Source organism: Schistocerca americana, chromosome 5, assembly GCF_021461395.2.
Source record: "Schistocerca americana isolate TAMUIC-IGC-003095 chromosome 5, iqSchAmer2.1, whole genome shotgun sequence".
Lineage (NCBI taxonomy): Eukaryota > Metazoa > Arthropoda > Insecta > Orthoptera > Acrididae > Schistocerca > Schistocerca americana.
The window spans coordinates 559,745,600-559,889,778 of record NC_060123.1 but is presented as its reverse complement, the minus strand read 5'-3'; the positions used below and the strand labels follow the sequence as shown (position 1 = coordinate 559,889,778).

Genomic DNA, 144,179 nt, shown 5'->3' with positions numbered 1-144,179 from the left:
CAGACAGTTGGGGTACACTAATTCCTTCCCGGGGGATATGGGGTGGCGGCAGGAAGGGCATCCGGCCACCCCTTCAACTAACGCCTAACCGACCCTGCGTATCCGCGGGAATAACGGCACAAGCCAAAGAAAGAAAGAAAGTATTTGTTTGTGATTCAAATAAAAAAATCTGGCTTTAGCATGCGCATCGATATTTTGAGCATAAACTTTAAGGAAATAATTTCGTGCAGTAATACGGCAGATTCTGTTCGGTAGTCCCAAGAGCTGTACAGCAACAAAGATGCCGCCACCAAATGTGTTTAATCTATCCTTTCTAAACACTGAGAAGTACTTTGTAAAAAATTCGGTTGAACTTATCTCCAGCTTTAGCCAGCTTTTGGTACCTATAACGATTTGAGCTTCAGTGCTTTCTATTAGCACCTGTAACTTTGGTTCTTTCCCAACACAACTATGACAGTTTACATGTACAATATTGATTTTTGCTATTTCTGCCCTATTCCTGTGTTCGACCTGCACGCTTTGAAACTGAAGCTCTTTCTGCACTTTCCCGAGACCGTCTAAGAGGAAAAAAAAAACCACTCCAGTAAATTCCACATAGCCCTGTTAACAGTGTAGCCGCTTCCTGCGTGTAGTTGACACCTGATCTATTAAGCGGAATCCGAAACCCCACGACCCTAGGGCGTAAATCGAGAAATCTGCAACCTTCAAGGTCGCAGAACCGTCTGAGCCTCAGATTCAAACCCTCCACTCGGCTCTTTTTCAAAAGTTCGCAGTCGGTACCGTCGACGGTGCTACAGTTGTAGTATATAGCAGTCTTTACTTCTTCAGCTAGCCTCGCAAAACCAGAGACAATCTCTTCTGATCCGAAGCGACACCATTCATTAATACCGACATTGACGGCACCCTCTGCTCCTCATGGCATGCGGAATCACTCGCTCCACATCTGGAATGACTCCTTCCGGTATGCGCATAGAATACAGATTGGGTCTCTTCGCCTCTTTGGCAGTGACATCCCTAAGCGGCCCCAATATGCGTGTGACATAGGAGCCCCCAACTGCCAGTAAAGCTAACCTCTGCAAATGCCAAGATGTTGTAGGCCGAGAGGCTTCCTCTAGAAGAGGGAGATAGACTGCATCTGGCTCAGGGTCTTTGTCACCTACAGATAACGCCTGAAACCTGTTCGTCAGACAAACAGACAGTTCCTTCGCTCGGTCCCCCGGAAAATCTTTTGCTGCCTGCCACACCTTGAAGTAATTTCCCACTCGACCACAGGTGAGAGGTCATCCTCAATGCGGGCAGTACCTGGGGAGGTCATAGTAGCGCACCAATCGGGGGACGCGCTGGTCGCACCTCTTGCATCTTCATGTCCAACACCCACGGCGAAGCCCATTGGCAACAGCCTCAAGCTGCGTAACCGAAGCCAGCACTGCATGAAGCGGCGAGCGAAACGTCACCAACTCATCTCGCATCTGAACACAGTAAACACAATTCCTGTCCATACTAAATTCGGTTGAACTATAGAATAAACTCTAATAAAACCTAAAACTAACTAACGAAAGGCTGTGCTCAGAAGTTCCGCCGCCTACACGGGATCTGCTGACAAGCTAATTACAGTTTCAACTGACTATTCACACTAAATTTTACTAAATTCTTTCTTCAAAAATTACTTTGAGCAATTAGTTCAGGTGCCCATTCTAAGTGTAAATGGTTGCCAAAACATACCTGACCACTTAGCTACAAATAATCCTGAGCAAATAGGGAGCATCATGACAGATTGTAGCGAGACTAATCACTGCAAAATCCAAATTCACCCAAAGTAAACGCAAAATATATCTGTTTAAGAAAACAGATAAAAATTCCCTTGGGGTCTTCCCAAGACGCAGCCTCTACTCCTTCTCAACTAACTATGTAGACGGTACTCACGACTCCAGGGAGTACCGCGCCACAATCAATAAGTCGCGCTCGAAACACTCTTAGTGCAGCAACTGTATGGGTTCGCAGTAGAAACTGTACCGAGGTCCACCAGGGGCTGCAGTTGCCAACCCACGGGATCCCCACCGTCCTTGACCGCACAGATACCTCTGGCCCACTGCTCGCCCCTAGCTTCCAGTACTTGGATCAGTTACCTCCTCAGACAGCAACACTCGCATCACCACACATGACATCACCCTCGTCCTCTGCCCCAAACGCAACACTGCCCCTGGTCATGACGGCGTCACCTACCGCCACCTCAAGGGATTCCCCCAGTCCTTCCTGTCTGTCCTTGCTACCCTGTACAATGTCCTCCCCTCCACTGGATTTTACCGCGACCTGTGGAAGACTTCCCATGTCCTACTGTTCCCTAAACCCAACAAACCCCTCTCTGGTACCTCTTCTTATCATTCCATCTACCTCACCTCTGTGTTCAGTAAGGTCTTCGAGATTCTCTTCTCCTGCCGTATTCACCATCACCTTAACCAGCACCACCTCCTTCCCCTTACCCAGTGTGGCTTCCAGACGTCCTTCTCAGCCGACATCCAGCTCCTTAACCTTACCAATCTTCTTTCCCTCCAACGTAACTCCCGTCGCTCCACTATCTTTGTTTCCCTTGACCTCCAGAACTCCTACGACCATGTCTGGCATCCCAGGCTCGTCTTCAAACTCCAGACCTATGCTCTCCCTATCATCTTCGTCCATCTCGCTGCTTGCTCCAAGTGGGTTTAAAGTGTGGTGTTCTGGAGTGATTTTACTACTGTGACCAACTTTTAACCTTTGTGTGTGACTTCAGTGTCTTTTTTGTGCTCTACGAATCGCCAACTGTGTTTTCAACTTCATGTCGACTTTTTTAATTGACCCCCCATGAACGTCTCCATGTCAGTGTATTTTTACCTCCATTATGTCCCCTTACTCTGTTTTACCTCCCCCTTTTTTATCCCCTTTATATGCAACATTTTCTTCTTGTATTAGCTGTCATGTCACTCGGCTGAAGAGCGGTGGATTGTGCAGGGGAAATGGGGCAGGGGAATGAAATCACAATAAAAAAAGCTACGGTGGACAGTTCCCTTCAGAGTGCTGAGTCTTGCACAGTCTCCAGTTGCAGACGAGTATACAAGCTGCAGTGTTTGTCCGTCGTCTCCGAAACTTAGGCTACGTAGGCATCATAGGCCAAATCTGGACTCAACGTAGGCGTCAATCAGAAGGACAGTGACAGTACTTAAATGTCATAGAGGCCTTGTAATAATTTCAGACTTCTGACTGTGCTGGATATTTCACATGAATCAGCAGCATTTAAGTTGAATATTTCTTCGTATTTAACAAATACTATTTTATTACTAATTGTTGGGATCTTTCTGATTGGAGATAACCTGCGCCGTCCTTCTACATTACCAATACAAGATGTGGCTTAAATTCAAAGAAATAGTATCTGTGACAACTGAGAGATTCATACCAAATAAGTGGTACACAAAACAGGTCAAACAACTGATGCAGAAGTAACGAAAAAAGCATGACAAATTTAGAACAATACAAAAGGTTGTCAATGTTTTACCGAAGCTCGAAATTTAGCGCGGACTTCAATGCGATATGGCGTTAATAGCTTCCACAATGAAATTCTGTCTCGAAAACTGACAAAAAAATTCAGAGAGATTCTGATTGTGTGCAAAGTACAATCAATACCTTCACTGCGCAAAACCAGTGGTAATGAACCAATAACAGAGCCACTAAAGCCGAGTTATTAAACATAGTTTTCCGAAATCCAGAATTAGAATTAAGAACAACTGCCAGCATGAGTAACTTAGAACAAGATATCCTCGGTGTAGCGAAACAGCTTGAAGCACTTAATATAGACAAGTCTGTTACCAGTAAAGTTTCTTTCAGCCCATGCTGATACAAAACCCCATACTTATCAATGATATGCAACCTCTAATGGTTCAAATGGCTCTGAGCACTATGGGACTTAACTGCTGAGGTCATCAGTTCCCTAGAACTTTGAACTACTTAAACCTAACTAACCTAAGGACATCACACACATCCATGCCCAACGCAGGATTCGAACCTGCGACCGTAGCGGTCGCGCGGTTCCAGACTGTAGCGCTTACAACCGCTCGCCCACTCCGGCCGGCTGCAACCTCTAGATTGCCGAAAGATCTGTACGGAAAGACTGGAAAGTTGCACAAGTCACACCAATACCCATGAAAGGAAATAGATTTAATCCGCCGAGCTACAGACTCATATCACGAACGTCGATTTGTAGTAGGATTTTGGAAATATACTGTGTTCGACATTAATATTACCTACACAGTCAGCACGGATTCACAACATATCGTCCTTGTGAGTCACAACTAGCTCTTTATTCGCAAGACGTAATGAGTAGTATTGACAGGAGATCTGAAGTTTCTAGATTTCCAGAAGGCTTTTGACACCGTTCCTCACAAGAGACTTGTAATCGGATTGCGTGCTTAGCGAGGCAGTGTCACTTCAGCTGTGTGGCTGGATATGAGATTTCCTCTCAGAAAGATCACACAGTACGTAGTAATCGACGGAAACGCATAGGCTAAAGCTTAAGTGGTATGCGGTGTTCCCCAAGGAAGTGTTACAGGCCCTCTGATGTTCCTAATCAACATAAACGACTTAGGACATAATCGTAGCAGTTTAGACTGTTTGCAGATGATGCTGTTATTCAACGTCTACTTATGTCATCAGAAGACCAAAACCAATTGCAAAATGACTTAGCCGCGTTATCTGAATGGTGCGAAAAGTAACAATTGTCTATCAATGAGAAAAAGTGTGAGGCCATTCACATGAGCACAAAAGTCTTCTTCTTCTGTAGTGGTCAACCCAAGGATTGGTTTGCAACAGCTACAATGGCAGCTTGTCGAGCACAAAAATAACTGTTAAATTTCGATTACATGATAAATCACACAAATTTAAATACTTAGGAACTGGCCGGCTGGTGTGGCCGAGCGGTTCTAGGCGCTTCAGTCTGGAACCGCGCGGCCGCTACGGTCGCACGTTCGAATCCTGCCTCGGGCATGGATGTGTGTGATGTCCTTATGTTAGTTAGGTTTAAGTAGTTCTAAGTTCTAGGGGACTGATGACCTTAGATGTTAAGTCCCATTGTGCTCAGAGCCATTTGAACCGTTTTTGAACTTAGGGACTACATTTACGAACAACTTAAACGGGAACGATCACATTGATAATGTTGTGGGAAAGCAAACCAAAAACTCCGATTTATTCGCATAACACTTAGAAGATGCAACAGATCCACTAAAGAAACTGCCTACATTACGCTTGTTCGTCCTCTGCAAGAGTACCGCTGTGCTGTATGGGATCCTTACCAGATAGGGTCGATGGAGGACATCGAAAAAGCTCAAAGAGGGGCAACTCGTTTTGTATTATCGCGAAACCTGGGAGAAAGATAGCTGGGATGGCAGTCGTCAAAACAAAGGCGTGTTGTGGTGAGATCTTTTCACGAAATTCCAATCATCAACTATCTCCTCCCTCCCCATGGACTAACACCTTCACGTTGGCGGGGAGGTTTGTGTATATCAGTGATCCACTGAGCTACGCTGGGAGGAGCAATGCAAATGGTAGGTTCACCCAGCCATACTGGTCAATTGGTGAGATTCCAGACAGAGTGTAGTGTCCTTCGGGGCCTTCCTTCTTCGGAGTGTGTTGGAAACACGTGGTCCCTCACCTAAGTCAAACATTACTTCCACTTACTTGTGTTAAACTTTTTTTTCCGACCCCAACGGTATTAGGTTTCGAGACTGAAGGGTGTCTCATGTTCTTATTCTGTCCCCAACGGTGGGGTCAGTGGAGAGGATGGGCCTCGGCACAGTGGAGCCGGCGGAATTTTGATTAAAACACAGGGTGGTCCGAGCCCTTAAGTCCAGAACGACAATCGGTATAAAAGAAGAATATCTTGATTAAAAATTACCTGTGCCTCCAATTTGAGGGTTGAAGCGTTGGGACTACTCCCCATTACTTGGAAAACTTCATCATGCCGAAAATCCAAGAGTAAAGCCTCGTAACCATATCGGAATTAAACTGAATCGACCCAGCAAACGTAAACGGAATATGAATTTTGCTTCACGAAACGTCCACAGCATCGCAACGAAGAAAAACAGAAGTATTCAAAGAAATCCATCTCAACAATGTAGACGTAATAGCACTAACAGAAACAAAAAGGAAGGTAAAAGAGTAGAGGAATTAGACGATTATAATCATATTTGAATCAGTAATTGTAAAAACAACATTGGTCCAAAAAAGTTAATTTTTCAGGAGAAGGAAAAATCTGTATACAGGTTAAATAATGGACAGTAGGATAAATCCATTAATTTTAATATTGACTGTATATGTTAGGTAACGAAGTACTTCGCTTTACAGAACCTTATTTACAAATGAATAAAGCTATGAACAAGAATTTCTAATTATGAAACAAATTCGATGTCTACATCTTCTTCTTCCTGTTTCGTTTTATGAAGAGTGTCCGACGTCATTTTCTCGTACATTTAGTGTGTTGGCTCAAAAGTTATACATGTTCCGTTGTTTCCTGGTCGTTCTTTAATGCATTCAGAGGCAAGAAGTGCTCCATTCAGTGTGCTGGTTTCGAGTCTGTTCCTAATTTTGGTTTTCATGAGGTTTACCTGAAGCTGAACATGAAACTTCAATAACCTGACAAGTACGAAATCATATTATTAACTAGTTATTAGCTTCATTGCTTTAGATACCTTAGAAAAAACTCTTTCACAGTCTGCATTTGAATGAGGTAAACTCAAAATTGAGAGAGCGAAAACACTCAATTCCTTAAATTCTTCAGATTCGTTATTTAATATATTCCACATTTTATCCGGTGATTGTTCCTTTTGTAGTGAGTCTGGGAGACAAGCCAAAACCAGAGGCAGACGCCTCCACTGGTCATCTGTGTAGTTTGTGCTAAATCGAGATCTGAGGGAGGAATTATACGTGGCAACAGTTCCATTAAAGGCATGAGTGAAGGTGTTGTATCCCCGAAACTTTGTGACAGGGCATTTGTAGGTTTGAGTGCCGCTAGTTTGGACAGCACTTTATCTTCCATATCATACCGTAATTTGATCTGGCACGAAGCTGTCTGTAATATTTGAGAATTAATAGCTCTCATTAGTTATGCCACACATAAACACACAAATGTATAGAAAACAATAAAACACAAATTATATATGATTTCAGGCTAACGAGGTGTACTCACCACAAGAAAGTTCCTGCATCGATGATAAAAATCCTTGATAAGATGTGGGTGATTCTTTATCTCTGGTGTGCCAACGTTCTTCAGAATTTTCACACCCAAATACAGTTGTGAATCTTCCAGATGATGAGCTGCATTTTTTGGGTCAACATCACTGAGATTTTTTCCCATGACATAAGTGCGTTTCATGATATACAGTAGTATTTCTGTATAGAGAGCTCTAATCTTGTCATGAAGGTCAACAATTAATACTGCTCTAGACTGGAAACACTCGTTGAAAGTAGTAAATTTTGGTAGAATCCACTCTAAGTCATGTAAACAGTTAAAAACTTGTTCAGCACTTAGAAAGCCATTTTTGGTTAAAAAACAGCATTAGAGCATCCCAGTTTTCCAGCACTGTCCTAACAACCGCGATCATTGACAGCCAAGGTGTCTGTGAAGGATGTAGTAATTTGCGTGGATCCAAGTTTAAAAATACCTGGAACAAAACATAATGTTTAGCCTATTTCCACACTATCGGACGTAAAATAAAGTCTGTGAGATATAAAATGCTACAATACCTGAAATTCCTTGAACTCTGCCTGCCTCTTCGCACTGAGTTTGAAAAAACCATAAATATTCCTCGCGAGGTCCTCACAAGCTCTTGGACGGTTCTTGCACGCCTCGCTTGCGCATATATGCACCGAATGACAAACACACTTCATTACAAAAATTCCGGGCAGTTATCTCGGAATCTGCTTGCTACAGAATTACGAACTCCCATCACAGTATTTCAACCATCTGCTCCAAAGCCAATAATATTGGCAAATGGAATGTTATGCTGTTGAAACGTTTTTACTACACCATTGTAGAGATTTTCTGCAGTAGAAAGCTTTCTCAACATTTAAGTATCCATCTTCGTAAACTTTCTATAGCTTCCAAAACTTACTTTCAATACAACCTGTAAAAGGAGAAGTGATACAAAGTGGTAACTTAACAGGAAAATTTATTTTAGAATTAATTTGGTTATTATTTCAAAACTAGCTCTTATTATTCCTCACCTGAATCTTTGTCATAAAAGCGGATCACCACGGAGGAATTTTTCACAGTTCCGATATCGGTGGACTTGTCCGTCATTATGCTAAATTTGGCGTGTTGTAGTTTTTTCGCTAACACTTCTTTGTGTGACGTCCCAATAACATTAGAAACAATGGCACGTGCTTTGTGCCGTTTAAGAGTCATTGCCCTTGCAATATCCGAGTCTGGAAAAATATCTTTTAACAAACCGGATAAATGGTCAGCAGCTAAAAATGCCACATTATGTTCTGCTAAGAATTTTGATAATTTGATTTCAGCTTTAGCAACCTTCCTCTTAACTGGTTGTGCGTTTGTGACAAATTGAGCAACTGAAGGCTGTCGCACGGTAGCAGACTGCACCATGTTTAGGTGCTTCTTACTTCTGGAATGGTTGTTAATATTCTGGATTTCGCAAACCATGCTGGTATTGCAATATCTGCATCGCACCCTGAGCAGACCACTATCGCGCACCAGCCAATTGCGTAAACCTGGCATATGTAGCCACTCATAACGAAATTTTGTTGTCGATGGACAGGCCGTTCTGTCTTCGAGATTTCACCTCTTTTTAGACGTTTTTTCTCCGGCGTGCACGAAAGTTTCGTGCTTGTGTTTTCATATTCACTGTCACTTCCCATTTCTCCACTCACAGAAACACACAGTAACACGAAACACTTACAAAAAGAAACTATACAGTAAATGAATTCAGCTAAACGTACTCGTAATGACCATACGCGAAATACGCATTGTTAATAGTATCGTTTGTTGAAGACGAAACAATACTGTCTGATGAAATGTCTTTCGTTTGTACTCAAGAATTCCACAGTATTGTAAGGTAATTAGGTCTACTGTTAATTGCTTTCCAATAATATTCGATTAAAGTTCCATTTAGTGCTTTGAGATTCGTTGGCCGCTCTATTTCTGAAACTTAACAATTCGAACTGAGTGAAATATGTCATGCAAAGCAAAGTGATTCGTTATTGTTAGCTTATTTAATTTATTTTCCAGGGCGAGGCTTTGAACTAAGCCTCATTCTCGACTTTAATCGTTTTGTCATGTCGGTAGTTTGGCGCTCTCTCTCCTGCCTGAAATTTGTTGATTCACAGAGACTGCATGGATTCGTAACACTTTCTAATCATTTTTAAAATATAACAGATGAATTGATTATTTTCCAAACAAATGTGTATGATGTATATTTGGTAAAAAATTTGGACCCGCCTCCATAGCCACACGACTTGGTGTGGTGTCACGAGCCACGAGCCCGCAACTACTAAGGTTCGAGTTTCCCGTGGGCATGTATGTTTCTGTGATGTCTGTAGACTAAGCTAGGATAGGATAGGGTAGAGTAAGTCGTCTGTAACGACTCCAGCTATCGATCGGATTAAACGCTAAAAAAAAAAAATGCTTTAGGCAAAATTCTCGTATGTTCGTGTACGATATTCACTTTTGCCTCGTACATCGTACAAATGACGAAATTCTCGTATGCGTACGAGAATTCTCGTACATATCACAACCCTGCGACAATGTATACGCAGCTGCTACAACAATGCACAAAGGTAACAAGATCACAGGCGTCAGATGTGCTGCCATCTGGCATGCAATCTATTCACTACATGAAACGAGATCCGAGTATGTTCGTTTGGTGCTGCCATCTGCCATTTCTTGCAATAATAACATAAGTCCTGGACTCATGTTGTTACTGCAAAGTACACGAAAAACTGTATGCCTGTAAAAGCATTAATATGTGTAGGACAAGTGTGATTTTTGCATAGATGCTGCATCTAAGTATCCTGAAGGCTTCTCTGCATATGTCTAATTTTTGCCAAAAAGTGGACATACGTTGTTTTTACAATTACCGATTCATTTGCAATGGAGTGAACAAAGTGTGTTGGCCAAAGAAAGGAATATCCGTTGCAGTACATAAAAAATGGATACGCTACATTAAGAAAAGGGACTGTGTGTCGAAAAACCTCCTAGATGACATTAGCGATAGAAAGGAGCTATATCCTTTAGGACGTTTTAACGGCGAGTGGGTAAGCAGGATGCTAACAAGGTGGTAGTCGAGTTTGAGATATCGTCAATGATAATGGAGCGAGCCTGCTAGAAATGCGTGGACAGTACAGTCTTAAGATATGAATCGGCTTTTTTCAATACAAAAAGATCCATATATATACCTGGACATAGAATCCAAGGAACTTAAATCCATAATTGAATATGCTATAGGGAAACAAAATAATCATCTGTTCTGTTGATGGTGCGAATGGAGCGGTCTACTGCCTGTAGAATCTCTGGAACAGTTCTGAAGCGAATGCCACGAAGTGGTTCCTTCGGTGGATGGTACAGTACTTTCCAGTCCCATCGACGGAACAGAGCAGCTACAGCTTGCCCTGTATGCGCCCGCACACTGTTGTGCAAAGTGATTGATGGGTTGCGCATGAAGTGTCGCCGCTTCTTTCACAAAGCTGGTTGCAGGTGATGCTCCAAAAACGAACAGTAATACGACTTAAGTCCTTGTGACTTTGGTTTTATTCCGAAGATGAAGGAACCACTTCGTGACATTCGCTTCAGAACTGTTCCAGTGATTCGACAGGCAGTAGACCGCTCCATTCGCACCATCAATAGAACGGGCTCTGCTAACGGTATACTACGCCTTCCACATCGCTGGCAACGGGTTCTACACAACGCTGGTGACTACTTTGAAGGGCAGTAACAGGTGCAAGCATGTAACTCTTTTGTATCAGTTGTGAATAACTAGTTACCACTATTTAAGTTCCAACCGTCGTAAATATTTATGGACAATTATTTCGAAAAAACTTGGAAGCAACAGGAAAATAAAGCCCAGAATAAGAAGAGGAAAGATGGCAATGAGCAGTTACATTCCATTATTTGCAATAAAACGACGTCAAAAAATTTGAAAAGGAGGATATACGAAACTATAGTTGAGAACATTGCTCTGTACAGTGCACAACTGTGGGAAGTCTCCAGGGTCGATGAGAAAGCAATGGAAAATGGTGTTTTGGAGGTGAATTTGTGAAGTAACAGGAAGACATAAATAAGACATGAAGTGCTACGAGCACAGTTGAGAGTTACAAAAGATATTGTACAGAGAACTGAAAATAAACGGCTAACATGGTACGGAGATCTTAGAAGAATACCAGGGGAAAGATATCCCGTTAAAGTGCAGCACTGGAGACCTCCACGACAGAAAAAGAGGGAGACCCCGGCTACATTGTCTTGTGATGCTGGACATGGTCATATAAGGAGAGGACTGGCAAGATAAATGGAGGTGGAAACTTGAAACCTAGAGACGCCGCATGGTGTAGAAAATCTACAGAAAGAACAGAAGTAGAGAACTTTCTCCTCTGAACGTTAAAATATTGTATTGTTGCGAACCTGCATAGGGAGAAACGACCATCACAATAAAATAAAAGAAATGAGAGCTTGTACAGAAAGATCTGAGTGTTAATTTTTCCCGCGCGCTGGTAGAGAGTGCAACGGTAGAGGAAGAGTCCTCTGCCAGGCACTTAAGTTGAATTGCAGAGAATTCGTGTAGATGTAGACGTGTGATTTGTCTGTGAGATCTTGCATTAATCAAGTAATTTGTAACTTTTACTTGTCTACTATTTTAATTCATTTTCTTCATCCTCGAGATCCGTTTCCTCTACATTCACATCTTTACTCGGCCTCGCTGAATGTGTAGCAGAAGATACAGTTTGAATCGCTGATGGTCGTTTACTGAACAAAAGATCCGAACAGATTTGTGACTGGATTCTGGACTCCCTTGCATACAGAACGGAGATAAATCGACAGATGTAAAGGAAGTTTCAGGAGTACCTCAAGGTAAGTGTGATAGGCCCGTTACCTTCGAAATATATTACGTAGATTATCCAGTGGATAACGTCCAAAGCCCCATGAGGGAATTCGCAGATTGTAAGGTTGTCTATAAAAAGACAGCAACTCAGTTGCTGGTAGGCGCAGGCACTGGCAGTTGACTCTGAACATAAATAAAAGTAATATAGTGCGCATAAAGAGGCGAAGAAATCCACTACTCTGCGATAATATAATTGTTGACAAATCAGTGGAAGGTTTTCTGCGTTCTTAAGCTCGCGAAAAGTGAGTCGCAAATTGTAGTGCAACGGGCAATTCGTACCAAATTCGGTATTCAACCACCAACTCGCAAAAGCATTAGTCGTTAGTTTAAGCAATTTAAACAGACTGGGAGTGTGTGCAAAGGAAAAAGCACAGGCCAACCGCATGTGTCAGAGGATGGCGTCCGACGGATTCAAAAAAGTTTTGCGCACAGTCTCAGTAAGTCTACCAATGGAGCCAATCGAGAACCTGGAATACGCCAACCAACGGTATAGAAAGTTCTGAGACGGCGTTTGCTGTACAAGACCCATCGATTGCAATTTGTGCTGGCTCTCAACCCCAATGACAAAGAGAAGCATCTCGCATTTTATGGTTACGTGCCAGCAAAGATAGAGGATGACGCATTACTACAGCGTGTAATTTTTAGCGATGAAACGGCGTTCCACCTTAGTGGAAAAATCAGCAGACTCAGTGATCGCATATGGGGTTTGGAAAATCCACATTCACTATTGCATCACGAAAGAGACTCACCGAAGATCAACGTATTCTGTGCCGTATCCTATACAGATGTTTAGGGGCCATTTTTCTTTGCGGAAAGAACTGTAACGGGACTCACCTACCTGGACATGTTGGAACAATGGCATCGTGGTGTAGAGGCTTTTTAAATGACTCCATTCCTCAGCGCTGGATCAGTCACAGGGGACTCCATACCTACCTGGATCTGCACTTCTGGCCACCGAGGTCTCCTGATCTCACACCCTGAGACTATTTCTTATGGGATTATGTGAAGGAACCTGTTCTGCACTCAGTAACAGCAGATACTACTTCGCGTGTGTGCGATGAGTTTGGCTATCTCGACGATGTTTGACGTGCAGCCAACGCTGACCACATTGAACATTTATAACATTTATCTCATTTCTAACTATTAAATAATTATTCAAAACTAATCAATTATTAAATTTATTAAATTGATATCAAACATTATGAAATAAAGCTTTGAAACTTCCTCTTTTCATTGGTACAAAGCTTGTTCATTTTGGATTTGTACTTGAATAAATACGAAGTTTTGAAAATGGATCCATCATTTAGAGTAATCCTGTATAGTGGGCCACATAACCTATGGAACATTTTTCTTCTACATAGTTGTCACCAATCTGTTACTTAAAAGTAAAGAGTACTTATAACAAAATTGAAATTGTCAATGTTTAATTCAGGTTTTATTCGGAAATTGTTGATCTGTAACGTGAAACAGAGAAATGCTGTAGCAAAAATTAAAAAGGAGCAATGCAGATATATCATGCAGCATTAGAAAACGAAATTTGCGCCATAAGAAGGTACAATTTAAAGAAAAAAAAAAACGCAAAACAAAAACGGATCAATCATCTCTTCAATACATAAAAAATATTTCTGTTATTCATAAACAACATACGCACTTAGAAATAATAACACGAAACTCTTCCCATTTCATCATGCTGAAGGACATTCCATTGAGTACAAAATAACAGCAATAATTACATAAATTTTTATGTCTGTGCATGTAAACTGTACTTGCATAAAATAATTGCTTTCATTAGATAAACGTGCAGAAGTTATGTGATCATTTAATTTTTCTTAATTGTAAAATGAAATTTATATTTTGTAAGGGCAAAAAATACACAATATACTAACACCGGACACCACCAGACAATGTGCTGGTGTAATTATGTGGAAAACAAACAAACAATCAAAAAACAGAGAGAAGTCGTCTGTCATACGTTCATTTACGCTTCTTTCCCTATCAGTGCTACCAGACTATCGGTAAACCTACCATTTACTACGTCATATATGTACCATACCAAAACTACCGAAGCGCACTTTAGGTAGAGTGCAACTGAAGGCACGATCAATACGTATTCCCGAGAACAGTGCCACCCAGTGTAGCATATCGCGTGGCCAATGCCATCTATTGACGATACGGTGAAACCATTCTTGTGGTATCTAGAACGTCTACCGAAGAATGACGCAGCTTGACGTCCTCCTTCCAGCTACATTTTAGTTATTTAGCTAGTTACCGCGACGTGACATACTAGACTACGTCAATGCAAAGCAAGACACGGTGCCGACGCTGTTATACCTGTATATGTCCCTGTGATTGCTTGCAAAATGTTTTAACTTCTTAGTAAGTGTTTGGTTTGGCTTCAAGCTGATTTGAGTTTCCAGAATAACCATGTCTGCATTTTGGAAGTTCTTTTCAAAACACCACAATAACGAACGCGTTTGCTGTATCTTGTGTAGTGAAACTTATAAAATTTTCTGGTAACACAACCAACTTGTCTACTCCACTGAAACGTAAACTTAATTTTCCCTATTTTCAACTGTTGAAGAAAGCAATATCGTGTCATCAGTGTCAACTCCAGCAACGTTTACAAACAGGCAAACGACTTCTCCTGATGACAATATCGATAGTGTCTCTTCAGATGTTTCAGTGATGACCACATGGATATTCTATGTTGATGATGTAACTAAATGTAATCGTCATACAAATTAATATTAATCGGTTATTCACACTAACAATCCAGTTTTTCCTTACGAAAATTTTATTTTATTTTATTTTCCTATGGCTATCGAGGCACAATGCATCTTTGGACACCCAATACTAATTATTACATTTCTGAATTACAGACTACGCAGCTTAAAAACATCCCTATGTAATTGAACTAATAGCGTTGGAGGGGCTGGGGCCGCGGAGTGTTCTAGCCAGTACCAACACGTAATGTCGCTCCTGGGGGACGCATGTGAAAAAGAGCTCTCATTTAGAAGTGTATCCATCAATTTCAACTGACTTTTACACATCTGCACCTTGTGTGGCGACAACATCTGTTTTGTCAAAGTCACTTAAAATTTTTAGTGCACTTTGGAAATATCAACTACTGTAGTGAAAATGGTAAAATTAAATACCATATTACTGTATAATAAACTGTGTGAAACACGGTACTACAGTCTTTCACACTCTCGTTGGCCGGCCGGTGTGGCCGAGCGGTTCTAAGCGCTTCAATCTGGAACCGCTACGGTCGCAGGTTCGAATCATGCCTCGGCCATGGATGTGAGTGATGTACTTAGGTTAGTTAGGTTTAAATAGTTATAAGTTCTAGGGGACTGATGACCTCATATGTTAAGTCCCATAGTGCTTAGAGCCATTTGGACCACATACATGCAGCTACACCATAATGGATGTAGTCAAATACCAAACAAATCAGTAAAAAATTAAGTACAGTGTTAGTAAGTAATAAATTACAAGAGTGACACTGAGGGATTGTCTCCATTACCAACGCCCCCTTATTTTACAGTACAAAGTAGTCCTGTACTGATCAGGGATTGCAATGAGCACCTCTTCACTTCTCTCCTGTTATATTACCGTAGAGAGGATCTCTTCTACCACTGCCTACCGAAAGGAGTCTGGAAGAACTTAGGTTGAGACAACTGTGTCACAGAAAATGAATATAGGTCCGCTAAACACCAAATGGTGTAGTGCATTATTTTCAGTTTCTTTGTTTTGCTTGTGTTTCAACAGATCTGTTGGACATTTCCGATGACTACCAGATAACCCTAGTTGTGGATAAGCTCGGTCTCGCCATGGGCCTGTTTCTGGAATCGTGGCTCAGTGAATTCCTAGCCGTCGCCCTGGTTGCGGCGGCGGCTGTCTACGCTTGGTACTCTCACCGCTGCAGCTACTGGAACACTTTCGTTGGTATATGCGCAGCCGGCCGAAGTGGCCGTGCGGTTAAAGGCGCTGCAGTCTGGAACCGCAAGACCGCTACGGTCGCAGGTTCGAATCCTGCCTCGGGCATGGATGTTTGTGATGTCCTTAGGTTAGTTAGGTTTAACTAGTTCTAAGTTCTAGGGGACTAATGACCTCAGCAGTTGAGTCCCATAGTGCTCAGAGCCATTTGAACCATTTTGGTATATGCGCTCGGGGGTTGTGGGGAGTGGTGGAAGCAGCCATCGGCTGTCACGTGATGAGGGAAAGGGGGAGCGGGGAATTCTCGTGATCTTGCGCAGTGTAGGTCCTTAGGTTTCAGTTACACTTCGCGCTGGTCGTGTTCTATTGTTGACATGACGCGTGGAAGGAATTACTAGGTTTGGTTAAAGCGCATTATAGAGACCTCCATGTTGAAATGCAGTGCTTAATTGTAATAAAGTCCGCCCCGATGACTGAGTGGTCATTGTGACGGATTGCCGTCCTACGGGCCCGGGCTCGATACCCGGCTGGGTCGGGGATTTTCTCCACTCAGGGACTGGGTGTTGTGCTGTCTTCATCATCATTTCATCCCCATCCGGTGCGCATTTTGCCCAATGTGGCATCGAATGTAATAAGACCTGCACCAAGGCGGCCGGACCTGCCCCACAAGAGGCAACCCGGCCAATGACGCCAAACCCCGATTTCCATTTCATTGTAGTAAAGAATCTGAAATTAATGTCTTTGCAACATTTACAATTACTATTAGACTGCAAGGGTTGGCAACAGCTGGAAACGCCAAGAAATATACCAACATGTATCAATCATATCAACAGTACTGGGGCTGATTACAGCATGCAGAAGCTTTAGCAAATGTATCATTTCACTTTCTCTCCCTCCACCCTCACATGTGAATATCATGTGAGGCTTTCAAAGTGTCAATGGTTATTTCCTATTATTATTGTTTTTGTAAACTGTTGGACTATGAATTAACCTTTCCTTCTTCCTTTGTTGTCACGTTGTCCAGTAATAATAGTTCACACCAAGTCAAGCCAATTCCGAGGCAGGGATCTCTACTGTTCAAGGCTCTGAAGCAACGAAAAGAAAGCAACTGACCCTTAGAAATTTTTTTTACTCGCAATTAAAATTCAGCTGTAACAAAAAAGTATCTGAACCAGTTATTTACGGTGCCAAAGTTTCTGTTTTAATAGTGCGCTACTGAAATTGGCAAATCATAATGTCAAATATTAAAATGTAGTGAGGTGTACAAAGCATGCATCAAGCTTTAAAAATATCGATAGTTTTAATATCACTAATTTGTGTTACTAGTATCTGTTATTTGATTTTTAAGAAGGTGGTCAAAAGTATTGTGACATTACACAAGCCTTGATCTGAATCATATGTAAAGATAATTTGTCATTTTCAAGCGTGGAGGAAGTTGGAATGAGCAAATATGTGCATATGGCCTGTCCACTCTATAAAATGCCTTCCAGGAGACAGGTTTTTAAGTTTAATTTTCATAATTCCATTTTAAAGAGATATGCATTATAATCAACAATAGCTTACATAACTATTCTGTAACTAATACTTTTTATATATAAACATCTAAACGGTAGGTAACATAGTTACTAGGAAACAGATATAACACAAACAAACGCTGTTTTTTTTTCAATTGATTGAAGAAAAATTTGTTCCTTTTGCAAGTGACATACTGACTGTCAGCAACTGCACAAGGAGTTTTTTGGTATTGGCAATTCACTTGCTTGAGTGGTTTCTTTATGGTTCAAAACGTAAGACTTATCTGCACACAGTCTTTCTGGTAAGTTTTATTTAATTAACACATAGTTTTTAAATTATTATATCATGTAGGTCAAGATAACTAAGTAAATTATGAAAAAACAATATTTATATCTTAATCGCATCGAATTATATTTCATGATGGGCGTCATTTTTAAGGCACACACACGATATTACACCAAAGATCGCTAAGAGGAAGTTATAGAACATTTTGTTAAATACAAAAATAAAATCGTGTCTGCTACTGTTGATGGCAATGTAGATTTAGTGGCAGTGGAACACTTGTTTTTAGAAGATGAGAAGAGGATTCCCTACATTTTGCACGTACTAAATTCAATAGTCGACTGCGTGCTAAAGGAGAATAATAAGTTTTCAGTGCTTAGAGATCAGATCAGTACCATTAAACGTATTTTGAACAGTCAGTTGCAGCTATGGACCTACGAAGAGCTGAGCAGGAAGCATCTCGAAAATAAAAAAAGAATCGGAGTGTTGTCTTCAATACAAGCTATCTGTATATGAGGGAACGTTGGAAAAAACGAGATTTTGTCTATGGAGTGCGTGATTGATTCTTTTGTAAAAATTTTTACAAGAGGGAACTACAGCTAGAGAAATTTATAAGATTATCAGCAACTGTTGCTAAAATCTTGCCTACAAAAAGTCAGTAAATACAAATAGTAACACACCTGATATGGTCACAGCTCACGGATCTTGTTGATCTTCTTGCCCACTTCAAACAAGTCACTAAAGATGGTAGTGGCGCTAACTAAATGCAAGCTTAGGCATACGTATAGCAAGCCTACGTTGACAGGAAAAGGAGCATGTAACTCCTTCAACTGATTTACGAGCGTCTGTGAAGAATTTTCTGTTTGCAGGACTATAAGACAGACCACTTCATTCGGAAAGAAAAAATTTTCTTGCCGTAACTATTCTTTTCGATCCCTGCCTAAAGCACATCTAATTTGATTCTCCCCTTTCAGTGTCAGCTGCAATTGCAGAAATAACTAAGAAAATTCATTCCGAGCATAGGCGGATGGGTCAGTTGTCTCCTGAACGTAAAGCTTCACATGTAACACAAGAAGATTTTAACTAGCCTTCAATTTGGTCATGACATGAGAAGCTATTCTCCAAGAGCTCAGTCACGCAAGAAATTCGAACTTCTGATTCTGTGTCCAATAAGCTAAAACAATACCTCCATTAACCACATTTAGGGCGGAACTGTTCTTCCTGTAAAGTTGCGGTTTGATAGTCATCAATCCACAACTGTTTTGTCAGAAACTGCTCATAAATAATTAATGTGCCAAGCCTCTTCCGTTTTGTTCAGAAGTCTGACTTTCTTAATACACTTATTTGTGCCACGTAACTGAAGCAGACTGACAGGAAAACATATTGAGTAAAGAGTTCTATTAGTGTATCACTTATGATTATTGGTTTCATTAATTATTTTTTGCAAGTCAATGATTTTATAGTACACTATGTGTCTTTTATTGATTAACTTCGGAAATAGTAAAATATCTGACAATTTTAAAATGTTTGTTAAACATTTCTGGGGCTTTTATCAATTTCTTTAACCCTTGTAGATAGTACAAATAATGACCAATACATCGAAATATCGATAATTTTTTCATAAAACGGCTATCTTTTTTAAATATCGATACAATATACATCGACATACTTAAAATTAATTTGACCGTCCCTGGTCCATAAGGGCGGAGCTGATATTCTATAACTTCGTTACGTTTAGAGATGGAAGATATATACCCGCCCCCCTCCCCCCGTGAACCATGAACCTTGCCGTTGGTGGGGAGGCTTGCGTGCCTCAACGATACAGATAGCCGTCCCGTTGGTGCAACCACAACGGAGGGGTATCTGTTGATCTGTTGAGAGGCCAGACAAACGTTTGGTTGCTGAAGAGGGGCAGCAGCATTTTCAGTAGTTGCAGGGGCAATAGTCTGGATGATTGATCTGGCCTTGTAACACTACCCAAAACGGCCTTGCTGTTGTGGTACTGCGAACGGCTGAAAGCAAGGGGAAACTACAGCCGTAATTTTTCCCAAAGGCATGCAGCTTTACTGTATGATTAAATGATGATGGCATCATCTTGGGTAAAATATTCCGGAGGTAAAATAGTCCCCCATTCAGATCTCCGGGCGGGGACTACTCAAGAGGACGTCGTTATCAGGAGAAAGAAAACTGGCGTTCTACGGATCGGAGCGTGGAATGTCAGATCCCTTAATCTGGTAGGTAGATTAGAAAATTTAAAAAGCGAAATGGATAAGTTAAACTTAGATATAGTGGGAATTAGTGAAGTTCGGTGGCAGGAGGAACAAGACTTTTGGTCATGTGGATACAGGGTTATAAATACAAAATAAAAAAGCGGTAATGCAGGAGTAGATTTAATAATGAATAAAAAAGTAGGAGTGCGGGTAAGTTACTACAAACAGCATAGTGAACGCATTATTGTGGCCAAGATAGACACGAAGCCCACGCCTACTACAGTAGTACATGTTTATATGCCAACTAGCTCTGCAGATGACGAAGAATTTGATGAAATGTATGATGAGATAAAAGAAATTATTCAGGTAGTGAAAGGAGACGAAAATTTAATAGTCATGGGTGACTGGAATTCGACAGTAGGAAAAGGAAGAGAAAGAAACGTAGTAGGAGAATATGGATTAGGGCTAAGAAATGAAAGAGGAAGCCGCCTGGTAGAATTTTGCACAGAGCATAACTTAATCTTAGCTAACACTTGGTTCAAGAATCATGAAAGAAGGTTGTATACATGGAAGAACCCTGGAGATACTAGAAGGTTTCAGATAGAATATATAATGGTAAGACAGAGATTTAGGAACCAGGTTTTAAATTATAAGACATTTCCAGGGGCAGATGTGGACTCTGATCACAATATATTGGTTATAAACTGTAGATTAAAACTGAAGAAACTGCAAAAAGGTGGGAATTTAAGGAGATGGAACCTGGATAAACTGAAAGAACCAGAGGTTGTACAGAGTTTCAGGGAGAGCATAAGGGAACAATTGACAGGAATGGGGGAAAGAAATACAGTACAAGAAGAATGGGTAGCTTTGAGGGGTGAAATAGGAAAGGCAGCAGAGTATCAAGTAGTTAAAGAGACGAGGGCTAGTAGATATCCTTGGGTAACAGAAGAGATACTGAATTTAACTGATTAAAGGAATAAATACAAAAATGCAATACATGAAGCAGGCGAAAAGGAATACAAACATCTCAAAAATTAGATCGACAGGAAGTGAAAAATGGCTATGCAGGGATGGCTAGAGGACAAATGTAAGGATGTAGACGCTTATCTCACGAGGGGTAAGATAGATACTGCCTACAGGAAAATTAAAGAGAGCTTTGGTGAAAAGAGAACCACTTGCATGAATATCAAGAGCTCAGATGGAAACCAAGTTCTAAGTAAAGAAGGGAAAGCAGAAAGCAGGAAGGAGTATATAGAGGATGTATACAGGGCGATGTTCTTGAGGACAATATTGTGGAGATGGAAGAAGATGTAAATGAAGATGAATTGGGAGATATGATACTGCGTGAAGAATTTGAACGAGCACTGAAAGACCTAAGTCGAAACAAGGCCCTGGGAGAAGACAACATTCCATTAGAACTACTGACAGCCTTGGGAGAGCCAGTCCTGACAAAACTCTACCATCTGGTGAGCAAGATGTATGAGACAGGCGAAATTCCCTCAGACTTCAAGAAGAATACAATTATTCCAATCCCAAAGAAAGCAGTTGTTGACAGATGTGAAAATTACCGAACTATCAGTTTAATAAGTCACAGCTGCAAAATACTAACACGAATTCTCTACAGACGAATGGAAAAACTGGTAGAAGCCGACCTCGGGGAAGATCAGTTTGGATTCCGTAGAAATGTTGGAACACGTGAGGCAATACTGATCCTACGACTTACCTTAGAAGAAAGTTTACGGAAGGCAAACCTACGTTTCTAGCTTTTATAGACTTAGAGAAAGCTTTTAACAATGTTGACTGGAATACTCTCTTTCAAATTCTGAAGGTGGCAGGGGTAAAATACAGAGAGCGAAAGGCTATTTACAATTTGTACAGAAAGCAGATGGCAGTTATAAGAGACGAGGGACATGAAAGGGAAGCAGTGACTGGGAAGGGAGTGAGACAGGGTTGTAGCCTCTCCCCGATGCTATTCAAAGTGTATATTGAGCAAGCAGTAAAGGAAACAAAAGAAAAGTTAGGAGTAGGTATTAAAATCCATGGAAAAGAAATAAAAACTTTGAGGTTCGCCGATGATACTGTAATTCTGTCAGAGAGAGCAAAGGAATTGGAAGAGGAGTTGAACGGAATGGACAGTGTCTTGAAAGGAGGGTATAAGATGAACATCAACAAAAGCAAAACGAGGATAATGGTATGTAGTCGAATCAAGTCGGGTGATGCTGAGGGAATTAGATTAGGAAATGAGACACTTAAAGTAGTAAATGAGTTTTGCTATTTGGGGAGAAAAATAACTGATGGTGGTCGAAGTAGAGAGGATATAAAATGTAGACTGGCAATGGCAAGGAAAGCGTTTTTGAAGAAGAGAAATTTGTTAACATCGAGTATTGATTTAAGTTTCAGGAAGTCTTTTCTGAAAGTATTTGTATGGAGTGTAGCCATGTACGGAAGTGAAGCATGGACGATAAATAGTTTAGACAAGAAGAGAATAGAAGCTTTCGAAATGTGGTGCTACAGAAGAATGCTGAAGATTTGATAGCTAGATCACATAACTAATGAGGAGGTATTGAATAGAATTGGGGAGAATAGGAGTTTGTGGCACAACTTCACTAGAAGAAGGGTTCTGTTGGTAGGACATGTTCTGAGGCATCAAGGGATCACCAGTTTAGTACTGAAGGCCAGCGTGGAGGGTAAAAATCGTAGAGGGAGACCAAGAGATGAATACACTAAGTAGATTCATAAGGATGTATGCTGCAGTAGGTACTGGGGGATGAAGAAGCTTGCATAGGATAGACTGGCGTGGAGAGCTGCATCAAACCAGTCTCAGGACTGAAAACCACAACAACAACAACATGGAAGATGTATCTAACATCTCATGGTGAAACAATCTAATAGAGGAATGTGCCTTATCCAACAGGCATGCCTTTTTCCATATCATGGAGGTATCTTTCAGAAACCACTGTTTTCATCTACACATTTTATCCGGAACTTATGGTTAGGAAGATTTCGAAGAACGTGCCTTGGAGTCGGTGGCTTTGAAACCTAGGCGTTTTTTCTGATATATAGACGATACTTTTGTTGTTTGGCCTCAAGGCAGTGAGAATTTGAACGAATAATTAGAGCACCTGAATTCAATCCACCCGAATATTCATTTCACGACGGAGGTGGAAAAAGATAGTTGGGACATGCTGTTATAGGAAGCCTTTTCACACTGATTTATACCTGCAGGCTGACAGTTGTCACAATTCGCTCAACATGAAGGGGTACTTCATACCTTGGTTCACAGGGCCCACTTTATCTCGGACACGGAGAATTTGTCAGCTGAGTTACCCCATCTCGAGGTCACGTTTCGTCAGAATCGTTCTAGTGAAATACAGACTAGATGTGTGTTACGGTATTGACAACTGCGCACCGGTGAGTGATGATAAAACCAAGGTATCACCAAAGTATACGGCCTTTTTGCCTTTCGCAGGGAGCATTTAGAACAGGTTTGTTCGCATGATGTGAAGTGTGTGTTTCGACGACCCCCATCCCAGAACATGGTCCTTTTAGGTCTCATAAAGGATGATCGTGGTTCGCCTAAGGCGGGTGCCCACTTTATTCCTTGCAGTTGTGCCATGTCATTTATTTATCAGACCATGAGGACTATGGAGGGCCGGTGTACTGAGCATTAGTGGCACACGCGCTTATAACAGCCGAACAAATTGGCCATTACAGACCATTATCTTTGACACCAGTCATCCTGTGGAACACAACAACATCGAAATTCTGGCATTCACTTCCAATTGTAGGGATAGTGTTACTATGGAAGCTGTTGAAATTAAGTAATCTTATAAATGCAGATGGTTGTTTTTGTTTGAATTCTGCATCGAATCCTGCTGTCTCACTTGTCAAAAGATAGAGGGCCAGAGTTTATGCTACCTCATCTTTTGTTTATTAATTTCACTATCTATAATTTCTGACGTCGGTCATCTGTGGTTTGTTATGGCGCTCGTGTTTATATTTTGTGTGTTTTTGTGTGTTATCTTTACAGGGCTTCTGTGGAAACCGAGGTTTTAAATTCGCTTGCGCAGCGGTTACTTGCTGCAGTTCTGCCTTGAAAATGACAGTGTGTGCTCCTATCTAAATATCGGCAGTTATCAACGACGTTACACGCCTGCATTCCCTTAAGTTATTTGAACACTGTTTACGCCGGGAGAAACCAAGGCTCCACTTATCTTATTCTCACGAACCGTACGCAAAATATACGATGGTAGCAGGAGAATCGTCTATTAGTCTTACTCAAATAACACTCCACAACTTCACCCTTCTTCCAAATATACCAATTTCATGAACTAATACAAGAAGAAATGAGTGTCGTTTTGGAATACCTAGAAGATGCAATATCAGAGTCTGAGTAAAAGTTTTGGAACACCTACGATCATACAAAGGTAGATGGCATGCATGGGGTCCCTTAGGAACTCCTAAAATCATTTTCGGGGGGTGGGAGATTGGCAAGCAAATTATTGTTTAAATTAGTGTTTAGAACACTACAGACTGAAAACGCGCCTTCGAAATTTCGAAAGAAAGTCGTGCACACATCCGAAAGTAAGAAAAAGAAAAAAAAAGCGGAAAGTATAGTGCAGTCGTCTTAATATCTCACGCACACAATTTACAGTCAATAATGATCTACAAAAGAAGTCTTAAAGAAAATTGCAAATTTCTAACATTCTAACTGTATTATTTGTTTTGATTTGTATTTTGTATAAAGGTTTCCAGTTCTTAATTTTCATATTTGTACGTATTGTAATGTCATCGTTCTTTTAACTAAATAATGCAAGCGGTATGGTTATATAACCGCTATCTGATGAAAGGAATCGCCAAATCCATCTGAAATTGTGTAACTGTAGTCTAATTAACTTTCATTCAAATAATTAAATGACCTACAACTGTATTCTAATTAACTTTCACTTAAAAGAATTAAATGACCTACAACCGTATGCTAAAGAAACTGTCATACGAAACACTATTTTGCAATGCAGTGAAGAGTGCTAAAATGCGTGACGTCAAAGTATGCATTTTGCAATTCTGACACACAAATTCAACAGAGTAAAAATCCTACATAAAATTACAAACTTAATTATGAAAGAATAAATGCCCAACATCCTTCTGTTAAAATGTTCTGCAAATTTACGTACCCAAACTGACTAAGCAAAATTGCAAACACTGAATAATACAGATGCGAACATGTCACGCAGCACTGTAAGACTAATGATTTCTGACAAAAGAAATGATATATGAATTAAACTTTAACTTAACTCCCCCTTACGATGGTTTGTAATGTAAAGCTTTGACTGTAAATAATCCTACTGTGTCCTAGTAGTGATTTTAAACTAGCACTAACACATTTTCATGGCTTAACTTGAGGCCACGGAAACTCGGTACTGCTCGAAAGTGGTGGAACACAGGGCAGCAGCAAACTACCTAAAGAAAACCTTACAAAGTGCAATGCAAGGAAAAGCAATTGCTAAGCACATAATGCTTTAAGCTTTTAGTGTGTTCTGCTAAGTGTTGCGCGGTGACACTCGCTTACATAATAAAACTTAAGTAAGGCGACGACGAAAGGAACTGACCCAACATAATGATACAGAAGAGACTAGCATTAAAAAACTGCATTATCAAACTGACTGAACGATTACCACAGTCTTTACAAAATTCACTTCTTACAAAAAATATAGTCCTGCCATGTAACTTGTTAAGGAAATGGTAAAGGAATGGTGAATCTAAGGCCGTGTGTCCCAGCAATGTAACCAGATAATTTTGCTTAATCGCGTCTTGACAATAACACGAACCGACCTGAATCAATACAGAAAACCTATACCGAAAACCTGCCTTCCTCAAACTCAAATTATGTACAATCAAGCAGCAGCATTACCTGAATATCATCTCACTTATATAATCAACCTTTACAAAACCATATATCCAAAAACCAACATCCTCTGTGTCGGCATTTCTTTGTTCTGCTAGTTATTTTTCCAAACCGCTCAAAAGTGTGACCGACACCAGACTCTGTCCCTTAACACACGCCAATGCTACACTGGCAACGACAAATTACTGACAATCACAGATCACATTGCTTGTACCTAGAACCTCTGTGGCGTAACATATCGAATATTAAAGATGTCTGCCTGGAAAAAAAATCATTTCTGAAATATGAAGTAAGGCTCATCGAATAAAAAGAGAAATTACATCACTCTCGTCGACCACCAGAAATAAACTAGTCGATCTTACAATCACCTTACAACTTGACAACAAATTTGGTTTTAAGAAAGGTTAAGGAGAAGAAGAAGAGTACTTAACTGATGACACTATAGCAACGGGAGTCGACAGAGAAGAGACAGGTATCCAACATTAAGAGAATCAGAACTTAAAAAAGCAACTTAAGATCAAATGAGGCAGAAGGGTTAGATAACATCACATCGGAATTTCATTGGGGGAGGGGGGAGGGGGGAGGGGGGGAGGGGCAACGAAACGACTACACGCGCCTGTGGGTAGAATGTAGGAGACTCCCGATTTACCTTCACGCTTTAGGAATAATATCGTCCACACAATTTCGAAGATAGCAATAGCCGAAAAGTGCGAGAACTATCGCACAATCAACTTAATAGTGCAAGCATCCAAATTGCAGGCCAGAATAATATACAAAAGAGTAGACAAACTGAGGCTCTGTTAGATAACGATGAGATTGGTTGTAGAAAAGGTAGGAGAGGCAGTTCTGACATTCCAGTTGTTAATGGAATCAGGACTGAAGAAAAATCAAGCACTTTCATGAGATTTGTCGACCCGGGAAAAGATAGGGAGAGACGGGTAATATACTACATGTGCAAGAACCAAGATGGAACAGTAAGAGTGGAAGGCCAAGAACCAAGTGCTCGGATTATAAAGAGTGTCAGATAAGGATATTGTCTTTCGCTCCTGACATTCAATCTACACACATCGAAGAAGCAGTGATGGAAATGAAAGAAAGGTTAAAAAGTGGGATTAATATTCAGGGTGAAAGGGTATCAGTGATAAGATTAGCTGATGATATTGCTATCGCCAGTGAAAGAATTACAGTATGTGTTAAATGGAATAAACAGTCTAATGAATACAGAATATGGTCTGAAGGGAAATTGAAGAAAGACGAAAGTAACGAGAAGTAGCAGACATGACAACATCGAAAAACTTAATATCAGAATTGGGGATCATGAATTAGACGAAATTAAGGAATTCACCTACCTAGGCAGTAAAATAATCCGTGATCGACGGAGCAAGGAGGACATAAAAAGCAGACTAGTAGGGGCAAAAAGAATATTCTTTGCTAAAAAGTAGTTTACCATTATCACACATATATCACTATTCGCGGAATAAATTTTGCAGAATATTTGTCTGGAGCACAGCATTGTATGGAAGTGAAATATAGCCTGTTTGAAAACCGGAAGAATAGAACTGAAGGAGAAGGATGAATGGAGTAGCGTTTAACGTCCCGCCGACAACGAGGTCATAGGAGACGGAGCGCAAGCTCGGATTAGGAAAGGATGGGGAAGGAAATCTGCCACGGCCTTCCAAAGGAACCATCCCAGCATTTTCTTGAAGCGATTTAGGGAAATTACGGAAAACCTCAAGCAGGCTCCCCGGGCGCGGGTTTGAACCGTTGTATTCCCGAACACGAGTCCAGAGTGCTAACTACTGCGCTACCTCCCTCCGTAAAAGCATCGAAGTATTTGAGATGTGCGGCTATGTCATACATGGTGTGAAAGATAATTGTCTGCAACATACCAGAGAAGTCGGTGAGAATTCGAGGCGAACTGTCGAAATATCGCGCGATGCGCAAGCGCCGAAGCGTGGCATTTGTAGGCCAATTTGAAGTTTTTACCAAGCTTAATGGACTACAAGAGCATCATCTATCAAGTTCTTGGTCTGAACTTCCACTAAACTACTATGGTATGTTGTAAACAGTTATCGCTTACATCCTGTAGAAGGACGTTCAAAATTATGTAGACTGGTAAGGTAAGCAATGAAGAGGTTCTCCAGAGAATCGGTGAGGAAAGGCTTTGTGGGATAAGAATGAGTAGATTATAGGATACTCATTAAGACAAAAAGGAAAAGTTTCCTTGGCATTGGAGGAGACGGCAGAGATTGGAATATAAAGAACAAAAGCTTGTAAATTAATCACAGGTAGTGTTCTCGTGTACGACAACTGAACACCCCGCACGGCTCGCGTAAGCTCTGTCTCAGCGTTTCCGATACGAGGTTAGGAAGCATCCGTCATACAGTCCAGCTCTTGCACCATGTGATTTCCGTCTTTTCGGAAAGCTGGAAAAAATACTGGGGGAAAAAGACATAGCGGTTCTAGAATGGTTCCTTGACCAAGGAACGGATTTCTATCGTCGATGAATTGAACGACTGGTAGTAGGATGCGATCGTTGTTGAAAAATATGGTCATGTATATGTAGTACTTTGAAGTCTAGTCCAGCGTTCAATAAAAGTTACTTGGGCTGCAATAAAAATGTGTGAATTACACTCTAAGACGGTAAAAAAGATGACGCACCACGAAGGAATTACCTGAACGGGACGGAAATAGGCAGATGTGATGTACATCTACAGACAAACAAATGATTATAATTTCAGAAAACTTGGATGATTTATTCAAGAGAAAGTGCTTCACAAATTGAGTAAGTCAATAATGCACTGGTCCACCTCTAGACCTTACGCGAGCAGTTATTCTGTTTGAGCTTTGATAGAGTTGTTGAATGTCCTCCTAAGAGTTATCGTGACAAATTCTGTCCAGTTAGATCGTCGAAAGCCCGAGCTAGTTGGAAGGCCCTGCCCATAATGCACCAAACTTCCTGAACTGGCGAGAGGTCTGGCGACCTTGATGGCCAAAATAGGGGTTTGATCATCATCTAGTGGAAATTTAAGCCCAGGACGGGTTGCCACGACAGGCAAAAAAACAGGGAGTAGAGTATTGTCGACGTAGCAGTGTGCTGTAAGGGTGCTGTGGATGTCAACCAAAGGTGTAATGCTATGAAGTGAAATTGATCCCAGACAATCACATCTAGCTGTCGGTCCATAGGGCGGGCGACGAAAAAAAAAAAAAAAAAAAAGGTTCAAATGTTCAAATGGCTCTGAGCACTATGAGACTTAACTTCTGAGGTCATCAGTCCCCTAGAATATAGAACTACTTAAACCTAACTAACCTAAGGACATCACACACATCCATGCCCGAGGCAGGATTCGAACCTGCGACCGTAGCGGTGGCCCGATTCCAGACTGTAGCGCCTAGAACCGCTCGGCTACGACGGCCGGCGGCGGGGGACAGTCAGGATGGTATCCCACCACAGTCTGGGACGTCTCCAGACATGTAGTCTGCCTGGAATGTCACTGACTGAAATAGAATTGTCTTCATTGACGAGTTCCGCTTCGAAATGAGCACGGATGACCAGTGAAGACGCGTCTGGAGACGCCCGAACAACCAGTCTGAATTGCGCCGCCATACGGCTCGAATACTTGGAGTGATAGTCTAGGGAGGCCATGTCATTCCATATACAGGTCTACTTTAGTTGACATCCGCGGCACCCTTACAACACAGCGGACGGTGGACAATATTCTACGTCCGATTTTCTTTCCCTTTGTGGCAAGCCATAACGGACTTACACTACTGGCAATTAAAATTGCTACAACACGAAGACGACGTGCTACAGAATCGAAATTTAACCGACACGAAGAAGGTGCTGTGATACGCAAATGATTAGCTTCTCAGAGCATTCACACAAGGCTGGCGCCGGTGGTGACACCTACAACATGCTGACATGAGGAACGTTTGCAACCGATTTCTCATACACAGACAGCAGTTGACGGCGTTGCCTGGTGAAATGTTCTTTTGATCCCTCGTGTAAGGAGGAGAAATGGGTACCATCACGTTTCTGACTTTGATAAAGGTCGGATTGTAGCCTATCGCGATTCTGGTTTATCGTATCGCGACATTACTGCTCGCGTTCGTCGAGATCCAATGACTGTTAGCAGAATATGGAATCGGTGGGTTCAGGAGTTTTAATACGGAACGCCGTGCTGGATCCCAACGGCCTCGTATCACTAGCAGTCGAGATGACAGGCATCTTATCCGCATGGCTGTAACTCATCGTGCAGCCACGTCTCGATCCCTGAGTCAACAGATGGGCACGTTTGCAAGACAACCGTATGTACGAACAGTTTGACGACGTTTGCAGCAGCATGGACTATCAGCTCGGAGACCATGGCTGCCGTTACCCTTGACGCAGCATCACAAACAGGAACGCCTGCGATGGTGTACTCAACGACGAACATGGGTGCACGAATGGCAAAACGTCATTTTTTGGGATGAATCCAAGTACTGTTTACAGCATCATGATGGTCGCATCAGTGTTTGGCGACATCGCGGTGAATGCACATTGGAAGCGTGTATTCGTCATCGCCATACCGGCGTATCACCCGGCGTGATGGTATGGGGTGCCATTGGTTACACGTATCGGTCAGCTCTTGTTCGCATTGACGGCTCTTTGAACAGTGGACGTTACATTTCAGATGTGTTACGACCCGTCGCTCTACCCTTCATTCGATCCCTGCGAAACCCTACATTTCAGCAGGTTAATGCACGACCGCATGTTGCAGGCCCTGTACGGGCCTTTCTGGTTACAGAAAATGTTCGACTGCTGCCCTGGCCAGCACGTTCTACAGATCTCTCACGAACTGTTCAATGGTGGCCGAGCAACTGGCTCGTCACAATACGCCAGTCACTACTCTTGTTGAACTGTGGTATCGTGTTGAAGCCGCATGGGCAGCTGTACATGTACACGCCATCCAAGCTCTGTGTTACCCACTGCCCAGGCGTATCAAGGCCGTTATTACGTCCAGAGCTGGTTGTTCTGGGTACTGATTTCTCATGATCCGTTGTGGTTGTTGTTGTGGTCTTCAGTCCTGAGACTGGTTTGATGCAGCTCTCTATGCTACTCTATCCTGTGCAAGCTTCTTTATCTCCCAGTACCTACTGCAGCCTACATCCTTCTGAATCTGCTTAGTGTATTCATCTCTTTGTCTCCCTCTACGATTATTACCCTCCACACTGCCCTCCAATACTAAATTGGTGATCCCTCGACGTCTCAGAACATGTCCTACCAACCGATCCCTGCTTCTAGTCAAGTTGTGCCGAAAGCTCCTCTTCTCCCTAATTCTGTTCAATACCTCCTTATTTGTTATGTGATCTACCCACCTAATCTTCAACATTCTTCTGTAGCACCACATTTCCAAAGCTTCTATTCTCTTCTTGTCTAAACTATTTATTGTCCACGTTTCACTTCCATACATGGCTACACTCCATACAAATACATTCAGAAACGACTTCCTGACATTTAAATCTATACTCGATATTAACAAATTTTTCTTCTTCAGAAACGCTATCCTTGCCATTGCCAGTCTACATTTTATATCCTCTCTACTTCGACCACCATCAGTTATTTTGCTCTCCTAAACTACCTTAAGTGTCTCATTACCTAATCTAATTCCCTCAGCATCACCCGACTTAACTTGACTACATTCCATTATCCTCGTTTTGCTTTTGTTGATGTTCATCTTATACCCTCCTTTCAAGACACTGTCCATCCGTTCAACTGCTCTTCCAAGTCCTTTGCTGTCTCTGACGGAATTACAATATCATCGGCGAACCTCAAAGTTTTTATTTCTTCTCCATGGATTTTAATACCTACTCCGAATTTTTCTTTTGTTTTCTTTATTGCTTGCTCAATATACAGATTGAAAACATCGGGGATAGGTTACAACCCTGTCTCACTCCCTTCCCAACCACTGCTTCCCTTTCATACCCCTCGACTCTTATAACTGTCATCTGGTTTCTGTACAAATTGTAAATAGCCTTTCATTCCCTGTATTTTCCCCCTGCCACGTTTAGAATTTGAAAGAGAGTATTCCAGTCAACATTGTTAAAAGCTTTCTCTAAGTCTACAAATGCTAGAAACGTAGGTTTGCCTTTCCTTAATCTTTCTTCTAAGATAAGTCGTAGGGTCAGTATTGCCTCACGTGTTCCAACATTTCTACGGAATCCAAACTGATCTTCCCCGAGGTTGGCTTCTACCAGTTTTTCCATTCGTCTGTAAAGAATCCGTGTTAGTATTTTGCAGCTGTGACTAATTAAACTGATAGTTCGGTAATTTCACATCTGTCAACACCTGCTTTCTTTGGGATTGGAATAATTGTATTCTTCTTGAAGTCTGAGGGTATTTCGCCTGTCTCATACGTTTTGCTCACCAGATGGTAGAGTTTTGTCAGGACTGGCTCTCCCAAGGCTGTCAGTCGTTCTAATGGAATGTTGTCTACTCCAGGGGCCTTGTTTCGACTCAGGTCTATCAGTGCTCTGTCAAACTCTTCACGCAGTATCATATCCCCCATTTCATCTTCATCTACATCCTCTTCCATTTCCATAATATTGTCCTCAAGTACATCGCCCTTGCATAGACCCTCTAAATACTCCTTCCACCTTTCTGCTTTCCCTTCTTTGCCTAGAATTGGGTTTCCATCAAAGCTCTTGATATTCATGCAAGTGGTTCTCCTTTCTCCAAAGGTCTCTTTAATTTTCCTGTAGGCAGTATCTATCTTACCCCTCGTGAGATAAGCCTGTACATCCTTACATTTGTCCTCTACCCATCCCTGCTTAGCCATTTTGCACTGCCAGTTGATCTCATTTTTGAGACGTTTGTATTCCATTTTGCCTGCTTCATTTACTGCATTTTCATATTTTCTCCTTTCACCAATTAAATTCAATATTTCTTCTGTTATCCAAGGGTTTCTACTAGCCCTCGTCTTTTTACCTGTTTGATCCTCTGCTGCCTTTCCTATTTCACCCCTCAAAGCTACCCAATCTTCTTGTACTGTATTTCTTTCCCCCATTCCTGTCAATTGTTCCCTTATGCTCTCCCTGAAACTCTGTACAACCTCTGGTACTTTCAGTTTATCCAGGTCCCATCTCCTTAAATTCCCACCTTTTTGCAGTTTCTTCAGATTTAATCTACAGTTCATAACCAATATATTGTTGGCAGAGTCCACATCTGCCCCTGGAAATGTCTTACAATTTAAAACCTGGTTCCTAAATCTCTGTCTTACCATTAGATAATCTATCTGATACGTTTTAGTATCTCCAGGGTTTCTCCATGTATACAACCTTCTTTCATGATTCTTAAACCATGTTTTAGCTATGATTAAGTTATGCTCTGCGCAAAATTCTACCAGGCGGCTTCCTCTTTCATTTCTTAGCCCTAATCCATATTCACCTACTACGTTTCCCTCTCTTCCTTTTCCTATTGTCGAATTCCAGTCACCCATGACTATTAAATTTTCGTCTCCCTTCACTACCTGAATCATTTGTTTTATCTCATCATACATTTCATCAATTTCTTCGTCATCTGCAGAGCTAGTTGGCATATAAACATGTACTACTGTAGTAGGCGTTGGCTTCGTGTCTATCTTGGCCACAATTATGCGTTCACTATGCTGTTTGTAGTAGCTTACCCGTACTCCTATTTTTTATTCATTATTAAACCTACTCCTGCACTACCCCTATTTGATTTTGTATTTATAACCCTGTATTCACCTGAGCAAAAGTCTTGTTCCTCCTGCCACCGAACTTCACTAATTGCCACTATATCTTACTTTCACCTATCCATTTTCCTTTTTAAATTTTCTAACCTACCTACCAGATTAAGGGATCTGACATTCCACGCTCCGATCCGTAGAACGCCAGTTTTCTTTCTCCTGATAACAACGTCCTCTTAAGTAGTCCCCGCCCGGAGATCCGAATGGGGGACTATTTTACCTCCGGAATATTTTACGCAAGAGGACGCCATCACCTTTTAATCATAAAGTAAAGAGGCATGCTCTCGGGAAAAATTACAGCTGTAGTTTCCCCTTGCTTTCAGCCGTTCGCAGTACCAGAACAGCAAGGCCATTTTGGTTAGTGTTACAAGGCCAGATCAGTCAATCATCCAGACTGTTGCCGCTGCAATTACTGAAAATGCTGTTGCCCCTCTTCAGGAACCACACGTTTGTCTGGCCTCTCAACAGATCAACAGATACCCCTCCGTTGTGGTTGGACCTACGGCACGGCTATCTGTATCACTGAGGCACGCAAGCTTCCCCACCAACGGCAAGGTCCATGGTTCATGGGGGGCTCAGGATGTATGCACCCAAATTGCGTGAAAATATAATCACATACCAGTTTTAGTATTACGTATTTGTCCAATGAATACCCGTTTATCATCTGCATTTCTTCTTGGTGTAGCAAAAATGGTTCAAATGGCTCTGAGCACTATGGGACTCAACTGCTGTGGTCATGAGTCCCCTAGAACTTAGAACTAAGTAAACCTAACTAACCTAAGGACATCACACACATCCATGCCCGAGGCAGGATTCGAACCTGCGACCGTAGCAGCAGCGCAGCTCCGGATTGGAACGCCTAGAACCGCACGACCACCGCGGCCGGCTCTTGGTGTAGCAATTTTAATGGCCAGTAGTGTACATTCCAGCGAGAGTTTCTAGTGCATGTCTTCGTGCTTGCCCAACCATACCTTGGCCAGTAAGGTCCCCGGATCTCTCGCCAACAGTGAAGGTTTGGAGCATTGCAGGTAGGCCCTATAGCCAGCTTGTGATTTTGACGATCTAACGAACCATCAGGAAATGACACACAAGACACTAGTGTAATCAGTTCTACAGTACTGCTCCAATGTTTGCAGTTCTTATGGAACGGGCATGGAGGCTGGCAACGAATGAATTCAGAGACCGGCTGTTAGCATCGAGATACGAGAGGTCTTTAAAAGATAAACACATTTTTGTAGCAGGCCAAGTAACTTTCATCGAATGCAATACTGCACTTCAAGGTGAAACAGATGTTCCACACTATTCTTCAATATAGTCACCAAGGCTCTGAAAACACCGATCGGAAAGCTCTACCAATCAATTGCTCGACAATAGAACTACGCCCCTTAGTATAGGAGCAATTCGAGATCCGTTGTGTGAACGTCCTCATCGTTGCAAAATCTCTCTCCCCGCCCTCCGCACCAAAATGGTCTTCCATTTTGCCAAAAATATGGGAATCGCATGGTGCAACACATGATTTACCACTCAGGATCACCCACTTCCGTACGGCCTTGGTCAGATTGTTGACACCGTTTCACTACGGCTGGAAGTGACATATTATTTGGTCTATATCCTGCTTTAATTTCACAGTGCTATTTAGACTTTTGCCCACATCAATCTTGCTTATATCCTGTAGAGTAGGGATGTATCGCATGAGAGAGAACAAAAGAAAACTCCTGGGTCTGCTGACAGCTCAAAATTTAATGGACGATTAAGAATAGGATTATTTGTTCCAGGCCGATGCGAACCACAGAAAAACAGTCAACAATACATTTTTGGCACTGCATCAATTAACAGTTCATCTTCCACACTGAGGCGCACATGTAGCGTTTTAGCACACTTTGTTGCAATTTTGCTCATGAACTTTACCCGATTGCAGCAACTGTTTCACTAGAACGTAGACTCGTCCAGAACCTGTTGATCTGTTCCGCCTAACCTAAAGCGCCGGTGCACTACGAATTGCGCGCTTTCGGAGGACACCTTCACTATTTTATCGCTGTCCAGGGAACGACGTACTATGCTGGACGCATTAGGTGCTACGCGGCGCAAAATTCCTGCTTCTATAGCACCGTCAATTGACGTTCGAAACAACCATTTTCGTAAAAAAACTGCGGACGTTTTTGACATTGATTTCACATATTTATTGGGGTGCTGAATCCGAATTTCCTGTTTGCTGCTTTCTAAGATGTCGCCTTTACGACGAGAAAACGCAAAAAAACCAACATTTTCGAACTTTTTTCAGTTTTCCGCTTATATCTCGAAATCTATGGGTTTTTCGAAGATGACCACTGCGCACATGACATCAGTACAGGCATTTCTTTATCCATCGATAGTTCATTATAAAACTTATCTGTGTTTTGTATCCATATTCTGTCACTAAATAAGTTCTTTCTTTTCCAGGTGGAGAACCTACTCGAAGTAATGACTCAATCCTGGGTTCGATGTTCACTTACTTCATGATATGTACATAATAACATACAAATTTCATATTCATCTTTCTATTCAGTGTTATGTACCTAATACGTTGTCAATAAAATATGTTAATATCTTTATCAGATATCCTTTCGAATCAATTCATTCGAAACCTAATTTAAGCGTAATGCGCCGAAAGTGCGCCTGTGTGAGGTAGACAAGTTGTGGAAGGGTCGTCTGAATGTAGGGTGCAGAAGGCATTTTTCGTAATCTCCGCTTTGCTCCTTATAAGAAAATTGGATGTTACACACGTTCCTTGTAGTAAATTTAATGTACTTTCGCTTCGCGCATGATTGATAAGATGTATACTTTTCAGGCCGTAGAGGTTGGGAATGGGCGTTTTTGACGTTTTGCAGAAGGACCGAAAATTCGCTGTTTTTCAGCGCGCTCTAGCGCAGACACCGCTTGTCAGAATACCAAACCTGACCAGTGAAGTTTGCATGACATTTTGCCTAGCTTAATTTTGTATTTTGTATTTTAAAGTTTTCGAGATATAAGCGAAAAACTCAAAGTAATTCGACGGTTTTGGATGGAGCACCTAAGAGAAGAAAAACAAGAAAGAAAAAAAAAAACATACAGGACCACTAAGAAAAAACTTCCGCAAATTTGCTACCGAAAGACCATCATTTGACAGGGATATTAGGAAAATCCCGTTTTTAGCGTGGGACGAATTGTGTAACGTGTTGACTGTAGTCCCGACGTAAATATTTCATATATTTTTGCGTGATTACGTCTTCGCGCATTTCATGTCGCTTTCCAGCATTAACTGCTAAATATTTAAATGATGTGACGTGCTCCAAACAGTTTCGCATACTATCTCTCTGTTATGGGTGTTATCTTGCATTAACCATACTCTTACCCGAAGTGAAAATTTTGTTCAAATCATTCTTCGTTTTCTTATGATCGTCTTCCGACGACACTCTTGAAAAAAAAAATAGAATCTTAAATAGTCTGACAGCGCTCGTGACGCTGGATGATCATTTATGTTTACATACATCTGAGAAATCTGAGGCCTTATTGCGCTTCCTTTGTCACGTTCATTATTACTTTTGTTTCTGTTGAGCATTCGCAATTCTAGTATAAAGTTCTGGGTTCTATTAGTGAAAAATTCATTGACAACATCGAGTATCTGTGAAGACACGCCGTATGACCATACTTTTGGTTATTATTCAGCGCTGTGGCACAGGGTAAAAAGTTTTTCAGAAATCTAGGAAGATGGTGTTTACCAGCGTCCCGTACCTTCCTTTGTGACAGGGCGGACGGCTGTCTTGTGTTTCTTGCCACTAAAGAACGTATCCATTCGTTTGTCATAGAGCACGATGACCTCCAACGATCCCAGTACCTGCTCACTCTTTCATCACCACTGAGCCTTCTAATATGTAGCGCAAGGTATCAGAATAAATCTATCATCCCGTACACATCATAGTTCAGTTGCCAAGACGTAATATGTAGGAAAATGATTAATTTTATTTTGTTTCTAATACGAAGAGTATTTGTCTCGGTTCCAGGGACATTACATTGTTAATATATCGATACCAACTTACCTGGTACGGGGATGCCATTTTCTTTTCTATATTCGATATTAGAAACCAAGTAAGTGTAGCCTCGGGTGGCTGACAACTATTATCATAAGACTTTTACGTATATTATACCTGGACACTGCTATTTTGTGAAGCTTTATTCAAGAGCTGTACAGTTAGCCAATAAGCTTATTTCGGCTGCATTGCCATTTTCAAGTGATCTTCAACTATATAGCGTTATTAGTGCCTAAAATTTTTACGTTCTATATATTTGAACAGAAATTACTCAACAGCAACATCTACTGTTGAGAAAAAACATATATAAACAATAACAACTCTGTCTGCGCTACAAATACAGTACACACAAGTATTTCACAACTACGACGTCGACGATAAGACATAGAAATAAGTACTCGGCACACTGTCACAAAACCAATCAGACATATAACATAAAAAATTGTATATACTAACAGCGGTATATACCGCAACTGCAGGTCGCTTGAAAATGGCAATGCAGCCGAAATAAGCTTATTGCCTAACTGTACAGTTCTTGAATAAAGCTTCAAAAATAGCAGTGTCCTGGTATATTATACACAAAAGTCTTTACAATATATCTACTACGCTACAGGCCGCACACTCACAATGGTTAACGTTCAGCTGCATATTGCTTCAGGCACATTTGATGAATTCTTACATAATATTGCCTATATCACAAATTTCAACTTTCCAACAGCTCATGATTTTCGGTAAACTTTCACGTAAATGCAAATCAGCAGAGTTCTAAGACAAGTTGATAGGTCAAATTTCCATCTCACGAGCGTTTCTTACGAATATACAGAAACTTGTGTTGACTTTCTAACACTCAAATAAGACGTGTTTTATGCCTTCTTTTTTGCTACAGGACGAAGAAGCAAACTCCATCACTCCCACTCAGAAAAAAATATCGTCCGTTACATCTACGTCTACATGTACATGATTAGTCTACAATTCACAGTTAAGTGCCTGGTAGAGGATTCATCCAATAACCTGCAAAACTATTTCTTTAGCATTCCGCTCTCGAACATCGTGCGGGAAAACGAGTTCTTAAATCTTTCCGTGCGAGCTCTGGTTCCTCTTATTTTATTATGATTAGCATTTCTTCCTACGTAGGTGGGCGCCAACAAAATATCTTCACACTCTGGGGAGAAAGTTGCTGACTGAAATTTCATGAGAAGTTCCTGCCGCGGCGAAAAACGCCTTTGTTTTAATGACTGCCACACCAATTCCTGTATCATATACGTAGCACTCCCTCCTTTATTTCGCTGTAATACAAAACGAGCTGCACTTCTCTGAACTTTTTCGATGTCCTCCGTCAATCCTAGCTGATGAGCATCCCACACCGCACAGCAGTACTTCAGAAGAGGGCGGACAAGCGTAGTGTGAGCAGTCTCTTTAGAGGACCTTTTACATTTTCTAAATACTCTGCCAGTAAACCGCAGTCTTTGGTTTACCTTCGCCACAACATTATGTAATGTGAACGTTCCGATTTTTAAGTTATTCATATTGTAATCCTTAAGTGTTTAGTTGCGTTTACAGCCTTTAGATTCGCGTGATTTATCCTGTAACAGAAATTTAGCGGATTCCTTTTAGTACTCATGTGAATGACTTCACACTTTTCGTTTTTTAGAGTCAACTGCCAGTTTTTCCATTATACAGTTATCTTGTCTAAATCATTTTGTAATTCCTTTTGATCGTCTGAGGACATTACCAGAGGGTAAATGACACCATCACCTGCAAGCAGTCTAAGAGGCCTGCTCAGATTCTCTCAGAAATGGTTTAAGTAGATCAAGAACAGCAAAGGGCCTATAACACTTCGTTGGGGAATCCCGGACATTACTTCTGTTTCACTCAGTGACCTTCCGTTAATTATTACTAACTGTGACCTTTCTGACAGAAAATCATGAATCCAGTCACACGACTGAGACGATACTCCATGGGTAAGCAATTTGATTGGAAGTTACTTCTAGAAGCTAGTATCATTCATGATTTTGGAGGTGAAAATTTTTCCTATTTGCTAGTACTTGCCTGAAGATAACATGGCGTCTCAAAGATTGGCTTCTGCTCTTCGTAACATTCAACTGTCCTACTGACGGAACTACTCCTCTCACGATATTGAACGGATTTTGTTTTATTGCCGAGGTAATTCAGGCAATCGTGATAACAAGTTTTTAATTCTGTTACACTTGCACAAACAATATCGTCGCTCACCGTATGTGCAAGGATATTATCGAACCAACACTAATTGAAAGTTTAAACCCTAATTATTTTGGTAATAAACACTTTTAAGTCGCGCGGTGGGGAGAACGCTTGGGATTCTGGACGACAGTACGGTAGCAACCATTTCCCTATGGACTAATTTCTTATGCTAAGAGGCAATACTCGTATATTACTCGGATACTCTATCAGAGAGGTTTTTTGGGGAATGTAATTTGATAATCATTTAACACTATGACAGTATTAACAGGAGTGGAGAACGTGAAAAAAGTGAAGCAACTACGAATGAGTTCCAGCAATTGAACGTTTCTTATATTGAATTCCGTCTCCACACTGAACAGGTACATTACATCAGAACAAACGTAACTTCACTAAGGTGTCTTACACAACAAAGTAGTTATCTAATTAATTAAATGATCAGTAAGAATCGTGGGATTTCATACTCTTTAAGCTAAAAGGAATAGGCTCGATTAGGCCCAAATAATCAATCACACAATGCGAGGAGAAATACTGAATTCATCACACCTAGCAAAATCCAATAATTTCAGTTATATATGGATTAGGGAACAATCATCACGCACATAGAGATTCGTTGCACTCAGTGTAATTAGTACCACGTAATTAAAGAAGGAACCTGGGGCAAGACAAGGGAAGGACAGGGCCACTCTGCAAAGTAAAACACATTTAGTCCAATAAAACTGTTTTACAGAGGATCGTAAGCAAACAGGCAGGGATTCGTTACAGTCAGTGATTTTTGCACTATCTAACAGAATGGTCTTTTAACTGTAGAACCCAGAGTAGAAAACAAATAGTGGACAGAGCCACACAAAGGATGTGTTTGAACTACCGGACGTATGAAATGGTGTAAGGAACCAGAAAGAAAAGGATCCGCAACATTGGAAATAAATCATTCACGTAGTACCCCACGACAAAAGCCCTCTGCGAAGAACTGACACTGAACAGTCACATCGAAAGATGGAATATTAAACTTAGCAACAACTAACATACTAAGCTCACGTGGCCGGTAACTAAGGACAAAGATTATCTGCACGATCGCACGTAATATACGAAGTCAATTAGATTCAAAATGCGAGCCTCACTAAAAGCGTTAATAATTACTAACTCAATATGGAAACGTTGATTTACTCATAATTACTAACAATAACTGCCCAAGTCGAGTTGTGCCGACTCCACTGTAGCTTGAATGGATTTTTAAGTTTGTATTATATGCCCGACTTCTAATTTCAGCACACAAGTCTCCAGGATTGAGCAGTTATTGCCCGATGACGACACGCAATACAGTTTGTTAAAGCGGAGTTCGCCGTTATTAATTATGTTTTTAGATTTAACTTTATTACTCGTACAGAGACTCAACGTTCCTTTGTTTAACAACGCGTCGTCAAAATAAGTGTGAAATGCTAATGTCTTTGCAATACATAATGTCGACTATTGAGTTAAGTACGTACCTATTTTGCCATTTTAGATTAGAGAAACCTTAAGCTCTTCCGCTTCTATAGTCTCAGTATCAAATGTTCACTAATTTCAATTTACTTCCTATCTCAGTTCAGTATTTAACACAAATTATATATCAATGTTATTTCAGAGATATTACGTCGGTTCCACACTACCGGAATAACACGTAATTGTCATTTCACATCACTTTTGTTAATAATCCTTTTTCTTATGACGTAAATGTTGATGAATGATCACTATCTAGGAGGAAAGAGGGATTGATCCTAACCATGAGATAATAGCTTTTAATGAGCCCGAAATCGCTAATTAAATAAAAAGTCGCGTTCAAGGATGATATGCGAACAACTTCCGTTACGTCCGTTTTCACGTATCTGTCAAAACTAATCCTGTCGTCCACAATTCAAATTAACACTGGCGTTAATCCCTTTTCTAGGAACATCGAATCGTAACTATTATGTGAAAGTTTATTATAGTCCCCGAATTAATTCCTTTCAGATCATAAGTTGGCCAGCTCCCCACGTGAATGATATCAGATTTTTGAGTGTTTAGAGTCAGCTGCCTTTTTTCGCACCAAACAGATGTCTTGTCTGGATCATTTTGTAATTTTTTGATCATCTGATGATTTTCCAAGACGGTAAAGGAAAGGGTCATCTGCAAACAATCTAAGAGGGCTGTTCAGATTGTCTCCTAAGTCGGAATAGCCGTTAAAAGTCGGCACCATTCGAATCACTTACGGTTTGAGATTGTTGCCATCCTCAGCGACCCCAACGTTGTGACACTGTATTTACCTAACGAAGTGTTGGTGTGTTATCTGTGTGAGCGATTGATTAATTGGTGCATAACAGTAATTGCACTTATGTTTAAATGAATTATGCAATATGAGACATTATCACACATCTTTACTGAATGTTATGAATGCCATTTTTCTTCTGCTCATTGCGTTGTCTTACAGAAACCTTAATTCAATTCCTTGTTACAAATATGTACCGCGTTTTTTATGGCGTATGTATTTCGAAGACTAGTCTTCGAAGTCACATTTCACAAAAAAGGCGTACAGTCCAGGTATTGATAGCTCCGATTATGCATGCATCGATGTATCTGATTTTCTATACGTCGAGTGCTTAGGGGTTGATCAGATGTTGAAACTCAGGTAAATAAAATAAAATAACAACTTCTGAAAACATACGGCTGTTTGGTGATTTTTCTTTAGTAAATATCTTACCGGCCGCTGTCCCATACCCCCGAAGGATCAACTGAGAAATATCAACTTCCTTCCTTCAGCAAACAGACTATGAGTATTATTAGACGAAATTCTAAATTGGACTGGTCACATGACTGCAATGTGCAAGAATTCATCAGCATTTCTCCATGCTATACAAAAATATGAAAAGCTCTTCCCTCTTGACCTGAAAAAGAAACTTCCTCGATCACTTATTTTTCCAATTATTGATTACAACGATGTGATCCTGCATTTCCTTTGTCAGGAAAGCTCACAGAAGCTTAAATTGGTTATGAATGTCTTTGTTAATTATATCTGTGATGTTCGGACCTTTTACGTATATCATCATCTTATGAACAGCTATCCTGTCTGCATACATACAAGTGCAGAGAGTTCCATAGCCTTTGTCTTCTCTACTGTATCATCCACGAACACTGTCGTTCTTACAACTCCTCGACCTTACCGCTTTTGTGTGAACAACATGGCACGCATGTCCAAAGGAACTTCGTATCGTAATTCAGGATAACACAGCCACTGCAATATCGTGTTCATCCAACAACACCGGGCAAGCCGGTTTTGAGTAAATAATAGATGTACGAGTACAGGTTATCAACACATGGTTGACGACAAATGGTGAGAGGTGACAGACCACTCTCTCACTTTAGCAACACTCTCCGTCAGATTAATATTCATATTTTAGGTCGTGAATTCGGTGTTCCCCAGTACTACATTTGGTATGTGTGGTTTATGATGTTTTGAAATGAGGAAATTGTGGTCAGAATGTTCTTATAGCTGCATGTGTAGCCTGTAGAGAATTTATACCCGAGTTCCTTAGTGGAGACATTGGAGAACAGGGAGAAAGATGGATTATAGGCCATAAGTGCAGCCTGCAGCGACATGGCTGTGCAAGTGATTCTGGGAACCAATGCTCTGTGAATTGTACCTGAAGAGGACTTCGGGCCATGGCACTCCCTCATCCCACTTAGGTTAGAGCAGGAGGGCTCTAGTTCGCAAAACATTCTATCTGGGCCATGCAACAGACCCTCGCAAAGGCAGCCAGTGGACGCAAAGTGGGTGGAAGAAGCCATTTAAGAGAGACTGTTGTAATCTGAGCTTTTGTGCAAATGGTGGGACGGTCGCAGTACTCCAAGCATTCTTGTGTTAGAAGCTGGGATGATACGGACAGAGTGGCTGGTGCACGAGTTTAGTGGAGGCAAGACGGTAACTCGCCTGACGCCAGGAAGTCGCCATGTTCTTTTAGCTAGCGCCGAAAACACGTATTTCATGTGTACGACTGTCTAGGAAGCCTAACAGCTTTCCTTCAGAAATTGGAAATGGACGACCTGTAAAGATTAGATCCCTCTGTAAATGAGGGTCTGTGGTCCCGTCTAGGTAGACGTTTCTTACCGAAACATGACCACACGTACCGTGAGAACGACGCCTCCCTCGTCTAAAATCTTCTATTTTCAGACAAGAGAGATTTCGAGTTGCGGGTTGGCTCCTCTCAGGATATGCAAAGCAGAGGCTTGCTCCCCCAGCGTGGGAAACCCGGTGCTGTGTCTGGACTGGCTGCCAGGCCAGTAGATCAGTTAAGTGGGGAGATTCAATCAGTAGAAAGTACACTATTGGCCATTAAAATTGCTACACCACGAAGATGACGTGCTACAGACGCGAAATTTAACCGACAGGAAGAAGATGCTGTGATATGCAAATGATTAGCTTTTCAGAGTATGCACACAAGGCGACACCTACAACGTGCTGACATGAGGAAAGTTTCCAACCGATTTCTCATACACAAACAGCAGTTGACCGGCGTTGCCTGGTGAAGCTTTGTTGTGATGCCTCGTGTAAGGAGGAGAAATGCGTACCATCACGTTTCCAACTTTGATAAAGACGTCTGCAGCAGCATTGACTATCAACTCGGAGACCATGGCTGCGGTTACCCTTGACGCTGCATCAGAGACAGGAACGCCTGCGATGGTGTACTCAACGACGAACCTGGATGCACGAATAGCAAAACGTCATTTTTTCGAATGAATCCAGGTTCTGTTTACAGCATCATGATGGTCGCATCCGTGTTTGGCGACATCGCGGTGAACGCACATTGGAAGCATGTATTCGTCATCGCCATACTGGCGTATCACCTGGCGTGATTGTATGGGGTTTCATTGGTTACACGTCACGGTCACCTCTTGTTCGCATTGACGGCACTTTGAACAATGGACTTTACATTTCAGATGTGTTACGATCCGTGGGTCTACCCTTCATTCGATCCCTGCGAAACCCTACATTTCAGAAGGTAATGCACGACCGCATGTTGCAGGTCCTTTACGGGCCTTTCTGGCTAAAGAAAATGTTCGACTGCTGCCCTGGCCAGCACATTCTTCAGATCTCTCGCCAATTGAAAGCGTCTGGCCAATGGTGGCCGAGCAACTGTCTCGTCACAATACGCCAGTCATTACTCTTGATGAACTGTGGTATCGTGTTGAAGCTGCATGGGCAGCTGTACCTGTACACGCCATCCAAGCTCAGTTTGACTCAATGCCCAGGCGTATGCAGGCGGTTATTACGGCCAGAGGTGGTTGCTCTGGGTACTGATTTCTCAGGATCTATACACCCAAATTGCGTGAAAATGTAATCACATGTCAGTTGTAGTATAATATATTTGTCCAATGAATACCCGTTTATCATCTGCATTTCTTCTTGGTGTAGCAATTTTAAAGGCCAGTAGTGTAGTTCGATTCCTTTGTACAACATGTAGAGGATTTTTTTTCTATAATTCGGCTCCCGTACCAAGTCTTGGTGGAAAGTGATTGTGATTCTTTGGCTGTTATCATCTTCTAGTCTTCACCTGCTGGAGTGAGACTTGTGCACTGCAACTTGTGGTGGACTAAGAACCAGTAGCAGTTTCCAAATGTACCGGCAGTGGAACTGTGCATCGTGTCTGACATATTGTGTGTCACGAGGGTGAAATTATTCGTCCTGAGTCGGCTGTCCGTCGTTTGACAATTCCAGCACGCACCGTCGCGCCTGTGAGTCACATTGGTTTGGTCAGACCTCACACTGAAATCTGTTGACATTTCGGAGCTCTGATAGGGAAGTTCCCCGCTTTCTAATAATCAGAACGCCAGTCCGCGTAGTTTACAAATTTTCTTGGACGCGTCAGAACATTACAGCTGACTCAGCGCGTCGCTCCTCGCTCACAGTGTACCGTTTTCTGCTGCCACAAGAATCGAGGTAAAAGGGTGTAAGGTATTACTGCAGCGGTGTATGGTTGTTAAATGATATTTACAGCTCCATGGTCTCCAGAGAACCATAGTTTGCGATGTTCTTGGTCGTAGTTGATTGGCCAATCAAGCGCTGTCCCTTCCTTATTTGTGTTTGTCATCTTTTCGTAAAATTTTTCAGCCCATTGTAAGTATAAAAGGATTACTAAAAATTAGTCATTATTTTTGTAAACTTAAATACACTATTGTTCTCATTCATAGTCCCTCAACTAATCATTGTTTTTATTTTATTGTGGGGATACATGAATACACCAGCAATTCAGAATTCAATCGTATTAAATTATTTAATTTGATTATTAATTTGAGTTCTGAAAGTGACCGCAGACATAGGCAACAAAAGTGCCATGAGTAAATTCACTAATTTCAGAACATAAAAACTAAGGGTGTAACTCACAATTTGCAAGTTATTGACAAGGTAATACTTTCATTTATGTAAATATAATAATATTTAGCATCCTTGGACATATATTTATGATTAAAGCAAGTGGCAGCTTGCATGGAATATGACGTTTTTTGTGCTCATGTTTATCTTTTTAACAGATCGTCTAATGATGGGCAACGCCTGAAACTTGTAATAAAGAGTTTGGATTCAATACAACAATTGCACGGTATACCCAATATATCTTATTACCGACCAGTCAGAGTTGTATAGTTTATTAAGTTAGGTGGATTTGAGCTGGCCGGTGTGGCCGAGCGGTTCTAGGCGCTAAAGCCTGGAACCGAGCGACCGCTGCGGTCGCAGGTTCGAATCCTGCCTCGGGCATGGATGTTTGTGATGTCCTTAGGTTAATTAGGTTTAATTAGTTCTAGGTTCTAGGGGACTGATGACCTCAGAAGTTAAGTCCCATGGTGCTCAGAGCCATTTGAACCATTTTAGGTGGATTTGGTGGGATCGTCGAGACTTCTGGAGTGTAGGATAGAAGGCGAGGAAAGCGGGTAGAAGGCGAAGAAAGCGGTGTCATCAGCATAGTGAAGGAGATAGGCTGGTGGGAGTGGATTGTAACCTCCCAACTGAAAAAATAATTATATAAATATATAACATTCACATTTAGTGTATCCTCCCAACAGTTTATTATACCGTAACCTTGCAATAATAACGTGACTAACCTCCCAATAAAATATGTGACTCATATATAACCTTTCAATAATTAACTCACTGTGAATCTAAACAGGTAAATTTGGACGTCGGCAGTGCTGCGTCATAGCCCTGAAAGATCATTCTGAATAAATTGAAAATTGTTACCTCAATGAAGTCGCCGGATAACGCGTATATGTCTACTCCTACAAGAAATTTTTCTGGCACAGCCCAGGGCAATGCTGGCTGCTAGATTTGTCATGTATAAAAAGAAACAACTGATTTTTCTTTACGAAAATCGGGATGACCATGGATTGGAGAAATTAGTAAGTTCTTTAAATTCAGATGAATGATTGTAAAAAGTTAATTTTTACAAGAACGTTTATTATTAAAAGGTTTTTTAAAAAAACATTTGCATGCGACTTGATATGACAATAGTACAAATTTAGTTGTAACAAATTAGATACGCCCGCTGCTGTTTTTACCTTATATTACATCGCTCAGGAACGACCGGCCCAACCGCCCGACTGCTAGCTACCACCACTACTGCCCACACTGCTCCTACTGCAGCCGACACTGCTCTCTGGTCTGCGATTCTCTTGTAGCTTACATATCGCAGGCAGCGCGTGAGCAATCCATCGAAATTACATCTGCTCGAGTGCGCTATCAATAGATTCCTTGGTCATGGACCTCTTACAAGTTGTACAAGTTTATTAACTTAGGTGGATTTGGTGGGACCGTCGAGATTTCTGGAGCGTGGGGTAGAAGGCGAGGAAAGCGGTGTCATCAGCTCATTGAAGGAGATGGGCTGGTGGGGGTGGATGGGCATATCAGCTGTGTACGGGAGATAAAGGAGAGGAGAGAGGGCGGAGCCTTGCAGGACACACACAGTGGGATGAGAGGTATGGAAACTGGTATTGTTCGTAGTTAGAAAGGATGGGCGATTAGAAGGCAAAAATAGCGGATTTATGGGAGTTGAGTTGGAGGGATAGGAGATGGGTGAGGTGCAGGAGCAATCAGAGGAGAAATTGGAATGGAAGCTAGTCTCACTAAAAGCAAGAAGGTGGTGTTGGTTCTTCTGTGCCGTCTCGTTATCACTGTAATCTTGTACCACGGGAAGCAAGGAGAGGATGTTGTATGGTGGCCGGTATCCTCTTTCTGTAACATAACTCCATGCATATATTAGAACGGTTCTTTATTCATAAGAGCAAGAAGTTAATTAAGTTAAGATAGTCCAGATGTTGTGGTACAAGGTCTTACTAATCTGACTGATTCTGAGCTACAGGCTGAGCTAACTGCGACTGGGACTCCCACTGGACTGCGACTGATGACTCGACTCATTGACTCACGGATGACTGACTGACTGGGCCCCGCAGTCCGCAGCGGCGATCTAAATACCGGTGGCAGAGAGGGCATTGGAGGCGCGTTTCTTGCGAGTCTGTCGTTGGCCTCACTCCTGATAGGCTCGCTTGTTCCGATGCCTACTATCGATCTTCTCGACACAGGTTCTGGTGTTGGTGGAAGTCTCAAAAGGGGATGGTTTGGAAGACCTTTCTGAACACTGAAGCGAGTCAGGTAGGGTAGTAGGAGGAGGTATCAGTAAGGCATAACTCATGTGAGGATAATAACCCCAGGCTATGATTACACTTCTCCTACATCTGAGAATAAAGTTCCTGGAGTCAAATGTAAGGTATTTCCCGCATTATTACATGTAGTAGTTGACAGTTTATTAGTTTTGACACCAAAATCTGTAAATTATAGTCGTTATATATAGGATACTCATAGAGAACATTTTAAAGCAGGAACATTCCTGGCCTTTCGACATGCTACTGATGACGTGACTATTTATAGCACTAATCTCATCTATTCCAACTCCATTAACTGTACATAGTATGTAGGACGAGTTTAATAAAATTTTTATTAACTTATGTATTTGACCAAGATGGTTCAAAATGGCTCGAAGCACTATGGGACTTAACATCTCAGGTCATCAGACTCCTAGACTTAGAAGTACTTAAACCTAAGGACACCACATAGCCATGCCCGAGGCAGGATTCGAACCTGTAACCGCAGTAGCAGCGCGGTTCCGGACTGAAGCACCTAGAACCGCTCGACCACATTACCAAGATGTTTTGTATTTTTAAATTATATTCAGTTGTAAATTGTGCATCATAAACTGCCGCCACTGGCATGTCCACACAGTTACCACCATGTGTAGCCGTAAAACATTAGTCGGTGGTTTTAATTATGACCGCCTTACTTGTTTCATGTACATAAGTTTTTTAAAGTATAAACTAATAATAAAATGTCCTTTTATTGTGCAAAGCGTTTAATTTTGTCAGTGACCATGATCTATTACATTGTTTAGAATTATATTTTCGTGTAGCTGAAGAGCTGCAAACTGTATGCGCTGAAGAAACAATAAAAGAAAGATTAATAAAGTGATAAACATACTAAGTGTAAAATAAAGTTAATACACGATTTCAGTGCATCACACATGTAAGGAGGATGTTGTAGATTTGTATGACGTACACTGAAATCAGCTGTGTTGTAATTGTAAACAGCGACCTCAGTGTTAACTCAACCTCTGACATGAATAGTCCACTTACAAAAAAATATTTTTAATGTTTTCAAATGTGTAAGTAGGCTGTTTAGGTTTTTTTATTGGTAACGCCACCTCTGTATGAAAATCACTGGCTGTGCTGTGTGCAGTCTGTGGCTAGTTTGCATTGTTGTCTGCCATTGTAGTGTTGGGCAGCGGCAGCTGGATGTGAACAGCGCGTAGCGTTGCGCAGTTGGAGGTGAGCCGCCAGCAGTGGTGGATGTGGGGAGAGAGATGGCGGAGTTTTGTAATTTGTCATGAACTGCTATATATATTATGACTTTTGATGATACTAAGGTAAATACATTGTTTGTTCTCTATTAATATCTTTCATTTGCTAACTATCCCTATCAGTAGTTAGTGCCTTCCGTAGTTTGAATCTTTTATTTAGCTGGCAGTAGTGGCGCTCGCTGTACTGCAGTAGTTCGAGTAATGAAGATTTTTGTGAGGTAAGTGATTTCTGAAAGGTATAGTTTAATGTTACTCAGGGCCATTCTTTTGCAGGGATTTTTGAAAGTCAGATTGCGTTGCGCTAAAAATATTGTATATCAGTTTAAGCACAGTCTTGTACAATTTTTCAAAGGGGACGTTTCAAATGGTTCAAATAGCTCTGAGCACTGTGGGACTTAACTTCTGAGGTCATCAGTCCCCTAGAACTTAGAACTACTTAAACCTAACTAACCTAAGGACATCACACACATCCATGCCCGAGGCAGAATTCGAACCTGCGACCATAGCGGTCATGCGGTTCCAGACTGACGCGCCTAAAACCGCACGGCCACACTGGCCGGCCTTTAATGTTTTAACTTGCATTTACTGGTATGTGTTTTATGATTGAGTCACATTTAAAGCTTATGCACGTTACCTTATTGTAACTGGTTCTTCTGATGTTTTCTTAGCACTGAAGATGGGCACACGTGACCGAAATCCACATACGTAATAAACATCATTTGCAACTTCTTGCTGTGCCCTTTCCTGCTTGATAAAATGATTTACTTTACTTTTTCGAGGTGATAATTAAGATTTTATGACTGCGTCTCGTTGTGGAAACAAGTGTGAAGTGCACCATTTTTCAGACATCACCGTGAAGAATGTTCGCTGAGCGTCTGGCGCAGCGCCAGCGTGTGCGCACGTGATGACGTGACGTGCCCGCTCCATTACAGCAGCGCGCCTCCTGTGGTAGGCAGTCGACTGGGAGCGTTGCGCTGCTGCACAAACTCTACGCCGCCGCCTGCTTTCCGAATGCAGCTTAGGTGAGCAAACTCTCTGTTTACACTCGGTTTTCGGGTGCACAGTGATCTCAGGACGGTTGAATACAGCAGTGTGCGCGTTAACCGCTTTGCAGATTATCTGTGAACAATAAAAAAATCTTAACAAAATCGAAACCTGAAGTATTCTTTTATAACACGAACAAGTACTTCCATTTATAATACACTGTTCGTCATATGACTCATCTCTTACTTCTAAAACATCGGGAGAGTTATACGAACTTTGTTCTGCGTACTCCAGTAACAGACCAATGCATTTCAGCGCCTCGACGTGCGTGGTGATGGGATCCTCTCTATTGCCTCCACTTCGCTCTCTTCCTTCGCCGAATTCACTTCGTTCGCACTATCCGTGATACCTACCTGCCCAAATCCCGTTTCACAGAGATCGCTGTTTAACCACTTGTGGATGCTTCCATCATCTACTTATTCGTACCAAGGATTCTGTTTCAAAACATACGTCAGACAAGAATAGTATCGCATTCCTGACTACTTCACCGATGTTTTGACCGTTAGAAAAATGAGAGACACAGTCGGAATATTAGTGTATGGAAAAAGGGCACGGAACAAAACTTGACGATTATCTCCCGAAAGTGAACAGAAAGCAACTAATAGGAATTGCAATTTTGTAAATATGTTGTCTCTTTCTGGCGAGTAACGCGTAAGTAATGCACTGGACTTTCAAATGCGACATGTGATAGTATTTTTTAAACAGCACTTTCCTGTAAGACTATTTGCACTCTGCATTATCTGTGTTTTTCTGTCAGCCACACAGTCTCGGCCCGCTTAACCTGAAAAATCGGGAGCAGTGTGTACCTAACTTTTCTTCTTTATTATTATTTAATTCCCCTAAATGAGATGGACTGGCAGATTTAAAGTATCTGCTCGTCAGTCGTACTGTTATTGAAAGTAATTAAGCTGGGTATAAACGTACTTGTACGAAAATGTGGTAAAAGAGTGCGAATTTCATGAATTGAATTAAACGATCTCCATTTGGCGATGGATATCTGGGATGGCGATTTAATGCAGCTGGCGATGTCGATATTGAAAGATTTTTAATTCGGTTCCACTACTTCAAAGCCGGCCAGTGTGGCCGAGCGGTTCTAGGCGCTTCAGTCCGGAACCGCGCGACCGCTACGGTCGCAGATTCGAATCCTGCCTCGGGCATGGATGTGTGTGATGTCCTTAGGTTAGATGGGTTTAAGTAGTTCTAAGTTCTAGGGGACTTATGACCTCACATGTTAAGTCCCATAGTCCTCAGAGCCTTTTGAACCACTACTTCAAGTAAAAAAAAAAAAAAAAAAAAAAAAAAAATCGGCTGTAATGGAATTGCGGAACAGAGAAAAAAGGTGGGAAGCTCGGTTGATCGCATAGGATCTTACTGCGATAATAGTGTAGAAGAGTAGGGATGCTGTGCAATATGGGATGGGGTTTGTAGAAGCTAGAGGGGGAAAAGTGAAACGGGTGTGATTCTGAAACTATGTAACTGTGGCAACAGTGTGAAATATGGATCGGTTAGTTAGTGTAGGTTGCAGCAAAATATGGGGTCGCTGAAAGAGATGGATGTTTTGGCGAACTGTGGTTAAGAAACAGATTATATCTTCGGTGATTAATAGTTCGTTAACCTGTTAGATCTCTAAACTATTCAGTTTGTCGCAGGATAACCGAAAAACATATCGTTCGATGATAGTAAACGACCATCGCACCAGTAAATGTCGCGGTTGACTGGGATGTTCCGTAGAACTTCAGTCGCGTCAGTGTGAAGACTTCGTTCACTCACATGAGTTGCTCAAATTTCCGTGGTAAACTAAGGGGAATGAGAGTATTGTGTCGTAAATATAAATAAATACGTGTCTTTTGAATGCGCGGAGAATATTTTTTTTTTGTGTTCGCGTGGTTGATGACAACGATGTAGGGAAGGGAGGAGTGAAACCCGGTGTTTACACATCAGTTCGTCTTTCCAGGAACGGCTTAAGTTGGTACCCAAACCAGAGGGCTGATCACCGTATTTGTTTCTCACGGGTGCGATGGAAAAATACAGGACCTATTAATAGTTGCTTTTAGGACACCAACATTAATGACTTATGTAGAAAACTTCAAGCTACCCGCATTCGGGAGGACGACGGTTCAATCCCGCGCCCGGCCATCCTGATTTAGGTTTTCCGTGATTTCCCTAAATCGCTCCAGGCAAATGCCGGGATGGTTCCTTTCAAAGGGCACGGCCGACTTCCTTCCCCTTCCTTCCCTAATCCGATGAGACCGATGACCTCGCTGTCTGGTCTCCTTCCCCAAACCAACCAACCAACTTCAAGCTATCTATACCACACTCGCTTTTCTGTTTCCTGTAATAGTACGGCACGTAATATTTCGGCATCTTGTTGTCATCTTCAAATGTTCATACGTTGTTATTATTGTTATTATTATTATTATTAGTGTAATATGCACTCCTATCAAATATTGTGCTTCTGCCGAGGGCGCCATTTAGGCTAGGTGGCGAGTTTTTGCTCCTAATAACAACAATTTAATATACATCAGTTCAATCTATCGTTTGTATGATTTGTACATTACGGCATGAGATGTGAATAGGCATCCGGTCGCAGGTTCGAATCCTACCTCGGGCATGGATGTGTGTGTTGTCCTTAGATTAGTTAGGTTTAAGTAGTTCTAAGTTCTAGGGGACTGATGACCTCAGAAGTTAAGTCCCATAGTGCTCAGAGCCATTTCAACAAACACAGGTTCACAATTATTCTTTACAAATGCCTTTTATTGGTCAAATGTTGTTATGTTATTCAGATGCTATCGATTGGTTCAGGTGTTAATATTACCAAAATTTACGTTACGATAAGTTATATGGACTACACAGATGAAAATTTTTTCAGAGTACTTTGCGCTTGTTTATGAAACAATCTTTCACCAATGGAGCACTGTTTGAAGAAATTTGCATAGTTGCTTTCTAATTAGAATAACGTGTCATAATGAATATTTTTCTCCTAATCTGATTAACACTCCCAGCAGAAATATTGTATTACAAAACAGTCACTGCTGCACAAAACAATGTAATGGTAACCTCTGATCACCTAAAGACACCAGCGAGCTTCCGAAACGCTTCGTGAGAAACTATTTGAAATAAAACAAAATGCCAAAAGCAAAAGACGTGTGGATTCCTACAAATTTCGTAAGACAGACACGAACCTTAACTAGTACTGTTGTAATATGCGTAAATTTAAGTAGAATATTAATAGTATCTTCTTGAGACACACATTCATGGTTGCTGTTCACTATTTTCTACGTATTTTGTGCTATACGTGTCAACAGACCATTATAGTTTAGAAAAAAAGTTTTATCTGTTTTGAATATTATCTGCGAATTCTCATTCGAAAATTATAAGTAATATCAAAAAACATCTAGAAACAGACTTTACTTGAAAGCAGCATCTAGCAAGAAAATACTGACGAAATGTTGTGTATAATAAACAGTGCTGCACACTCTTTTCAGAGAGATACCTTTATAAAGATATATCACATACAGGATAGCTCACACAATGATAGAACCTACATACATTGCACAGACAATGCAATGTAGGTAGCCATCAGTACCAAAGAAATAGATAAAAGAAAGTGATGGTTCAAATGGCTCTGAGCACAATGGGACTTAACATCTGAGGTCATCAGTCCCCTAGAACTTAGAACTACTTAAACCTAACCAACCTAAGGACATCATACACATCCATGCCCGAGGCAGGATTCGAACCTGCGACCGTAGCGGTCGCGAAAGAAAGTGATGCGTACTTTGTGTTCACATTTTGTGTAATTCTGAAGCGTAGAAACACTTGAGCTCTACTATCAATAGATACAAAACACATTAAAATGTCAAGTGTGAAACGGAGAACAGATTCAAATAGACTGTGTGTTAGCTCAGTTGTTTTATTAATGGGTTTTCTTACCAACCTCTACAGAGCGTTATTAAACAGTGACTCTGCATTCTTGGTACGTGATGTTTCGCAGGAAAACGAATGTGCATGCTATTGTGTTGGAACGAGAGTGGAGTGTAGAGGGGAGAGACGAAGGTTATCTCGTGGACCTGTCCCTCAAGGTCGCCATTAACACTAGCGGCTGAGGCTCAGGGCAAGCTAGCTGCGGAGTCCAGGCACGTTGCCGCAAGAGCTCGTGTCTTGCTTTAATTCTGACTTAACACTGGTCAGTTCCTATGACACAACGCTCCTTCCTTTGCGAAATGCAGAAAATTGTTAACACATGAACGAAGTATTCTGGTGAACTTACTTCCATGCGTGTTGTGCAGTGACTATTCCACTATCACAACTACTATTCGGGGCGGATGGGAAAAACCGACCACTTAAAACCCATACCACTATTTCAGCGAGAATAACCAGTATTTTTCGATATTTGTCTTGTCCCAGTTATAACAGGGCTTTTAGTAATAACTGGCAACAAAACCGCTATATCAATTTGCCATAGCACAGCATCGCAAATATTTTAGATTCTTTTTTAATGGGTAATGTTCATTCGTAAAATTTCCGTTGCTTAGAGCTATTGGGTTGCTGTAGAAAACGGTGAAAGCTACCAGTGTTATTTTAATAACAATGCCGACAGGTAGAGAAGTGCGACAATCACAAACATAAGAATCGCTGAGACCTTAATGTACCTCTTGCCATGTAGCGTGGCCGATCAAATGTGGTGTGCGCCCACGTGCTCTGTGCAAGACTTACCAATACTTCGTGTATTATTATTGCCAAGAGAATAATGTACGTGTTCCTTGTTGCTTGCCCTGTTGGACGGTATGCCTGTAACTGCACTGAGCAAGACCTGCCCTCGCCTGGTCTATACTGTAGTTTCATGCCATCTACTATCTAAATTGTTCATTTCAATGTTTTGAAAGAACAGTTTTAGTTTTGTCAGCAAAAATTCCTATTAAAAAGTAATAAATATATTTCGCTGCAAAATGTGTTTTACATTCAGAATAAAAATTCTATGCAAATATTATTTTCTGGCATTTCTATAGAATAATAAAGAAACGAAATTTTAAACATGGCTGAAGCAGCAACTGTTAAAAATCTTCACGGTAATTAAACACACCTTTAGAAAAGGATTGTTTAGAAATAGGAATAACTTCAGTAAAATCCATAGCTATTAACAATGGATACGACCCTATGTTAATTGACCAAATTGTTAGGAAAAAAACAGCTGTAAAATATTCAACCTCAGGAGATAACAGGGCGATAAGGAGTGAGGGTAAAAATCATATTTCTATTCCATTTTTGGGGAACGTATCATACAAGATAAGGAGACTTCTACAGAAGGAATACGGTTACAGAGTTGCCTTTTCCGTAAATAATAGTTTGAAACAAAGAGTGATTCGTATCACTGGGACACGGGAAGAACTTGGTATTAGATCCGGAGTTTACATAATTACTTGTAACTACTGCCCCAACTATTACGTTGGACAGACAAGTAGACCCATTAAAGTAAGATATAAAGAACACATGCTAGGTAAAAATGGGGAAAACGTGTAAAATTCCACGTTTGCTGAATATCTGTTGCTCTTACAACATACTCCATGTGAGCTGGATGACGTAGAATTGCTCCACGAAGTGAGTTAAGGTTTACAAGCTGGACCTGTTCGAGGAATTAGAAATTTCTAAACATCTATCTCAAAAAGATGGATTTATTCTTAACGAATAGGTGCAGCCTGGAAACAAAATTTTTTTGGATAGTTTCAAAGCCCTTCTCGCTCTGATTTAATATAGTCTGGTTGACTAGAAGCTAGTTTTCTTGTCTGTTGATGCTGGTGAGATGCTCCTTTACTGTCTTGTTGGGGTTTTACGTATTTTTGATTACTGTTGTTCGCGATTTTCGATGTGTATGTCTGATTTAAATAATTCTGTTATGTTTTTTATTTATGATGGCAGATGGTTTCGATTTTCTACAACATCTTGTTCGTTTTCGTTAGTATGTATCCTAGCCTTTAATTTTGCGCGAAATTCTTGCGCGTAACACGGGTGCCCTCTCTCGTTGGATATGTTCCTTAGCGCAAGCTTCACCTGCTTGACACTAGGACACAGCCAAATTGCTGTTCATATTTTCTATTGTATGCAAGTGTTTTAAATGGTTCTGATATGTTTTACTTATTAAGACAGAGGGTTTGAACTAGCACAACCTTTAAAAAATTTGGCGCGCATGAATACGTATCCCAGGTTTTAATGTGCGCGACTGTCTCGCGCATACCACAAGTGCCCTCTCTCGGTGAAACTGTCTGCCCTAGTGCTTCCACACTCTCTTCACGCTAGTTCACGGGATAAATACTAGTAGTATGCTGTGTTCGCATCGACCATCTTTTCATAATTATGCTGTGAAGATGGAGGTGATATTTTAATTTTAACTAGTGGTGCCGCCTTTCGCACGATTGTTTTATGCTAAACGATGTCAAAGTTAGCGTAAGGAGGGCTATGCGTGAAGCGTTCATTGAATTCGAAAGTAAAATTCTATGTACCGACTTGACAGAAAATCCTAGGAAGTTCTGGTCTTACGTTAAATCAGTAAGTGGCTCGAAACAGCATATCCAGACACTACGGGATGATGATGGCATTGAAACAGAGGATGACACGCGTAAAGCTGAAATACTAAACACCTTTTTCCAAAGCTGTTTCACAGAGGAAGACCGCACTGCAGTTCCTTCTCTAAATCCTCGCACAAACGAAAAAATGGCTGACATCGAAATAAGTGTCCAAGGAATAGAAAAGCAACTGGAATCACTCAATAGAGGAAAGTCCACTGGACCTGACGGGATACCAATTCGATTCTACACAGAGTACGCGAAAGAACTTGCCCCCCTTCTAACAGCCGTGTACCGCAAGTCTCTAGAGGAACGGAAGGTTCCAAATGATTGGAAAAGAGCACAGATAGTCCCAGTCTTCAAGAAGGGTCGTCGAGCAGATGCGCAAAACTATAGACCTATATCTCTTACGTCGATCTCTTGTAGAATTTTAGAACATGTTTTTTGCTCGCGTATCATGTCATTTCTGGAAACCCAGAATCTACTATGTAGGAATCAACATGGATTCCGGAAACAGCGATCGTGTGAGACCCAACTCGCCTTATTTGTTCATGAGACCCAGAAAATATTAGATACAGGCTCCCAGGTAGATGCTATTTTTCTTGACTTCCGGAAGGCGTTCGATACAGTTCCGCACTGTCGCCTGATAAACAAAGTAAGAGCCTACGGAATATCAGACCAGCTGTGTGGCTGGATTGAAGAGTTTTTAGCAAACAGAACACAGCATGTTGTTATCAATGGAGAGACGTCTACAGACGTTAAAGTAACCTCTGGCGTGCCACAGGGGAGTGTTATGGGACCATTGCTTTTCACAATATATATAAATGACTTAGTAGATAGTGTCGGAAGTTCCATGCGGCTTTTCGCGGATGATGCTGTAGTATACAGAGAAGTTGCAGCATTAGAAAATTGTAGCGAAATGCAGGAAGATCTGCAGCGGATAGGCACTTGGTGCAGGGAGTGGCAACTGACCCTTAACATAGACAAATGTAATGTATTGCGAATACATAGAAAGAAGGATCCTTTATTGCATGATTATATGATAGCGGAACAAACACTGGTAGCAGTTACTTCCGTAAAATATCTGGGAGTATGCGTGCGGAACGATTTGAAGTAAAATGATCATATAAAATTAATTGTTGGTAAGGCGGGTACCAGGTTGAGATTCATTGGGAGAGTGCTTAGAAAATGTAGTCCATCAACAAAGGAGGTGGCTTACAAAATACTCGTTCGACCTATACTTGAGTATTGCTCATCAGTGTGGGATCCGTACCAGATCGGTCTGACGGAGGAGATAGAGAAGATCCAAAGAAGAGCGGCGCGTTTCGTCACAGGGTTATTTGGTAACCGTGATAGCGTTACGGAGATGTTTAATAAACTCAAGTGGCAGACTCTGCAAGAGAGGCGCTCTGCATCGCGGTGTAGCTTGCTCGCCAGGTTTCGAGAGGGTGCGTTTCTGGATGAGGTATCGAATATATTGCTTCCCCCTACTTATACCTCCCGAGGAGATCACGAATGTAAAATTAGAGAGATTAGAGCGCGCACGGAGGCTTTCAGACAGTCGTTCTTCCCGCGAACCATACGCGACTGGAATAGGAAAGGGAGGTAATGACAGTGGCACGTAAAGTGCCCTCCGCCACACACCGTTGGGTGGCTTGCGGAGTATCAATGTAGATGTAGATGTAGATGCATACCCACTGCAGGATGTGATTGTAGTAAGTTACTAAAAGGTTTTGTGTTTGTAATACTTCGGTAATTTTCACGGTTACTTAAAGCTATAAGTGTTTGTTTTTCTCTTCTATCTCTGTTATGTTGCTGAGTTTTTTTGCTAATGAAGGTGTTTTCCTGTTCAGGTGTAATTTTGCTTCTGATGAAGGTATAGTTATATATACCCAAACCGTGGTCAAGGATTTCAGTAAATCTTTATCCTGCATCTGTTTGGCTGTTATAATTTACCATGAAGATAATAAAGAAAGAAAATTATGGCAACAGCAATAAATTACAAACTTAACAATTCATTTAAAGTTTACAATACAAAGCAGCCGATCTGCCGCCTGTGTTCACATGATGTAGTACGTCATCTTCCTTTATCTCGCTGTATTCTTAATGTCCAAATAGTGGTATGACCTTCGATTACAACGTGATTTTTTAGTATAGTTTCAAAAAAATTAGAAAGAATAAGAGAATACAGATTTATTGTGGTATTCAACTCATCACTTTTCGATAAAAGCGGCGGACAGTGCACAGACTGAATTTTATTTACTTATTTTATTTGTTATTATGATTCTACGTACCTTGAAACGTATAATACAGATGTCTGAGGAGTGTTAGACTTTTTCAGTCTTTGTTTGGTGTCTATGTTTATTTCTGAACATAACAGCAGTAAAAAGCCGAAAACCGATTCTTTTAATGATAACAGCCATCGCTATTGTTCTGGCGTACCAGCTTTCAGGCCACAGACGTACTCCTTACAGAACCCTCTGATACCAGACATTTTGGACAGAAGATGTTAACGGAAATGAATGTACTTCACATGGTGGGATGATTACTTTTGAAACTGACGCAAATGCAGAGATGTAAAAGCCCGAAGCTCGCTCACTCCAGCAAGAAAGAGTTATTAAAAGATATGTCTTCTGGTGTTCCGAAATGTCTTTACTGTGACCATTATGTAGTTACCGTAGAAAAAAACATAACCGGAGCATTCAAGGCTATGTGTCATTCAGATTAAACATTCGATATAATAGTCTTTTTTCAGATTCTGTTTTATCGTGAGTCAAGAACTGTTATTTACTTCGAAGCGCAGTTTTTTCTTTTACGTCAGAAAGACCATTATTTATTAAGTACATTGCTGCATGGTAACTTGACAGTTACAATCACAGAACTATTTTTAGCCTTCCGTGCAATACATACACACACAGACTCAGGAGACAGAAGTCATGGGCTACCTCTTAATTTCTTGTCGGATCTCCTTTTCTCCGGCGTAGTGCAGGAACTCGACGTGGCTTGGACTCAACAAGTTTTTTGGGAGTAATCCGCAGAAATGTTGAACCACGCCGCCTCTAGAGGCGTCCGTGACTGCGAAAGTGTTGTCGGTGCAGGATGTTGTGCACCGACTGACCTCGCGATTATCTACCATAAATGTTCCAGTGGATTCATGTCGAGCGATCTCAGTGGCTAAATCATTCGCTCGAATTGTTCGGAATATTCTTCAAATCAGTTGCGAACAATTGTGGCCCAGTGATATGGCGCAACGTCGTCAATAGAAAGTCAACCATTGTTTGGCAACATGAAGTCCAAGAATGGCTGAAAATGGTCTCCGAGTAGCCATTTCCAGTCAATGATTAGTTCAGTATGACTGTATTATAACGGCCAAAAATAGCCGAGACTCCGCCCATTATTGAAACCCATTTCTGAATTTACCAAGTTTCTCAGAACTTTCTTAGAAATGTTTCCCAAAAACATCGTTCAAGAAGGCACTTCTGTAGTGAAATAAGATGTTTCCCTGCGAGAGGAGTCTAATGTCATCAAAGAAATAATGAGCAGTGATACAGCACCTCAGCAAAATGTGTTTCTGCATTTGGAACTGGTGGGCAGTTTCCAACATCCTTCGAATATTAGTTGTTTATAGTTGTATTTCACTTTAAGCACTGAAGCTATTTTTTTTGTTTTGTAGCCAGCCCACGAGCGAAACGTAAACAGGCATCTCAGTTTACCCAGCTTATTACAGTGCAATGATCATTGGCGAAATGTGCACTATCTTAAAAAATTTAGTTTCGAGTTGTAGCATAACTTTCTCCTCACAAAAATCGAAGCTAATTGACAATAGAGAGCAACATATATTGTCAAAACTTGGACAGAATAAGAAAGGAAACCCACAGGTAATGACGAACAATCATTGTAATTTATAGTATGATACGGAGTATGTCTTACGGTAATTTTATTCACAATATCACCATAAAGAACTTCCATATGAGACTACTTCGGTCGTAAAACATAACCTATTTAAAAATGGTACTTAAAGTTGAAAGGGATACGATTAAATAGAAGAGCGATTCATTGTAACATTCTAGAGACGGGCAGAAGTGAATGGAAAAAGGAGTGGGAGACTGAAGATCTCCATAGGCGCACCTGTCAAAAGAAAAAAATTGTATGCTGAAAAATAATGGGATATGAATCCTTGCTCTACTGGCAATGAGAACAAGAGACTGTTCGTAATGACCCCCGTCAGACTGAAATTCAACCACTGCTGCTACTGTCGACAGTTCCACAAAATTCACGTTTGCCATCATCATACTGCGTTTATGGGTTTTGTGGGGATATCTAAGGCGTCAACCACACACAAAAATGCCATACCACTTTACTTTTTTCTCTGGCTACCCCAGGCTGAAGTAAGATTGGCTAAAATGAAACGAAACAAGAACTTCCCTCGCATATATCGATGCTGTTGGTAGCAACTGTAAACTGCACTTAGGACTCCTTTTAAAAGTTGACATTAAAAGATAAACCACCAGTTGTGCGCGTGAGTGGATATTTTATTTTGATCATTTACAAACTAGCTTTGTTAATGTAAGCCAACGGTCTTGCCGTAGTGGTAACACCGGCTCCCGTCAGATCACCGAAGCTGAGCGCTGTCGGGCTTGGCTACCACTTAGATGGGTGACCGTCGTGGTCTACCGAGCGCTGTTGTCAACCGGGCTGTACTCAACCCTTGTGAGGCCAGTTGAAGAGCAACTTGATTAAAGAAGTAGCGCCTCCGATCTAACTGACATACGGCCGGGAGAGCGGTGTGCTGACCACATGCCCCTCCATATCCGCATCCGGTGACGACTGTGGACAGAGGATGACACGGCGGTCGGTCAGTACCGTTGGATCTTCCGAGGCCTGTTGGACGGAGGAGTTTGTTAACCTGATATGAAGAGACCTTTCAGACATTGTCTTTATTTAAGCATTATCGTCAGTGTCAATGAAATTTGTTATTAAAGTACTTAACAACTTTTGAAAAAGACAGGCTGTAAAGGCAACCCTAGAAGTTTGAACTTGCTATATCGATGCACCCAATACAATTAGAAAGTATTTAAAAAACAAAATATAAGTTAATAAAATTTTCTCGGGCTTCCAGCAGCGTCAGGTGGCTAAAATCCCACGAGCTGCCGACCGAGCTCTCCTCAGTCGTTGTCAGTGCTACCAAAAATGGCTCTGAGCACTATGGGACTTAACTTCTAAGGTCATCAGCCCCAGAACTTAGAACTACTTAAACCTAACTAACCTAAGGACATCACACACGACCATGCCCGAGGCAGGATTCGAACCTGCGATCGTAGCGGTCGCGCGGTTCCAGACTGTAGCGCCTAGAACCGCACGGCCACCCCGGCCGGCTCAGTGCTACCACTTGACAATGACTGAGGAGAGCTCGGTCGAAAGCTCGTGGGATTTTAACCACATGACGCGGCTGGAAGCCCGAGATTTTATTAATTCATATCGCTGCGAAACCATGCATTCATACAAAATATAACTTATATAATATATTTTATTTTACATCTAAAAAAAGCACGATATATTCCCATTTTCATTTTTGGGATTACATACCTCAATCGGTAGAAACGGAACCCGTGTAAGACCACTTTGTTGTCTGTCTGTCCGACTGATAAAACTATTTTTTTCAGAAACTGATAGACGTATCAAGTTGAAGTTAAGTCACATATTAAGATCTAAGGTCCCTTGGCGGTGTAAAACACTCAAAACTTCAAAGTAAATGCAAAAAAAAAAATACAGAATTTGTTGTTGTTGTTGTTGTTGTGGTCTTCAGTCCTGAGACTGGTTTGATGCAGCTCTCCATGCTACTCTATCCTGTGCAACCTTCTTCATCTCACAGTACCTACTGCAGCCTACATCCTTCTGAATCTGCTGAGTGTATTCATCTCCTGGTCTTCCTCTACGATTTTTAACCTCCACGCTGCCCTCCAATGCTAAATTTGTGATCCCTTGATGCCTCAAAACATGTCCTACCAACCGATCCCTTCTTCTAGTCAAGTTGTGCCACAAACTTCTTTTCTCCCCAATCCTATTCAATACCTCCTCATTAGTTACGTGATCTACCCACCTTATCTTCAGCATTCTTCTGTAGCACCACGTTTCGAAAGCTTCTATTCTCTTCTTGTCCAAACTGGCTATCGTCCATGTTTCACTTCCATACATGGCTACACTCCATACAAATACTTTCAGAAACGACTTCCTGACACTTAAATCTATACTCGATGTTAACAAATTTCTCTTCTTCAGAAACGATTTCCTTGCCATTGCCAGTCTACATTTTATATCCTCTCTACTTCGACCATCATCAGTTATTTTACTCCCTAAATAGCAAAACTCCTTTACTACTTTAAGTGTCTCATTTCCTAATCTAATCCCCTCAGCATCACCCGATTTAATTTGACTACATTCCATTATCCTCGTTTTGCTTTTGTTGATGTTCATCTTATATTCTCCTTTCAAGACACTGTCCATTCCGTTCAACTGCTCTTCCAAGTCCTTTGCTGTCTCTGACAGAATTACAATGTCATCGGCAAACCTCAAAGTTTTTATTTCTTCACCATAGATTTTAATACCTACTCCGAACTTTTCTTTTGTTTCCTTTACTGCTTGCTCAATATACAGATTGAATAACATCGGGGAGAGGCTACAACCCTCTCTCACTCCTTTCCCAACCACTGCTTCCCTTTCATGCCCCTCGACTCTTATAACTGCCATCTGGTTTCTGTACAAGTTGTAAATAGCCTTTCGCTCCCTGTATTTTACCCCTGCCACCTTTAGAATTTGAAAGAGAGTATTCCAGTTAACGTTGTCAAAAGCTTTCTCTAAGTCTACAAATGCTAGAAACGTAGGTTTGCCTTTTCTTAATCTTTCTTCTAAGATAAGTCGTAAGGTTAGTATTGCCTCACGTGTTCCAACATTTCTACGGAACCCAAACTGATCTTCCCCGAGGTCCGCTTCTTCCAGTTTTTCCATTCGTCTGTAAAGAATTCGCGTTAGTATTTTGCAGCTGTGACTTATTAAACTGATAGTTCGGTAATTTTCACATCTGTCAACACCTGCTTTCTTTGGGATTGGAATTATTATATTCTTCTTGAAGTCTGTGGGTATTTCGCCTGTCTCATACATCTTGCTCACCAGATGGTAGAGTTTTGTCATGACTGGCTCTCCCAAGGCCATCAGTAGTTCTAATGGGATGTTGTCTACTCCCGGGGCCTTGTTTCGACTCAGGTCTTTCAGTGCTCTGTCAAACTCTTCACGCAGTATCACATCTCCCATTTCATCTTCATCTACATCCTCTTCCATTTCCATAATATTGTCCTCAAGTACATCGCCCTTGTATAAACCCTCTATATACTCCTTCCACCTTTCTGCCTTCCCTTCTTTGCTTAGAACTGGGTTGCCATCTGAGCTCTTGATATTCATACAAGTGGTTCTCTTCTCTCCAAAGGTCTCTTTAATTTTCCTGTAGGCAGTATCTATCTTACCCCTAGTGAGACAAGCCTCTACATCCTTACATTTGTCCTCTAGCCATCCCTGCTTAGCCATTTTGCACTTCCTGTCGATCTCATTTTTGAGACGTTTGTATTGCTTTTTGCCTGCTTCATTTACTGCATTTTTATATTTTCTCCTTTCATCAATTAAATTCAATATTTCTTCTGTTACCCAAGGATTTCTATTAGCCCTCGTCTTTTTACCTACTTGATCCTCTGCTGCCTTCACTACTTCATCCCTCAGAGCTACCCATTCTTCTTCTACTGTATTTCTTTCCCCCATTCCTGTCAATTGTTCCCTTATGCTCTCCCTGAAACTCTGTACAACCTCTGGTTCTTTCAATTTATCCAGGTCCCATCTCCTTAAATTCCCGCCTTTTTGCAGTTTCTTCAGTTTCAATCTGCAGTTCATAACCAATAGATTGTGGTCAGAATCCACATCTGCCCCCGGAAATGTCTTACAATTTAAAACCTGGTTCATAAATCTCTATCTTACCATTATGTAATCTATCTGATACCTTTTAGTATCTCCAGGATCCTTCCAGGTATACAACCTTCTTTCATGATTCTTGAACCAAGTGTAAGCTATGATTAAGTTATGCTCTGCGCAAAATTCTACAAGGAGGCTTCCTCTTTCATTTCTTCCCCCCAATCCATATTCACCTACTATGTTTCCTTCTCTCCCTTTTCCTACTGACGAATTTTAGTCACCCATGACTATTAAATTTTCGTCTCCCTTCAGTACCTGAATAATTTCTTTTATCTCGTCATACATTTCATCTATTTCTTCATCATCTGCAGAGCTAGTTGGCATATAAACTTGTACTACTGTTGTAGGCATGGGCTTTGTGCCTATCTTGGCCACAATAATGCGTTCACTATGCTGTTTGTAGTAGCTAACCCACACTCCTATTTTTTTACTCATTATTAAACCTACTCCTGCATTACCCCTATTTGATTTTGTACTTATAACCCTGTAATCACCTGACCAAAAGTCTTGTTCCTCCCGCCACCGAACTTCACTAATTCCCACTATATCTAACTTTAACCTATCCATTTCCCTTTTTAAATTTTCTAACCTACCTGCCCGATTAAGGGATCTGACATTCCACGCTCCGATCCGTAGAATGCCAGTTTTCTTTCTCCTGATAACGACGTCCTCTTGAGTAGTCCCCGCCAGGAGATCCGAATGGGAGACTATTTTACCTCCGGAATACTTTACCCAAGACGACGCCATCATCATTTAATCATACAGTAAAGCTGCATGTCCTCGGGAAAAATTACGGCTGTAGTTTCCCCATGCTTTCAGCCGTTCGCAGTACCATCACAGCAATGCCGTTTTGGTTAATGTTACAAGGCCAGATCAGTCAATCATCCAGACTGTTGCCCCTGCAGCTATTGAAAAGGCTGCTGCCCCTCTTCAGGAACCACATGTTTGTCTGGCCTCTCAACAGATACCCCTCCGTTGTGGTTGCACCTACGGTACGGCCATCTGTATCGCTGAGGCACGCAAGCCTCCCCACCAACGGCAAGGTCCATGGTTCATATCACATTATTTATACCCAGAAACTCACTTATGCAAACCTAAAAGGCACTTTCCGTTAATCTAGAACCATAAAATTTGGCAAGAAGCAAGGTTTCACAGTACAACCAAAGGAAAAAATCAGGAAACTGTTGATTTGTAATTATAACGTAAGTAAAAAATTATCCGAGTATCTATCACGTTAACACTCCGTTTTCTTAGGATTGGGCAGACGTACATCTTACCTGTACCGGTAACAGGCAAAAATCGTTGGGATTCTCAATTTTCAGGTTGGATAAATCACCTATTATACATAATTAGGTTTATATGGAACCCTCGGTGCGCGAGTCCTGCTCGCCCTTATCCTGATTTTTTTCAGTACGGTAAGGATACTTCTACCTAAATTTCACCGTTTACTCCCTATTCCATGTATTTTCCCCCATTTACGCACCTTCCCATGCCAAATATATGACATTCACTAGAACACAAAACATAATTACTGCATATCCTATATTTCATATGGTACATTTTTATGACAATCGTCAAAATTCAAGAAGACAATGCTTTTGAGGAAATAGTATCTAAGAAGACAAGCATTTCTCTTGTATTAAACCCAAAACCAAAGTAAAGGCAAACAATTTTCACCATGATCCCAAAAGGCAGTGATTAACACAGTCCGTTAAATTGCAGTTTTCTTAAGTTTTTAATAAACGGAACGCATTATTGCATTTCTGCATTGGTTAGAGTGCAATCACCGCGTATGTTGTTCGGCGTAACACCAGTATTCCTGATCGGCACTGCGGCGACGGGTTTCTGTGTTGCGTCCGGCGTACGCAGCTGACTGCTCAGCGTGTCGCGTCGTGCTGTGACACAAGAAGCAATTAAACGCATCCGCCTTGCCAGGGTCACTCATTCCGCACTTCCTGCCGAGCGAGAAAATAACCGTTCACTACCGTCACGGATACCGCGGAACTTTTCATGCGTTTTACATTTTCCTATTTTTGTGTTATTCAGACAAGATTTGAAAATTGCTCATCTACATCTACTCTACATCCATACTCCGCAAGCCATCTGACGGTGTGTGGCGGAGGGTACTTTTGAGTACCTCTATCGGTTCTCCTATTCCAGTCTCGTATTGTTCGTTGAAAGAAAGACTGTCGGTGTGCTTCTGTGTCGCCTCTAGTCTCTCTGATTTTACCATATCCTCATGGTCTCTTCGCGAGATATACGTAGGAGGGAGCATATACTGCTTGACTCCTCGGTGAAGGTATGTTCTCGAAACTTCAACAAAAGTCCGTACCGAGCTACTGAGCGTCTCTCCTGCAGAGTCTTCCACTGGAGTTTATCTAGCATCACCGTATAGCTTTCGCGATTACTAAATGATCCTGTAACGAAGCGCACTGCTCTCCGTTGGATCTTCTCTATCTCTTCTATCAACTCTATATCAGATATTAGTCAACTACTTGCCTGGTCTATTCGTGCATGGAGCGAAAGAAGAATGTTTATACGCTTCCGTTTCCAGGTGCTCTCATAATCCCACGTTATAGGTATCCATTCCTACTTATTCAATCTAGATTTCCCCTCTATTTAAATTTAATGGTTTCATGGTTTAAATTCCTTGGTTAGTCTCTTTCTATGCATTCTTGTAATGTGCTTATAGCATATTTCTTCCGTGGCCTCGAAGTTTTATTTTTGAGCTACAGATATTCGTTTCTTTCATAATATCACTGTTACTGTCCGAACTACATTATTTTTCTGTTTTAATTAATCTCTTCTCAGATATTATAGTATGGCTTTTCTGTTGCTTGTTTGTAACCAATAGTTCGTTTCTACATAACGCCGTTTGAACCGCAACTGTTTTAAGTTTTATACCTTTTTTCCGTTTTGTCTCATAAATATCCATTTGGCATTCTTCACATATCAGCGAACTTTGACGGAATTTGTCTATATCATTTTCTCATTCGCAATTGATATCGGCGGCTCATTAAAGTAACTAATTTTTTCTCCGTTTAATCATCTTTTATTATTTTTCCTATCTCCAATAAAATCGAACGTTTGCTTATTTTTCTATTTGATTTTACATAATATTTTAAATTACGTAAGGACATAAATAATATCTTCAGAGAGCTGCAGCAATCCTTAGGAAATTTTAACTACATCTCTACATCTACATCCATACTCCGCAAGCCACCTGACGGTGTGTGGCGGAGGGTACGTTGAGTACCTCTATCGGTTCTCCCTTCTATTCCAGTCTCGTATTGTTCGTGGAAAGAAGGATTGTCGTTATGCCTCTGTGTGGGCTGTAATCTCTCTGATTTTATCCTCATGGTCTCTTCGCGAGATATACGTAGGAGGGAGCAATATACTGTTTGACTCCTCGGTGAAGGTATGTTCTCGAAACTTCAACAAAAGCCCGTACCGAGCTACTGAGCGTCTCTCCTGCAGAGTCTTCCACTGGAGTTTATCTATCTCCATAACGCTTTCGCGATTACTAAATGATCCTGTAACGAAGCGCCCTGCTCTCCGTTGGATGTTCTCTGTGTCTTCTATCAACCCTATCTGGTACGTATCCCACACTGCTGAGCAGTATTCAAGCAGTGGGCGAACAAGCGTACTGTAACCTACTTCCTTTGTTATCGGGTTGCATTTCCTTAGGATTCTTCCAATTAATCTCAGTCTGGCATCTGCTTTACCGACGATCAACTTTATATGATCATTCAATTTTAAATCACTCCTAATGCGTACTCCCAGATAATTTATGGAATTAACTGCTTCCAGTTGCTGACCTGCTATATTGTAGCTAAATGATAAGGGATCTTTCTTTCTATGTATTCGCAGCACATTACACTTGTCTACACTGAGATTCAATTGCCATTCCCTGCACCATGCGTCAATTCGCTGCAGATCCTCCTGCATTTCAGTACAATTTTCCATTGTTACAACATCTCGATATACCACAGCATCATCCGCAAAAAGCCTCAATTAACTATTATGATCACAATTGCGAAATAAACTCTATTATTAGAGATTTCAGTCGTTGTGGACCACTTCAGATTTTTTCATTTTCTTTACAATGTGATACGTAAATTTCCTCCCTCTATATAAATCTCGACATTAAAGTTTCAATTAATTTTAATGCTGAGACTGTCGTACACAACGATGAAGCTGACGAGCTATACCGGAAGGAACCTGAAAAGATTGGGTGGGCCGTAACGGCCAAATACGGTGAGCATACATTCCATTTCGCAACTGTGACTAATTATAATAATTATTATTAAAATATTTCACTGAGAAGATAGATTTCTTGTTCGCTGTGGTCTTAACTTTGTGTCAATGTTGTAATATACTATTTTGTATTTATCAATACATATCTAGCATTACGGTCTCCAGTGTAACATTTTGTGTATTATTATCACTTATTGATGTCTTTTATGGGCTACATTTAGTAAGTTTTTGCCTGTGTATTTCCCATTCTTATAGTCAGTTTTCTGCTATATTAGCTGAAAGTCTGAAAACAAAAAGAAAGAAAGGAAGCAAACATATAACAGCAAAAGAGTGTCTGTAACTAAGAAAATAAAAAAAAATTGACCATATGTGTATCTGAACTTTTTTATTTCTTTTGAAGTCCACTGTCCATCCCCCAGAGGATTCCCACATATTAGTAAACACCCTACGAAATTTGAAAATGAACATTTTTTTTGTCACCATGTATATAGCTCGCAAACGTTTTCCAAGAACTTGAGAAAAGAAACTTTCACGACTGTCGCTTAAGTGCCTAAAGGCTTAAGGCCCTTCAACAAAAGCATCTTTGGCCGAGCGACCAAGACAACTGGATGGGAAGCGAAGGACCCATGTTCGATTCCTACATACATTCTATGGTTTTTTCATTTGTATTTTTCCCATTGTCAAAATATGTGGGAATAGGAGATTTAATAAGATAAATAAATCCAAAACGAATAAGAACAACGTGAGTAAATAAAATTCTCAAACAATTTGGATGAGTGATGAAGAGAAATTGTAATCCTAGTAGTTTAATAATCGACCTTCTATTCACTCTGTTACATATTCTCACATTCCTTCGAACAACTAGGTGAGTGATACTGATCATATAACCATTTGAAGCAAATATATTCGCTTCATCAAGAAAATCTGAGGAATACCATCATCTAGCAACTACATCGTTCCCAAGATTCGTTGGAAAATGACTCATGTTACATTTAAAATATTTTTCTCTCTCTTTGCCGCTAACCACGAATACGATAACATTCAAATATCGATGCTAAAACTTGATCATAAATGATGCCATGGATCGTTATTGTCTCCGCGCAGTTTTGCTATCCCCACTGGGTTTCCAGAAGCGAGTTGTAGTTATGAAACCCCGAAATAAAGCAGTCCGTGGTCCCATGTGATGAAATTTGGAGGTATCTTCCTTGGAGTTGTTTTCATACAGTTAGGATTAAAATCATAATTCTTCAGTAACCGAACTTGTTTGAAAAATTTGTTTAATTACCACTGAAGGGCTAGGGAGTTGGTTGGGGAGTGGTAAGTTGCTGGGCCAATAAAACTGTATACATTTGAATAGTAGTTTATCATAAAAACACAGTTTAACTCTTTACAATCAGTAAAATAAACAATTTAATAGCGAGAGCACTGATAAGTAAATCAAACTGTTAAACCCCAAGGCTCAAGACGTCGATTAATACAATCCTTAAATCGCATGGTTGCAAGGTCGTAACTAAAAGGAAACTCTCCCCACTTTCGCAGACCTACAAATGAAATCGCCTTCCTTTTCTTACCAAAGTAATTTAAAGTACTAACCAGTATCATCACCAATTATTAGTTGCCACACAGCGTTCCTAGTTAACAGATAGTTACGGGTCAAGAACTTCAATTAATCAAATAACTTAGCAAGTCCACAAATGGCTGAAGGCCCAATGATAAATGCTTACCACGGCGAAACCCTTTCAAGTAATTAAATTTTACGCACTTCATTAAGAAACAAGATGCCTCGTCCCTAAACACCAGCTTACAGCAACACTAATGATCTTAAGTGATTAAAATTTAACTTCTCAGAAAGCGTTAACCATTTTTAAGACGGATACGGGATAACAGAAGCAGCGGCCGGCGGCCACGCGGACAAGTTTTACGATGGGTGAAGGAGCGTCAGGATTTACACGAAATTTGGTTGCGAATACAAGAAGCCTATTAGTAACTATCTTACGGGGCTTTAAGCTTGCATACGAGGGTTGACTGAAAAGTAATGCCTCCAACTTCGTAACTCTCAACAGTTGGCAGCATTGGCGTGCTGCAGGTACTGGCTTGTTCCGTAGCCTCTTCTCTACAGCTGCAATTGGCGAGAAGCTTTAGCATTGAACAGTTGTGTTGTTACAGTGTAAAGTATGCGACCCTGCGCAGACGGTCGGTCAATGCGATTTCAGCAAAGTGAAGTCATTGAATTCTTGACAGCAGAAGGTGTCACCCCAAAGGAGATTCATCAGAGAATGAAAGCAGTTTATGGTGTTGATGTAAGTACTGTGCGTCATTGGACGAGTAAGTTTAAAGTTGTTGAGGTGGGAACATATGACCTGCGTGATAAACAAAGAGTTGAACGTCCTGTGACAACAACCACCGAGTTTAACAAGCAAAATGTTGGCAGTGTGTTTCAAGACGATCGTCGGATCACTGGGAGAAAATTTGCAAGCACAACCGGCATTTCATAAGAACTTGTGGGTCACATTATTGCTTTGCTTGGCTATCGACAAATCTGTGCACGATGGGCACCCCGGATGCCGACTCCTGAAATGAAAGCGCACTGACTTCCATCTGTTCCCGATAGTGAAAGTCGATCTGCAGGGACATCATTATGCTTCTGATGAAGACGTTAAGAACTGTGAGACTGTGGTTGCGGAAACAAGAGTGTCGACTTCTTCCGTGACGGCTTCAGAAACCTTGGCAGAAATATATCCAATTGACGGGTGATTATGTGGAAAATGAATATTGGTAATTAAATATCACATTCTAAGGATTATTTCTGCGTTTGACTTACTAAAATATTCCCATCCAAACCCATTGCTTTTCACTCAACCCTCGTACAAACATACCACCGCGGGCAAGCAGGCTATTAGCCTTATAACCACAATGAGCCTTAACGCGCAGTGGCCGATCAAAACTCCAGGTACGAGGCGTGAAGTCTGTGAGACTCTCACGGCAAGTTGCCTACGACATATGTATAAATCGCAGGGGAAACTAATTGTAAATATTAAACTCCCTTAGCCGACATCATATAAAATTGAAACACAGAACGCCAAAGTACGACAAACAATCTTAGAAGATACAGACAAGCGAACAACAGCAGTAACCGATCAAATACAAATGAAGAATTAGCTAACCCGGCGTGCAGAAACACCAAAAAACAAACACAATACAATTATTGCACAGGTGGTTAGTTGGACAAACAAGTAATAACAAGTAATGCAGGTCTGCTAGATTCAGTTGGCCAGCTGTCTTACGAAAATAGACACCATTTCTACAGATTTACGAGAATTTACATTATTACAAATGATCTGATAAAAGCCATAATACGAAGTAAAGCACGCATATGTACTGTTGCGGACTCTATATCAGTCTCTGATTGACTACTTTGGGTCTGCGGACATTATGTTAAAGGATGCTGATTCAGAGAAATCTGTTGTAAACTCTATAGCACAACGGTATGGCGTGTCTCTTCGTGTTTTGTTCACAGAATTGAGGGAGCAGTCAAACCTCGCCGTCCGTCCACGTAAAGGTTAGCTGGAGGCGTGTTCCTTGGAGGCGGCCATCATGAGCGTGGTACTGCAGTCGTGGCTGGGGGACTTGGCGGCCGTCGCACTGGTGGTGTTGGCGGCGGCGTACGTGTGGTTCTCGCACAGCTTCACCTACTGGACCAGGAGGGGCGTGCCCCAGAGACAGCCGCAGTTCCCCTTCGGCAACGTCAGGCAGAGCCTCTTGGGGCAGACACGCTTCGAATTTGTGGTGCAGGACATTTACAACGAACTCAAAGGTACTGGACCTTGTCGTGCTTTTATATTGTCACAAAGCAGCCACTTCTGATCCAATGAATACATGCAGCTTAAAGCAACAGTACACCGAGGAGCTCTCGAAAACACGTCGTTCTTGGTAGGATTTGTTGCAACAAAATTGCGGGAAACTGCATGTATCTGGTTAAAGAATTGCTATATTACTACCCTTTTCACCACTTCTTCAACCACGTATGAGTTAGACACATATGTTGAACACACCTGCCTCTTCCCTTCTGTGTGGTTATCTCTTTCTCCCCCTGTCTGTCATTCCCATCTTCCCACCTCTGTCTGTCTATCTCCTTCTCTCCATTGCGTCTGTCTTCTACTTCCACTCTCTTTGGCCATTTCTTCCACACCCTCTCTGACCATATCTTCCTCAACCATCTCTCTGTCTGTATCCTTCTCCCCATCTCTCTTTCCATCTCCACCTCCCCCTCTTCCTTTTCCATCTACCCACTACCCCTCCACACCTTCCACCTGCATCCCCCCCTCCTCCCCTTTCTCTGTCCGGTCCTCCTTCACCTCACTCAGTCCATCTCAAGCTGTCCCTAGCCATGCTCAGTGGCATGTGTAGCCCCTGGAGTAAAGTAATGGAGACAGCTGCGACTTATTTCACTACAGCTCCCACAACATGCCTGTCATGCAGGACAGTCTACACATCAAGGGCTTGAATACCATTTATTTCACCCTGATGTACAGGTCACCACTCAAATCAGGTCTATAAAGCAGTCCCATACTATTCCAACACAACATGCATGTCATGCAGGGCAACCTACATGTCAGGGCCAGGGAAACCGTTTCTTGACCCTGACAGGTAGGCTGTCTTGCCAAACAGGCACATTTCTCTCCAAAAGGCATTGTTATTGGTAGGACTGGTGTAATAAATTTCTGGTTAAAAACTTATTGTATTACCAGCCTTTTCCCCACTGCTTTGCCTGCGTATGAACTAGACACATATATTGAACACAACACCTCCTCCCCCTCTGTGTGTACAGTTCTTCCTCCCTCTGTCTGTACACCTCACCCTTCCACCTCTGTCTCTCTCCTTCTCCTCGCTCGGTATTTCTTCATCTCATCTCTGCTCCTGCCAACACAACATGCCTGTCGTGTAGGACAGCCTACATATCAAAGGCCGGAAAAAGTACTTTTTTTCCTGTATCTCCGCTCCTACTGGAGCCTGGAGGTTATAAACCTCACAGTGCTGATACTCGAGAGGCCTACTGTTTCTGTGTCACATTTGGTTACAATTGATTTGGGAGTTTGAGAGATCACAAACATATATATGTACATATATACATACACCCTGATTTGTATTTACAACAGATAACTTGCATATTATGAAAGTATATCCTTTCATGTCATCGGCGCATTAAGGATACATTAAAAATGCATTGTTCTTGGAATTATTTGTTAAAATCAAACGCATCAACGATTAAAGCCTTCAGGATATTGTGACATATAATACATGGGCGAAAGTTGGATAAGTTCAGTGTACTGCAATGAATAGGAAGGCGGAACTACGAGGCAAAGAGTGCTGTGTACTGCTCGTTCGCATCCCACAGAAACAAAAAAAAAAAAAAAAAAAATTATTGCTCTTCCTGTTTTCTGAAAGGTTCTGAGTCTTCCTCATTCATGTAAGAGAAGTATGTACTGGAATATTTTATGTAATGTAAATATAAGTGAGCTCTCTCTCAGCAGCGAGTTTGCTCGACTGCCTTTATGTACAAGACAACTTGCTCTGCTGCAGTAAGAGATTTTCCACTTTCTTATTTCATGTGTAGTATTTCACAGGTTCTAAAGATTCAAGTAATAATGACATTGGGGGTTTACTAAAATGTGAAAATGGTGAGAAACTTTTATCTTATGTGGAAACCAATTTTGTATTGCATAATTTGTAATGGAACTTTTATAAGCTGAGATTCTTATTGACCGGAAATGGAACTAACGTTGTTGTGTTATAACATATTCATAGATATTGAAGTTTTAATTTATGTATGCTACGGACTTAATAACGTGACTAACATATGGATAAGTGAGGAAATGTACATTTTAATAGAGCTAACATAGGAATTTCGCATCCGTACAGTCACTAAACAAGTTGTGTGATTTGCGAGCCATTACGTACCGTATGCACAAGCCGGGTTGTTTCTGAGCGTTTAGCAGCATGGTGGAGATCAAATGCTACGATACACATGACGACGGTTTCGGGCGAAGCCAGGTGGAGTACTGCTGGTGCTCTGTGACGCTGGTGAGAAGTGCGGCAGACCCACACCGAACCCAGGCTGGAGAGTCCGACAATGACACCCACTGAACTGTCTCGCCGCAGCGAATCCAGTTCTGGAACCATTAGGGAAGGTGAAGACTCGTAGATCAGCCGCTTGACCTAGTGTGTGATGTTGCTCAAAGAGGCTGCAGTAGTTTACCTGTGCGGTAGGCTCCCGCCATTTAATCGATTCTGGCCATGCTGTGTTATCCTAATCCACGTATCAACCCAGTGAACCACTGAGGCACAACAGCGCATTGCAGGGTGTTGCACCAGCTCTATTGTGGTGTCCAGCCACAGAAATAAGTCGGTGGCTGGCCAGCATATCCCTTGGCCACTTGCGAAGATCTGCCTGAAGCTCGGACCGCATCAGTATCCTCGGTTATATTCGTCTGCACTCATCTCATGTCGTTTTCAAACACCAGGTTTTCGAAAGACGTTTGACGCTGACCACATTGCCCATTACTAACGAAGACACGATCACACGGGATGTCTTTGCAAATATGCTACTGGCATGATCAATGTTTGACTAATAGGCCCTATAACTACATTGCAGTTACTGGGCGGCGAGTGTTACACAGAAACAATTGTAAGCGCAATTGGGCCCCTAATGTTTTCGATATACATAAACGGTTTATCTCTTGAATCAAAGTTTATGAAGTTTATTCTTAATCTCATGCCACTGCTTAACATGCACGGAACCATAGCATCTAAATTTACTGTCTACCTTCAGCAGAAATACCAGTCGTAGTGAGCTGTTATTATTGTCACTACATGAGTCTCAAAGCTGCAATCAGCGGAACGCTTCTGCCATTTCTTTGCATGCTTTTCAGACCAGAACGAAAGTCGTCGGCAGGAGATTCACAGAGAACTGTGTGAGGCAACCCAGTTTTCGGAAGTAGACATGCAGCACATGTAAATTAATAACGAAAGTCACATTTCATCGGAATATTTAATCGGCACGGAGGAATATGATAAACCACATTACTTGTGTTTGTTGGCAACTGACTAATGTAACCCTACTCCTCATTTACTCTTTTTTACGTATTTGTATGCCTTATATAAATTAGAGGACGCTGAAAGTATTCTGAATAAGGCAGAAGGACACAGGCTGCCAAGGCAGTAAACATGCTCACAGCCATTTCGCAGAAGGATGCCTGAGGAAGGCGTTGGTTAATAGCCAACGGGCCAGGTAGGTCTTTTCATTAGCGCACTGGGATGTCCAAAACATCATCGATGAACACAAATAGGATCTCTTGTGGTGCAAGCCTCCTGCCATAAAACATTTTACAGCCCAGGCGAATGGGAAGAAGAGAAACGTTTTTAGCAAAAGGCACTACTGAGTTTTTCTCCGTAAAGTACCACACGCGACAGACACACCATGGAAATGGAATGGGAACTCGCAGTTTTCGGGCCTTTGAAGGCGTGAGATGCCACTGGGCATGTTGACTCAACAAAAACCGAATGTTTACTCGAAATAAGAATCATAGGGACTGGCTGACGTAAATAAACAAGAGGTTAGATAAAGAAGATTTACTGTACTGACGAAGACTATCTCGTTGGTCACAGACAGAAGAAGAAGAGAGAGAGAGAGAGAGACTGACTTTGTTCCGTATAAAATGATAGAACACGCGTTGCTGGTTAACCAAATAGAGGATGGCTCAGGGGAGGGGACTAGCATGTTCTGAGGAGCAATTTTACAGGTCGGTTCTTGGAAGATTTAAAGCCTAACCTGTTGGGTCCACTCATATAGGTTGCCTAAGGGATGCTGTGTTCTCGGAATGCTATACAACAATTCAAGCAAATAACAATAGTAGTTTCATGTCAGTAAAGCAGATCTGACAATACTTAAGTTGGAGATTTACAAGGAGTAGTCGCAAACGATGGGCGACATGCGAACAGTCATATTTTTGGCTATGCAATGTTCCTGCAAGTTTTACACGCGTCACTGATAACTAATGTCCGCACTGAGCCGATACTGAGTACTAATGCCCGTGTACTGAGCTAATCTGAGAGGCCGAGTCTGGCAGAAGCGGTGCTTATATTCACTTCGGTTTGAGGGCGCTCCTGTCGTGGTGCGGTCCTATTCCGTGCACCATTGGCCGATGTCGTTTCACCGCCTTCCCTGGTCTTGCGATCTTCGACTTCGTTCTGGCGCTTGTGGTTACGCCAGAACATAACCAATGTGAATACAGTACAAGGATTGAAACATGGCAATGATTGATTTCCTTGTAGAAGACATTCGATCAGAAATCACTTCATCCTACTCTTCATCTTGCACTTCAGACTTTGCCGAGAACTTGTGACGGCACGCCACCACCAGCGTTGATGTATCCAGAAACTTAGAGAAATTTTGAACTGATTTTGCACTTTTCCACTTGAGAACGTCGGTGGTGTCTCCAGTGACTGATTCTGAAGCCGCTTAAGCCTCCGTTTGCAACACTGTGGTGAGATAGAGCCGCAATCGCGAGAAGGATCGGAAGGAAATTAGCGTCATTTTATAACATTTTGATCATTTCAGGCTTCGCTTTCAAGACTTGCATTTTAATTCATTGAACAGTCTGCTTTTCAACTCCGCCTTAGGTGCGACGTATTCCCTTCTATGGTGCTATTTACCTTTGTAATAACATTACGACAATCATTGAGATCATTTTGATTGTTGTTAGTCACTTGCGCGATTATCAAGATCCTTCACCATAAAGTATTTGTCAAATGTGCCAAGGTCTTCTTGTTGTTGTGGTCTTCAATCCTGAGACTGGTTTGATGCAGCTCTCCATGCTACTCTATCCTGTGCAAGCTTCTTCATCTCCCAGTACCCACATCCTTCTGAATCTGTTTAGTGTATTCATCTCTTGGTCTCCATCTACGATTTTAACCCTCTGCGTTGCCCTCCAATACTAAATTGGTGATCCCGTGATGCCTCAGAATATGTCCTAGCAACCGATCCCTTCTTCTAGTCAAGTTGTTCCACAAATTCTCTACTCCCCAATGCTATTCAATACCTCCTCATTAGTTATGTGATCTACCCATCTAATCTTCAGCATTCTTCTGTAGCACCACATTTCGAAAGCTTCTGTTCTCTTTTTGTCTAAATTATGTATCATCCACGTTTCACTTCCATACGTGCCTACACTCCACACAAATACTTTCAAAAACGACTTCCTGACACTTAAATCTGACACTTAAAATTTCTCTCCTTCAGAAACGCTTTCCTTGACATTGTCAGTCTACATTTTATATCCTCTCTACTTCGACCATCATCAGTTATTTTGCTCCCCAAATAGCAAAACTCATTTACTACTATAAGCACGTCATTTCCTAATCTAATTCCCTCAGCATCACCCGACTTAATTCGACTACATTCCATTATCCTCGTTTTGCTTTTGTTGATGTTCATCTTATACCCTCCTTTCAAGACACTGTCCATTCCGTTCAACTGCTCTTCCAAGTCCATTGCTGTCTCTGACAGAATTACAATGTCATCGGCGAACCTCAAAGTTTTTATTTCTTCTCCATAGATTTTAATACCTACTCCAAACTTTTCTTTTGATTCCTTTACTGCCTGCTCAATATACAGATTGAATAGCATCGGGGATAGGCTACAACCCTGTCTCACTCCCTTCCCAACCATTGCTTCCCTTTCATGCCCCTCGACTCTCATAACTGCCATCTGGTTTCTGTACAAATCGTAAACAGCCTTTCGCTCCCTGTATTTTACCCCTGCCACTTTGAGAATTTGAAAGAGAGTATTCCAGTCAACGTTGTTGAAAGCTTTCTCTAAGGCTACAAATGCTAGAAATCTAGTTTTGCCTTTCCTTAACCTATTTTCTAAGAGAAGTCATAGGGTCAGTATTGCCCCACGTGTTCCAACATTTCTACGGAATCCAAACTGATCTTCCCCGAGGTCGGCTTCTACCAGTTTTTCCATTCGTCTGTAAAGAATTCGTGTTAGTGTTTTGAATTAAACTGATAGTTCGGTAATTTTCACATCTGTCAACACCTGCTTTCTTTAGAATTGGAATTATTATGTTCTTCTTGAAGTCTGAGGGTATTTCGTCTGTCTCATACATCTTGCTCACCAGATGGTAGAGTTTTGTCAGGGCTGGCTCTCCCAAGGCTATCAGTAGTTCTAATGAAATGTTGTCTACTCCCGGGGCCTTGTTTCGACTTAGGTCTTTCAGTGCCTTGTCAAACTCTTCACACAGTATCATATCTCCCATTTCATCTCCATCTACATCCTCTTCCATTTCCATAATATTGTCCTGAAGAACATCGCCCTTGTATAGATCCTCTATGTACTCCTTCCACCTTTCTGCTTTCCCTTCTTTGCTTAGAACTGGGTTTCCATCTGAGCTCTTGATATTCATACAAATGATTCTCTTTTTTCAAAGGTCTCTTTAATTTTCCTGTAGGCAGTATCTATCTTACCTCTAGTGATGGACGCCTCTACATCCTTTCATTTGTCCTCTAGCCATCACTGCTTAGCCATTTTGCACTTCCTGTCGATCTCATTTTTGAGACGTTTGTATTCCTTCTTGCCTGCTTCATTTACTGCATTTTTGTATTTTCTCCTTTCATCAGTTAAATTCAGTATCTCTTCTGTTACCCAATGATTTCTATTAGCCCTCGTCTTTTTACCTACTTGCTCCTCTGCTGCCTTCACTATTTCATCTCTCAAAGCTACCCACTCTTCTTCTTCTGTATTTCTTTTCTCCATTCTTGTCAATCGTTCCCTAATGCTCTCCCCGAAACTCTCTACAACCTCTGGTTCTGTCAGTTTATCCAGGTCCCATCTCCTTAAATTCCCACCTTTTTGCAGTTCCTTCAGTTTTAATCTACAGTTCACAACCAATAGATTGTGGTCAGAGTCCCCTGGAAATGTCTTACAATTTAAAACCTGGTTCCTAAATCTCTGTCTTACCATTATATAATCCATCTGAAACCTTTCAGTATCTCCAGGCTTCTTCCATGTATACAACCTTCTTTTATGATTCTTGAACCATGTGTTAGCTATGATTAAGTTATGCTCTGTGCAAAATTGTACCAAGTGGCTTCCTCGTTCATTCCTTACCCCCATTCCACACTCACCTACTATGTTTCCTTCCCTTTCTTTTCCTACTATCGAATTCCAGTCACCCATGACTATTAAACTTTCGTCTCCCTTCACTTCCTGAATAATGTCTTTTATCTCATCATACATTTCAACAATCTCTTCGTCATCTGCGGAGCTAGTTGGCATATAAACTTGTACTACTGTGGCAGGCGTGGGCTTCGTATCTATCTTGGCCACAATAATGCGTTCACTATGCTGTTTGTAGTAGCTTACCCTCATTCCTATTTTTTTATTCATTATTAAACCTACTCCTGCATTTACACTTTTTGATTTTGTATTTATAACCCTGTATTTACCTGACCAGAAGACTTGTTACTCCTGCCACCGAACTTCACTAATTCCCACTGTATCTAACTTTAACCTACCCATTTCCCTTTTTAAATTTTCTAATCTACCTGCCTGGTTAAGGGATCTGACATTCCACGCTCCGATCCGCAGAACGCCAGTTTTCTTCCTCCTGATAACGACGTCCTCTTGAGTAGTCCCCGCCCGGAGATCCGAATGGGGGACTATTTTACCTCCGGAATATTTTACCCAAGGGGACGCCATCATCATTTTACCATACAGTAAAGCTGCATGCCCTCGGGAAAAATTACGGCTGTAGTTTCCCCTTGCTTTCAGCCGTTGTCAGTACCAGCACAGCAAGGCCGTTTTGGTTAGTGTTACAAGGCCAGATCAGTCAATCATCCAGACTGTTGTCCTTGCAACTACTGAAAAGGCTGCTGCCCCTCTTCAGAAACCATATGTTTGTCTGGCGTCTCAACAGATACCCCTCCGTTGTGGTGGCACCTGTGGTACGGCTATCTGTGTCGCTGAGGCACGCAAGCCTCCCCACCAACGGCAAGGTCCATGGTTCATGAGGGGGTCTTATTACATTAATATTGCCGTTGTTAGTTAGTTGTTTTTATAAATAAATTTATCAGAATAAACCAAAGTAATTGTGATTTTTGTCTAATTTAGTAGATGTAGTACTCCTAACCAGTTGTTTTGGAGAGTGATTAATTAACGTATATCAGATACAGGGCCGACTTAACATGCCAAACCTGGGTTCACTAACGATTGGTGGAATATCACTTTATTTACGACGACGTTACTGTGTCTTTAGATTTCAGTTTTCTAAACAGAAAAGGCTGGGTTACCAGACTGGCAAATGGGACGGCCGCAGGCACGGCCAATCGATTCGGCTCGTATTTGGCAGGTCGGTTGCGTACAGCCTAAATCGAAAGACTAACGTATTTGGCCTAAAGCCCTTCGCTTTTGAGAAAACCATCCGTAAATTTCATTATACGCATTGAATTCTAAATTGACGGGATCGATAGATCATTAAAATTGTACATTTTTCATCAGTATTTTCTTAGAAACTATTACGGCCGCCACTTGCGTACCCGTAGGCTAAACTCGCTGTTCAAAGACTGCGCCGCTGGCGTAGCAACCAAGGCCTCTGCCTGCAAAGCAAAGAACCACTGTTCTATTGTAAAACACATTCTGCAGGTCTTTTTGTTTGTATTTCTTCCCGTGTCGCCATTGGTACGAATACTATGATTATGAAGATAATCAATAAGGAATAATAATGAGGTTGACAAGCACATTTCTGAAACGCGATGAATTAAAACTGTAAGTCTCGTCGTATGAAAACAGTTCAGAGTGACGATAGTGTGAATTCGTCGCGAGAGACCACAGAGTGGTGACCGCAGTTGGTGAATCTGGGCCCTTCCAGTGCCTGGTTTGGCGCCTAGTTTGTGGATCATAGCTCAAAAACCAAGATTGGTCACATCTTGTCACTCTTTCCAAGAGATTAGGATCGTTTCCAATTGTGTTCGAAGCGTCAATATATACATTTTCACCAACTTCTTTTGTTCTATAGTGAAAATTTTCAGCACCAGTTTCGCATGCAATTTAAATGGGTTGTATAAAATTTGCCTTACGCATTCTTTATCAGCTTCTAGTTTCAGCAACCGATCGAATACTCAACAGACTGTCCGATCGAATCAGCTTACTTACTTTTTCGAAATTGTCATCCACTTTTGACGTTGAAGGGTGTCCCTGGCGTGAGTCATCTTCAGCGTCTTGTCGGCCATCTTTGAAACGCTTGAACCACTCAGAAATTCCCGTGAACATTATAAACAGCCTTCGCCATACACTTCTTTCAGTAAAAGATAGGTTTCAGTAGCACATTTTCCAAGTTTCATGTGAAACTTCACAATTCGTTGCTTCGGTATTACATTTAACATTTTCCTGCCAAAACCGAATAACAACTCTTACTCAAACGAAAGTCACGGCCACACTGGTTTGTCTACAGACATCAGAGATGCTGCATTCAACTGAGAAAACGTCACGCTACATAGTTATTGCTCATTTATCTTTGGTGCGTGCGTACTTCCTCTATGACAGCATCAGTCCCGTTATTTTATGTTCACGCCTCGTGAGCCTCCTTTGTCAGCTACATTTTCGTGTCTACTCTGATCAGTAGGTTCACCTCGGTTGTCAATGGACTTGATTCCTGCTTCTAGGCCAGCTAATTCCCTCTGAGTGGCTTTTTCCACGAACATAAGGTTCAGATCAATGTGAATGTGCTGCCTACATTTTTTTTTTAAAAAAAACTGTTTCCTAATTAAATAATTTCTGCCACTTAGGGTTCGCTGTATCTTGTTCATGTCATTAAGATGATGGTTTAGTCCGTTGGGCAAACGGTGTGTATTCTGTTTCGTAGTAACACTAGCAAGTAATTCAATGTGCTAAATTCCTAGCTTGCAGAGTGTGTGTCCCTAATAGTAAGACTATTATAACTCGTTTCGTAGTTAAGTGTTTTCGATTAAAATTTAGATGTGATATGCTTAAAGAAATCTCTTTCTCTTCTCACCTTATTTTAGTAGAATACTGAATATAAACGCTAACTTTATCCAGCAACAGCAACAGACAGCAGGCCGGCCAGTGTGGCCGAGCGGTTCTCGACGCTTCAGTCTGGAACCGCGCGACCGCTACGGTCGCAGGTTCGAATCCTGCCTCGGGCATGGATGTGTGTGCTGTCCTTAGGTTAGTTAGGTTTAAGTAGTTCTAAGTTCTAGGAGACCGATGACCTGAGATGTTAAGTCTCATAGAGCTCAGAGCCATTTGAACCATTTTTTGAATAGACAGCAAGGAAACACTGTGCTTTTGTACTTCTTTAGCTGATAAATCGATGAATGGTCTTTTCTGATTACCAGCTGCCTTCATTACGGTAATACCAGTAATTATACGATATTTCCAGAAATAGCACCGTTGTTCCCACTATAGTCTAATTGAAATTACTTGATAGTTGGCACTTCTCATGTTAGATCTGATTTCCTCCAATCAGAGAGCTCAACGTCACGCCCAAACCGTTCGCCATTGCCAAACTGACACACAATTGGTCAGTTCACCTAGAAGTCCTTGTCCTGCTTTCATTCTTGATGTTTGGATCCTGAGTCACAGGTCTGGAATTTTTATTTAGTATTTCATCATACATTATAACCACACCAAAAACAGCACACACACATAATGATGCTAATGAAATACTCACGTTTCATACACAGCACTATCTAAACACTAATGGATATTCCCAAAAGACGTGATTCAGCGTCACATATGCGGTTATCATAATCACAGAGGTCGGCTCACGTTAGATAAGCTTCTCACGACCTTGCGTGAAACCAAGTTTTCGAAGCCTGCAATTCATGGTTGCTGGCTGGATGATCAGAGTCAAAAATATAATGCCTTGTTTCAGTGTTGTATTGTAACGCTATGGTTAGAGTATAATCCTGCCATGCTTGAGGTTGTAGGTTCGAGTCTCGCCAACCATCTCAAATTTTTTTCGTTTCTAAATCTAATCAGAAGAATTTGACTGTCATTTCTGTTCAGTTAATTGGTTTAAATGTAGCGTTCTTATTTCTGATTCTTTGCCACGTCATTTTAATTATCGTATTGAATTTTTATTTGCTGCTGTTTTTCTACCTATCATTTTTTTTGTGTCTGTAATCTACCTATGTCGCCTGTAATTTGCAGCCGAATGCCAACGACGACTGCTCACCGTTTGCTAACGCGGCAGCCTGTGACCCAGTCAGAGCCATAGTTTCAAGTAACAAACGATAGCGAGAAATTACCGATTGCTTCTAGCGCTGAAGCTAGACTTTTTCTGTCTTCAGTTTGCTCGTAGAGGTTAGCTTTAATAGCCGTGAACAAAGCGACCGTCATTTTAGTTGTGCCACAGATTGTTTACCACCGCTTTCTTGTGTACATTTCACATCTTGAGATTGTGCTTAACTTGTAAGTAGGCTGTTTATGTTTTCTAATTGGTAACGCCACGTAGCGCTCAATATGAAAATCACTGGCTGTGCTGTGTGCAGTCTGTGGCTAGTTTGCATTGTTGTCTGCCATTGTAGTGTTGGGCAGCGGCAGCTGGATGTGAACAGGGCGTAGCGTTGCGCAGTTGGAGGTGAGCCGCCAGCAGTGGTGGATGTGGGGAGAGAGATGGCGGAGTTTTGTAATTTGTCATGAACTGCTGTATATATTATGACTTTTGATGATACTAAGGTAAATACATTGTTTGTTCTCTATTAATATCTTTCATTTGCTAACTATCCCTATCAGTAGTTAGTGCCTTCCATAGTTTGAATCTTTTATTTAGCTGGCAGTAGTGGCGCTCGCTGTATTGCAGTAGCTTGAGTAGCGAAGATTTTTGTGAGGTAAGTGATTTGTGAAAGGTATAGTTTAATGTTAGTCAGGGCCATTCTTTTGCAGGGATCTTTGAAAGTCAGATTGCGTTGCGCTAACAAAATATTGTGTGTCAGTTTAAGCACAGTCATGTATAAATGTTTAAAGGGGACGTTTCAAACTTAGGATAAGAGTTTAAATTCAGATCTATAAAACGTGTCTCCTGTCACAGTTCTGTCATTGGTCGCTTAAAATCAGCTGTCGAGAGAGCATCTCGCATTTCCGACTTACCTCGCGGCGGGCATTTCCAACATTGTTCCGCGTTACACATTAAGAACATTTGCGAAGTGATTCGCCATGTTTGTGTATCGCCTATAAGTGAGCAGTAACCGGCGGCCGATGTGGTAACACTATGGCAGCCGTCAACCATCAAGTAATTTTAAACGAACTATAGCAAATAGAGCTCCGTGTACACAATGTAAAATAAATATTGCTAGCACTTAGGTCACATTTTTACTGTTCACCAGACATCATTCGCCTAACACAATCACACTGATGGAAAGTAGCACACTGAGAAATAATCTTATTTCGTATTAGAAACTCCGATGACAGACATTCTAACTACTGTACTGACAGTTTCTGACGCTTGTCTTCTGTTGTAGGTGAAAAATATTTTGGAATGTACGGATTCAGCAGACCACTACTTGTCTTAAGGGATCCAGACCTCATTCGACTAGTGCTGGTCAAGGACTTCGATTCTTTCAACAACCGAGGCGTTCCTTTCAATGATCGGGAGCCACTGAACCATAATCTGTTCTTTTTAACTGGTGTCAAATGGAGGAGGCTGCGAAACAAGTTGACGCCGACATTTACGACGGGGAAGCTGAAGATGATGTGTCAGGTAAGAAGGTGCTTTGCCTCGAGATACGACAGGTTGTAATTATTAACAGATTACAGTTACACGACCGTTTCCGTTTTACTTACTTCTGGAAGCTTTGTTGGTTGCTGTGAGGCTTACTTAGTCTATGAGGTCTTTGCTTTCTTTTATTGTTCCTTTCTTATACGAAATATTAAGTGCGGGTTGCTGTACTACGTATTTAGTTCATTTCAGCATGATTCTAGTAAAACACTGATGTCACCACAAACCAGGATCATGTGGCGATGACTTACGTTGATGGTTACAGAAAAAAAGCACTGAAATCTAGGCGGAATGCGCCAGATTTGTGCCTTTTTTTTAAGCTGCTACATTAATATTACACCACTCGCATGTGTCAGAAAACTGTATTTGTGTTGCAGAATTCGCCCTTTCATTTTCTCGACATATTCTCAAGTGTAGACAGTGAGCAATTTTTTTTCACTTTTTAATAAACTATGGTCGATTATTAGGTTGACTGAATGATGGTTGCAGTGACTGCACAAATAACTGTGATGAACTTGTTTTTTGATAAGTGATCTCTGTTCTACCTGGATACAGAACTCTGGGCTTGGAGTACAGAACTTACGCTTATCTACAGGTTCTTGTCGTCTGCATCATATGTCATGTTGCGGTAAAGAAGAAAAGTTTCAGTCGTAGCGTAATTATGGATCATTTGCATATTTCTGATTATAAACGTGTCTGAACCCGGGTCGATCAGATAAACGCAGTGTTAATGCGCTTTATTAGAAGATATCCGCACAATCAGAACACTTCCTTCTGTCACATAAGATGCGAATTTTAGTCTCTCTTGTGGATTTGTTTCTACAAATGATGGCAGAAAATTTAGTTCTAAAAATGGCTCTGAGCACTATGGGACTTAACTTCTGAGATCATTAGTCCCTTGAAAATTTAGTGCCCCAGGAATATTTCGTATGCTTTGTATCTTCAGGAGGCATTCCCTGCTAAAAATTTACAAATTTATTTCCAGTATTAATACAGAAACCCATTATCTGTCAGCTAGTCTATCTTGTACAAGCCTTATCTCTGTATAGCGGCAGCAACCTCCATGCACTGAACCTACTTTCTCTATTGAAGCCAGGTGCTCCCTTTAAAATGTTTAACCCCATTTTCTTCCTTTCTTTTAGTCAAGTTTGCAACAATTGTTTCCTCAATTAGATTCAGTGCTTCCTCATTATTTACCAAATCAGCCCATCTAATCTTCAGCATTCACTTACAGCACCACATTTCAAAAGCTTCCATTTTCTTCTGGTATGAACACTTTATATCGATTACGTTTCACATTCGAATAGGGCTACACTCTACTCAAATAGATTCAGAAAAGAATTCCTAGCACTTACAGTTGTATTCAGTGTTGCACTATTTCTCTTGTTCAGGACTGCTTTTCTTGTTATTGTCAGTATGCATTTCATATCCTGTCTGTTTTCACCATCGTCACTTGTTTTGCTACCCAAATAGCAAAACTCGCCAACTATCTTTAGTGTATGCTTTGCTAATCTAATTCCCTCAGCATCACTTGACTTAAATCCACTACTTTTCACTTTTGTTGGTTATTCATCTTACAATATCTTTTCATGCCACTATCCGTTCATTTCAACTGACCTGCCACGTCATTTGCGGTCTGTGACGGAATTATCATAACTACGTAGTATGCATAAATAAAGATGATCTTAACAAATGAGTTATGAAGAAACAAATGCGCCGCGGACGCACAGTGACTGCCCGATTGCACCAGAAGAATGGAAAACTACCACATGCAGGTGACATCACTGACCGAGTCATGAATGACCTTCCAATCACTTGGGTAAAGTATAAGGTTCGTCGAAACTACTTCATCCTAATAACGTGCTTACAAACTCTGTCTCGTACCCTGTTCATTTAATGTGCAATTTCTCACTATATTCTACCTTGGTGAGTGGGGAAATTTTCGAGCGCCATGATCCGCAGCAGTCTGCATCATCACATCAGCTGCCAATTGCGGGAACATCCCTCTTCAGAGACCGCAAACCTTGCGTCTTCTCCAGAATCCGCAGTCCAACTGTTCTTTAGTGAAAAAAATTTTTCCTTCGTCTCTAATAGTCGGTGCAAATACTGTGCATCAATGAAAACGGCTCTGAATAATTATGGACAATGATACTGTCTTTAAAAATATAACTAGCTCCCCGTCTAGCAAACGTCTTACGACGTTAACTAATCTTTAAACACCCATATAAGCAGTTCCTAAACAATGTTACTCTTCCACTCCCCAGTTAAGTTTGCGACTTCAACCAATATACGTCTCCACATACGAATTTCTTGAAAACTGGCGTCCTGACGTACCCAAAATTTTTAGATTCAGCAGTGAGTGTTCTTACAACATTTTAGTCAAGAAGGTGTTCATCTTGCCTAAAGTGGCACCAGGAAGTCGACCCAACACTTTACAAAGACAGAAAAGAATCTCTGAACACAATTCTGCGATGTCACAACTCACGGAGCCAAGAGGTCAGTATCTGTGGTGGACTTACACCCTCACGGCTTTCCAGTAAGGCAACCCGTCAGCGAAAAAGAAAGCTCCTTTTAAATGTGTTTTGACCAGATGCCACAGCTTGTTAAAACCAAGATTTTGTACCAGCGCAGTTGCTCTTTACGGCACGTTACGTGACTTATTTTGATGCTGACCTGTACTCCATATTGTGCAGGATGTATAATGCGAAAAACTACCGAAGTGTGACTCATAGGCGACCGGGCAAAACAGTGCTTCTGGTTGTCAGTCTACATGCTGCGACCGGACACTTCTCCTCACGTCCTTCGATTTCTCTTCTGAAAGGCGAGCCGCCACGGCCATGTCGTCCGACCGGATTGCGAGTCACCGCCTTGGCCGTCTCTGGTTACCCTTGTTCATCATGGAACCAGGTAAATAATGGAAAATATCACGTGCAAGACTGCTACCAGAAAAGAGGAGGAGTTAATGCAAAAATAGACTACGTATCCTGGCAATCACTCATCACAACCGTTAATATTAATTAAATGACAGGGATAGAATTCAGGTAGCGATGAATTTAAATCAACTCTGATTGAAACATGAGATGTGACATTCCAGAAATGGACTGAAGGGTATCAGTGACTTCCTATGATTTTATGTGTCTAGAACACAGGGTTCAGCATGCTGCTCGCAACAAAATCTACAAAATGGTAGTAGTGTTTTTAGATTTGTAATCCTTTTTAATATAAGTAGCAACTTCGCCTTCAGTTTCGCTTTTCAGCTTGGTTCGTGCTCCCTGAACAACTATAAATTCTAGCGGAAAGACCTGACTTTTCGTAGGCTTAGTGAAATGAAACAAAACTACACAACCACACTTAATAACTAGACAAGCGAGTTTCAACCACGCAGCCATATTGCCATATGTGACCGATTCGACACATGCGATCCATCAAATTGCTTTGGAACTACAAGTGAGCAGCAATTGACGGCCCGGTCTTACATTTATGTTATTTTATGTTATGTTAACCGGAGACCTAGAAACGATGGAGAGGCTCCGTCCCCGCCATAGCCGCAGTGGTCCACAACCCCACGACGACTACCGCAATCCACTTCACCCCTCCGCCGCCCAACACCGAACCCAGGGTTATTGTGCGATTCGGCCCCCGGTGGACTCCCCAGGGAACGTCTCACACCAGACGAGTGTAACCCCTATGTTTGCGTGGTAGAGTAATGGTGGAGTACACGTACGTGGAGAATTTGTTTGCGCAGCAATCGCCGACATAGTGTAGCTGAGGCGGAATAAGGAAACCAGCCCGCATTTGCCGAGGCAGATGGAAAACTGCCTAAAAACCATCCACAGACTGGCCGGCTCACCAGACCTCGACACAAATCCGCCGGGCGGATTCGTGCCGGGGACCAGGCGCTCCTTCCCGCCCGGAAAGCCGGGCTTTAGACCGCACGGCAAACCGGGCGGGCTGATTTGACATTTACCGACACAGGAACGGTCTAAGGACAGATAACATGCCATTGCAACGGACCGCTGTGATTCGGTATGGATGCTTACGAAACTATTTCTGACAGCACGTCAGAGTGCCGAACTAGTGTTGCGTCTAGCGTTAATGCTCACTCGAATTTTTCAGCCCAGGTAATCAGGAAAACTACCAGTTGTTATCAGTGCAGGCGCTCTGGACGCGGGGAAGAACTGTATTCACGCTCGTTCAGGTAGGCGACGATGAAATGGCCCAAACGTCTAATTACCTGATCGTTGTTCCACTGCAGGCTGTAGGATCGAATCGTGTGAACGTGAACCTGAAGAAAACGGGAAAGCAAAGCTAGATTCCAAAGAACATGTAAAAAAACACCCGTCTCAGCAGTTTCTGGGAATGATTTTCGCTAGTGATTATAAAAAGGATGTGAGTCGTGTTGCTTACGTATAGTATGGCAGCTGTTCTGCTCTTGTCTCCTTCAGTTTCACTCTGCAAACCCATCTGAAGGCACACATCTGCCAACACGCGAAAGTGTAAGTTCTGACGCACTACCATTTTTAATGAAAGATGTCTACATCTACATGGATACTCTGCAAATCACATTTAAGTGCCTGGCAGAGGGCTCAACGAACCACCTTCACAATTCTCTGTTATTCCAATTACCTATAGCGCGCAGAAAGAACGAACACCTATATCTTTCCGTACGAGCTCCGATTTCCCTTATTTTATCGTGGTGATCGTTTCTCCCTATGTAATATTTTCGCATTCGGAGGAGAAAGATGGTGATTGGAATTTCATGAGAAGATTCCGTCGCAACGAAAAACGCCTTTCTTTTAATGATGTCCAGCCCAAATCCTGCATGATTTCTGTGACACTCTCTCCCATATTTCGCGATAATACAAAACGTGCTGCCCTTCTGTCCTATCCAGGAAAAGATTCCACACCGCGCAGCAGTATTCTAAAAGAGGACGGACAAGCGTAGTGCAGGCAGTCTCCTTAGTAGATCTGTTACATTTTCTAAGTGTCCTACCACTAAAACGCAGTCTCTGATTAGCCTTCCCCACAACATTTCCTGTGTGTTCCTTGCAATTTAGGTCGTTCGTAATTGTAATACCTAGGTATTTAGTTGAATTTACGGCTTTTAGATTACACTGATTTATCGTGTAACCGAAGTTTAACGAATTCCTTTTAGCACTCATGTGGATGACCTCACACTTTTCGTTATTTAGGGTCAACTGTCAATTTTCGCACTATTCAGATATCTTTTCTACATCGTTTTGCAGTTTGTTTTGATCTTCTGATCACTTTATTAGTCGATAAACGACAGCGCCATCTGCAAACAACCTAAGACGGCTGCTCTGATTGTCTCCCAAATCGTTTATATAGATAAGGAACAGCAAAAGAGCCTATAACACTACCTTGGGGAATGCCAGAAATCAGTTCTGTTTTACTCTATGACTTTCCGTCAATTACTACGAACTGTGAACTTTCTGACAGGAAATCACAAATCTAGTCCCGTAACTGAGACGATATTCCATAAGCACGCAATTTCACTACAAGCCGCTTGTGTGGAACAGTGTCAAAGCCTTCCGAAAATTCAGAAATACGGAATCGGTCTGAAATCCCTTGTCAATAGCACTCAACACTTCATGCGAATAAAGAGCTAGTTGTGTTTCACAAGAACGTTGTTTTCTAAATCCGTGTTGAGTGTGTGTCAATACACCGTTTTCTTTGGGGTAATTCACAACTTTCGAACACAATATATGTTTCAGAATCCTGCTGCATATCGACCTTAACGATAAGGGCCAGTAATTTAGTGGATTACTCCTACTACCTTTCTTGAATATTGGTGTGACCTGTGCAACTTTCCAGTCTTTGGGTACGAATCTTTCGTCGAGCGAACGGTTGTATATGATTAAGTATGGAGCTAGTGCATTAGCATACTCAGAAAGGAACCTAACTGGTGTACAGTCTGGACCAGAAGACTTGCTTTTATTAAGTGATTGAAGTTACTTCACTACTCCGAGGATATTTACTTGTACGGTACTCGTGTTGGAAGCTGTTCTCGATTCGAATTCTGGAATATTTACTTCGTCTTCTTTTGTGACGGCATTTCGTAAGGCTGTGTTTAGTAACTCTGCTTTTCCAGCACTGTCTTCGATAGTACCTCCATCGCTATCGCGCAGAGAAGGCATTGATTGTTTGTTTCCGCTGAGATACTTCATATACGACCAGAATCTCTTTGGATTTTATGCCAAGTTTCGAGACAAAGATTCGTTGTGGAAACTGTTATAATCATCTCGCTTTGAAGTTCGCGCAAAATTTCGAACTTCTGTAAAAGATCGCCAATCTTGGGGATTTTGCGTCTGTTTAAGATATTATAGCTAAAAAGAGCATAGAAAGGTGTGTGAGATCTACCGCGATTTGTATTAGTATCCGGTGGAGGATTTCACGCTTGACGTCACGAGCTTTAAGATGACGTTTCATAAATTGGACAGGTGGATGTCTTCAGTATTCTGCCTCATCCAACAACAACATCGCGCAACACAGAAGGAAAGGCCGATGATATAAGAGTGAATAATGTATCCGCTAGCATAGATGCCGCAGGCATGAATGGCTGTTCGTGTACAGCGGATATGTTGACTGATCTATAGCGAAAAAAATGTTGCAAATCAGTAACTCTGTTGACCACAATTTGACACTATGTGGTGTGGTACAGATGGCAACTCACTTCTGTGAGACGAAAAAAAATTTAGAAGTTCATTAAGATTCACAATGTTGAAACGTAGTTCAATTTGGAAGTTTTGAAAGTTTCCGTTTTCAGTTTATTAGGTGGTAATACTCACGCCAGTGCTGAGAGATTTTCGCTACTGCTGCTGATGAAGAAACTCAGCATTAAGACGATCAATCTCTTGTTCACATCCCAGGACAGAATCAGTGTATCCCAACTGTCTGCGTCCAGAGCACATTCTATGTGCACATGTGAAAAAGTTTTCTAAATGGGTGCCAGCCCGCCATTCGCTTCGTGGGACACGAAAACCGCCTAAAAACCACATTCAGACTGTCCGGCACACCGGCCCTCGTAGTTAACCCGCTGGCCAAATACGAAACGGGGCGGCGCGTCTGCTTTCCTGGAAGCGTGCCTTTAATGCGCACGGCTGACCGGGCAGCTAAAATACGAGCACGTGAATTCGGCGGAGTCCAGCGGAGCGGAGCGGTGTCATACCAGAGTCCAGCGACAGTGGTGTCTAGGTGATGGTGGCAGCACAGCGCGGCTGGTGATGAGTGATGATATAACTGTGCCGTACCAGTAACCTAACCTAGAATCTGGTCTTTCGCAGGCAGTACTCTTACAAACTGAACTACCAGCCCATGAGGCACGATCTGTTTTCGCAGCTTCCAGTCTTCCAGTGCGTCTCTTACACTTCGCAGGAGCTGTCCTGCATACCTTCCTGGACTAGTTAGTCTTGTTTCTTCCAAAGCGATAAGAGATGGCGACTTTAGATGCTACAGTTTTCCGCGGCAGTATATGCATACTGTTTATTTCTCTTTTATAATATTCCATGTCCAAATAACCACTCTCCTCCAATTTCGTAGCCACAACGCTACATCTTCATGCACCAACTGCGGGATTCGATCTATTATAAGTCTGCAGGCATATCATGTGACCATGAGGCAGCATCTGCATTACTAACCGAATAACACTGTTCACGGCTCAGTGTTCAAGGTTCACGTTGTCAGTTGCATGTTGCCTGTCTAACGGCTTTCAGTGGCAAAAAATAATATTTCACATAATTATTGACAGAAGTAAAATTTTTTAAATGCTGTGAAACATAACTAGCTCTTAACTCACACGAAGTGTTGAGTGCTATTGACTAGGATTTTCAAATTGATTTCGTATTTCTAGATTTCCAGAAGGCTTTTGACACTGTACCTCACAAGCGGCTTGTAGTCAAATTGCGTGCTTATGGAATATCGTCTCAGTTATGCGACTGGATTCGTGATTTTTTGTCAGAGAGGTCACAGTTCATACTAATTGACGGAAAGTCATCGTGTAAAACAGAATGATGGTTCAAAGGGCTCTGAGCACTATGGGACTTAACATCTGAGGTCATCAGTCCCCTAGAACGTAGAACTACTTAAACCTAACTAACCTAAGAACTTCACACACATCCATGCCCAAGGCAGTATTCGAACCTGCGACCGTTGCGGTCACGCGGTTCCAGACTGAAGCGCCTAGAACCGCTCGGACACTCCGGCCGACAAGCAGAAGTGATATCTGGCTTTCCACAAGATAGTGTTATAGGCCCTTTGCTGTTCCTTATCTATATAAACGATTTAGGAGACAATCTGAGCATCCGTCTTAGGTTGTTTGCAGATGATGCTATCGTTTATAGTCTGGTAAACTAATCAGAAGATCAAAACAAATTGCAGAACGATTTAGAAAAGATATATGTAGGATGCGAAAATTGGCAATTGACCCTAAAATTGAAAAATGTGAGGTCATGCACATGAACGCCGAAAGGAATCTGTTGAACTTCGGTTACACGATAAATCAGTCAAACTAGAGGCCGTAAATTCAACTAAATACCTAGGAATTACAATTACGAAGAACTTAAATTGGAAATAATACGAGCACGTGGAAGATGTTGTGGGGAAGGCGAACCAAGGACAGCATTTTTTTGTCAGTTCACATAGAAGATGCAACAGATCCGCTAAAGAGACTGCCTGCAATACGCTTGTTGGTCCTCTTTTCGAGTACTGCTGCGCGGTGTGGGATCCTTACCAGATAGGGTTAACGGAGTACATTGAAAAAGTTTTGTATGATCGAGAAGTAGGGAAGAGAATGTAGCTGTCATGATACAGTACAAGCGGTGGACATCATTAAAATAAAGGCGTGTTTCGTTGCGGCGGAATGTTCTCACGAAATTTCAATCACAGCCTTCCTCCTCCGCATGCGAAAACATTATGTTGGCGACGACCTACATAGGGAGAAACGATCATCACAGTAAAATAAGAGAAATCAGAGCGTGCACGGGAAGATCTATTTTTCGTTTTTTCCGCGGGCTGTTCGAGATTGGAATAATAGAAAATTTTTGTGAAAGTGGTTCAATGAATCCTCTGCCAGGTACTTAAGTGTGATTTGCAGTGTGTCCGTGTAGATGTAGATAAAAAGAAAAACTTTTATCACTTGCTACGTTTTCGCTGTTCATGCAGTAAAACTTCAACATCAGACGTGATGTACTTTAATTTATTATTTCATTGCTGCTCACGCTTACTCGCAACACATTTTGCAAATTTACACACATACACAATTGAATGTCCCTGCAAATTTATACAGCTGTACGATACACAGTTCAGGATATATGACATCATAAGCGTTGAGATGCGGGAAAAACTAGCTGTTGCGTACAACAGAGCGCAAATTACGCAGACTACACTAATTCAGTATTTGATGGTGATACATAGCCTTCAGTGACTTCCAACGAAGTTTCAAACCTTTACCAATTTTTTCTCGTTTATATGCTTAATGTCAGATATTTAACACTTCAATTCATTTGTGAAGTACTCAGAAGTTTGAAGCTGCTTTATACATGAGGGTTCGATTTTTTTTTAAGAATCGGGATTTTACTCGTCTATTTATAAACGGGTATAGTATACCTCCATTCCTTGCTGGATTGGTGTTCCGGGGAGAAAACGTTGTGATCGTTTCAAGAATGAGTCTTTCGCTGTGCAAGGAATGTTTCGAAAAATTCCTGGCCGATTAAGCTTGTGTACTGAACCAAGACTCGAACTGGAACCGATCTGCGGGTCTCGATCGCGCCTGGATGGCTCATATCCCGCGAAAGATAAGGTTCATAGTTAGTGCTCCTGTACGGCGCATTATTTCAGTCCGCCAGGAAGTTTTAGAAGAGGGCCTCGCACTACAGAGTGAAAGATGCATTGTAACAAACTTACACATTTGGCTAAGTCTCTCGACGCTTACAATAAATGTTTCCGTCGACATTTTAGATTCAATTAATGGAGTAACTGTACAAACTGATACACTGACGGCAGCCGATTTCAATCTTACAGACGATGCAGGACTGTGGTCGGGAGATGCTGGAGGTACTGGAGGAGTCGGCAGGCCGAGGCGAGGTGCTGGAAATGAGGGAGGTGTCCGCCAGGTACGCCACGGACGTCATCGCGTCCGTCGCCTTCGGCGTGGAGTGCAACTGCCAGAGGAATCCGGAGGCCGAGTTCCGACAGTGGGGGCGCAAGGTGTTCCAGCCCAGCCTCAAGAACAGATTTTCCATGTTCATGCACGATTTCCTTCCTACTCTGGCCAAGCTGTTGGGGTAAGACTCTCACTTGCGCCTTACTGCGTCTATTAGTGCTCATTTACACGTTCTGGAAAGCACACGACAAGGCGCACGGTAAAACCAAAGGGAAAAGTCGTGTATGGTTAGACATGCACAAAGCGCACAACAGTACTACACACACACCATGGATAGAACTAGCATGGGGTCGAGGGATAAAAAGAAATCAGAAATTCTTGCTGTCTCTGTGGCACTGCATTATACACTAGAGCCAAACAAACCGGCACGCATGCCTAATATCGTGTAGGGCCCTCTCAGGCACGCAGAAGTGTCGCAACACGACGTGGCATGGACTCGACTAATGTCTGAAGTAGTGCAGTAGTGCTGGAGGGAATTGACACCATGAATCCCACAGGGCTGTCCATAAATCCGTAAGAGTACGAGGGGGTGGAGATCTTTTCTGAACAGCACGTTGCAAGGCATCCCAGATATGCTTAATAATGTTCATGTCTGGGGAGTTTGGTGACCTGTGGAAGTGTTTAAACTCAGAAGTATGTTCCTGGAGCCACTCTGTAGCAATTCTGGACGTGTGGGGTCTCGCATTGTCCTGCTGGAATAGCCAAAATCCGTCGGAATGCACAATGGACATGAATGGATGCAGAAAGGATGCTTACGTACATGTCATCCGTCACAGTCGTAGCTAGACGTGTCAGGGGTCCCATATCACTCGATATGCACACGATCCACATCATTACACAGCCTCCACCAGCTTGAACTGTCCCCTGCTGACATGCGGGGTCCATGGATTCATGAGGTTGTCTCCGTACCCGTACACATCCATCCGTTCAATACAATTTGAAATAAGACTCCTCCAACCAGGTAACATGTTTCCAACGTTCAACAGTCCAACGTCGGTGCTGACGGGCCCAGGCGAGGCGTAAAGCTTTGTGTCGAGCAGCCGTCAAGGATACACGAGAGGACCTTCGGCTCCGAAAGCCCATATCGATTATGTTTCGTTGAATGGTTCGCACGCTGACTCTTGCTGAGGACAGTATTGAAATCTGCAGCAATTTGCGGAATTGTTGTACTTGTGTCACGTTGAGCGATTCTCTTCAGTCGTCATTGGTCGCGTTCTTGCGAGATCTTTCTCCTCCCGAAGCGATGTCAGAGATTTGATGTTTTACCGGACTGCTGATAGTCACGGTACACTCGTGAAATGGTCGTACGGGAAAGTCCCCACTTCATCGCTACCTCGGAGATGCTGTGTCATGTCGCTCGTGCGCCGACCTTAACACCACGTTCAAACTCCCTTAACCTTGATAACCTGTCATTGTAGCAGCAGTAACCGATCTAACAACTGCGCCAGACACTTGTCTTATATAGGCGTTGCCGACCCCAGAGCCGTATTCTGCCAGTTTTCATGTCTCTGTATTTGAATACGAATGCCTGTACCACCTTCTCTTGTGTCTCAAAGTATATCGTGGCAGGGAACAACGCGAAAGAAAGAAAACGGACGTTATGGGCGAAAAAAATGGATGATCAGACGGAAAGGGAGGAGCAGCATCATATTTCTTCGAAAATAACTTCTTTGTCAGGACAAATACTCGTTTCAAAATTAACAGAGAATGAGCAAAGATGACTATCGATTCCTACTGGACCCTGTGTAATGGAAATTAACGTAGCAGGATATTGCGATAAGGAGAGCAATTACTTCATCTGAGAAGTTATCGGTTACTCAAATATTCCATCCCACTGGTGAACTGAAGTCGGTCAAGAAACTATACTTTTGATGCACAAACATCCTCACTGCCGCGATCTCGATGACGTCATTTTAGTAATGCTGCGAACGCAGAATTTTTACTTTCTTTTTAATTTCTTCCACTGTTGTCTGCGGCCTAAGCTATTAACATAAAGCATATTTTGTTTAATGCTATATCACCTTTGCCCCTGTTGTGATAATGTTGAGTCCTGATGACAAAAAGACACGGGTTCAGTTCGTGTTGTTCAAGTAAAACACACGACCATTGATTCTTTTCGAAACCATGTTGTGAGCGCGCTACGGGAGCTATAGGTGCACAGCTGCAGACGTATTCCTCGCTTTAAAGTACATCTGTGAGTGAACGCTTCAGTTCATCAGCGACATTCATGTATCATCATAGGCGGTTTCACGCACAGATATAAACTTCTTTTTGCTGCAACGTGTAGCAGTAGGGCGAGGGTACCGATTTAAGGCAGTCCGCACAATTCCGTGGTCTTTTGTGCACTTACAGCGTGCGTCTCGTCTTCACAGCGACAGACAGTGATAGGGAAGTTACATAGGGTGCGAGGTTTACTTACACGTTGTGGCAGAGAGGGGGAAGACGCCGTCCACGTTGCCAAGCCTTACGAAGAATTACTTCAAATAACAACGATTAAAAATTGCATGCCACTGATGTGTGGCCACGTTGCAATTTGGACACCGTTTATGGGAGAAGCTAGTGTCACTCGAAGTTTACCGGCAACGGATGCCGGAATAACGTGTCTTCCATAAACCTCTATTCGACCACGAAACTCGATTAGAGTCGACAAATGAAAAACGTTAGAAATATCCTATCGGATTTGGAGGGAAAAAATGGTACGGGGAGACCAAGAGATGAATACGCTAAGCAGATTCAGAAGGATATACGCTGCAGTAGGTACTGGGAGATGAAGAAGCTTGCACAGGGTAGAGTAGCATGGAGAGCTGCATCAAACCAGTCTCAGGACTGAAGACCACAACAACAACCCCTCGCGACGTCGGTTGCCGCCTGGTGGCTTTGAGGGCACGTGACGCGGTAACAAAAGTATGTAAGCAGAACAGACATGGATGGGGATCACCCTGGAAAAGATATGGGCTTTGTGTTGTCGTGTGACTAGGCCCTCCCGTTGGGTAGACCGTTCGCCGGGAGCAAGTCTATCGATTTGACGCCATTTCGGCGACTTGCGCGTCGAAGGGGATGTATTGATAATGATGATGACAACACAACACCCAGTCCCTGAACGGAGAAAATCTCCGACCCAGCCGGGAATCGAACCCGGGCCCTTAGGACTGACACTCAGTCGCGCTGACCACTCAGCTACCGGGGGCTGCAAATGGGGAAATCTGTTGAGACAAACGACTTTGACAAAGGGCAGATTATTCTTACGCGGAGCCTGTGAACGAGTATCTCGAAAACGGCGCAGCTGGACGAATGTTCACGAGCTACTGTCGTGAGCATTTACGGAGAGAGGTAGGACAGTGAAACTCCACTAGGCGCCAAATGGTTGGACGTCCACGACTCTTCCCAGAACGTGGGATTTGGAGGCTTGTTTGGTCTGTAAAGTAGGGTAGATGGTGATCTGTGGCATCTCTGCCAAAATAGAGCAATGCGGTGTTTCGGAGGACATAGTTCACCGTACATTGTTGAACATGGAGCTCTGCAGCACACCACATGTTGACCCAGCGACATCGTCAATTAAGATTTCAGGGGGCACTGGACTATCGGCATTCGACTATCGATCAATGGAAACGTGTCGGCTCTTAGAGTAAATTAAATTTTTGTTACTCTAGGTCGACGGTTGTCTTCACAAACTCCGTCACCGAGGTGAATAGTGGCTCGAAACGAGCTGTGTGTCACGGATGCCGGCTTGTGGTAGCAGTTTTACGCTGTGAGACACATTCTCCTGCACTTGCGTAGGACGTGTGGTAGTAATCGAAGACAAACTGACAGCTACGAACCACCTACATCCCTTCATGTTTGATGTCTTCCCCGTCGGCGATGTCATCTCTCAGCAGTGTAATTGTCCGTGTCTCGGAACCAGAACGGTGCTATAGTGGTTTGAGGAGCATTATAGTGAACTTATGCTGATGTCTTGGCGACCAAATTCGCCAGATGTAAGTCCTACTGAATCCATCTGATTCGCTATCGGGTGCTATCACAGCGTACGCAAATCATCGGCTCTCTATTTACACGAATTACATACCTGTACGGAGACATCTAGTTCCATATATCTCCAAACACCTACCAACATACTATCGGGTCCCTGATACCCAGAATCAGTGATGTATTTCTTTCCAAAGATGGACAAACAAGCTTGTAAGCAGGTGATAATAATGTTTGGCTCCTCAGTGTGTATCGTGAGACTACTACACTTACATCATACTTTCCACACCATTCGTCACCATAGTCTTCAGTATCGGAATGATTTCAGGAGAGCATAGATGTTCATTATTAACAACTTGGCAAAAATGCCATGCAGACTGTAGTATCCTGCCCACTCGTGTAATATAGGGTGCCTAGGAAGCTGATTTCTCGGATCACTAGATAACAACTCAAGCAAATCGTTTTAATTGAGTTTATTACAGTAAGTTAAATTGACAATACTTAACACTAGCCGAGCGGTCTTAGGCGCTGCAGTCATGGACTGTGCGGCTGGTCCCGGCGGAGGTTCGAGTCCTCCCTCGGGCATGAGTGTGTGTGTTTGTCCTTAGGATAATTTAGGTTAAGTAGTGTGTAAGCTTAGGGACTGATGACCTTAGCAGTTAAGTCCCATAAGATTTCACACACGTTTGAACATTTTGAACTTAACTTTGCATATTTGCGAAGGAGTATCGCAAGCAAATGGCGACATGCAAATAATCAATGTCCATCAGTAGATAAATTTCAATGCAAGCAGAACAATACAGTACATACGTCACTGCTATAGCGTTTGTGTGACGGCTCCTCTTCCACTGCGGCCGCGGCTACGCGGTGCGGTGCGGTGCTTATATTGTAACGTCCCCTTAGAAAAATTAGGAATGACAGTGCTAGAAAAACTCTTACGTTATTTGATACAGAAACAGCTGAGTAAGACTGAACGTACTCATACAGTTCTCTTTACTTATTCTGGTCATCACTAAACTGAGACACAATATTTTTTAGCGCAACGTAGTCTGACTTTCAATAATCCCTACAAAAGAATGGCCCTGACTAACAATAACCTATACCTTTCATGAATCACTTACCTCAAAAAAATCTTCATTACTCGAACTACTGCAATACAGCGAGCGCCAATACTGCCAGCTAAATAAAAAGATTCTAACTACTGAAGGCCCTGACTACTGATAGGCATAGTTAGCAAATGAAAGATTTTGATAGAGAACAAACAATGTATTTACCTTAATAGTGTTCAAAAGTCATTATACGTATATATACAGGGTGAATCGCGTAAGACGTAACACCGCGATTATTCCGGGGGCGATTGCACGTATCGACAAGCGGTGTTCGGCGAATCATAGCCGACTATGGGGCACATACATTGGTACATGCACAATAATCACAACGTTTATATTGACCTTGATAATGAGGCAAGTACATGTTTGTTAAATGGGACGCTATACTTTTTTTACCATCATTTGAACGCTCTGGAAAAGACGCGTGTTGTGATGTAACGCATGTTGCTATTGTGATTCAAACTTTGCTTAAAAGACGCTGGGAAATATGGTACGATTAAAGATCGAGGCGGTCAGAAGCGGCTGCAGACTAAACACGCCTCGCGCGGCCCGGAGGCCGAGTTGCCGTGCTCTATGCGGCATGAAGGCCTACGCTACGTAGGTAGATCCTCATCCGCCCTCTTCACGATACACCATAGGTACAAAGGTGGCAAGTCGCGTTTCGTATTTAAGTGTGGCACATACTAGCTAATTGCATATCAAAAGGGGATTATGAGAACTATGCCAAATGCGTGGACATTCCCAGGCTGAAATGAATAGTTATTGTGTGAACGTAGGAACCGCTTTGTCACGCATTTTCTCATTTAAGCTTTGCCCCCTTCCTGCTTACATGTCACACCTGACGCACAGTAAGCCGCTGATAATGTTAACTCTGCACTGGGTGACACCTGAGTGTGCCTGTAGGGTAACAAAGTGTCTGCTGCGAAACTACTGTTTCCATAGATAGTATTGGACACTATAATTAGAGAGAATACACATGTGATACGATGATCATTTTATTCACATTCATATGCTGACCACCTCCCACTAAACAATACGAGAAGGATACTCTACATGGTATACACATTGTCCACACACGTTACATTTATACTTCAAGGATGTTACTGCCCATTGACACATATCGTTTAATAATACATTGGTACCTACTGATAACCTTCACAATTCATAGTGTTCTTAACAAAACATGGCGTTGTACTTTACTTAAGCATGTACTCAAACGGTTTACCCTCGACTGCAAGACACATCTGTAAACGACGTTCAAGAGAATGGATAACAGATGAAAGGTCAGTGGATGATATGGCGGAGCAAACTGTGACGGTTCGGCGGCGCATGTCATCTGACGTTGTTGGGGCTTCGCGGTAGACCGCATCTTTCATTGTTCCCCACAGAAAGAAATCAAGTGGAGTCAAATCGGGGGACCTGGCAGGCCATTGTACTGCAGCAATATTTGACTTGCAACGCTTGAGGAGTGAGCTGGGCAGCCGTCGTGTTGGAATCACATACACAAGCGCTCATTCAGTGGTATCTCCTCTAGCAGAGCGGGTAGAATGTTCCCAGGAAAGTCTCCATACTTATTTCCATTTAATACTCCTGTAATGAAATAAGGTCCTCGGATGTAATTTCTTACAATGCCGCACCACACGTTGACACGCCATGGCCTTTGGTGCTGTACCTGACGCAGCCAATGTGGGTTCTCAGCTGCCCAGTAGTGCATGTTACGTAAATTTACATTCCCGTGATTAGTGAATGTTGCTTCGTCGGTGAAGGGCACACGTTTGAAGAATGTTTTATCATCTCGCAGGCGTCGCAGAGCAAACCGACAAAATTCCATACGACGTTCGAAGTCGCGTCCTTCGAGTGCCTGATGGAGTGATAGGTGATATGGGTGGAACTTATGCCGGTGCAGAATGCGCAGGACACTCGTCTGGCTGACCCCACATTCCGCGGCTATACGTCTCGTGCCACAATGAGGATCCGTAATGGCCAGAACAGCCTCTTCATGGTCTCTGTCAGTCGCAGTCTTCTTCCTCCTCCTTTGTTTGCTGTTAAAGCTGCCTGTTCGCACTAGTGTAGTAATCATTCTTGCAATGGCGTGGCGAGTAGGACACCGACGATCAGGATACATATCCCTCTACCGCCGCACGGTTTCGACAGCATTCCTACGACATTCGTCATACAGAAGTAACATGTCTAACTTCTCCTGATTTGTGTACATATCTGGACGTAATGTTCCAGCAGCAACTACTTCTGGATAGGAGACGCACATCCTACTGCTTGAACGTCGCACGAACTACTAGTTGTACGACGCGGCCTGCTTTCCGGATGTGTTTACATTCTGTAGCGGCTTCCGACCGCCTCGACCTTCAATCGTACAATATTTCCCAGCGTCTTTTAAGCAAAGTTTAAATCACAATAGCAACATGCATTTCATCACTATACGCGTCTTTTCCAGAGCGTTCGAATGACGGTAAAAAAAAGTATAGCGTCCCATTTAAAAAACATGCACTTGCCTCATTATCTCGGTCAATATAAACGTTGTGATTATTGTGCATGTACCAACGTTTGTTCCCCATAGTCCGCTATGATACGCCGAAAACCGCACCCGGAATAAAGGGGGTGTTACGTCTTACGCGACTCACCCTGTATACAGGGTGTTACAAAAAGGTACGGCCAAACTTTCAGGAAACATTCCTCACACACAAATAAAGGAAAGATGTTATGTGGACATGTGTCCGGAAACGCTTAATTTACATGTTAGAGCTCATTTTAGTTTCGTCCACCTACGCTCAATGGAGCACGTTATCATGATTTCATACGGGATACTCTACCTGTGCTGCTAGAACATGTGCCTTTACAAGTACGACACAACATGTGGTTCATGCACGATGGAGCTCCCGCGCATTTCAGTCGAAGTGTTCGTACGCTTCTCAACAACAGATTCGGTGACCGATGGATTGGTAGAGGCGGACCAATTCCATGGCCTCCACGCTCTCCTGACCTCAACCCTCTTGACTTTCATTTATGGGGGCATTTGAAAGCTCTTGTCTACGCAACCCCGGTACCAAATGGAGAGACTCTTCGCGCTCGTATTGTGGACGGCTGTGATACAATACGCCATTCTCCAGGGCTGCATCACCGCATCAGGGATCCCATGCGACGGAGGGTGGATGCATGTATCCTCGCTAACGGAGGACATTTTGAACATTTCCTGTAACAAAGTGTTTGACGTCACGCTGGTACGTTCTGTTGCTGTGTGTTTCCATTCCATGATTAATGTGATTTGAAGGGAAGTAATAGAATGAGCTCTAACATGGAAAGTAAGCGTTTCCGGACACATGTCCACATAAATATTTTCTTTCTTTGTGTGTGAGGAATGTTTCCTGAAAGTTTGACCGTACCTTTTTGTAACACCCTGTATATCAGTTCATGACATCCAGTCTTACAAATTTCCTTTTTCTGACGGACACACGTCCAGATCGTCCGCTCTCAAAACTCCGCCATCTCTCTCCCCACATCCACTACTGCTGGCGGCTCACTTCCAACTGCCCAACGCTACGCGCTGTTCACATCCAACAGCCCAACACTACACAAGCGAATATTCCAACAAAGAGTCCAACCAGCCACGGACTGCACACAGCGCAGTCAGCGATTTTCATACAGAGCACTACATGGCGTTACCAACGTAAAAACCTAAACAGTCTACTTACAATATACTCTTCGTTGATGTCACTCCAATCGTGGTCTCGTCCTAGTCAGCGTTCTAATGGCTGACGTCGTCTCACAGCCCTCTCTGCTGTAACATTCCAGACCGACGTGCCGGCGCTAGATGTTACGCCGGAACACAGACTGCATAGGTAATCTCTTCGTTCCACCATTCCGCGGCGTTAACGTCAATGATGCTTATGGGGAGCACTAATATGACCGGTCGATGTATGGTTCCTCTTCCTGCAGAAGTAGTCAGTGATGCAGGATACGTAACTCCCGAACACACGTAATGTCCCTCTACTAAACTATTTTAAAATAGATGTTTTCGCATATGAAGTGTGTGGACTATAATCACGGGAAGAGTTGGCGCATTAGAAGATAAGCCATGTATGGTCCCCGATTGTTGTGGCTGCGTGGGGCGAAAGGAGCATGTACAGACACGATATTTAGGTAGTCTGCTACAGACAGGTGTATAGCGATGTGATACCAAGTCACAGGTTGACGTGGGACGACAACGGATGTACGACGGATGGGTTTTCGCATATCGAAGTTTACTTAAGAATTCGGGTTTCCGATGTCAAAAGTTGTCTAGCGTGGATCTTCAGCAGTGCAACACAGGACACCCACAAGTGACTGACAGACTGACGTCACATCGCCTCGGCACAGCCATAGTAGACGATCTACTGAGCCCCATCGCGGTCGATTTGAATGTGGGACGCCAACAACCCATTGTTAGCTGGACTCTACGGAGACAAATGCACTTCCAATGCCTTCCCATGACTTTTGGTAACTCAATCTAATTAAAACCAACACGCAACAAGTTGTTTCTGTGACTTGTCGACAGCTGTATGGCTCCTGCCAGTTTAAATTTTGGATGAAGCTCGAGTATTCGGACACATTGTCGCAAGATACAGCTTATCCGTTGTGTTCAGGCTCTGTTTTCTAGTATAATTTCTATTGTGTAAAAATCACCCAGGCGTTTCGTGTCATACCAGTGATATAAAGGCGGAAAGGTTTTATTCGTTTTCATGTGCAACGTTGCCCGTTGCGTCTCACGCTGAAAATATTTTCGTTTGCCTCACCGCATTCATCGCGACGAATGTACGGACCTGAAAGACCTTCATGTCCAATATCGCACAACAAGGTCGCATATGAAGGCTGTTGAACTTTTTCAACTGTAAATTAAGGATTTTCTGCTCTGTGGCCCAGATACATTAGTACTGATTGATGATCCAAGTAAGGTGGAAGATGGCTTAATCTGCTCCAAAAATATTTTTTTGGATATTAAATTCATTCAAAATCCTTGCACAGCTAGTAGCGTTGATTCACTGCATTCCTGTATCCGTCCGACATTACTTGTGAATTTGTGTTAGGGTAACAAACACTATTACCAGGTATAGAGTTCCGAAGACCACGAGTCCTTTACACCAAAATGCTCAGAAAATATTTTCGAACAGCCCCCAAAATTTTGTCTAGAGAGTTCGGGTTCATCCCGTATTAAGCTGTGTAATTAGTGTAAGGTATAAGTCAACATCCCCAGGGGCAGAAAAATGGCACAAGAACCGAGAATGAGACGTTTTGTCTCCGAAATCAGCCTTGCAATCATTAGACAACTCGACGTCTCATGAGGCACTACGCTTCATTTCTAGTGGCAAATTCAGGACAGTAGTCTCAGACTAGAGCAATATATAGGTATCTTTCGTTTCAAATGTTAAAATAAACTAAAAGTAACAGAGTAGGTTAACAGTCAACTATCTTTTGAGTTCAGTTGCTACTTTATTTCCTTTTGTAAATAAGAACGAATGCTACCGAAACTACAGGTCCATTATTCGACCTTCACTTTTATTCCACATTAATCAGTCAAACTTCAGTTAAATCGAAAAGTCAATTATTATAAGTTTCCGTTGGGTCTTTTGAACTTCGATATCTCGAGAGACGACTTTATTGCACTAACTGAAATGAAGAACGTATGTGCATTTACTTTACCGCAACAGACGTCTCTGCAGATGTGTTGATTTCGCTCTTATTTTCAGGATTGGTGGTGGAACGGAGGAAGTGTCGAAATTCTTCCGAAACATGGTGAGAGAGACCGTGGAGCACCGCGAGAAGAACAGCGTGACACGCAACGACTTCATGCACCTGCTGATACAGCTCAAGAACAAGGGCTTCGTTGACGAGGAGAAGACGAATGTTGTCACGGATCAAAACAAGGAGGTCGACAACTGGAGTGAGTTTAGGTTTACTAGAAAGCCACATAGATACTCACAATCTGAACTTTGAGACATTATCACATAACAAGCAAAGATTTTTACATAAATCACATTAGTAGTATCTCACATAAAAGCAATTATTTTAATGAAGGTAAAATATATAAAAGTTTCATAGTCATCCAAACGTATCCTGGCATGTTAAGTACAGAACGTTAGCCGGACGCTGTGCCCGAGCGGTTCTAGATGCTTCAGTCCGGAACCGCGCTGCTGCTACGGTCGCAGGTTCGAAACCTGCCTCGGGCATGGATGTGTGTGATGTCCTTAGGTTAGTTAGGTTTAAATAGTTCTATGTCTAGGGGACTGATGACCTCCGATGTTAAGCCCCATAGTGCTTAGAGCAACTTGAACCATTTGAACAGAACGTTACCATGGCTTCGTTGAATCAAATTTCGTCTTCGTCACGAATATAGTCACAGATCTGATCTACTAATATCACTGAAACGCATAATATCCATATTTCTGTGCCCGCATCTCGTGGTCGTGCGGTAGCGTTCTCGCTTCCCACGCCCGGGTTCCCGGGTTCGATTCCCGGCGGGGTCAGGGATTTTCTCTGCCTCGTGATGGCTGGGTGTTGTGTGATGTCCTTAGGTTAGTTAGGTTTAAGTAGTTCTAAGTTCTAGGGGACTGATGACCTCAGATGTTAAGTCCCATAGTGCTCAGAGCCATTTTTGAACCATATTTCTGTATCGTAACTACTGCAAGTGTAAATTGTGAAGAAAACATGCCACTCTTCTTATCTACAGGTCAGAAACGTACAGCAAAAATGTCCTACCACTACATTTTGTAATCCTATGGTTAATTCTGGACTACCATCAACAATATCTAATTCTACCACAGATCCAGTCGTTTTTCAGTATATTTCAGTTCGATTCCCTTAATACAAGGATCGAAGGCAGACTAACCGGCGTCATCCGTGTGTTTAAGAGTCCTCATATTTACAACTTTCCAGCTTATTTGGAATCCATTTATGATCTCACCATCGTCTCATATCAAAACATCTTACTCTGCTTTCCATTACTTCACCTGGGATGGATGTCATTCTGACTCTGCTACGAATTTGTACTTATGGGACACTGATGTTATGTTACTAGCCCTCTTCTTTCTCCTAGTCTGTTTTTTATGTAGACTACTTACATATTTTAACATGATGTTTGTCAATTGGGCAATATTCATTTACACACACGTCACTAATAAACAACCAAACGGAATCAACAGCTGGGACGAAATGGTACACTTTGAAACTAATTTGAGTTTAGTTAGTCTAAAGTAGTTTATTTACGTGAATGTTCCGTAGAAGATATTTACAACTTTTCGCTATGGTGTGGAACGAGTCAGTAGGTTTACAAATGTTATACATTTTCTCCTTGAAAACACGGCTATGTGCTGACTATTTACGTAACTAGATTTTTAATTTAATCTTAAACTACAAAATTTAAAATTTAAAAGCTATATCCCTAGTTATATAGGTATATAGATGTATTACCTTGCCAGATAGTGGAGAGTGTCCCAATAACGGAACTGGCATTGGTAATAACGAATATACTTTATTCAGAAAGCGCGATATGTCAACAAGTCTATATCTGTCATAGCTCAGAATGCAATGCTTTCTTTCACTCGCCAACAATTCCTGTGCTCTTTGGCCAGCGATGCGTGGCGCTAGGCGCTAACGATATCCCTATCAACTCCCCCCCCCCCTCCCACCGTAGTGAGGAGCGGTGAAGGAGAAATGTGAACGGCGTCGGTGTTTGGCAGCATTGGAGTGCGCAGGTGTGCGTGAGAAGCCGTGTCATGGCTGGCTGCAATGCAGGACACAGCTGGGCCGCTTCTCATAGTCGTGTTGTGTGTGGCGTTGGTGGTTCTGCTGGCTGATAGGCTAACAGGTGGCGTACTGGCACTCTGGTGGTGTGGCTGAGGATGAAGGAAGTGGCGGCAGTTGGGTAGTCTCTGCAGCAAAATCTGCCCCAGCCTGTCGGGGAGGAGTAGATGGCGATCGTGGTAGAACGCTCGGGCAGGTGAAAGGCGGGATGATACGGAGGCGCAGTCGATGTCATTGGGTAGTATGTATGACGGATATATGCAACATTCCGTATTACAGTATCATCTTTGCAGACAGAGATGCATAGGTCGTTAACGACGAGTTTGACGGTAATGTCGTTCGAGTTGAAGTCTCTGAGGGCGAATCTAATGGTAACAGGGTGTACCGAATTGGGGTTGGCCGCCTACGCATTGCGTAGTTGCTGGTCGTAGACGCCGTTTTGTGGCATTCAGGACGATATTCTCCCGGAGAACCCATGCTAATTTCAAGCGTTTAACTCAGACAGTCGTTGGTTTTTCATTCAGGGGTGACATTTGAGAAAATACATGGACATCTGTAAGCTAATGTAAGTTTTACTGTTTGAGAGGTAATTGAAGCAAATTTTGCACAGGTTGTCATTATGTTATTGACTATAATGTGTAGTTTCAACTTTTTGTCAAATAATTAGATCAGGCTGCTGCTGTATACTTTTAGAAAACATTGAATCACATGAGGAACATTTTCTCAGTGGTTTCTTTACTTTTTACTTTCAAAATTTAATGGGCTGTTCTTGTTAGTTAGATAAACAAATCTGTGTAACAGTTTCTTAATATCAGTCTAGGAACTCTCACAAGAATTTTTTGAATTTATGTGCGTAATATGTAGCAATTTTTACTTCACATAAATTTAAATGAATTTGACAGTGATGCATGTTGACACTTTTGCAGCAAGGGAAGTTATGGTGTAGTATGTATGAAGCCTGCAGCAAATTTTACCTTTTTATATGCAATGGTTCAGCAGAAAATGTTCCTTATACACTGGAAAATGAATGTTGCATTTATGCCAGAAACAAGTAGCTTAATGTTGGTTATGACCATACACTTGGTCTTTTTGGTCTTGATGTACCTCTTTTCTTCTGTTCTGAGCCTTCTCGCATGCTCTTTCTGGTAATATCCTTCGCTGACATTTCAGGACTAACATTACGCACATCAGTCTTCTACAACAGATTTCTGTGAAGCAAACTGAATCAAATCCTAATCTCAAAAGGGTCCTGGCTCTTGGATTGTTACCATCGCTGAACATCAGACAAGCATCATATGAGTAAATTTTAGCAATAGTAGATACACAAAATTTTATCTCCAGGTGTTTCTTCAAAATGAGGCTATTATAGCTTGCATTCAGGTAGTGTGTCCCAACACGTGTAGATTTCTTTAATAGATCGTAATTAATCGCATCTTAAATGAGCTCACAGATGTCTTTTGTGATGGCAGGAAATAATAAAATAACGCAAACAATAACAGATTCGTGGAGCAAAGGAGACATGTCACTGCGCCTGGGTTGAAACAAGATACCTTTTACATCATTTGTAGCACAAATTAAACTCTGAAAGCTGCAGGCAATATTTCTAACGTACTACAGAACTATCTGGTGCCAAAAAAATTTCAAAATTTTTGACCAGTTTTACGTACATCCCCTTTTATCAGAATGTCAGATGCATGTGTGCCTCTCTTGAGAAATTCGAAATGTCCGGCGCAGCTGCAGCATCAGCTGGACCATGTCATCCTACAGCATGATGTGTTGATAGTGTCGAACCACTTTTTGTCTACAAAGACCTTGGACTCCCAAGTGTGGACGGGAGGTGGCACTTGGATATGTGTAATGTGCTCCTTTACCTGCTGAACCAGTGCAGGTAGGTCCATTTGCTCCGGGTCTTCAATGGGTAGAACAAAATCTGTAGAAAGTAACAGAGATTCTACGTATAGTATCTCGGTGACGGACATTTGAAAATCCTACTTGAAGGTGGTTCAGACGCCGGCCGAATAGTACCGATGTTAATGCTTCAGTTCACAACCTGCCATGGCACATAACGGTGACATTGAGAATCCTATACCACCTCTCGACTAGCCCATTACTCGGGGGTGACAGACTGTAGAGCTATTGCATTGATTCCAGAGAGGTTACACAGTGTGACAAACCGTTCCAACTCAGACTGCTGACGCTTATATGTAGTTATGACGCCTGTTGCGCCGAAAAGCACTATCCACATTTCTACAACGGCACAGGCATTAGACTTTGCTGTGATGCCCCTGAGGGGGACCACTTCCTTCCACTGGGGCACTCTATCGTTAAGAATTTATACTTGAAGCCCTCTGGCTCTGGGAGAAAGGTAACGAGATCAGTATGTACATGGCAGAAGCGAGATTTTGGAATTTAAAAATGACGTAATCATGGTTATGCATGTCTTCCGACTTTATCACATTAGCATGGTGCACATGCCTGTGTCCAGGTGTGGCAGTCTCTTGATGCTGGGTCACACAAAGCATTCTATAATGATACAGACTGGCGGTCTGACGCCCTGAAAGGGACTGGCTGTGGAGTTGGTCAAAAACTGCATCATACATTGTTTGTGGCACGAAGGGCCATATCCTGTTGAGAGAGATGCCACAAAGGATCGTCGTTTCAGTCACCGGACTGGGGCATTCGATCTGTAAGCCGGTAGCGTCTTTTCATATCAGTTCTGCGATGCTTGCATCGTTGCACTGGTCGATGGCTACCTTCTCATAATCGAATTGGAAGGAGATGACGTTCACTCACGATAAATACTCAGCGATGAAATAGCCAGCCCCGTGTAGGTGGCGGAAATCCATAGTGTACTGCGCAACAAGATCCATATATCGGTAGCTCTAGGGGCTGGTGTCCTTTGACGGATGCTGTATGGCATCGACAAGTGGTTTATGGTCTGTCATCCTTCAGTATCTTCACAGAAGTATCTCACTCTCACTCACTGACAAGAAGTTCTCGGTCAAAGAGTGGCTGTTTGGACTGAGAGGATGTAAGTTTCCATGAGAAGAATTAGAATGGGCCGTGCCTCCCCAGCCATTAGCTGTTGCAGTACGGCGCCAATAGCAGTGTTGCTTGTGTCAGTGATGTCTGTGAGTTGAGTGTCTGGATTGGGATGGGACAACGCGACTGCACGTGCAAGGCAATCCTTCGTTATTATGAATTCATCCTTCATGTTTGCAGTCCACTCAGTCCTCCTCCTACCTTGCTTGGTAGATCCTGCAAATACGCTTGTGAGGGTTGCTTCTAAAGCCACTGTTTGTGGCAGATGATACCGGTAAATGTTCAAAATTCCTAAGAATCGATGGAGCTCATCATAATTGTAGGGAAGGGGAAGCTGTCTTACGTTGTTGATTAGGTCTGGGGTCAGTCTGATCCTTGCAGAGGCACCTATGTGCCAGATGAAGGTAACGTATGTCTTCTGTAACTGATCAGTGTCCTTATTGATCAACGCACCTCCATCTTTTAAGGCAGTGAGAACTTGTTCCAGGTGTCAGTTCTGGCTTCTGGGGAATAGCTGAAAAATGGAAAACGTTATCCAAATAGGCGTAGCAGAAATCATACCGAAGAAGTATCCCATAAATGAAGACCTGCCGCATCTGTGCTGCATTCTTCTACCCATATGGCATGAAAAGATACTCAAAGAGACATAACAGTGTGATAATCCCAATTTTAATGATATTGTCTTGGTGTGTGGGGATTTGTAGGTAATCTTCATTACAGTCAGTCGCACTGAATGAAGTGTCACCCACTAGTGAGTGCATGAACTCGTGTGTGTTGGATACCAGGCAGCCGTCTTAGACTATAGTCACCATACAGTCTGGAGGTTCCATTTTTCTTCGTTACTAATTTGATCAGCGACACCCATGGGTGTTGCACGGTGAACTATGCCTGCCTGTAACAGTTCATCAATGATCACCTTAGTGGCACGGAAGTTAGCGGAGGCCAGTTAGTACACCTTGTGATGTACTGGCGATCCGGCGGTTGATAGTATACGGTGCACCATGCCGTTAATTACGTATCGCACAAGCTTACACCTTTGTGTGAGGTTGAGTAATGAGGGTTGTGAAATCTTTGTCTAAAGCGCTGCACGTCGAGGCAGAGTTTGCTGCACTAACCTTTGGTTGTGCTGATTCGTTGGCCGTGTAATTGCTGGATATGTGGGTGGAGGTGCATGGTTGTCCGGTGAGAGCAAGGCCAAGTGCTCTCTCTCACATTCGTCAGAGTAGCAGGTGCTTGAGATGACCTTGAGGTGCTTGTGTGTTAATGCAAGTACAACAGATGAGTCCTCAGAGAACTGTGTTCTTGCGGAGTGCTTCAGAAACTGCACAGCAGCCATTGTAGAGCTGATGTGCCGGCAGTAGTTTTCTTCCGTTGTTAGACACTGCCTCAGGGTGTTAATGTACTCAAAGTAGGCGTCCTTCTGCATGGATGGTCAGCGTGTTGTGTTGTGTAGGAATGGGGTTGTCAGAGCGAAAAGTCCTGGGATGCGGTGCAGAAGTGAAGCACATTGTATGTCCAGAGAGATGCAGGTGATTCGGGAAGTCAGTTCCCACTATCTATTCTGTCACGTCTGTGGCATAAAGGGTCCATGTGAGTCGGTAATGAGTCAGTTGTAAGTTGTGTGTGGTAGATCCATAAATTATTAACCATTTGAAGTTGTAGTGCTGACATTATTTGTCGAATGTTGATGTGCTCTCCTTTGGTACTGTGCTAATGTCACATCTGGCGTGCACACAAAAAAGTTCTTTCCTTCATTGAGGCAAAAGATGTACTCTTGGCCTCCCAGATGTGTGGTTGAAGGGGTGTGTGCTTGAGTCACCTGTAGTGACTGCGGGGCCCTTGACAGTACAATGCGAGCCGGCCCACCTATTGCAGCCTGCATCTGGAGTTCAGGAACGAATATGAGACGTGACATTTACGAGTGATGGCGCCTAACTGAAAATGGTACAAACATAGCTACGACCTTGAGGTGTCTGAGGTGCTGTGGCCTTGTTGCAAGGTTGATGTGGTCTGTGGGCCGCCAGTTGCTCTTTTGACATGTTGGGTGGTGACGTCCTCATCGTGCGTAGTCGTGGAGAATCGAGTGGGGGCGCTTGGCAGGGAGCCCAGTTGTGGTCGCATATTGTGTGGTGTGGAATTATTCGTGGTGTCAATTTTCTAGCAGTGCAGTAGCACTGTAAACATTCTGTCCAACAGAGCAAACCGCTTTTTCCAGGGATTCAGTTTTGTGTGATATTATTGCCAGATGTAGTTATGGCGGAATTTTAACAGCCAAGAGTGTCCGAAGGGCAGCATCCTGCAAGAGGTTTATGTTAGGCGTAGCCCGAAGTCATCGCCAAAACTGATATGGCATTGTATTAGCCAACTGCCCGTCATGGGTAGCTTGTTTCAACTGTCGCTAACCATTGTCCATGAGAACCGTCGTAAAAGTGTGAATTTGGCTGCGTCGTACTAGTTTCGGGTAGGCAGTGCTAATATAACGTCACTGATTAGGCCAACGTGTTTTACCAAATGACAAATGAGGGTGTCAAAATGAGTATCTTCATATGATATGCGGAACGAACTGAATACATACTCAGTAGTGGCGAACCATGAAGTGGGCCATTTTGCTCGAAACGGTTGCAGTTTAAGCTGGGAGCTGAGTCTGTGAGGAAGGTATTGTGGCCCAGTTACCGTAGGCCAAGCAGGTATCACTAACGAGAGACCTTGCCGAGATCGTGGGTTGGTAGGAAACACAGCTCCCGAGTTGTCGTAGTGCCCATCCAATTGTGTAGGTGCGCAGGAATTGGTGAATGTCCAGTCACATTACGTGGTGGGGGTGTCGAGATGGCTCGAGAAGCTCATCACTGTTTGAAATAAATTCTGCTTGCTACTTTTGTGCACGTCATTGTAAATTTGCGGTAGGTTCCTGTTTGAAGTACAGCAACAAGTTGTCTGTTTGCCGCCATTGTCATAGCATAGTAGGAATTGTGTTGGTTGTTAACATTACACTCTTAGCCATGGTAAACTCATGTTTTATTACAGGTCGATGGTACACCCAGTAATTGCACTGTCAGTACACTTTACTCGCGTTAATCCCAGATGCGATGTTCCGTGGAGCTGGCAGAGCTATATTGGCAACAAAAGATGGCCGAATTGATAATGTGCAGTAAAACGATTCTAACGAAAACTTGTTCAACCCACTTCAAGGTTGATGTGGGGTCAAAACTATGGATGTATTTCACTACCGGATGACGGAGAACGTCCTAATAACGGAGCCGACACTGTTTATAGCGAATATGCTTTATTCACAAAGCACGATACTTCAATATGTCTACATCATATAATGACTAACAGTGCACTGCTCTCTTTGACTCGCTAGCAGGTGTTCCTCTGTTGTCTGGCCAGCGATACGTGTCGCTAGCGATGTCCTCAACGGTAATAACCATTCAGTAATTCGTCTGTGAAGCATAAACAGTTCTCATACAGAAATTCTTTCAATTTGTTTCTAAAGCTTTGTCCACCATTACTTTTACTTCGCAAGAGAGATATCCAGATATGTTTTTATAGTTGCAAACATTGCTTCTTTCTGTTGAACGCTACAGTTAACCTACGGAAAGTCTAGGCTATTTTTAGTCCTAGCGTTATTTTATGAATACTGCTATTATTTTCCGATTGTCTGGTTCTTCACTTAAATTTATCAAGAGACTCAATGTATTGTGAGGTTGTTAATAAGTCAAGTTTTTTAAAATAATTTCCTGCATATGACACAAAGACGGTATCCATATAGCATGTTTCGGTATAAGTGTGGAATTGCCTCAAAAATTATTCCTTATGACATTAATGATTGGAAGAGTGTAATGCAGTGCAATTTGCTGATTTTTTCGTTAGTTATCGTATGCAGAGCAAATTTTGCTTAACACAGTCATTTGAGAAAATCTCCAGCATTCGCTTTCGAATTTAAGTTCTGGTCTATGTGCGGATACGCAATATGCCCGATCGTCATCGTTTCTTCTACGTTTGTGTTTCTCCTCCAGACAGGGCGGTTAATACAGATAGAAATGTTGTACTTCATCATAGCCAGGCATTTGGTTTGCATTTCTGGATGTTTGATCCAAATTTTGCTTATCATTGAAAATCTACGTCGCACTTGCGCATAAAAAATGTTTAGATGTGTATGAAATCGTATGGGATTTAACTGCTAAGGTCATCAGTCCCTAAGCTTACACACTACTTAACCTAAATTATCCTAATGACAAACACACGCCCATGCCCGAGGGAGGACTCGAACCTGCGCCGGGATCAGCCGCACAGTCCATGACTGCAGCGCCGTAGACCACTCGGCTAATCCCGCGCGGCACTTGCGCATAGGAGTTCCATTTTTCCAGGTGTCTGAAAACGAATCCACAGCTCTTCTTGTAAGTCGTTACTTTGATTCATGCGAGCGCTATCGTGTATTAACATACTTAACAGAAATTGGGCGACCAATGAGGGAAAGTGCCAGTGGCAACACTTGGTTTCAAGCTATTGTTGTCGGCCTGCACATCAACCGCTTGCAAGATGCTATGAGAATGTATTAGTTGCCAGTACTCACTTTAGTTGAGCACTAAGCGTAATTTTAAATGCTGCAGTAAACAGTAACTCTGTAGAAAGTAGTAATTCTGGTGAGCCACATCGAGCAGTGCAGCCTGTTTACTCCTGGCATGTGACTCATCAAACCCTCTTCCATTCACAGACTGAGTAGTTGATTCTTCAGATGCGATTAGTAATGATTCGTCGGAGGGGTGAAGTGGAGAGGCGTGCGGTAAGATGTCAGTGATGTTTCCGTTCAAGTTTCATTCGGTATGCTCTCTTTTGTCAAATGACCAGAAAGCAGACAGTCTTCAGAGTTTTCTGATTCCGAAACGCAAAGCCCATCATGATTTAAACCTTTCAGAAAACGATAAAAACCCGCTGGCACAATCATATTCTGTACACACAAGTTCTCTAGTGCCACTCTCACAGTTGAGTACGCATGTCTGTAGCTTCGAATGCAGCCTTTACAGCTTTACTAAACTCACAAAGAACTAGACAGAACTTTCAAATAACTTCTGGGAATTCAGCCAGGTAACACTTTCAGCGACCGCCGATATTTCGGCGGGAGAACACCCCGCCATTTTCAAGGCAAACTGCATCGGACAGGCGGCGTACATGCAAATTTAAAACCTCGGTTCTCGGACAGAAGCAGGAAAGATAACACACACACGGAACACTAGTGCCACTTAAGATGACCAAATTCAGAGCTATCGATAGTGAGACTACAATAGCTCTGACTTTGGTTATCTTTGGTGGCACTGGTGTTGAGTGTATGTGTTATCTTTCCTGCATCAGTCCTAGAACCTAGGTTTGAAATTTGCATGTACGTCGCCTGTCCGTTGCAGTTGTCTTGAAAATGGCGGGGTGTTCTCCCGCCGAAATATCGGCGGTCGCTGAAAGTGTTACCTGGCTGAATTCCAGGAAGTTATTTGAAAGTTGTATACGTCAGAAGAAACTCAGGTCTCACAACTTGACGGAAGTGTCTAATTAATTGTTTCCACTTCACACTCGGGGAAAATCTGGGTTGTTTCGTATTTCTATGGTGAGTTATTGACTTCGGTCACTCTCTCTATTATCTACACAACATTTGCAACAGACATTACCATGGGAGTGTTAGATTTGGAAAGCGCATAACATTGTAGTACAAAGTCGTCACTGGGTTAACCAGAGTGAAGAGGCAAGGCTAAAACTTTAACCACTTATGAACACGATTACGTTAGCGTTTTCCGAGCACTTAACGTGTTGTTAACTGCTTGTCGCATAACACTACTACATCTCAACTGCGACAAAGGAGTTTTAGTGCAACATTAACTACGCCGTTCTGAGCAACGTCAGAGCACTTTCCAGATGCGTCTACCCACTAACAACACCACAAAAAAGTCTTACAAAACACGCCAATGACGGCGTGTGACCCTGCTTGGCCAGTGCAGCGACATCAGTGGGAGTTGGACACATATTGTAACTATTAGCGGCCAGATTAGTAATGAAATTGATCCACAGGCAGCACTGCGCTATCATGCTGCTATTAATATTTTATTGTTGATTATACTTCATGTTGGTCCTTTGATGTACTAGGATCGTGCGTTTGGCTTGGCTAGGAAAATCCCAGCATGTTGTGTTAAAGTGGTGCCCCATACTTCGTTAAGTATTCAAAAACGTCATATTTCAGCTACCTTGAGCTGCTGATAAAATACGCCGAAAGTGTGAAATTTAATGATCAATGCCTCAAACAGGGCCATTTCGAGAACATTTCTGTACACAGGCGACATATCATATGCCCCCACACCTACCTATCCCTCAAGCATTAGTTACCATTCTTTAGTCTCTTGGTAAGATCTGCAAATTTAAATCCCGTGAGCGTGGAAGTGGATTCTCTTTTCTTTTAAAATTAGTGCTATACAGATCGTCCTCCGTCAAAGAAAAAGTTCTTAAACTTTTTCTTAGCTAAACACATTCCAAGAAAAAAAACGGTGCTCCAGGAAGGTATTATCCAAATGGCACAGAAATCGATAGATGTGATGTACAAGTACAAACAAACGATTACAATTTCAGAAAAAATTGTATGATATATTAAAGAGAAAGCGCTCAACAAACTGAGCAAGTCAGTAACGAGTTGGTTCTCCTCTGACCTTTATGCAAGAAATTATTCGGCTTGGCTTGCGGAATATCAGACCAGCTGTGTGGCTGGATTGAAGAGTTTTTAGCAAACAGAACACAGCATGTTGTTCTCAATGTAGAGACGTCTACAGACGTCAAAGTAACCTCTGGCGTGCCACAGGGGAGTGTTATGGGACCATTGCCTTTCACAATATATATAAATGACCTAGTAGATAGTGTCGGGAGTTCCATGCGGCTTTTCGCGGATGATGCTGTAGTATAAAGAGAAGATGCAGCATTAGAAAATTGCAGCGAAATACAGAAAGATCTGCAGCGAATAGGCACTTGGTGCAGGGAGTGGCAACTGACCCTTAACATAGACAAATGTAATGTACTGCGAATACATAGAAGGATCCTTTATTGTATGATTATATGATAGCGGAACAAACACTGGCAGCAGTTACTTCTGTAAATTATCTGGGAGTATGCATGTGGAACGATTTGAAGTGGAATGATCATATAAAATTAATTGCTGGTAAGGCAGGTGCCAGGTTGAAATTCATTGGGAGAGTCCTTAGAAAATGTAGTCCATCAACAAAGGAGGTGGCTTCAAAACACTCGTTCGACCTATACTTGAGTACTGCTCATCAGTGTGGGATCCGTACCAGGTCGGGTTGACGATGGAGATAAAGAAGATCCTAAGAAGAGCGGCGCGTTTCGTCACAGGGTTATTTGGTAAGCGTGATAGCGTTACGGAGATGTTTAGCAAACTCAAGTGGTAGACTCTGCAAGAGAGGCGCTCTGCATCGCGGCGTAGCTTGCTGTCCATCTTTCGAGAGGGTGCGTTTCTGGATGAGGTATCGAATATATTACTTCCCCCTACTTATACCTCCCGAGGGGATCACGAATGTAAAATTAGGGAGATTCGAGCGCGCACGGAGGCTCTCCGGCAGTCGTTCTTCCCGCAAACCATACGCGACTGGAACAGGAAAGGGAGGTAATGACAGTGGCACGTAAAGTGCCCTCCGCCACACACCGTTGGGTTGCTTGCGGAGTATAAATGTAGACGTAGATTGATTGATAGTGTTACTGGATGTAGTCCTGTCAAATTGGTGGTTTAGATCGACTAAATCCCTAGCTGATTTGAGGGCCCTGTCTTTAGTGCTCCAAACGCGCTCAATGGGGGAGCGATCCAGCGACCTTGCTCGCACGAAGACAAACTCTCGCCGTGTGCGGGCGGTCATTATCTTGCAGAAATGTAAGCCCAGGTTGACTTGCCATGAAGGGGAAGCAAACGGGGCGCATAATATCGTCGACGTACCCCTGTGCCGTAGTGGTGCCGCGGATGACAACCAAATGGATCCTGCTGTGAAAACAAATTGCACCCCGGACCACACTCTTGGTTGTCAGGCCGTATGATGGGTGACAGTCAAGTCGGTATCCCACTGTTGTTCGGGGCGTCTCCGGACAGATATTCGGCTGAAATCTCATTGGCTGGAGTAGAATTGTCTTCAGTTCCTCTTCGAACTGAGCCTCGATGACTAGCGACGACTTTTATGGAGAATACGTAAATAACATGATCATATGAGCCTGTGACACTCTCATCTGGGTATTAATATACAGGACAGTAATAATTGTAACATTCAATTCACGACTTACTTACATCAAATCTAAGGCAGGCGTTATTCGCTGTTCAATTTTTGGCGCAAAATTCTCAGCAGCGTATGAGTAAGTTCCATTGTTGTGCTCTCAGCACGTTTGCGGTGGGTAGCGAATTCAACGAAGCCAGATAATCTATTTCTTCAGGTCCGCAGCTCGTGGTCTTGCGGTACCGTTCTCGCTTCCCGCGCACGGGGTCCCGGGTTCGATTCCCGGCGGGGTTAGGGATTTTTCTCTGCCTCGTGATGACTGGGTGTTGTGTGTCTTTCATCATCATTTACTAGCAAGTGGCCGAAGTGGCGTCAACTAAAAAGGACTTGCGATACAGCGGCCGAACGTCCCCGAATGGGGCCTCCCGGTCAACAATGCCATACGATCATTTCATTTTCATTTTATCTCTTCAGACATTATTCCGATCAGCGGGCAACGGTGGATTTTTGTCCGCACAGTCAGTTATTACTTTAGTTAAACTGAATTCATCGTGTTCCGTAGATACCATCAAGAATGAGAACCTTCAGGGATACGGACTGAATCGAGATATATATTAACAAAAGGCGAAGAAATAATAGCAACTTAATGTGTATACCGTATTAAGGATTAACTATTACTAAATTGCTTAATGCTATTCATGATGATGACAGCTAAATTTAAATAAGCAAATTAGACATAAAAATGCTGGTGCTTCCTCATTTATAATGGATGGCTTCTGCTTATCTGCTAGTGGCAGATTGATAGTTAGTTGATTACAGTGGTATTTTCCAAAGAAAATATTTGCCACTCGGTTCACAGCTCAGTTTCAGAATTCTCTGGTTATCCTGTATTCGTGCTAGGTCAATAAGTATTTTTTCAGTGCTCAAAAAACCATGTCATCTCCACACTAATGCAAATACGGTACCCAGCAGTGAACGCTTCCTAATTAATAGGTTCACTTACAAAACCACTTACTTTCTTTACCTTACAAATAATACAAACTATCTAAGACTCTGCAAAATTCAAAGGTACTGAAAGCTCAACACTCCACATAATAAATGGAAGTTGATAACAGTGTCCAAGCAACATACCGGTGTAACCAGTAAAAACATGTCAGTCTAATATTGAGGTTATAATGGGTTGCTTTTCTGTTTCCTTCTCAGAACTGTCACTGGATGATGTAGCAGCACAGGCGTTTCTTTTCTTCCTCGCTGGCTTCGAAACGTCGTCGACGACAATGAGCTTTGCGCTGTACGAGCTGGCCCTCAACCCGGACGTACAGAAGAGACTACAGGAGGAGGTGGACGCCACGATGAAGAAGAACAACGGACAGCTGACGTATGAGGCCATCTCGGAGATGTCGTACCTCGACAAGGTCGTCGCAGGTGAGTCGCCAATATCTACGGCCATTCATCTGAGCTACTATTACAGGTGTTCCTCAGACAAGAGCCAACTACTTCGTCTAATGCAGTGGCTCCCTCTCCGGGGTTAGTTACCCCCTCAGGGATAAAATGAAATTTTCTGAGGACAAAAGAGTTCAGGTTTGTTTCGGTCACGAAACTAAATTAATTTTAAACGATTATTACTATTATCACTTTTCATAACACTGTAATAATGGTTACATAAGTTCCCAATAGCTAAACTTGTTTTTCAAATACTAACATTAATATGTGAAACAATGTGATGGATGTTACAACTCCGCGCGGTTTGAGGCGCCATGTCACGGATTGCGCGGCCCCTCCCGCCAGAGGTTCGAGTCCTCCCTCTGGCATGTGTGTGTGTGTGTGTGTGTGTGTGTGTGTGTGTGTGTGTGTGTGTGTGTGTGTGTGCGTGTGTGTGTGTTTTGTTCTTAGCATAAGTTAGTTTAAGTAATGTGTAAGTCTAGGGACCGATGACCTCAGCAGCTTGGTCCCTTAGGAATTCACACATTTCTATATTCTGAACATTTGGATGTTAGAGCTTGTGAAACGAATATGTAAACACCATGATATTCACGTAATCCACCCACCACATACATACTCTGTTCTTTGTACCATCATTCTACGACGGTAAAATGGAGACAAACAGACTATGTATGCTTAAATATCCCACGCAAATGGCTTCTCTGAGTTGTAGATAATTCCCACAATGGATCAGACGTTTTTTCATTGTTTACTTCGCAATAGATAAATGAAGTAATTGGCAGTGCGACACAACAGTAACTATGTAACAGCTACTAAATTGCTCTGGTTGCCTACACACTATTATCATTCTCATTACCATCTTATTATTGGTGGCAATGACTGGACACAAAAGGGTTGCCAGCCCTAAGTTTTCCACTACCCGCTATTTCAGAAGTCCGGAGTCCAGCAGTCAAGTGATTTACAAACAATAAGTGTAGAGTCCACATTCTAATTTGTTTAGTTTTAAATGAGGGTGTGACGTCGGGACGAAGGAGATGACTTTTTGGGGAAGAGTGTTGCAGAGAAAGCATGTCTTGTAACAATTATCTACCCTCAATGCAGATAGTTAGCTTTCCTCTCTCAGAAGGTGTTGTGGGCAACACTCGCATCCCATTAAGAATTGTATCATTCTGTACAAAAAAAGTTGTTAGAAATAAGCAGTACCAATTGTCTCACTGACTCAGTAGTTCATTGTTTAATAAAACACTACAAAAACGAAATATCATTTATCTTTCGTGATTTTAAAAATAAAAATGTTGAAAGAAACTTCTTTTTCATTCTACAGTTACACACCAATGTCAATTATCATGATAGTAGGGGGTAGTTTTATGTCTAGGATACTAACTAAGACCTGATTACACTCAGGGATAATGGTCTCAGAAAGGTCGGGAACCACAGGTCTAATAACGCCATATAGAAAAAATTTCAAATGACATTCAAACAGTAATGGGAGCTGTGGCACTGTGTTGGATGCGTACAGTTTGTTCAAACCTCATTAGTTTTACCCTATTGTGACAGATTTTGATATCACAGTCATAATGATAGCTTGTGACAGTTATTCATAACACAAACAATTACAACAATATCAAGTTATTTTACATGAATTTGTCCTTCATTTATGTACCAAGTCTTACAAAACTAGCACTGAATATAACTAAAACGGTTGTCACTATTTTTGTGTCCACCTAATAAGATACTACTTACTGAGTATGTCTACATCAAAGCAGATAAACTGTAATATTATTGGATGAGATTCACCAGAACCATCAAAACACTAATCTTTTTCCTCCTATTACTCCAAAAGAATCATCTGTCTGAATAGCATTGCTGTCTTTGGCAAATCAAAAGTCGGGGCACTACAGTAGTAGCGCAAACTGCATTCAAGGGCTTTTATTAGTGTGGGTTGAATACACTCAGGGGCAAACGTGATTGATTTGACTCTCTCCCATTAATCCACTGTTCTGTCTATGGTTTATGGGCCACCTGAGGGGCTCATAAACCACTTAGCAGAACAATAGGTTAAGAGGAGAGGGAGGGGTTCATAAATCGATCAAGTTTGCCCCTGAATGAATGCAAGCCACACTAACAGAACGACCTAGAACACAGGCTGCCTTGCCACTTATTAGAAGTCAGATTGTAATTGGGGTCGAAAATATGTACAGCTTAACTGAAAGCATTGACAGTATGATGTGTTTTGCTCAGTCACCACTGTACTTGTTTCCCGTAACATCACTCCATGTTTCCAATAATGGACAAGTGCAGTAAATCATGGCTGACTAGTAGCATGAGCTCTACGAAATCGGGACAGATGGCATCCCTACGTCTGAATGTTAGTTGCATTTGATTATGGTTCTCCAGAAATGCACGTAACATCACTGCTGGCGAAAAACTTATGCAGCTCCACTTAAATAAATGCAATAAGCAGTAATCTCACATTATCCTATTTTTGTAATACTGAAAATTGACCTATAACTTTATTACCTAGTGAAAAACTCAACTGGGAGAGTCCCTCAAAGTTTGGAATACGTTTTATTGTGTTTCTATTCATTGTTGTCATGCTGGATGACTTCAAAGTTGAAAAGTGTTTAAAATATCCCAAAAAGACTGGAGCTTTTTCCAGTACAAGGTTAAATATGCGCCAAGCCTACAGTATGTATGAATTATCACACATGCTCATAGGGGCACCCTACCATCATCGCTGCTGAAATAACGAAGACATTTTTAGTCGGTCAGCTTGAACTTCAGGTGTTTCAAATCAGTTTTATATTTTTCTTGGCACTGTGGAATTTCTATAATCCCCAGATCGTGCTAGTGATCGTATGCTGCAACCTAGATATTCTATTTTTATGATGGTAGGTAGCAATACATCATTACTTTCGTCTCAAGAAAAAGTCTCTAAATTTGTGCCATTGCCGTTTACAGATTTTCAATTAAAACAGATAGCCAGAAAAAACATTACATTTTCATAATTTTACAAATATCTTTTCTAAACGATTTCTTTCAAAATCACCACACCACATATAACCTATGTAATAACGACTGTTTTTGAATGCACAAAACAATTATTTTCTCCATGATTATTTCTTAATTATTAAATGTAATGAATGTGCCTTCATGTGTGAGAATGCGCACAGAATGGAAATATCCATGTGATCTTTTTCGGTCAATTTTCTGTTCTAGTTCGTTGCTCATTGCAGATGATCACTTCGTTCTTCCACTCCTAAGTAAACAACGCAACTGACACTCAACATCTTCACTCATCACATCTGGTCCACATACATCACGAGTTTTTCAACGAATTTCGACTGATTTGAGATATTTTTCGACACTAAAAACCATATTATAGAGGGAATTTCATAAATATCGGGATTTACAATTGCAGTTCTCATTTCTAACGTCTGGTGTAGGCGAAGATAAACAGTCCAGCTTTCTCGTTGTTATTACTCTGCACAAACTGACCTACTACATGAGCCAGTGCAATGTGTAGCAGCCATTTACAGGCGAAGGAAGATTCCAGATGAAGGAGCCTCATAATTTGCGATCTGGTATGTGTATTAGCGCTGCAAGCAAAGCGCAAACGCCGGCCGAAGTGGCCGTGCGGTTAAAGGCACTGCAGTCTGGAACCGCAAGACCGCTACGGTCGCAGGTTCGAATCCTGCCTCGGGCATGGATGTTTGTGATGTCCTTAGGTTAGTTAGGTTTAACTAGTTCTAAGTTCTAGGGGACTAATGACCTCAGCAGTTGAGTCGCATAGTGCTCAGAGCCATTTGAACCATTTTGAACCAAAGCGCAAACGTAGTCTGTGGGCGCAGAGGGCACCGATTGAATAGACGGACAGAATATCGTAGAGAGACAGCATTGAGATGATGATGAGGTAAACTGGACAATCCGCCACTACGTTTTATGTCGATAAAATAAACGGAGATGCTGCTGGATAGGGTCAAGTAACTTCAAAGTAACATACAACTGTTAATGTTCACCAATACCAGTCACGGAAGAAATTATAATTATTGTCTACAAAAAAATGGTTCAAATGGCTCTGAACACTATGGGACTTCTGAGGTCATCAGTCCCCTAGAACTTAGAACTACTTAAACCTAACTAACTTAAGCACATCACACACATCCATGCCCGAGACAGGATTCGAACCTGCGACCGCAGCAGTCACGCGGTTCCGGACTGAAGCGCCTAGAACCGCACGGCCACCGCGGCCGGCTATTGTCTACCAATACTTGATATATGAGGAGCACTCAATAAGTAATCCTACACTTTTTTTTCCTCGGTCGGTTTCGGTTGAAAGAATGCAGAATTTGTAGTCTGATGTCGTAGACCATTCCTGCTTCAACACCTGTAGTTTCATAAAGTTCCGATGGGTGGCACCGCTATACATAGACTTTTAAATGGCGTCTCTGATGGAGGTGCGTTCCAAGCAGAGAGCTGTGACTGTGTTTCTTATGGCGGAAAACCACAGCATCACAGCTATTCGTAGACACTTGCAGAATGTGTATGGAGACCTGGCAGTGAACAAAAGCACGATGAGTCGTTGGCCTAGGCGTCTATTATCATCGCAATAAGATCGCGCAAACCTGTCCAATGTCCTGTGTGCCGACTGGCCGTACACAGCTGTGACTGTTGCAGTGTTGAACATGGAGACGCACTCATTCAAGGCCATCCATTGATCACAGTCAAACACCTTGCTGCTCAACTGGACATCTCTGTTGTGTGGTGCTGTTATTCTCGTCCACCAGTTTGGGTACTCAGAGTTGTAAGACCACTGCATTCCTTGCCGCCTAACAGAAGACTATAAAGAGCAACGAAGGGTCATCTGTGAGGAGCTGCTTGCACTTTATGAGTCTGAGCGTGACAATTTATATCGAACATTGTCACAAGCGGTGAAGTATGGGTTCATCACTTAGAACCAGAGAGAAAACAGCAATCCTTGACGCCACACAACCTCTCCTCCAAAGAAACGGTTAAAAGCCGCACCTTCAAGTGGTAGAGTCACGGCGACGGTCTTCTGGGACTGTGATGGGGGTTATTCTGTTTTACGTCCGTTCAAATGGTTCAAATGGCTCTAAGCACTATGGGACTTAACTTCTGAGGTCATCAGTCCCCTAAGAACTACTTAAACCTAACTAACCTAAGGACATTTCACACATCCATGCCCGAAGCAGGATTCGAACCTGCGACCGCAGTGGGTCGCGCGGTTCCAGACTGTAGCGCCTAGAACCGCTCGGCCACCTAGGCCGGCTTTACGTCCGTCCTCACGGTGCAACTATCGACTCTGAAGTGTAACCTAAAGAAACGGCTTCAGTGTGTATGTCGCCAAGAAACTGCAAACCAACTTCTCCTTCTCCATGACAACATAAGACCTCACACAAGTCTACACAACCAAGGGTAGCTCAAGAAACTTATTGGAATTTTCTTCTTCATCCGCCCTACAGCCCGGATCTTTGCATCTTGCGACTTCTGACTATTTGGCTTAATGAAAGATGTACTCCAAGGAAGCAGTGTGTGAATGATGGGTGGATTACTTACGCAGCAACACGCTGGCTTTGACGTCGACTAGTAGAGTGGTACCATGCGGGCATACGGGCCCTCCCAATGAAGTGGCCTAAGGCCATTGCATTCAATACAGATTATGTCGGAAAACAGGGTTCTGTAGCTAAAAGAGTGTGGAATAATATTGTGTATTATAATCCTGCATAAAACAATCTGCTTTCAGAAAAAAGTGGTACATTACGTATTGAACGCCCTTGCGCAACGAGTGTGAGCAATTTGTGTTTATAGACGCCGCATTCATTGCATTCACCAACAAGTATTGATTAAATTCTCCACTACTGTCGCATCACCGAGACCATTTAGTTCAGTACTGAATGCCAAGACCCGATGGACAACTGCTTCTTTGACCACTTTCGCCACAGAAAACATTGGGCCAATGTTGAAATGTCATATGAAAATATGACTACTTCGCTTCGAAATTTTGGTCATACAGGCAGCATTCTTTATGTCAAATGCCGTGAAAAGGTGCTGTTCAAAACAAATATGTGACTGAAAATCCCGGTGAGAGACATATCATGGAGACAGAACTGGCATATGCTGTCCATACTCTTTGAACTGTCACTGTGTCCGGAGTACCTAGTCCTGCGCAGTAGCTCCATCTCAAAGGTGACGATGACAGTGAGGAACAAACAGAGATATGTCGTGAGCTACAGAAATTTCCAGCAGTGTTTCAGTTCGAAAGTGGAAATTATTCAGCTTACTCAACTAGGGATGAGACATGGCTTTACCCTACCGCCACATCATTCAGTCTGTAGAGTGAGCAAGCAGTATTGGGAAACAAGGGCAAATTTTCCCAGGAATAAAACAGCTCAGAAAAAAGAAACAGAAGCTTGTAAGATTTGCCGATTATTCTACAATACAATCACAAACGGCAAAGGGCTTTGTCTATGACTTTACAATACTATCACAGACGGCAAAGAACTTAAAGGTCTGTCAGACGGAAACAGTTATTCCAGCTGAAGATGTACATAGATGTCAGTACTGAAAAGCGAGCATTGCGACGTGTGATTTCAAAAAGCATTTTTCAAAATTAATGACCAATTTAAGTTTTGGAAAAACTATAGAAATTTATGGTGTCATCCTAAGAACTAGGCCAAACTTGGTACCTCATGACAGAATGATCTCCCTGAGGTAGCAACGAATGAGAGACACCAGTGTAGCCACATTCTCAGGACGTGTCAGAAGGTTACTTGCGTCAGAACGCAGTGACCCTCAGCCCACTCTGCAATCATCGCTTACGACGACATCATCATCTTAGTCAGATGCAGCAGTGCGAGCTGTATTAGAATCCACAGCTGTATACTGAAGTTTACGGTCAATTGTATGTTGAGAGGAGACTATCATTCTGTACTGCATTAAGTGATACATTATGGAGTTCAGCGACAGTAACAAATACATGTGTCATTCCTGAGGACAAGTATTGTTTCCAAGTAAAGTATTTCAGATTGTTCAAGTTCTAATAGACTGCTCTAAGATTTGGTGTGTGTTGCAGTATCTGCTCAATCTCCTCCAGAAGTAAATGTAGGCTTGCTACGACACACTATAGCGTCGAAGCGAATGTGTCAAGTGTTTCTTTATCTCGTTCATTTAGTTTACCATTGGGATGGGCGTTATGTCTCTAGACATTACATCGCCAGAACAAATACAAGAAGGACCACTACCTTCCATCAAGGATTAGTCTCTCCGGTGTTGGCTAAGGTTTTGCTGGGGTTCATGAAATTTGTCTATGTCATTATGTGTGTACTGCACCTCTCCAAACTCCAATGTACCACTTCCACTATGAGTTTGAAAAACCAAATTTTACCGATCCTGAGTTACTTTCGATTAATGGCTGTGATCCATATCAAGTAACAACGTACGATCCCAAAGCATTCGAACGGTCGGATATGCAGAGGATAATCCTTACAGCACGACTTGTCAAAACAAGAAGGTTATTAGCCTGACAAAGAACGAGGTGAACTGTCATAGATTTTGGAATTTGTGAGGCTGAAGTCGAAAATGTATGTATACCATACAGATATAGAAGCCACCCAAAGGTGGGCTAAGATTGTACATTGTGCGGCGTCAAAGGATTTATCAGTTGAAGATCACAAGAGATGCCTGCTAAAGGATGGTGGCGCTGCTCTGCACGTGCACCAAGTAGTCTATACATTGTTAGGTCATGAGGTCCATACTGCACTGCAGCTGAAAGTTGGACTGTCACATCATGACAACGAACAGTTCATCTGAGGGAAAGTGATCAGCACTTCTTATATTCACACTATTCACTTTTATGATAGTGTGAAAGAGAAAGAGAGTGGATGTACACTACTGGCCATTAAAATTGCTGCACCACGAAGATGACGTGCTACAGACACGAAATTTAACCGACAGGAATAAGATGCTGTGATATGAAAATTATTAGCTTTTCAGAGAATTCACACAAGGTTGGCGCCGGTGGCGACAACTCCTACGTGCTGACATGTGGAAAGTTTCCAACCTATTTCTCATACACAAACAGCAGTTGACCGGCGTTGCCCGGTGAGACGCTGTTGTGATGCCTCGTGTAAGGAGGACAAATGCGTATCATCACGTTTCCGACTTTGATAAAGGTCGGATTGTAGACTCTTAGCAGAATATGGAATCGTGGGTTCAGGAGGGTAATACGGAACGCCGTGCTGGATACCAACGGCCTCGTATCACTAGCACTCGAGATGACAAGCATCTTATCTGCATGGCTGTAACGGATCGTGCAGCCACGTCTCGACCTCTGCGTCAACAGATGGCGAAGTTTGCAAGACAACAACCATATGCACGAACAGTTCGACGACGTTTGCAGCAGCATGGACTATTAGCTCGGAGACCATGGCTGCGGTTACCCTTGACGCTGCATCACAGACAGGAGCGCCTGCGATCGTGTACTCAACGATGAACCTGGGTGCACGAATGGCAAAACGTCATTTTGTCGGATGAATCAAGGTTCTGTTTACAGCATCCTGATGGTCGCATCCGTGTTTGGCGACATCGCGGTGAACGCACATTGGAAGCGTGTATTCGTCATCGCCATACTGGCGTATCTTCCAGCGTGATGGTATGGGGTGCCATTGGTTACACGTCTCATTCGCCCCTTGTTCGCATTGACGGCACTTTCAGCAGTGGACGTTACATTACAGAACTGTGGTATCGTGTTGAAGCTGCATGGGCAGCTGTACCTGTACACGCCATCAAGGCTCTGTTTGACTCACTGCCCAGGTGCATCAAGGCCGTTATTACGGGCAGAGGGGGTTGTTCTGGGTACTCATTTCTCAGGATCTATGCAACCAAATTGCGTGAAAATGTAATGACATGCCAGTTCTAGAATAATATATTTGTCCAATGAATACCCGTTTATCATCTGCATTTCTTCTTGGTGTAGCAATTTTAATGGCCAGTAGTGTATTTACACTGTATGGGGTGGGGGTGGGGGGATATTTGAATGGACTATTGACACAGATGTGTCTATGTGTATGCCTATATATACTGAGTACTACATATTTGTCGGTGTGATCGTGGTTTTTCCTTCATCTGCTGCAAATATCACCAGTTAATCTTACTTAACCAATAGGAAATGCAGTAATATCTCTCTGCTGTATCTCTATTTGTATATAAGTTTTCTAATAGAGTTAAGAACAATTATATTGTAAAGTACCTTCGCTAAACAATGTTATATGCATTTTGTTATTCACAAAGAGAAAGACCCTGGCGTTTCCGCAACTGTTTGCAGACCTTGAATGAATGAAGAAACACAACTGGGATAATAAGCAGAGGGAGGGGGAACTTGATCCCTATTGACCCAATGACCTCAGTGCACAAGAACAGCCGGCCTGAGTGGCCGTGCGGTTCTAGGCGCTACAGTCTGGAACCGAGCGACCGCTACGCTCGCAGGTTCGAATCCTGCCTCAGGCATGGATGTGTGTGATGGCCTTAGGTAGTTAGGTTTATGTAGTTCTAAGTTCTAGGGGACTGATGACCATAGTTGTTAAGCCCCATAGTGCTCAGAGCCGTTTGAACCATAGGAGGAGGCTTAGCTTATCAGTGACCTCAACATACTAAAACAAGGCCCTGTCCTACTGCTCGACAGTCCTGCTGGGTGATGCCATTGCCATTCTGGATGACAAGAAATCTGAAGGGATGCAGACGGTCCTCAGTAATGTTCACATTGTCCACAGCTTTCATGGTGCCATCAATTACTACCACTGGTCACAAGAAAGCCAAAATCAATGCCTGCCATAGCACAACACTACCCTCATTTCCCTGTGCCCATGGTGTGGTGCATGTTTTAACAAGGAACGTGATCCACCGGTCAGGCAACACGTTTCCATTGCTGCACGGTCCAATCTTGATGATCTCGTGTCCACTGCAATCGTAATTTGGCCATGTTGTTGGATGAACGTGGGAACATGTAGAGGTCGTCTGCTGCTGAGCCCCATTTCCATGTGCCTGCATAGGTGCTGTATTCTGTCGCCAGATCTCCCGCAGATCTCTGCGTATCCTACTTCACAGAGCGAGCAAACCCCCAACATTCACATTAAGTGATGAGGCACTGATGTCCAATAACCTGTTGCCAACTCACGCTTTCACTATCCTTCAACAACTTTCCATAGATGCCCTCGACAGTAGCATGTAAATAGCCAGACCAACTCAGCCGTTTATGAGATGACAGTTCCCAGGTGCTGGACCATAAGAATTTCTCATTTGTCAAAGTCGCTTACATCAGTGGGTTTCGCCATTTACAGCCTCTGTAGAAACTAGAATGTTCCTTCATTCATTTCTGCTTCATACTTTGTGTTCATTTCCCTAATTACTTAACTATGCATTACAGTATACAGTGGTTAGCACACTGGACTCGCATTCGGGAGGACGACGGTTCAATCCCGTCTCCGGCCATCCTGATTTAGGTTTACCGTGATTTCCCTAAATCGCTTCAGGCAAATGCCGGGATGGTTCCTTTGAATGGGCACGGCCGATTTCCTTCCCCATCCTTCCCTTACCCGAGCTTGCGCTCCGTCTCTAATGACCTCGTTGTCGACGGGACGTTAAACACTAATCTCCTCCTCCATTACAGTATATTTCCTCTGCAACCTAAGAACTATTTAAATAATTATATTCGTAATTCCATTGTAAATTATTTCAACTTTCTCTACACGCAAAATCGTCTCTGTCCTGCATGGTTGTCAATATCAAAATCCCAAATCAAGGCTTTCAACTGTCTCATGGAAGACTGGTTTCATAAACTTAAACAATGATTTCTAGGCATGGCTCTTTATTCTCAAAAATAAAGACTTTTCATCATTTGTGTACAAAATTGACAATCACATTAACATGTCTCCGCTTATGCAAAATAATAAAACGTTGACATAAATTTTCAAGATGCGCTCTAAGACAAAAAACCTCTCCACGAATTGGTCACAAATTGATATTCACACAGAAATCGACGGAAAATGCGAAATTGTACATTTTGGCGGCCAATGGATGACTGGGCTCTGCAACGCAACCAGCTATTTTAAAGCCATTTTCGTCGATGTTTTCAAATAATTTTTCCGTGACAAAAAAACTGCTTTTGACATATACAGAGTCCGCCTAAAAATGGATACACTCTTTGTCAGGCTCTATCGAGATATCGATATTGTCGTTCGATTTGAGTTACGAATGCGTTGTAGTGTGGTCTTTGGCTCAACACATTAGTGCTTTGATCTCGGTATTGACAAAACAAGATGGCTGTAGCACGCTTGACATTCGAGCAACGGGAATGTATTGTAAGGCCGTTTTTCAAGTTTGATAATGCCGTTGAACTGCAACGTCAGTGGAGACGGGAGTTTGAGTCAGAACCACCAACCCACCTAACAATTAAACGAATCATTGAGAAGTTTGAATTGGATGGATCGATTTGTGATATTTGCAAAGAAAGGTCAGGAAGACAGTGTACAGCTACAAGTCGTGCTTCGTTGGCTCTCGTGTTGGCAACGTTTGTTAATTCTCCACAGAAGTCTGCTATGCAATGTGCATGTGAAGTGGCAGTTACCAGTACAAGCATACGAAGAATTCTGAAAACTGCAAAGTGGGAACTTTACATTCCACGATTGCTGCACGCGATTATTGATGATGATCCTGATCGCCGAATGCAGTTTTGGGAATGGTATCAGCAAATGGTAACTGATGACGAATAATTTGTGACGAAGTGTGGAGTCACGAAGCACAATTTAAACTTAATGGAACCATGAATCGGCATAACAATGTGTGCTGGGCACCTGAAAATCCGCATGTTCGTATGGATAAAGCGGTCAATCGACCAGAGGCTCATGTGTGGTGTGGGCTATCATCTACGGGCTTAGTAGGACCCTTTTTCTTTGATACTACTGTTTCTGGAGAAGTGTACCTGGAAAAGTTACGCACATCAATTTTGCCAGATATACCTGCACTTTATAGAGCTGATGAAGAGGTCTTCTACCAAAAGGATGGTGCGCCACCACACAACCACCTAGCTGTATGAGCTTTCCTGGATGACAATTTTCCAGGGCATTGGATTGGACGAAGAGGGCCCATTGAGTTCGCTCCACGGTCGTCAGATTAACACCTATGGACTTTTGCTTGTGGGGAACTGAGAAGGACAGCGTCTATCAACGTAACCCACGCAAGGTGGAGGAACTTCGCCAGAAGATTACAGCGATATATGCAGCGGTCTTCACTGTAACATTGACTGACGTAGTTGAGGCGATCTCTCGTTGTTCTGTTATGTGTATAGCCGCCAACGGTGAACATTTTGAGCATTTAAGGCAACCATGTGCTAATCTAAAGGTTTAACAACATGTGTGATCAATTATTACACCTATCATAAACACGTAAGTAATACGTATCGTTCCTTGAAGTGTGTATATGTTTTTCTGGCGGACGCTGTAATAAATAAATTGTCAAAGAATAAGTGACAAATTGGGATCCTAATAACAATAATCTTCAGCAGAAAAGTAAAGCAGGGCAGCTTATTTCATGGCACACCGGTATTTTTTTCCATGGTTAGCTTTCTATTGGGCGTCATATGCAAATGTTGCCTTATGAAGAATATGACACATTTGCTTATTCCTGTCATTCTCGATTCTCCCCATATACAGAACAGTATTGCCAATATGTTCATGATGTGTGGTTAGTGGAAAGGATCAAACGAACGCTTACTATTCTTACATCTTCATTAAGAGCAGTATGTACGGTGTGAGCGTTTTAAAGCTTATTTTTCTTGCATAAAACGGCAGTGAACGTTACATATTATCGTTATGTTTGCAATTAATCATACCATGGAGTATTAAGAGCGACAGGCTGGCATCTGTGGCCGAGCGGTTCTAGGGGCTTCAGTCTGGAACCGCGCGACCGCTACGGTTATCCTGTCTGAGGCATGGATGGGTGTGATGTCCTTAGGTTAGTTAGATTTAACTAGTTCTAAGTTCTAGGGGACTGATGACCTCAGATGTTAAGTCCCATAGTGCTCAGAGCCATTTGAACCATTTGAAGAGCGACAGAATCTAAACATTATATTGATAGCATTAATAACACTGCCGTTAGAATGTGCCCACGGTTTTATTCTTGCTAAAGAACCAACCTTACTGTTTGATTACTGAATTTTTATGGACATGATCTTGTGTTTACAGAGACACTGAGGAAGTATCCTCCGGGTGCAATACTTGTTCGCAAATGCAATCGCCAATACCAGTTTCCGAATGGCGGCCTTGAACTCGACGAAGGGATCCCCGTTATCATACCGACCTACGCAATGCATCATGACCCCGAGTACTTCCCAGAACCTGACCGTTTCGATCCGGAGAGGTTCTCGGATGAGCAAAAGGCAAAGAGACACCCCTACGTCTACTTGCCGTTCGGGGAAGGTCCCCGCAACTGCATTGGTAAGTCCAGATATCTTCGTTTTTTTCTGTGATTCAAGCATGTCAGAATATAACTAGATGGAGAAATGTATCTTCAGATTTAGGGTTTAACGTGTCATTGATGATTAGGGCTCATTAGCTGGGAATGACGACGGGTAGGGATGGGAACTGGCCGTTGTTGAAGGGCGAGTGGTTATATTTCATTTCAGTTTTCTCCTGATACTTACTGTCCACCTCGCACCAAGGGTCAATAAACTACTGAGGTAGGTGTTCTGGTAATAGTCGTAACCGAGCTACTTGCTCCAGTTGCCCACATTTCCAGTTCCTCATAGCAGGAATAAGACTACCACTTAATAGCTAGTGTGAGATTAGAGGAAGTAGCCACTGAAATTACGTAACTAATATTTTTGGACAGAATCCGTATATTAAAATTTCCTTCGTCTCACATGCACAAAATAACATTTCAGCTAACTTGTTTTCTTCTTCTAGCACCTACCACAGTTCAGAATCAAAATCCTGTTCACAATTCTACAGATCCTATCTCTATTAGCCAGCCGCCGGGTCAGTCAAAGGTAGTTTAGCTCACCAAATGGAAAGTTTAATGCTCAACTCGACATCCGAGTTTAATATGGACGCCACAAACACTCGCTAAACTGGAACTGATGAAGCAAATAACTATCGAACATTCACACGAGAGTTCAGTTTTATACAACGATAATCAAGTACGACCAGAGACGCTTTCACGAGTTCTGTCGCATGTAGCCATTCGAGGCTCACGCTCACAGTTGCAACTACCGTCACAAATGGACACATCACGAGGTTCGAGCCAACTGGCACACTCTTCGTGACCGACTTCACTCACTCACTCTTGACTTCTGAAGGTGTCTCTGGACCTTGTTCCGCTTAGTTTGAACATTCATAATACCTAGCCTACATATAATCTAGGATTGGGAAATTTAGACATCGCGTTTCTTTGTTTGTATTTTCTTGTTGTCACCCAATTTTGTAAAACTGCTCTTGCTACTTGCCACAGAATTGCTGTTCAAGTAGGATGTCCGGCCATCGAGTGGTCGGTCGCCGGTGGACAGGGTTACCCAGGTTGGCAATGTACCTATTCTCTGAGTGCTGCGCCAATGCGTAAAATTGGTGAGCTGTCTGTTTAGATCTGTCTTGAAGGAATGGTATGCCTGCTATCTCATGCACTTCTCTAGTGCTCGGTTCTCACCTTGGGAGATGTAGTGCAAGGCGTAAAGCTTTGTTTTGTATCCACTGTAGTGCGTCGATATGTTTATTGACTGCACTGTAAAATGCCACCCTTAATTGTGAGAGGAGAGAAACATTTTAGTTACCACTGATGCTGAGTGAGGAAACTATACAGTATCTCAAATTCTGACTATGGTTGGACACTGCTAATAGCGAATTCTCAATCATACCATAGGAGCAATTTAATAGTTTGGGCCTCCACCATTCGCAAGTACGAAGACGAGTGAAACAAGAAAATTTCAATTACAGTTAATGAAAGTTCACTTAACCATTTAGCTGCTCCGTATTATGAGATACTCAGCTTTGATATCCTCGGGGGGTCCTTGCGTCGCTCTAGTATATTTTTGAAATAAAACACAGAATAGAAAACTTTAATTACTAAGTACATAGGTGCAATGTTCATTGACCGTCTGACAGCCTCCGAAAGACTCTTACACAAACTTGCTTCTGAAAGACAATAATGCAGACTGACCACGTGGTTCATACGTCTCTTCCTTTGGTATAAAACAAAACAATCGAATACTTTAGTGAACGTAAGATTCACAAAATAACAGTTAAAAGTCATGAAACGATTTTAGTTACTTGCATCAAAAAATTACCCTGCATGTTCTGATAATCAATTTGGAATCGTTTGCTTAATTTCGTATATAATTTCAGTGAATTTACAGTACAACAATTCAAATTATTTTACTTAATTATAAACAAATTACTTCGAATGAAATATTATTAACAGTATTTCGGTTTGTTCTCAAGTAGAACTACCATTTTAAATTACCATAATGAATAAAAATCGTAGCTTTTCAGAAATATGAGAGAGGTAAACATGTGGTGCAAAATGACTGGATATCACGAAATTTCAAAGTTGGATTGTTAACGAACGGCTTATTCCCCTTAACTGCTAATATAAATCGCGTAATGTATTAAAGTGAAATTTAATCTGAGATAATAAAGTCATTTGTACTAATTGTTAAAGGGCAGTTTACTACTGGAACTGTATAAAGTCCAGAAAGTTAAAAATTCGTGCTAAAGTGACCTCTCCAGAGGCTGTTAATATGAGGAAGGAATTTCAGATAGGGGTGGGTAGGTAGGCTCATTTCAGTTGCCCCATGCCACAGCGGCGTATCCAAGAACAGGTCGTATCAAGGCCAGATACAATGTTACCCCCTGATGTGTGGGTAGAGTCGAACTGAGATTTAGTGGGGGTATAGCGTTTCCATGCGTCCCAGTGCTTTCCCCCTGCCCTCTCGGACGTGCGGTTCCCACGTTAAAGGGGCTGCAGTCTGGAACCGCAAAACCGCTACGGTCGCAGGTTGGAATCCTGCCTCGGGAATGGATGTTTGTGATGTCCTTAGGTTAGTTAGGTTTAACTAGTTCAAAGTTCTAGGGGACTAATGACCTCAGCAGTTGAGTCCCACAGTGCTCAGAGCCATTTGAACCATTTTTTTGGTTCCCACGTTAGATGTACATCGGGGTGTCACGCCTAGTTATTTTCCGGACACACTGACTCTGTACGCTCTGCTGGGGTTGCTAATATATCATCGGTGCGTACAGTAAACGAAACACTCGCTTTTCGACCGCCAGCGTACTTTACTACACGCTTGAAAAGCACCGTTCTTGGCGCATTAATTTCTGATAAGACTTCCAGTTGGACTGCCTTGTTTTTTCTACAGTAAATGATTGGTTCAAGAACATGCTACTTAACTTATGAATCTCTGTTCCGATAAATGAAGCTTGTGTGATTTTTTAGCCTTTGTCCACTGAAATACGCTTTCTATGTCTGCTGTACTCATTTACAAAACATTAGTTTCTTTGACGTTTGATACGTATTTATTATTTTATAACCATAATATAGTGCTGTAATATCTAAGCCATAACTTAATTCAAAAGGGTTACATTTTATTAATTTTTCTGTGCTGCAGGCCAAAATTTACTAATTTTGGCTGACAGCTTGGGGGGGGGGGGGGGGGGTACTTTATGCTCACCTTTTGAAAATATTGTAATATGGTGAGTTACTTTATATATTAACATTCTGCAAGAAATATTTTTTTGTTTTTAATGAATTCTCCTACCATATTCCATCTATGATTTAAATTTTTCACTTAAACTGAATCCAAAATTTTAGCTCTCAGTGGTAGTTACTTTTCCTGGTGAATTTTGTGTTCAAAATTTCTGTGTTCAGGGCCTTACTCAGATAACAGTATCCATCTAAAAAGTATGTTGAGATTAAAAGTGAATAACAATGAACGAAATTTGCATTTTTTTATACTTTTTGCTGGTCATCATAAAGTCAGTAGTACATGTTACTGAAAGTGCCTTGATGTTGCTAAGCGTGTGCTAAAAGTTATTTTCAGCTTCTGCCACCTCCTTACAAATCAGTATTTCTTTAAAAATTGTCTTGTGAATATAATTCAACAACAAATTTTTTTAGGGTGATCACGAAGCACTCCCCTGCCCCCTCAGTATTGCATATTATGGAAAACACCTCGATATTACTAGTGTTAGTGCTCGTCCAGTGTTCCCTATAAATTTCTGACTAAGGAACAGAAGGTCTTTCTTTTATTCTTGCTTAAGAGGCTATGTGAGACACGTGGAAGAGTAAGTATTGGAACAACTCTTTTGCATTTACTGAGATGTATTTTTTGATAGCAAGTATGTATACAAAGTATTTCCTTTTTCCCTATGGCACTTTTGATTGAATAATGTATTATCATTTTACATATATTTTTGACGAAGATGTGACAATGGCAATGAACTTGATATTATTCTTATCTTCCAGGTATGCGACTGGGCCTTCTGCAGGCCAAGATAGGACTAGCATATCTTACATCCAAGTATGAGGTGCAGTGCTGTGAACATACCACAGTGCCTATTGAGTTCAATAAGGTGTCCTTCATCCCTATGCCTGCTGGCGGAGTACAGCTGCGCTTAGCCAAAAGGGCTTAGGCACAACAAAATTCATGTACCATAATTTTTTAATTTAATGGTTGTAAGAGGTGAAGACTGCTTGTTTGGCTTTAATTTCCCACCTTATATACATATTCTACCTAATAAAAAATTACATGTCCATTGCTTTTATTCCAATTAGTATATATAACAACATGCAATAAATAATTACTGTTTCTTTTTATTGCATTTTTTTTTTTGTCTTCACCTATAACACTTTCACCTTCTTTTAGATGTATCGAAAAGGTTGCTAGAGTCAGAGGAAATGATTTAAGAAAATTGTACTTACATAGCTTCCCTAAGACAGTTTTTAAAAAGACATATAAAAGATTTAGAGTAGCAGCAAATATTAACAGTAAGGTCTGTATACAGTTTATGTTACCTTCTTCATAAACGTCAGTCTTCTTCGTGGTTTGCATAGAATCATGCATAACATTATCCATGAATTTCCTACGGGGTATTTCTGCCTTTCCACACCATTATGTGCTATGAACAGCAAATTTGTGGGACTTACACATGTCACTGAGGTCATTCTGCATTGTTCTTCATGTGAGCATTCTACCGAATTACAGTGGAGGTAGAGAGAGAGAGAGAGAGAGATGAGGTCCCATACTCCAAGGAGCTTAGGGAATGATGCGGGCGACCCGCACCGCTGACTAGGTAAGGTCGTAGTGGAGGTGATTTGCCATTGCCTTCCTCCGACCGTAACGGGGATGAATGATGACATAAAAACACCCAGTCATCTCGAGGCAGGGAAAATCCCTGTCCCCGCCGGGAATCGAACCCGAGACCCTGTGCTGGGGAAGCAAGAACGCTACCACAAGACCATGAGCTGTGGACTCAGTTGACGTAGAGGTAATGATAAATGTGTTTCTTGGATGATCTGACATCGTATTTGAAAGTCAAAAGATACATTTTTTTTTTTTTTTTTTGCAAGTCTTAGGAATTCTTCCTCATTTTCACAAAAATTTAGTTATGGAATATGAATGACATTAGATTCAATGAAACTCTTTATTTCAGCCATTTTCCATTGATGTGAAACATATTTAATCCAAGAACATTCAGTATAATTTGACTCTGGTAAACACAATCGTCAATATCATCAAATTGGAAGAATGTTTGTCTTAATTATTTGGCCATTAATGTGTGAAATGTGTGTGAAATCTTATGGGACTTAACTGCTAAGGTCATCAGTCCCCTAAGCTTACACACTACTTAACTTAAATTATCCTAAGGACAAACACACACACACACACACCGATGCCCGAGGGAGGACTTGAACCTCCACTGGGCCATTAATGGACTGTTTATAATCACCATTGTATGAGAATAAGCTTTGTTGTTTTTCGCAAGCAATTTTTTCGAGGGGTGGGGGATGCTGGTGTGCTCTGGTGGAAGGCTGTCACCTCAAGATGGTAACATTTTGTATTTACAGTCTAATTACAAATAAACATTCTTTCACTATGCTTGAAGCTTACACTATTTGGAAAAAAATCTTTCACAAAAAGTCCTATACATAATGGCAATGCTAATGAACATATTCAAAACTAGCTATCCACATTCTTATTGATTACCAGTAGTCGTGGTGTTGAAATCAAAAGTGATGCACAGGATGTGAACATATTATTTTCACACCTGGAAAGAAATTTTCACATAATTTTCCTACTACTGCACCAGTCTGTGACTGTGGCTCTCAACTCACAAATGGAATAAACATCCTCATATTTGACTAATAGTTGAAAGTACTCAAAGTGGAATGTTTCAGATGATACTTACAGAATTCCAAACATTTTTTACACTGGATTGAGAATCTATCAAGTGGTGAATAGCCCCAGGATTACTGTAAAAGAACCCGGGTAAATCCCATTCATGATTGACAAAAGGTGCAAGAATGTATCCACAGAATTACAGACACACATACATAACAACCATCTGTTGAATTATTCTAGAATATTTCCTGGCCACAAACATCATCTGATTTCTGAATAATAATAATCTTTATGAAAGAATTAGCATGTTTTCTTGAAAAAGAACTTCTTGTGTGATACACAGTTCACATTTCTTACATGCGATGTTTTGCATCTTTGCAGTACTTAACATAGGTGAAGAGATACATTCTAAAAGTGGTTGCAGATGTGTTTAACTGGCATGTAGCTCAGGGCTCTGAGTAGTGTGCACTCTTGATCCATTTCTGGCCCTACCCTAAGAATTCCCCCTGCAGGTCCGGGGGTTAGAATAGGCCCGAGGTATTCCTGCCTATTGTAAGAGGTGACTAAAAGGAGTCTCACATGTTTTGGCCTTTATGTGATGGTCCCCTGTAGGGTCTGACATCCATTTTTCAAGATTTTCCCGAATTGTGAGACAATATGGGAAGAGTGCCTTACATGGTGTGTAGTGTCCATCCTGCGCTGAGACCTCTCGCATCCTTCATTGACGTGGATCTGCACTTTTGCTCATTCTCCAGCTGTTTGGTGAGGTCACCCTCCTGTTTGCATTTTCCTCCATCCTCTGTGCAACATCGCTTGCTGCACTGTCGATGATAATGGACATCTTAGCTTGTTTGTGCTTGATATCCAGCACGGTAGCCAGTCCGTTGTGGTGGGGTCATCATGTACCATCTTGGTGGTAGCCCCCTGACCACACAAGGATCACTCTGCTGATGACTCCGCCGTTAGCTCCCTACGTACACCAAGCAATAGATGCCCGTCACCCTTGGGCTTCGGGACTCCTGGCAATGGTCATCCTGACAGGGAAGATGACATGCCATGAAGCATAGTATGTCATCTCTTGCTGGTGGTCAAACACCAGCATTCTCTAACTTGTCAAGATCTAACTTAATTGCTAAGAAATACGATCCCAAATGTTAACTCCGTGCCCCGCTTCCCTGGTCACACCATGGAAGGAACGCTAGGCTGAGGATCGCAGTGAAGCTTATTCACTCCGATATGTACGAGAGTTGACGGGAAATCTTTCTTATCAATGAAACTTCAGCTTTTGTGGAGCATTTAGAGGACAAGCTTGGGGAGGTGGAGGGCTTGTCCAAAATGCAGTGAAGATCGGTATTGATCAAGTGTCCAGTCACGAGCACTACTCGCCTGTTTCCATCACCCCCCATAAGAGCTCAAATATAGTCCAGGGTATCATATTTCACAGGGATCTTCTTTTACAGTCTGATGATTAGCTGCACGCCAATGTAGAGTGGCGAGGTGTACATTTCGTGCAGCACATCCACCGGGGTCCGAGGGATAATCAGGTTGCCACCAGTGCCTTCATCTTGGCCTTCGAGGGTGACACAATACCCGAGAAGGTCAAGGTGATGGTCTACCGTTGTGATGTAAAGCCATATATCCCTCCCCAAATGTGGTGCTTTAAGTGCTGAGAGTTCGGCCATATGTCTTCCCACTGTACTTCCAGCATCACCTGTTGGCATTGTGGCCATCCTTCACATCCCAATACAACCTGTGCACTATCTTCCATCTGTGTCAACTGGGGAGAGCACCATTCACCGTGCTCACCAGACTGCAGGATTCTTCAGAAAGAAAGAAAGAAAAATAATGGAATACAAGCCCCTGGACCGACTGATCTAAAATGAGGCTGAGAGAAAATATGAGAGGCTACATCCTGTGCATATGATGTCAATCTACACCCCCGCTACGACAATGGTTCTACCATCTTCTGTTCCGCCGTGTAGAGGCTCTCAGAGCTGTCAGACTCCACCTTCCCCCTTGATGTTGGGGGGGGGGGGGGGCACTTCCCTCCCTGTTGCTCCTGCACAGTCTACTTCAGGAGCAACCATCCCCCAACCATCAGGGACGTCAGTCTCCACTTCTCTGCTGGTAAAAGGTAAGACTTCTTCTGCTCATCTCGCCAGGAAGGGATCCCTTGAGTCACTCCCTTCCCAGGTTCCTACCAATGGCAAAGCTGACACCCACCAGTGGCTGAAGCAACCACATGTTGCTGGTCATAGGGCTTCATGATCCTCCTCAGTCCCTGAGCCTGAATTGGTGAAGCCCTCCCATTTGGACAAACCTAAGGAGCAGCATGAGAAACAAAAAAAAAGTCTCCCATGAACCAAGGCACTGCAGTGGCATACACACCACCACTACCTACAAGCTCTGTGTCTGAGGATGAGGTGGATATTCTGGTGTCTGTT

General features: G+C 42.2%; 1 protein-coding gene across 1 annotated transcript; it reads left to right on the top strand.

Annotated features, from left to right (window-relative positions):
• Window positions 1-50,801: 50,801 nt before the first annotated feature.
• LOC124615627 (probable cytochrome P450 6a13) lies at window positions 50,802-140,206 on the top strand. Its single transcript, XM_047143633.1, has 8 exons — window positions 50,802-50,917; window positions 73,287-73,583; window positions 86,309-86,547; window positions 96,604-96,866; window positions 107,556-107,749; window positions 122,094-122,315; window positions 135,590-135,841; window positions 139,860-140,206. The coding sequence occupies exons 2-8, from the start codon at window positions 73,364-73,366 to the stop codon at window positions 140,024-140,026; spliced, it is 1,557 nt and encodes a 518-aa protein (XP_046999589.1). The 5' UTR covers window positions 50,802-50,917; window positions 73,287-73,363; the 3' UTR covers window positions 140,027-140,206.
• Window positions 140,207-144,179: the final 3,973 nt, after the last annotated feature.

What these genes read in the sequence shown, in the direction of transcription:
- LOC124615627 (XM_047143633.1), top strand. Translation starts at nt 73,364, where the DNA reads ATGAGCGTGGTACTGCAGTCGTGGCTGGGGGACTTGGCGGCCGTCGCA. An exon ending in AGCTGAAGATGATGTGTCAG is followed by an intron (nt 86,548 to 96,603) that starts GTAAGAAGGTGC and finishes TCAATCTTACAG; the next exon opens with ACGATGCAGGACTGTGGTCG. An exon ending in CCTCGACAAGGTCGTCGCAG is followed by an intron (nt 122,316 to 135,589) that starts GTGAGTCGCCAA and finishes TTGTGTTTACAG; the next exon opens with AGACACTGAGGAAGTATCCT.